This window comes from Dermacentor variabilis, chromosome 4, assembly GCF_050947875.1.
Source record: "Dermacentor variabilis isolate Ectoservices chromosome 4, ASM5094787v1, whole genome shotgun sequence".
NCBI lineage: Eukaryota > Metazoa > Arthropoda > Arachnida > Ixodida > Ixodidae > Dermacentor > Dermacentor variabilis.
The window spans coordinates 148,520,575-148,664,753 of record NC_134571.1 but is presented as its reverse complement, the minus strand read 5'-3'; the positions used below and the strand labels follow the sequence as shown (position 1 = coordinate 148,664,753).

The following is a 144,179-nucleotide window of genomic DNA, read 5'->3' as shown; positions in this document are numbered from 1 at the left end:
GGTCCCCTGAGTGAATAAGCAAGGCAATATCATCAGCGAATCGCAAGTTACTAAGGTATTCTCCATTAACTCTTATCCCCAATTCTTCCCAATCCAGATCTCTGAATACCTCCTGTAAAGACGCTGTGAACAGCATTGGAGAGATCGTATCTCCCTTCCTGGCGCCTTTCTTTATTGGGATTTTGTTGCTTCCTTTACGGAGGACTACGGTGGCTGTGGATCCTCTATCGATATCCTTCAGTATTGTTACATACGGCTAGTCTACACACTCATTCCGCAATGCCTCCATGACTGCTGAGGTTTCGATTGAATCAAACGCTTTGTCGTAATCAATGAAAGCTCTATACAAGGGTTGGTTATATTCCGCACACTTCTCTGTCACCTAACTCATAGTGTGTAGTGTGAATATGGTCTATTGTTGAGTAGCCTTTACGGAATCCTGCCTGGTCCTTTGCTTCACAGAAGTCTAAGGTGTTCCTGATTCTATTTGCTATTACCTCACTAAATAGTCTGTAGGCAACTGACAGTAAGCTGATCGGTCTATAATTTTTCAAGTCTTTAATTGGCGTCCCCTTTCTTATGGATTAGGATTATGTTAGCGTTCGTCCGAAATTCCGATACGCGCGAGGTCATGAGGCATTGCGTATACAGGGTGGCCAGTTTTTCTAGAACAATCTGCCCACCAGCCTTCAACAAATCTGCTGTTACCTGATCCTCCCCGGCTGCCTTCCCCCTTTGCATAGCTCCCAAGGCTTTCTTTAGTTCTTCCGGCGTTACCTGTGGGATTTCGAATTCCTCTAGACTATTCTCTCTTATATTGTCGTCGTGGGTGGCACTGGCACTGTATAAATCTCTATAGAACTCTTCAGCCACTTGAACTATCTCATCCATATTAGTAATGATATTACCGGCTTTGTCTCTTAACGCATACATCTGATTCTTGCCAATTTCTAGTTTCTTCTTTACTGCTTTTAGGCTTCCTCCGTTCCTGAGAGCATGTTCAATTCTATCCATATTATACTTCCTTATGTCAGCTGTCTTACGCTTGTTGATTAACTTCGAAAGTTCTGCCAGTTCTATTCTAGCTGTAGGGTTAGAGGCTTTCATACATTGGCGTTTCTTGATCAGATCTTTCGTCTCCTGCGATAACTTACTGGTATCCTGTCTAACGAAGTTACCACCGACTTCTTTTACTCACTCCTTAATGATGCCCACAAGATTGTTGTTCATTGCTTCAACACTAAGGTCCTCTTCCTAAGTTAAAGCCGAATACTTCTTCTGCAGCTTGATCTGGAATTCCTCTATTTTCCCTCTTACCGCTAACTGATTGATCGGCTTCTTATGTACCAGTTTCTTCCGTTCCCTCCTCAGGTCTAGGCTAATTCGAGTTCTTACCATCCTGTGGTCACTGCAGCGCACCTTGCAGAGCACATCCCCATCTTGTATGATGCCAGGGTTAGCGCAGAGTATGAAGTCTATTTCATTTCTAGTCTCGCCATTCGGGCTCCTCCACGTCCACTTTCGGCTATCCCTCTTGCAGAAGAAGGTATTCATTATCGGCATATTATTCTGTTCCGCAAACTCTACTAATAACTCTCCTCTGCTATTCCCCTGCTCCCATGCCATATTCCCCCACTGCCTTGTCTCCAGCCTGCTTCTTGCCAACCTTGGCATTGAGGTCGCCCATTAGTATAGTGTATTTTGTTTTCACTCTACCCATCGCCTATTCCACGTCTTCATAGAAGCTTTCGACTCCCTGGTCATCATGACTAGATGTAGGGGCTTAGACCTGCACGACCTTCAATTTCTACCTCTTATTAAGTTTTGCAACAAGACCTGCCACCTTCTCGTTAATGCTATAGAATTCCTGTATGTTACCAGCTATATTCTTATTAATCAGGAATCCGACTCCTAGTTCTCGTCTCTCCGCTAAGCCCCGGTAGCACAGGACGTGCCCGCTTTTTAGCACTGCATATGCTTCTTTTGGCCCCCTAACTTCAGTGAGCCCTATTATATCACATTTACTGCCCTCTAATTCCTCCGATAGCACTGCTAGACTCGCCTCACTAGATAACGTTCTAGCGTTAAACGTTGCCAGGTTCATATTCCAATGGCGGCCTGTCCGGAGCCAGGGATTCTTAGCACCCTCCGCTGCATCGCAGGTCTGACCGTCGCCGTGGTCAGTTGTTTCGCAGCTGCTGGGGACTGAGGGCCGGGGTTTGATTGTTGTGTTCATATAGGAGGTTGTGGCAGAGATGCCTCCGTGGAATTGATTACGTACTCGCTCTGTGTTCTGATAAAAGCACTAAAGATGGCCTTGTCTGCTCATGCGCAACTACGACGCGACAGGTTCCTGTGGAGCAAATGTAGTAAGTCTGAGCCCCTGAATCAAAAGAATATCATCAGTTGCCTATTATCATGCAAATATGCGTGAAAATTTGCTGCAACACATATGCGGCACATAACGACCCACAATTACGCTTTCTTTTGTTTCGTCTTTTTTGTTTTTCGATGTCGTAAAACACAACTGCCATTCGGAACATCGTTCTTCTTTAAAGATGGAGTTTTACGTGCCGAAACCACTTCCTGATTATGAGGCACGCCGCAGTGGGGGAGTACGGAAATTTCGACCACCTGAGATTCTTTAACGTGCCCCTAAATCAAAGTACACGGGTGTTTTCGCATTTCGCCCCCATCGAAATGCGGCCGCCGGGGCCGGGATTCGATCCCGCGACCTCCTGCCTAGCAGCCCAACACCATAGCCACTAAGCAACCACGACGAGTCGGAACATCGTTATTATGGTAAGAAATTACCGCTGTTCTTTAGTCCACCAGAGGCATCCGACAGGCTTGGACAAATAACGCGCCATTGCTGAAAGACATAGACGCCAAGTGCTATACACGAGTCCGATTCCACAAAGATAAAGCCGCTGAGGACAGCGCTCGCGGTAAAGAATGGCTGACACTGATGCCTCAGCGATCTTTAGGGGAAGAAAGACAACGCCATCAGCTGCCGCTAGTTTTCATGGATGGCCCCGTGAACGTTTCTTTCAAAGCGAAGTGCGGGTGCCCTGCCGAATAGAAACGGAGGCAATAACGTCCTACGGTCCCGCTCAGCACTCAAACAACAGTTCCGCGGCGCACAGGAGCGGCTACGCGCAGCCGGCAGTAACGAGCCCAATTCCCAGGTCCGCCGACCGCCGTCGCCTCTTGTCTCCGTGCTTCCTCCTTTCTTCCCTGCCCTCCTCTTTGTGTTTCCTTTCAACCGCCCCCACACGCCCACCACTAAATGCCGAGCGTCCTTTTTTCTATTCCCCCAGTGCCCCCCTCTCACCGCTGCGGGCTGCTTTTGGTCTCGCCGCTCTTTGGGCTTGCAGTCTCTCCCGCAGCGATCGCGCACTTCAAACAAACATGGCGCCCAAGTCGAAAGCGATTGGGAAAAAAAGGGGGGAAGGAAAGTGGTCAGTGTGGAATTGCACCAGACCGCTTGTGGCTTGGGTGCGCCGCAGTATACGGTTTGCCCCTGTGGAGACCAGAGGTGACACTGGCGGTTGCTGGCTGCGAGTGGTCGAATCGGGATCGCCTTTTGCGTTCGTGTTTTGAGCGCGCTGACTTTACGAACACGAACGTTGCGGTGGCTGTTCCCGCTGCTTGGACTTCCAGAGAACGTCGTTTCGGCAAATCGGCTACGTTTGCTCTGACATGAGTGGCGGAACACCTAGCGCAACATTCGTTTGCATAGCACCCTCGATGTCGACAGGGCCTCGCATTGACGTCTGATTCTGCAAAGAGGGATTTTGTTGCGGCGCATTACGACGTGTCCTGTACAGCATCGGCCATCTTTTCGCGACCTGTGCAGTGCGGACGAAGACACAGTTGCAGCGATGCTCGTCACGTGGTTATTGTGCACGCTGCGAGCTTAACGGAGCTGTGTTTCCTGACAACTATACGGTAACTCACGCGTGTATGTGTAGCTGTGAAGGACGTGTTCAGCCACACGCCAACGGACTATTCCAGGGTAGCTAATCTGGAATTGTGAAGAGCGCTTCGCTTGTCGACTTCTTTCCCTGTATGGACAAATGAAGTAAGAGAGGTCACGTGAAGGACATGATGTGCCTTATAGCATTGACTCTGTAACGATAGCTTTACTCGCAATGACTAGCGCACCCCGAAACAGCGCCTCGGGAACACTGTGTGCAGTCAATAGTGCCGTCTGAAGGATTGCGTGAGAAGTACCATCCTGGGCTACAGAAAAGGTGAGTGAACCTGTCACTATGCGCCTTTTTTTCGCGCTTTGGTTGGTCATTCTTAAGCGTGTTCTGGCAAAATGTCGTTATGCTGAGATGCCCTTAGCCCCCATTTCTCATGTATACGTGATGGCGTTATCCACTACATATACGAGTGGTAAGTTATAGTAAAACTCTTGCTTTACTCGGTTTTGAACCATGAGTACACAGTCAGCTTTACAAGAGGCTTACGACGACCCACAGGCCATCAATGTGAAATGACATCTCGTCAGTTTCGGTAAAATATTTCACCCCGACAAGTACGTCTGACGAAATAGTTCCTCCACGTGCATAATATTCATATTAGGTCACGCGAGCCTGGTTTCGAGGACCACAGGAAGGTCAGTGACCTCGCGTACGTTAATGCAAACGTTCACTCTCTTATCCGACACTTGAAACCTTGAACGACGCAGCTAATGACGGTGACTGAAACCGCATAAAATGCATCAAGGCTTTTTATACCAAACTTTATTCCCGCACATGATAATCAAAACGAAGTACCTGCCATGGCACATTTCTAAAGAAATGTGTTCTATTTCTATAGAAATATTGTTCCGTTGGTTTCAGTATACTGAAACCAACCGAACAATAATTTAAGAACAGATGCGTAATAAAACCGCTCCAAGTACGTTTTTTTTTCTTCCTGTTCTTTTATTCGTGTCCTCAGCTATGGTCTACTTTTTTTCTTCGCGAGATACGGGTTCTCCACAGAACTCTCGCTGCTCTGTTTTAATGCACACAAACGGCTGGTCACATTTATTTCCCACAGTATTTCCCCATTAGTTCCCTTTTTTCACATCTGTGGAAAGTGTTCTTCCAGCAAATATGTTTGTGGTATCTATATTTGAGGACTATATATATGTCGAGCTGTCCATGGCATTTTGTTATCTTGCTGCGATGCCGTCCTCGTTTGGGCAACTATTTGCTACAATCTTGCAGTGCATGTATTCTGTGATGCGGCCACTGCATACATACACACCCATGTAAGCAAAAAAAAATTATATGCATCCGCGCCAAAAAACCTGAAGTCAGGACACATTGCGCAGGTGTTTCCTAAAGATGGTCAAGGCCACACTTGGTCATTTCGCCAACCAACGTCGCTCCCCGTCTGTCGGTGTTGCAAAAGACCAACTGCAATACTATATCGACAAAATATTGCAGGTCTTAAGGGACATTAAAAGAAGCATCAAGTCAGCTTAGAACGATGAAGTACGTTTTCGAAACTCTATTTCCTTTCCTTTCGCGGTAACAAGTGAATGATTAGAAGACGAAATGAAGGTAAAAGTGTCGTTTCTTGAATTTCGCGCCCAAATCTTGGCGCCAGTACATCAGCGTGACGTCAGGGATGTCAACGTAATTCCTCGGACTCAGACCGTTGGGGGCACAGTGAAAGTTTCTTCAGGCTTGCCAAGTTCATTTTCTGGCTATTTTAGGAAGAAGTAGTTCATCTTTAGCGATATGCAATTCACGAAGCTCGAGCAGACACCGTCGAAACTTATGACGTCATGGATCGCTGCGCGGGAATTTTAAGGCTGCTTGCCGTCCGTATTTCGGTTTAACTTTTTTTTTTTTTGCTTATTAAGCCTCCTATCACCGATGAGGGGTGTCTTTATTTGTTATTGCGGAAAGATAATGACTTGGTGATATTATCTCAACTTAATGTGCTCTTTCGTGCGCCTTTAAGGTTGGCTTTGTTTTTTCGTTCTCCAAACGCCTAGAGGTCTAGCCTGGTGGACAGTGAAATGCCAGCGAGCTGTACTTTCAGGCACGATTAGCAAAAAACAAAAAGAACAAAAGAACTCGTGTGTTGTTTCAGCTGAGAAAACATGCCCCACCGCTTCCCCGTGCTTTCATTTGTTTGCCGAATGACTATGTGCTGTAAACAGTGTTGTCACTACATGCCGCTTGTGTGCCCTGCCTTCTTGCTGTCGCCTCGCCCTAAACCATTGAGCGTAGCATATGTAGTTTTCCTAACCGAGTCCATAATGTAATTATTATTGCGAAAGCAATACTGCTCGAGGTTTCCGCTCTTGGCCGTCGTCCTGGAGAATCCACCATTGCCCTTTAGCGTGACCTATGGGTGACGTCATGCCAGCTGTGGAAAAGCGGGGCCCCAACTCGGCTCGTCGCGATCGTCCCAGCGAATCCTCCATGCTGCAGCTGCGCGCCGCTGCCGCGAGGGGCGCTAGCTGTACGTGACGTGCGATAAATTACATCCGAAAAGCAACAGCCGAATCTTTCCAAGGTAATGACGAGGTTGTATTTGAAGAAAAAAAGAGAATGAAAGAGACCCAAGGGGAAAGCAGCTGGTGCTGACAAACTTAAACTAGAAGAAAGCGGAAGAGAAAATTCCTAAGGGCACAGCCACAGGGCTAGACGAGGTTCCCGTTAGGCTGATAAATGGACTAGGACGAAAAAGTAGGGAAGCTCTGGTGAAAGCAGTGGAAGAAACTTTAAAGGATAGACGAATACCAGACAGTTGGCGACAAAATAGAATTAATTTAATTTATAAAGGTAAGGGGGAGTAAGACAGAATTCACTCGTATACACCGTTGACCATTACATCGGTAATATACAGGCTAGCAATGCAGGCAATCAAATTAAAGCTTCAAACATGGACAGAGAACAATGGCATTTTGGGAGAGCTTCAGGATGGCTTCAGAATAGGTAGGCGTTTGGATGATAACTTGTTTGTTCTTACTCAGTGTATTGAAATATCAAAAGCAGAAAGCAGACCGTTGTATGTGGCCTTTTTAGACAGTACAGGAGCCTACGACAACGTAGACCGCAACATTTTGTGGGATATTCTGGAAGGGGAAGGCTTAGGTAACGATTGTATACAGCTTTTGAGAGAGATTTACCTAGAAAATACCGTTTGCGTTGAATGGGAAGGGATGAGGAGCGAGGACAAAGTTCATATCAACAAGGGACTGAGGTAGGGGTGCCCTTTATCCCCGCTGCTGTTTATGATGTACATGGTGAGGATAGAGAGGGCGCTAGAAGGAAATAATATCGGGTTTAATCTCTCATACAAACAGGCGGGTACAGTAATAGAGCAGCAACTCCCAGGTTTATTTTATGCAGACGACATTGTGTTGCTAGCTGACAAGCAAAGTGATTTGCAACGTCTGGCTAATATCTGTGGACAGGAAGGCAACAATTTAGGTTTGAAATTTAGTGTTAGAAAATCAGGTGTTATGGTATTCAATGAAAACAGTGAACAGACAGTGGAGATACAGGGCCAAGAAATACCTCGGGTAACCGAATATAAATACCTTGGTATATGGATAAACGAAGGCAATGGATATATAGAAACACAGGAAAAAACCATAACAGTAAAGGGGAAGAGAAATGCAGCCATAATGGAAGCACAGAGCGCATTGGGGATACAATAGGTACGGGGTCCTCCGAGGTTATGTGGAAAGGTGTAATGGTTCCAGGACTTACTTTTGGAAATGCGGTTGTTAGCTATAAATCAGGGGTACAATCAGGACTCGACAGGAACCAAAGGTCAGTGGGTCGCCTTGCATTGGGCGCTCACGAGAAGACTACAAATGAAGCTGTGCAGGGTGATATGGGCTGGACTAGTTTTGAAGTGGGGGAAGCTCGCAGTAAAAGAGAGTATGAAGAACGGCTGATGAATATGGAAGAAAGTAAATGGGCTGGGAGAGTGTTCAGGTATCTGTACAGGAAAAACATTGATTCACAGTGGAGGAAAAGAACTAGGAAGCTTACCAGCAAGTATGCGGCCTGTAGGGTGGACAACACAGCAACAAAGAAGGTCAAGCGGAAAGTCAGAGAGGCTGAATTAATCTCATGGGTGGCGGCAATGGAAGAGAAACCTGCCATGAGTAACTACTTAAGAGGAAAAAACGAAATCAGGAAAGAAACCATTTATGATAACTCAAAGGGAAGCTCATTACTTTACGAAGCGAGATCGGGATGCCTTAGAACACGCACCTATAAAGTGAGATATAAGAAGGAAGAAGAAGCATGTGCTTGCTGTGGTAAAGCTAGGGAAACTACGGAGCATGTATTATTAGAATGTGAAGACGTCTACCCAGCGGTCGATTTAGGCACCACTGGCCTTCTTGAAGCCCTTGGGTTCAGAGGGAGCAGTGGTAAAGCAAACATGTCCGCAATGAACATTACTAAGAGGCGACTGGAGGATTGGTGGAAGAAAAGTAGGGAAACGACAAAAGACGGAGGCGTACAAAAGCACAGTTCGCAATAGGGGATCAGAAAATTTGGGCGTGGCAGTTCATAGTGTTTTTTTTTTCTTTTTTTCATTGTTTAACCTAGGTGGGATATTAGGCAGTATAGTAGCAAGAGCTTGGTGGCGCAACCCACCGCCCCGTTCCAAAGGGGACGCTCATAATATCCATCCATCCATCCATCCGTCATGCCAGCTGTGGAAAAACGCCACCCCCCCCCCCCCAACTCGGCTCGTCGCAATCGTCCCAGCGAATCCTCCACGCGCCGCTGCCGTGGGGGAGGCGCTCGCTATACGTGACGTCATACCAGCTGTGGAAAAGCGGCCCCCAACTCGCCTCGTCGCAGTCGTCCCAGCGAATCCTCCACGGTATGTCGGATGATGTGTATAGGTAAAGCTGCAACGATGTGCTGCAGCTAAGAAGCGCCGGCGTGCGGAAGAAACGGATGAAGAGTGGGAACAACGTTTAGCTAAACGGCGTGCATGTTATGCAGCCAGGCGAATGCGTTCAACATCTCTTGATCTGGGTGCATCTACAAGTATCATGCATGCTCTCAATGCTGACGCGACTTTGGAGACACCTGATCGTTCGACAGCAAGCCTTATGGATGCTTTAAATGGCGACGATACTGCGTCTACACGTTCGATGAGCAGTATGGAACTCTACAACCTGAACAGAAGATTGCTTTCGCAATCCACTGGGCTTAGCCAAGCTAAGCCTCTGCCAATTTTTTAGTGTATAGTTCAAACGTCGTGTTCTCTTAGGAGAAACGGCAAGCACCGATTCAATTTCTAAGGACACACTTAACTATCGTGTCCATGAGTTACCATAAGTCGGTTTGAACAGGACGACTTATGAATTTTGTAGTTTGGTTCTCGCTGTCTCAAACTCCCGAGTTGGCATTGAGAATTATCGCCGCATTTAGAAATATTCAAAACTCTTGAATGACGCAAATGATTAGATTACCATGAAGGCTTGAAAGAAATACTATGGAAATAAGTGTTTTTTTTTCTAAATTTTGGAAACATTTGATAAAATATACGAAATTTATTTGGCGCAGCAAAGCAAAAAAGAACTGCACGCGAAGATCCATACAAGATGTTCCACCAACATGTGGCAATATGTTGACATTGTATAACAAAAAAAACAATTTTTTAAAATTCATTTGAAGATCCTCGATAGCTTTTGGCATTCTCACGAACAGACCAATGAAAGCGCTTCTCTTTATCCGTTAGGGATCCTATGGAGACAGGCACTGCCTATACCTTTACAGAATTTTAGTGTTTCGGAGCAGTATTCATGGATGCAATGAGCTTGCTACGCAGTCAGTTTTATTGCACACGGTCGCCGAGGTGAAGGCTACCTTCAACGTCTGGGCGTCTCTAGATGTGCGAAGCGGTGGGAAAGTGGCAGCCACAAGTAGATTCTGTTCTGCGCCACCCGTCGCAAAACAATAAATTTCTTTCAAACTGTTTTTATTGTCACTGAATTGCACGAAAATGTAAATTGTTCCAAAGCCAAGCTGTCCGCTCTTTCTTTATTATTTCTTTTCCACCAGAACGTTACAGGCGGTGCGTATGAGTGTCGCAGAAAAAAAAATTACGTATTTCGACTGATTTGGCGCAGTAAGAGTTCTCACAACTTGCTAGTTCGCGCATTTAGGTATATCAGAATGCAATATTCTCCTTATTGACTGATAAATAACTAATTGCACTCGTGCCAACGCTGCCAAAAATTTATGAAGTCGCGACGGGTGCGTGCAGAAATGCTCAGGACGACGTCGCCACCCACATTTGTTTTCGCCTCTTTTCTGCTTTGCCAAGTCATTTTCGATCACCGTGATAGTGGTCGCTGGCTATTGAAGAAGTAAATAAATGAGCACGGAGCATTAAGCCACTCAGCCAGCTTTGGCAAGGTAGCTCTCCGGGAAGTCATTCCCTTCGCTTTTTCCCTCACACAACTGGCTTGACACGTAAACCTCTGATGCACAGCGTATTGGCCGGGAATGTTTGGTTCCCGGTGACATTTATTTAATCGGATGCGGGCACTTGTTCCGCTACTGTGCCGTGGCTCTGCCTGCAGAGCCCACCAAGCGCTTTGGCATAACATGACGATCACGTGTCGGGCCGACCCATTAAGCTTAAATTTATTGCGACCAGTTGTTTCCTTCTCTCACTGGGTGTGCTAAGATGAGGATAGTGACAGAGAAGTCGAGACTAACTCTTTTATCTCAATTAACGTTTTATATAGCACTGCGAAATTCCTCCATATGCTGTAACCGCTAGCTTAGTTTTCCTTCGTACGCCTTTGTTTCAACGCGAAAAAAAAATACTTGTCTCGAACGAGGTGGAGGTTACGGCTTACGTAATTGCGTGCGTAACATTGCAGTTTCAAAACAGTGTAGAAAAATAATTATAATTTTCTATGCTTTTGTACTGTCAGAAAATTTCAGTTTATTACGCGAAAAGGGGCCACATGTGGCTCGTATTTAAATTTCGTGCTCGAAAGCCAAGCTTGTCTTTTTTTTTCTACTTGTCCGATAAATTGAATTGATTGCGACAGTGAACGAAGTGCAGCTTCGGCTGCTGGCTCGAAGAGGTGGCTACGCAATTTAAGTGCCTGGCAGATTGAACAGCACTGTTTCCAGCCCGAACCGGTTACGGTCATTGCAGAGTTTGAAACTGAAGACTGCGACACCATCTTGTAAAACATGAACAGCTGGTCGACGCACATCCTCCAAAATGCAAGTTTATTGTTTTTAATTTAGAATTCTTAGTTTTCAAGTTTATAATATCTAGCATCTTTCTTTTCTAAAGTCGTATTCATTATTCACATAAAGAGGAAGCCTGAACAACAACAGCAAAAAAAAAAAAAGAAAGAAAGGATGGCACTGAGAACTACGCGTGTGCCAGTAGATGAAAAATAAGATAGAAAAATGCTTTGCGGTGTCTCGGACTTACAAGCAAGGAGGTTACTTCTGCGGCGTTCCTCAGACGCACCCGTTATCGAGAGCCGCTTACAACGGCTAAAGCCCCTCCATACACGTTTCCGCCGACCAGGTTAAGTACCGCCAACCTGCCCTCCTCCTTCACGCCTCTCTCCAACTCACCCTCTTAGCTTCCGGCGTCAAGCGGAACTTACGTAGCTGCAGCTTCCTGTTCCGAGTGGAAGTGACACTGTTTTTTAGCGTTGTTTACTTTCGCGCCGCTGGAGAGGCTTTAATTGCACGAGCTGCGGTTGAAACTGTGAATGCCATTACATCCAAGAACCACCGCCTACTGTTACCAGCGATCTGCTCGTGTTCGCTGCTTCGAGTCAACCGGCGACGGGTTGTGGCACGAGCGACAACGTACAGTGGAATGTAGTGCCTGGGTGCTTGGAAACCACTGCCGTTTTTCGTGCATTTGGACAACAGCGACCGCGAACTACTACTTCAGCGGAATACAACAGCTTGTCCCCTTTGCATTCTTATGGTGACTGCCACAGCTCTGCTAAGCACGCGCGGGTGTCTCACCATCGTCGAACAGCAGTCAAAACAGAAATTCCCGCAGCGCAACTACAGGAAGTGGAAACACCGGAACCGGAAATTTTTAAACCGGAAATGCCGGAACCGGAAATACCGGAACCGGATTTGGTGTGAGGGGAAAAGGCGTCGCACAACAAAGGTTGTCGCTACTAGGGTGGCTAGAATGGGGAGGTGTGAAGACCGGCCTCCGGAAGCTGGCCCCAAAACGCGTTCCTGCCACGTGACGGCGCTGCCGGCCGGGGCGCCGTTTAGGGCGCCGTAGTTTCTCGGGGCGTCTGCATACCTCCGAGCGGGAAAATCATTTGGTAGCGCTTAGTTTTTGCGTTTGAATGCGTTAAAATGTGACCAGACTTTTTTCTCTACATTGTAGATGCTGAGAGAACTTAATGATATTTCGCTGCTCTCATTCCACATGGGAACAGCGAGCACCGACTACGCAGCCGACACAGCAACGGTTTTTGCGACCACCTCCTGCCGAGATTAGCGCGCTTATGCCTTACCGAAAATATAGTTCATAGGAATTGCCGCGCAAGGCGAGTGCATTGGAATAACCTTGAATGTGTCGCCCGCACATAAGTCACATATTTGGGATTGCAACATTACTTTAAATGGAGGAAGTTCATGCAATATATCAGCATTGTGGTGAAGAAATTCTAGAAAGTACAAAGCGCTTGCGACTTAATACATGTTTATTGGAAATAACACAGTTATTGCATAACATCACATTCTTACAAAACGCAGGGCTTAACCTTCTTGGCTTTGTTGTGGATGACACACTGATTTAAGCTTTTGAGGAAAAAGTGAATACGTGTTATACAATAAAACCTAGACACCGATCCAGTTAGATCAGCGGAATGCCTCCTGCAGTCAATCTGTGGCACATTGGCTGCTAAAAACAAAAATTCTTCCCAACTTTTGCGTGCAGTCGCGTAGTGCTAAATGCACGAGTGAACCTGTCCTCGAGTGTCTGAATGACGATGTATAGACATGCTGAGGGATACAGAAGCCCCCGAGACGCGGTCCCGTATGACAACAGCAGAAGTCGGTCGAGAATACAAAGCTTGGACCCCATCTGCCGAAAACCCACACTAAAACCAGCCCCTTGCAGAACACGGAAAAGGTACCTATGGCTAATGATGCCGAAAGCCTTCTCCTGATCGAAGGAGCAAAGAATACCGGAAGTTTCCTGGTATTTCCCTCCAGGAGAAGGTCCCTCACCGCTAAACCGTGAAGCTGAGTAGAGCGCCCCTGGACACTATACATGCCCGGTATGGACCCAAAACAGTGCTGAGCACTGCTGTGAGTCGCGTACACAGGCACTTTGCTATGAGCTTATAATCGCAGTTCAGAAGCGTGATTGGATGCCATGCTCTCAGATAGGAGCTCCCCGACTCGTCCTTACAAAGTAGAGTGATTAGCCCCTCTCGTTGAGACGCTAAGTCCCTTCATCGAGTAGCCTGTTCACCAGTGATATGAACGGCTTCGCTAACAGTGTCCAAAATTTAACATAAAATTCGACTGTCAGACCATCGGATCCTGGCCTGCGATTACGCTTCATAGACTTCAAGGCCGAAAATAGCTCGTGCTCATCTATGGCTGAGTCGCACGCTTGTGGTGGCTCAGCTGGTGAAGCAAACGGAAATACAGCTGGAGAGGCAACTAGAGAGGCACACAAGGTCATGTAAAACTGCCTCGCCAGTGCAAGAACTCCATCTGGTGAGTCGACTATGCTACCATCACTTGGATCTATTAGGGAAAGAGAGTTGTGTTCTTCCTTGAAATATGCTTACGTAGGACATTTCTGCTGCACCACGCTTCCATTTCCCACAGCTCTGCTCAGGCTGTGGCCCTCAAGCCGTCCCAGCGTCGCTGCAGGAGAATCCGAAGTTCCTTTCGGAGTGAGGCCAGAGCCGAAGCAACACCAGGCCCGCCGGACAGTGGCCTCGAGAGCAGGAGGATCGCGTCGGAGACGGTTTTATTCGCCCCACGCTCCTCGTGCGCTCGAAGCTTGCCCCAAGACCTGAAGCACTCACGCACTCTGACCTTCACGCCATCCCATTCTGTGCCACTTCGATTCGCTGTGTTGTGAAGCGATCGAAATTAAGGAAACGCGAAAAAAATACAGCTGCACTATACCGACCACGAGAATTACTTTGCACTGCACCGTGGCCTACGAGACTGATAAGCACACGGCGCTCCCGCGCTAGCCACCCTACCCGCGCCGCCGACGGAAGCGCAAAATTTTACCCCAGTGGCAGGAACGCGTAGCGGGGCCTCCCTAGGCAATGGCGGCGGCGGCGCCGCGGTCTTCACACCTCCCAATTCTAGCCACCCTATCGCTACTTAAGAAAGCGGCGGTGGCGCGTAGATACAGGGGCTTTAACAACGGCAATCTGAGAACTTTGTTCAAAACGCGAATAGCGTCCAGCCCTCCCCCCCCTTCCCCCCCACACGCACACAGTTTTGTAATAAACATTATTAGACTACAACAAAGAACGTAATTCTTACTCCTGCAGCATGTATCTGCTTGCAAATACCGCATCTGCTGTAATGATAGGATATGTACTTAGGAAATGGCGGCACTATGAGACCATTATGGAGGAATAAAGCATCTTCCTCTGTTCGTATCGTATGGCAGTTTGACGCTGTGAACTGTACACTTGCCTTCGTTTTAGCTTTGCTTTCGTATTTTACCGCTATTTTTCCCATCTTTATCTAGTCATTCTTTTTTCTTTTCGCTGCAACTTCCCTACCGAAAAACGTCCATAGGCCGCATACCATATCCCGCATATCCAATAATCTTGTACTTAATATCCAATTTCTTGTACCTAATAAGGTACAAGAAATATTGTTTCAATTTCTTTGTTATCTAAACTTATTTCACACAGTGATCCTTTATCTATATCTTTTAATACGCTTTCGTCATTTAGGTTGAGTCAATCTTACTTCACAATAACGTCTTATTCTTGCTCCTTGGCATATTTCTCTTTGCATTTCCTCTTTGCACTTTTGTTCCCTAATTAGAGCCTTTGTTGTTCTGTTTTTTTTTTATACTTTCATACTTAAACCCAATTCGTGACCTACGACTCTGGTCAAACCGTTCTCTGTACGTGCAATAGATGAGGATTGTTAACATCGCCATCATCAGTGTTCCATGTGATTGCCCGCTACGAAGGCCAGTAGCTGCATCGTTATCTCATTTCGCGTCCCATGACGCACACCATTCGAGGACTGGTTTGGACAACTTGCTTGCTTGTAAATGGTTAGAAGTGTGAACAGATTGTTAAGGCACAAAAGACGTACGCAACCTCTCCACCTTTGCTCTTACATTCGCAAGCACTTGACGCTAGATAGAAGTTTCGTGTAAAATTGCGCCAAGTGTTGTTTCATTGAACCTTGCCTTCACCAACAGCGCCATGAGAGGACGCACCGCATCCAGAGGACGTGGCCCAGGGAGGCCCCGGAAATATGTGGCAGCCTCCAGCCAAGCGCCAACGCCAAACCGACACAGGACCGCAACAAAAAGGTATACAGAGGAATTCCTTTATCATGAACTATGCCTGAACGGAGGCAAAAGCTTTTCACTAAGCAAAGTGGCTGGGAGCGTTACTTTATCGTACAAATTGCTTCAAAACCAAACTGAGCTATATAATAAGCCGGAATATAGTAGTAACGGCAACAATGGTAATGTTGTAATGACGTCTGATTGCACGGCTTATAGGAAACCTTTCTCTTGGGCTAGTTGATGCATAATTATAAATCTTAAAAATTCACCGACCATTATGATACTCCCTAATGTGAAATTAGAGCTCAGTTCTACACGTGTTTTCATTTCGCGATATGCTGACTGGCGCGGACAATCTATCTCGTGCTGTACGTTCCAAACGGAGCGAAGTGGGGTGCGATTGCCTCCCAAGTCGGGAGATCGCGATATAGAGCGCGCGGGTGTCGCGTGGGCGATTCACAGCAGCCGCCGCAGACAGATCTTCGCTCGTTGAGCGCTAGGTTTCCATACAGACGGCGCGTGCTACTCTAGTGCCATCTCGTAGCCATCGTCGCCACAGAGCCCGTCTGACGCGCCAATACGCTTTTCTTCTCACGGTTTCGCCGCACCATCCTCCTCCACTTTCCTCCACGCGCTCTCTCTTCGCTATCGCCGCCTTTCATCTCCTGCTGCTCTCCGCGTTCGCTTTCACCCTTCGCTGTGCTCGTTCGCTCGGTTACGAGGAACAACGCCGACGCTAGCTGGAGGAGCGAGCGCCAAAGAGCTGCGCTCTGAAAAAGCGCCAGGAAACGGCACAAGAAACCGATAGACACAAATGCTATCTCACTTCCTTGTCCCGTTTCCTGGCGCTATATTTAAAGGGAGATGAGAGACATGGACATACAGAGACGGACCGTGCCCGTGAACACCATCTTCGTGATATTTCGTGACGAGTTGATAGCGATGGTTTAACCATGAGTTTCAGCCCAAGGCGTCCGCAGTGCACGCGTTTTTCGGAGTGTGATAGCCTAATAGATACACCCGAGGTACGAGGCGATGTTTTTTTTTTTGGTGTAGCTGTTCATAATATTGAAATTGTTAATTTTAAATGCGTTAGCATTTCTATGCTTACCCAAAGTGTAATATGTCTGCCCCTCGCTGCCGTAAGACGATCGCTTTCAAGATAGCGCCCGCAGCAGCGAGCGAATTCACCTTCGTGCTGCCGCTCGCTTCAACGCCAACGAAGCGGCGAGAACACAGCGCTAATGGAGCTCTCAGCACATAGACGCACTCTGGCTCTTTCGCAGATCGCTTTCAAGATACGGACCCGCGCGTCTCTCCTCAGGGCTACGTAATCGAGAAAACACAGCGCGCGAACCTATCAGCAATCGGCAGTCTTTGCTGGCATCGCAGATCGCTCTCAATGTGCGGCCCGCACGGCGGTGCCATACGAAGCCGCCGTCTGGGTACGTTTGGTCACGGTTCATAATGGTTCGACGCGGAAGGGTAAGGCGCTAAGGATGCGGGGTAAGGATGCGGGGAGATGAGCAAGTGGCACAATACTTAGGCATACTAGGACAACTAGCTACCAGAGGAGCATCTGCAGGATTGTGTGTGTGTGTGTGCGTGTGTGTGCGTGTGCGTGTGCGTGTGCGTGTGCGTGTGTGTGTGTGTGTGTGTGTGTGTGTGTGTGTGTGTGTGTGTGTGTGTGTGTGTGTGTGTGTGTGTGTGCGTGTGTGTGTGTGTGTGTGTGTGTGTGTGTGTGTGTTTAATGCATGCATAACTAGAATAAACTACAGTACAGCGTAATGTTTTCATCACTGTTCTATTTTTCTTTTTTTTTTTCTTATGCATTTGCATCTCTATCCTTCGAGCCATCTCTTACTACCCTAACGTTTCCCTCAGTGTCCTCAAAACCGAATGCCTCGGGCTCGTTAACCGCGTGTACATTTACTTCAGGATGGGCACCGAGAACAGAACAAGTTCAGTAGTGCCTGTACAGTCCGAACTTATCTACAGTCCAGGAGCGGTGTGGTGCAGCGTGCACGTGCCCCATTTAGTGGAGGTTGCTGCCGCAAGACAATCTATTTTTTTTTAAGCAAAGGGTGCCAGATCACCTCTAATCGCGCAGATTGTGTGAAGCGAAGACAGCCGTTCTAGTCTCATTACGCCGTTTTTATATAAAACAAAACAGTCATGCGGCGACATTAGCGACATGCAGTGAGCGATAGATCACGCCAGGCGATAAGTCACGCCCCGTATTTGAATCTCGGGGACTGCTGAGGCTCGCTTGGCCTAGTACAGTATCGCAGCCAGAGCAGTGAGAAAAGTGCACGCTGTGGGAAAGAGAAGAAGAAGAAGAATGAGCAAGGGCAGCAAGCCCTTGTGGCAACGCGTGCTCAAGGCCAGCTGTCTTAAACGAAAGGCCTGCGGTATACACGACGCAAACGCACTTCTGAGCATCGCGCTCAAGACAAGTCTGTACCCGTTTTACAAGCCATGCAAGAAAAATTATTTTCCTAACCTTGTGCTCAAAAATAAACTTATCTGGCTTAGAACAGTAAGGCTCTGCCATCTAATTAAACATACGAGATTTCATTAGCAATTTTACTCGGTCTTAGATGAAACTTCATAGTTGGCGTTTTGGTCGAAGTCATCTGCAGTGTCTCTGCGTCTGTCACTGCACGTATAACGCCAATCTCTTCGCCTACTGCATTTCCGTGATCTTTACTGGTTAGCTGTATTTTCTTTGTTCGTCCTCTTTGAGTCAGTGTTCTCATTTTTTATGTACATTCATGCGTAATACCTCAAACACTTTTTTTTAGTTCACATTCATTATTCCTTCTAAAGTCCCTGTGTCCACTTCCGGCATGTATAATGGCTACCACACCGCAGGAGCGCCTATTAGTGCGACAATTTTTCCCTTTCCACTCGCGTTTGTATTTGCCAAGACCTAGTCACGTGCGTTGAAGGCGTGTCCTCTTACAGCGAAACCAACTTCACGCTGGCTCTGACGCTTGTCGCACAACCTTTCTGCCAGTTGACAGTTCATTGTGTGTAGTGTTCAAGCGCATTACGTCAATCAGGAAGATCTTTTTTGGCACGCAGTTTGAGGATTACTGGTTTATTTCGGAATATCAGTGCTGCTCAGCACTACTGAGCTGCTTAACTAGGGATGCCTTAACTAGGGGATGCAGACCAAATTTTACAACAAGGACGAAAATCTCCAGAAATGTTTCCCAAGGACCCAGTTACGTCTATCCTGGCATTGCACGTGAAATCCACATGCGCATGCGATCCCTCACCCGTACAGGCGCATTCTTGTGAAATGCACAACAGGACAGAGCGCACACCAATACACGATATGAACTTCGCCTTCCAGCAAAAACTGCATGAATACGAGGCATATTCTCTATGCGTAACGCGACCCGCCAGAATGCGTATATGAACACACACAGAGCGCACGCCAATACACGATATGAATTTCGCCTTGCAGCAAACACTCCATCAATACAAGACATGTTCTGTATGCGTAAAGCGACCCGCCAGGATGCGTATATGAACACTGTGGGCATGGTGCGCATGAATGCCGTGCAAATCAAGACCAACCGTGGAGAATAGCAAGAGACGGCTGTATTATTGGTGCCATAAAGGCAGCGAGTACACATATTGAAACATTACTTTTTAGAGCAATAAACTTATTACCGATTCGATGGTTTGCTAACGTGAACCATGGATCTTGGAGGTCGTTAGTAAAAGCGGCAAAAAGTAAAAGTAACGAGCGTAACGGAATCGGCCACCACGCCATTGCAAGGGATACGCTCATAGCATCCATCCTTTGCCGTTTCTGTAGGTCTATATGCTATGCATACAATTATTATACTCGGCTGAAATGCCTCTTGTTTCATTCGACGAGGGGCTTCTTGCCTAGGCGTATTTGTAAATACAGGGTACCTCCTATGGCACGGGATCAGTTTACCCAAGAGCACCAGTGTCCGAGCTCAGCTATGGATTTCATGTGTTCACTATTTCCCTGCTTCTCTTTACCTCCATGCCGCAGGCTTTGCAAGAGTCCTGGGTCAGTGGCTCTTCGCTCCCGACTCCAAATAGGTAAGTGTGTTTGAAAGGCAGCCAGAGTGGAGAGATCAGTAAGTCAGTATTTAAAGAGAAAAGGGGGGGGGGTGCATCGGGAAGTTGAAAGGTGGTATAGGACGAAAGGGCCATCAAGGCGAGAGACACTTGTTGCGTACTCTTTGTTTAGAGCTCACCACAAACAAAAGACAACGAAGCATTGCTCATATTCATTAACTTAGTAGACGTTGGAAACGTTCCTGGGTGATCGTTAATCAGCAGTCCCGATTTGCGGGCTGAAGATCCGGAGGAGATGCTTTACATATTCCATACTTCTTTTTTCCCGCGTGTACTCATGCTCACCCACTTTTTCTATTCCCCATAATCCTTACCACTTGTGTAAGGTAGCAAACCGGACTCTCGTCCAGTTTGCGTCCTTGCCTTTCCTCTGCCTGCTCTCTCTCTCTCTCTCTCTCTCTCTCTCTCTCGTCCTCGTTTATCAACCTGCACGGTCGGATCCGCGCATTGAGCAATTTCTCCGTAACCGCTGCCCCGAATATTTGCCCGTATACAACAGAGGTGTGTTATCGGCTTCGAAAAGCTTGCGGCGCTCGCGGAATCCGCGAAGAAGTTCAAATTTCCTCGATAGCTGAGCGTGCATTTTTGCGAATATGAAAATTATCTAGCGTTGCAGATTGCGCGCTCGGACTGCGGGCGAAACCAGACTTTCCTTTCCTGTATTTTTTTTTCTTTCTTTTTGGTTTAAGCTATTGGAGTTTCACGAGGCTACTATAAGGCCGTGTATAACGAGCAGACCAACGTCGGCTTCACAGTAACTCACGCAAGAGAGACCACAGACAGCGTCGTCTACAGAACTGCAAGTTTATAGCCTCGTGCTTTGCTTTCAGTGCACGCAACATTCTGTCCTCTATAGACACAACGAAAAAATAGAGCTGTTTTTCGCACTCCTATTTCTTTTTATTTCGAAAGCTATTTGAATTACCAGCGCGTTTATGATCACAATGTGTTACACTAAGCAACGACAAAATCCGCATACTTTTTTCAGGCCCCATGATCTGCAACACAGTGAAAGAAGGCATACTTGGATGGGGTGCCTAGTTACGGAACGTCCCTGATATTGCGCTACGACGTAGAAAATAGTGGATTGACAGCAAGTCTGAATTACACAATACATTCTAGCTACGGATAATTTGCCCAGAATTAAAGAGCTCCGCGCAAGTGACCGAAACCTGCTGCGCAGTAAGTTGTCGAGTAAGAAAAAAGATACATTTGCACGGAATTTCTCCGCTTACCCCCAGTTGGAGGACTTTCTGGGCGGCGACTTACTCTCAATTTCGGGAAACTTCAACTGTGGCCAGATTCACGCGCGAACGAAATGGTGCATGCAGACAGCCACAGGTTACGGCTCCAAATTGTGTTCGTATCTAACGGGTTCTTCTTAAGGATGGGTGCCAAAAAAAGCTATATTAGCAGCTCGACAAGGCAATACCGAGGGCAGACGCCTGACTGGGGCCCGGCCCCCTGTTACATGGAATCACAAAAGCAGCTTCCGGGTGTCGTAGTTCGACAGAACGATAGTGTATCCCAGTACAATGTGCACCATAGTCAATAAAGTCATGTTCATGCAAGAGAGAAAACAGTTTGCAATCACATAATATTTAACCCTTCTCACGTGTTTGCTCATTTCAGTATCAAGCAGAGCGCGTCATTGTGATGCAGCCTAAATATTACGAGACGAGGAATTGTACGCAAAAGTGGAGGATACGTGAAATACAGACGCAATAAATCGGGACGGATTTTTTTTCATGAATCCTGCCCAAAATATTTGCTTCCCATGGACACAATTAAGGCTTGCATCCCACATCATTGATAATTGCTATTTCGCCGCAGTGCTCGAGGCTGTACGCAGCCACGACGACGCCTGGCTGTTCGCCATGCCGTTGGACGAGACGATGTGTCCGGGATACTTCAGCACCGTCAAGGTGAGTACTTCGCTCACGGCTCAGTGCCCATGGTGACGTCACGATGCAAGGAACTGAGTCCGCGGCCCGCTTGCGCTACTTGCACTCGCAGGAGCCCATGGATCTGACCATGATCGCCGAGCGTGTCGAGAATGGTGCCTACGCGTGCAAAGAGGCCTTCATCGGCGACTTCAAGAGAATGGTCGAGAACTGCGCTTTCTACAATGGCCTCGAAAGCGGTGAGACAAAAACCCTTTCAGTTACTGTGTCTCCAAGGGAGAAGCCGCTTTTGAAGTTCCGACTAATGTTGACAAGATGAAAGAACGTGGTGCAGAATGTAAATGTAAACCCCAGTTAATCAAAAACAGTATCATGCATTACGGAAAGTACGGCAAACAATTGTATTTTACGAAGTGCACTATACCCGGCTCGACGTGCTGAATAGTTACCACTGTCTGTTAATTAGTGAGCTCTCTTGCATCAGGAAGCACTCAACTCTGTATATTAAACAGCGCATAAACTTGCAACAGCTATTTCAGTCACTTTCATGAAATAACGCCTCTTGCTAAAATGGGAACATTCGTAAGAAATTATTTTTGCCAAGATAACGTCTGGCCTCATATAAAGCGATACAGGTGCAAATTTCTACATGCTATGGGTGTAATTTTGTCTACAAGCTTGGTGCTTTTTTCTCGGCTATACATATTTTGTTTAAGGAAATCACGTGCGACAGATAGCGTAATTCTAGTCCTTGAGCAGGAATACACAAAGAGGTGGACATTGCACGACGAGCCGAAGGGTATAATGATACAATTACCAGAAGTTTACAGATTAACATTTAAATAATGACTTTACGGCACATATTAGAATTTGCGAATTAGAGCCGGTGTTTTCGCAAGGCGTATACACTTGCACCGAATTTTCAGGATGACGCCAGTTTCAAGATATTGATTCCCGAAATGTGCAAGGAAATTGATGGGCATTCGAGTTACTTTTGTGCTCTAATGCAAAAAAAAAACGGTGTTTTGTTATAAAAGTAAGTGGAGCAACAGTGCATTTCAGCCGCAAGTTTGATGGCGCATATCTCGAAACTCGTGCCATCCGCTGAATTTGTTCCAAGTAGATATGCCTAGCAATCTCACTGGCTACAATTCGTAAATTGCAATGTGTGCCGTATGTATAGTAATTAGGCAAAAACATAGTTATTGATCCTTTGTTAATTGGTTCAATATGCATCTCGATTTCCCGTACAACCAATGTTTGCCGCTTCCCAAATTCCAGCTAAAGGAGTACAGTTATGCTATCTGACGTAAGCGATTTTTAAGAGTTCTGTATCGTCTAAAAATACACCCGGTATGCAAATGTGGAGGCCCTCAGAAACACTAACTCGTAATTTGTGATTGAAGGGGTTAAGCTCAGTGTACCGCATGTTCCCTGCATGGAAATAACGTGGCACTACCACGAGAGCTACCGTACTACTGCACCGACGTCACGCGTTGTACAATCGTGGATGCAACGCTTGGCTGCAGAGTTTAATGAAGAAGAAAACGTGGTTTTGTCTGAACCGCAGAGATCGCCACCAAGGGATACCGATTGTGGGTGGCCATGCTGGACGCCTTGCACACAGTCTGTTTCGACGACGACGAAGAGGCTGGAGTCGACAGCAATCGGGACAGAGACGTGAGTTCCGGTGCAGGCATCGCGCGCTCGCCTGCCTCGAGGCTGTACGTTCCGGAGCACGTGAGGAAGCCGAGACCGAACGCCAGCGACCAGCGGGAGGACGAGTGCACCATGCCGAGGACTCTGCGCGCGAGCAGGAAGACGGCGGCGCGAAAGAGCAGTAGCCCTCCCAGAGTCCAGGACGAGGCGGCCGAAGGCGATGACGACGACGAGGACTTCGCGGCGCCCAGAGTCAAGAGGCGCAGAGTAGGAAGGCCACCCAAGGCGTCCAGGACGCGAGGCGGAAGGCGGGCCGCGTCGAACGCGACCTCCCGAACCCGTCCAGTCGTCAAGAGTCCTGCGCTCGAGGCCCTCTCCAGGGCCACGCGCAAGGCTCTGGAGGTGAGCGCTGTTAGAGATATCATGCGCGAGATGAACAGCACAACCAAAGTGCTTCGCATGAGGTTAGAAAAAAGTGATCAAAGCGTGAAATGGTGCTTAATACAATGGGCACTCTGTGTGCTCTGAGGCGGACGCTTTCTTAGCATAGTCCGAGGCGGCCAAGGCACCACAGTGCATGTGCAAGCGCCTGAACGGCATCGACTAAGTATTGCAGTGCCACGCTATAGTGTGTCCGTAAAGTCGTGGTGCGCACTTTTGACCGATCACGGGGAATCAACGAAACAATATAGAAATGTGAAATCATCACCAAATAAAAGGAAAGCTCTCCAAGTTTCGTACCTGTTCAGTGCAGTTCGATATGGCCTCCATTATCTGTAACAAACGCGAAACATTTGGGTCTGTCCGCCGGTTCAATAGCGTGCAACAGCTGCAAATTCTAACCCGAAAAACGTACACGTTTCTTTAACACCTTATGAACTGTAGTCTTGCAAGGTGTAATCGTCGAGCACACGCACGCACAGCCGGTATCTTTCAACTGCTTACCCCACCGATTACTGTTATGCCTATGTGGTGGCGCTTCGTTGTACACGCGACGATATTCACGTTGCACTTTGGTCACCGATTCGAATTTACCAAGCCACAGAACGCGCTGATCATTCCTTTGTAGCGTCCACATCTCGACTGGCGTAGGCGCCGGCTGATCCGTTGCTGTGAAATTCGTAGTGCTGCGTCATCACCTGTGCGCGCCCACACCCTTGCACATCATTCTACGGAAAATTGGAAGAGTATTCCTTTTAGTTGGAGAATATTTCGCATTTCTATCTTATTTTGTTCCTTTCCTGTGACCGGTCAGAAGTGCACCATCACTTTACGGGCACGCTGTGTTTGTTAATTGTGTCACCAAGCGTAGTACACCCTTCTCTAGGCTGGCCAGTGCAATTATACTGATTTTTTTAATTGTTTCTTGTGTGGAAAAAAGTGTTTTGTATTAAGATTTCATCTGCGCTTTCTTACCATAAAACTACAGTCCGAGGCTTTTTATTAAGTTGCATATTGAAGAATTCTTGTTCATTGTTGTACTCAGAGCTTCACATATCCTAGCTTTTATTTTTTACTGAGAGAGATAATAATATATTTAAATAATGGCTCTAGGTCTACTTAGAGAGATCGCTAGGCGTGGCTCACGATGGAAACTTGAGATAGGCCGCTCCTTTTCTCGGAATGTCGCGAGTCATTCGCATTTTCACGCACTACCAATGTACAACCGCGTGACCGTCTACAGTCAAGCCTGGTTGACCGGCCTAGATGCCTGCGCAGACGCCCTGCTTTTTCTTCGTTTTCCTTCTCAATTGTCTGGTTGGACGGAGGTCGTGGCTCTTCACTTAGGCCACCAGGCGCGTGATACAAAAAACAAGAATTTATTTTGTAATTAATATTACTACGCTAAAACAAAGCGGTTTCTGAACGTATTGCAGACATTCTGGCAAGTTTGGGTGAATACGTGTAATACTGCATCGCAACGAGCATTTCTCAGAAGAAAGGAAAGCGCTAGTGGACTCCGCCTAAATTTTTCACTCTGTCCTTTTTAATGTTTGGCTTGTACATCACGAACAATAAAGCACTAGCCAACATGCAGAACAGTGCACTATTGCATGCATAAATTGCATATTTTGTGCCGATTGACGTTTTCTCTATGCCCCGTAGGACTCGGCCGACTTGACTTACGACATCTGCCGTCTGAGCGGCGACTTCGAGGCGAACAGCGACGTGGCCGGCTACTTTCCCGAACTCAACATCGCCGGCACACACAGCCACCCTTCCGACCTGCTAGCAAGGTTTGCGGGCCCACCGAAGGACAGTGGCGGTTACACCATCGCCGAATCTCCGGAAGCGTCATCGCAGAGTGAATCGAACGACCGCAACCCACACGTCAGCGACGACAGCAGTAACAACACGGACGAACCGGCGAATCCCACCGGCGACGATGAAGCAGGCGGAAAGCAAGTTGATAGTGGTGGCGAATCGGGTTCCGACGAAAATCGCAATCCGGGCTCAAATGCTCCTGCGGCGGACGCTGAACACGTGGCAGAGGACACGGACACAACGCGCTCTGGTCAAAGTGCAGCGGAAGGTTTCGTTCGAGTTCTGGAAGAGACGACAACCACTGCAAGCCCTGATTTCCGAGCAAGCAGCGTCAGCAACGCAGCTGAATGTGACGAGCGAGTGAGTGACGGCTCTCTAGAAGGTGCGAAAGGTGGAGCGACGCAAGAGATGGCGCCGCCGAACAAAGTCCGCCCTGGTACAATAGCGACGAGCAGCCCATTCATGGGCAACAGGCAAGGGGCTTACTTTCAGACGTCCGTTGCGACGCCTCCGAGGTGTCGCTCTGTTCCTCCTCTCCACTTCGTTGCTGTTAACATGCGTCACGCGATGAGAGTCCCTCGCTCGCCCGGTGCCTGTGGCCGCGACAAGGGCGATTCGATTGCCACAGCTAGCGCGCAGCCTGCCGAACAGGGTTGTTCGGCTGCTTCCTTAGAGATCCGCGAAGAAAGACCCAGTCTCGCTGAAAGTAGGGAAGACAACACCAACCAGGCGACGGCAAAACCAGACGGAGAGACAGAAAGCCGAGAGATGAATGGCTGCAGATCGGACGGGGAGACCGAAACGACTAAAGAGAGTGGCTTCAGTACTCTCCGTCATGTCAGTGACGGATGCTGCGATTCAACTGCTAGTACCGGCCACGCCGCCACTAATACGGACGCCGACGCGGGAGACAAGACCACCGGGATGTCGTCGGAAGGCAGCGAAGATACCATCCTAGATGCTGCGAACAGTGAGAAAAAGACCGAAGGGCAGACGGGTGCATCACTTCCCGCCGGCAACGCTTCTCCGGAGCGCATCCAGGCGCGGGAACGATGGATTACCAGGCTCCAGGGCGACCTCCAGGGAGCTGAGCAAGAGTTTTACTGTGGACTAGATAGCCCGAAGTCAAGCTTCAGCTTCTCGTCGGGATACCTGAGCGAAGAGGCCCTGTCGCCGTCCATGCGGTATCACAGCAGCTCGAGTCCGCTCCCGCAACTGTCTCCGTCACGCCTGTCTCCGCTGCTGCCGACGTCGTGCGAACCGCGGCAAAAGGTGACGCCTCCCCCGGTGGAGACGGAAGAAACGCTACCGTTGAACGACCGAGGAGCAGCGGCTGATTCGCAACCAGCTAAGGAAGTTGCACCGGTAGATGCAGCTTCGTCGCGCGAATGTTCGGTTGTTACGGACCAGCCTCAGCGCCCGGAGCCAACGGTACAGCCGCGGTCGCCGCCGTTCGGAGCGCCGACGCCGCTGCAGAAGATATCCGCCCTAGTCGCCGACATACCGTCTCCGACCAAGAGGTACGGCGCCTTCTTTCCCTCTCCGTTTGCGCCGCCAACTACGTCTGCCAGCGATACGTGTGGTGGCGGAGATCGTCTTCGAGACGGCAGAGACGGCGCTGCGTTTAAGGTAAGTGCGGCTGGGCTCGTTCACAGATGGGGTTCGGAACTACTAAACTTCTAGACGGGAGTATTAAGGACGCCACACTGAGCAGGATTTGAATAATTTGCACTGGACGTCGCATAGCGGGTGAATAGTGGGAAGCACATGGTAGCTTGTTCGGTAGTTGCTTATTTTTTATTCCTTCTTTTTTTTTCTGTTTTTGTCAACTCCGATAAAGTGTTCTATACACCGTGACGGGCGCCAACGTGACTCGCAGAACGGTAGGGATAGACGGAACGCAGTGGCAATAACAAGCTAGCGTTCAGTCGCAAGTGCCTACCATGCTGTGCGTTTTCACGTCTACCCGCACGGTGTGTAGGGGGTTACAAAATTAAAGAACACATTTTGGTGCCTAAGAAACGATTACTGGTGTAGCGTGACAGCAGACCTCACTCGCTAAAACTTGCCCGTGTAGCTCGCCTTTCGATGAGTCTGCACTTTCGTGTTTTCTTTATTTGGGGCTAAAAACGAAGACAAGTAACAGTATTAAATGCAGGTTGGAGGTATTATTTTACACTGGTACCCACTGCACAATCGCGATCACGTATTAGACCAACACGGGGTGCTGTTGAACTCGCCGCATACAGCTTGGTGAGAACACATTGAAAGCCGACATTGTGAGTTCGTCACACAAGCCGCGGACAGGAATTAAACCCTGAAACAATTTTACGAGTTATTACAGCGGAGCTGTATACGGAAATGGCTAGAGTTCCGCGCATTTTTGTTCTCCGTGAACAAAAACTATCATCATCAATGACTCATACCCCCGTAAGTATTCATGCTCCCGTAAGCAAGCCAAGAATGCAATGACTCATAGCCCCGCAAGGCAGTGGCTACAAGGACTCAGCAAAGTGAAGCAAACAATTCCGTAATTCTTTCTAATCACTCATGCAACATACAAAGCAGCATGTCGAAGACTGTTATCATCAATGGCTCATACCCCCGTGAGCAATGGCTCCATAGCCCTGTAAGCAAGCAAAAAACGCAACGACTCATAGTCCCGTAAGGTTCGTGGCTACTCACTCTGCGTAAATTAGCTGCGATGACACTACCCCTGTTATCGTTGTCGGTAATTTCAATGTGGATGTGTCGGGGTCGAAGAGGGAGTGGTTTACGCGTTCCGTGTTGCAGACATACTCCTTGCGATGCCACACCGATCCGGCCCCACCGACCACCCAGCGGCGTACGTGCATCGATTTGACATTATCATAGAATGTGATTGCAGTTGCGAGTGAAACAATGACCACCGATCAAGACAGTAAATGAGTGTGCGTACCATTCGTCACCATGACCACCCATCAAGAGAATGAATGAGTTCGTACCTTTGATCAAAATTATCTGTGACCTCCGCGTCATGTGCTAAACAGCTTCGCCGGTCAACCGCCTTCACAGAGTGGGATGGGTCACGATTTATTTATTTTCTTACACAGACGTAAATATAAACGCGCTTTAAAAGGAAACAAACAACGTGGTGTCATATTAGGCGCAGAAAAATCGCGCCATGAAACACACTGTTCAGTGGCGCAATGCAACCGATCGGGCTGTTACGAAGCTTCAATACTATGCCGGCACGTAAGGGCCATACCCATTTTTTCTTTAGCTCTTTAAGTCTTGCTAGGTCATATTTAAACCTGCAGCCGTCATCTTGGTTAAACTATGATTTTTTTCCACGTGGATTATCGATTCGGCTGGCAAGTGCAGCTGAATTGACTTTATTTACTTAGGTAGATCGATATAATCATGCAAGACAAATTCTTTATTACATCCCCCCCCAAAAAATAAATATCCCAACGCCAGATACTTCAGTACGCGATGAAATTTCCAGATGTGTTATCGGTCTCTTTCGTTCCACCCATCGCTTTTCTCTATTTTTCTATCGCTTACTTCAGTTGGGCTGACGTTCCTAGTGACCTAACAACAAATTGCATTCTTACTGCAGCAGTGGTTACGTTTTCTACACATTAGTTTCTCTCCTGTGTAATATTAAAATCGCAAGAAAAAGTGATGAAATCTTCACACAAATACTATGAATCTTCCAGGTGACAGAACTGCATGCTAAGCAAGATGTTAAACAAGAGTAATCGTCAGAAGCCGGTGATCCCAGCATTCGTGAACGAGACTTCTACGACTCTGCCACCCTGTTGCCCGAATGTGCTGATGCTCTTTCATGACCTTCAGTATTCATTAAACTCTCTCTCTCTCTCTCTCTCTCTGTTCACTGAGCCTGTCTTTTTTTTCATTCATTTCAGTATTCCTGCATCTCTCTTGTATCTACATCTCTCTCGAGCATGCGGCATCTACGTTTGATGCTTCTCCGCGACGCTCGCATAGCCAGGTTTGCCAGTGAGTGGGAACAAAGATCCCGGAATTGAAGGGATCAGTTTTTTGCTAGTAACAACAGTACCAAGCCAATAATGAAGTGATTGATTGATTGAAAAACTTTATTTAATAGATAGGAAAGACAAGGGAGCGGAAAGGGTGGGCCCCTAGTCCAGGAAAAATTTTAAAGCACACCCCCGACGCTCTGAAAAACGCGATGTGCGGTACAGAAAGTCACGTGAGGTCGCGTCCTAGAGACGCGCTCGTCCCACTGCTCTCGTATCCGTCGTCGTCTTGATCCACAGCTGGCTCCCATGCCGCTGATCATGCCAAAGAAAGGCAAATTTAATTAAGATAGAGTTCATACAGGCACTCTAGTCCAGGACCTTCGGTGGGAGTCGTGCCCTAGAGCTCATGTGGAAGTCGAACCCGCGACCTTTGGCGTTAAAGCGAAGTTAATTAAGGCACAGTTAATTATTACATAGTTAATTAGGGCACTCGAACCCACTATCTTTAGTCCGAATCGGGCCCATGACCTTTGGTGTTAATAAGGGCCAAGGTAACTGAGACAGTAAATAAGGCGGCATCAATTAAAGCACTCGAACCCACAACATTTGGTGGGAGAAAACAAGTAATATCAAGTATCAACGCATTCGAATGTCAAGTAATTTAATGAATGTCTCTTGAGCACGCAGGCTTTCGCATTCACCCTCTTTGGCGTATGCTAAAGTGACTGTAAATTTTTTGTGATGTTTAGTTGAAATGTAAAAATAATTCATCATTATCATCAGCCTGGTTACGCCCAATGAAGGGCAAAGGCCTCTCCCATACTTCTCCAACTACCCCGGTCAAAAAAATAATTACGTAAAGGCAAATGAAAATGTATGAAAAGGCAAATTGTGTTCAATGGTAGCCGTACCCACATCTTGTTCATATAAGCGTACAAATCTTGCGCGGACAGGTGGCCAGGGCGGCGGTGGCCCCCACGCCCACTTTCTCGGGTATTAGTGCATATGTTTGCTAGACCTATGTCTGTGACTGTTAGTCAGCGCCGCTGGCGGCGAATTGTTTCAAAGCGTAGTCGCTGAGTTACTAATTGATTCACCCTGCATAGCCCAATTAACGTAATTATGAATTGATTCAGCAACAGCGAAGAGCCGATAAAGCTTACCATTGTGAGCGACCTGTTATCGCGAAAGATACTCTCACATCAATCCTCAAAGGAGCTTCAGCATATGTATATTTACATGGTTCCTCCCCACGAATGAAGGAATGAAAAAAAAAAGAAATTGAAGACATTGCTAGTTAGATAAGGATGCTAACTTGGTACCTCCAATTTGCACTCCTCTGTTGTTCGTACTGAGCAATGTTAGAGGGGAACAAGAAGCATTTGCATGAGCAAGAAAGAAGGAGAAAAGAGCAGCTTACGGTCAAGTGTCTGACTAATATAAGCAAAAAAAAAACGGGAATGAAAAGCCCCGCAAGTTCATACATCCTTCGTACGTGAATTATCTGACGCTAGAAGCTCGGAAGGGCTTCTGGATGTGCTCGACTTTTACCGAACGATTGATCAATTAACCTTAGCCGGCACTCTGAACCTATACGTATATACCATAACTAGACAGGTGACAAAAATACAGGCCACAAGAGTTGTCACAATTGCACGAATAATTTGTGTGGTTTTGCGTCCTGAACCTACACAGTAATACAGGGAGTTCCAGCTCAATTTAGCAAGCACTCTGGGAGGACGCGACCAAATGCATATTGTTGGATATTATACGGAGCAAGGGACACTTTTATATTCTGATAATTGCACGTTAATCTGGAATAAATAATTCACCTCGAAAGTGTTAAACTTAGGGCGGAATTTCTCATTCGGAAGTTATAGAGCGTTCTCAGAAACATCTAATTCAGCGGCTTCTGACTTCCTAGTTATTTGTAATTATTTTTTCTGGGTCGTAAAGAAAGCACGTTTAAAAAGAAAAAAACGTCACATGCCCGCTTGTACGCCGCGATTGCAGGGCTCTCAAACGGGCCGTGTAAGAATAAACAGCACATTTAACCTGACGTGCTGCCGCTTAATTAAAAGGTAACATGGCGGCGACGCGGACGCTGGACGAATTATTTACGTCAGCGATGACGTAAGCGATGCACATCGCTGACGTAAATAATTCGTCCAGCGTCCGCGTCGCCGCCGTGTTGCCTTTCAAGCGGCGGCACGTCAAGCTAAATGTGCTGTTTATTCTCGCGTTTATTCCTCGCGTCATTTCATGGTAGCGATAAGCAGAACAAGCATCAAACTTGGGTGTGGTCATTGCCGTCCATCTCTCTAGCATGGCTCTATTGTGTGTCTTCGCCGCATAACGACTCACTATGCAGTGAAAACGTAAACTGAAACGTTACGGAATCAGTAAGAATCTCACTGCAAACAGCTACATGCTATGAGCTAGGAACAGGAAAGAACGTGTCCGTTAGTTCAGCGGCTCGAAAAACGTAATCACCCGATACTTGCGACACCCAGTGGCGTAGCTAGGTCGTCTGGCACCCGGGGCCCATAGGTCTTCTGTCAGCTCCACCCCCCCCCCCCTGGTGTAGTCGATGAAGGCGAGGATATCAACAATTGCCGGGTGTCTTCAGACGTATATGACAACACCCCCCCCCACTGGCCCCTTGAACCCCCCCCCCCCTGCTACGCCACTGGTGACACCTGAGACTCGAGCTGAGACTAGAGACGTTAGCGATGCGCCACTCAGAGCAGGGCAAATTCCCAGGAATGTGCAAAGCTACGCGCGGTAGCCTAAGGAGAGAAAGGGTTCCGATATGGTAGGCGAGAGGCAGTCAGATGAAGTCAAAAAAGCGTACGTGCGCTCACTGAGATCTCCAGAAAGAAAGTAGTGCTGCCCCAAGCGCTCGACGATAGAAGGTTATCGTGAAGATTAAGAATTTCAGGGGTTTCGAGTACTGCCGAGATACTATTTGCGCGTAAGACTGTATATTCATCGCGGGTATCAGTCTGGTTTCCTGTTCTTCTTTTTCTTTAGATACACTGGAAGTAACCGTATAATCGAACAACTAGAGGCTGTTTCTTTCTTTCTTTTCCCGCCTGCGTGAATACGTAGTCATCGCGCCAGCTTGTGGCGTCGGCGCGATAAGCTACCTGGACCCGGTACACGCACGGAACACTGCCGAAAAAGCCGCGCGTTCAAGAAGTTAGGCTTCTCCCGCTTTAACAATGGCTAGTATACGGACAGTTCATGCCGCTAACGCTAAGGAAGATCTCAGCTCGTAAAAGCCAACTCCAGTGTCCAAGCGCTTGAGCGACAACGGGTGTGCGCGCATTTATCATCTGCGACTCCACCACCAAGCAGACGCTGTGGCTCATTGGCCGTGGCATTCTGCTGCTAGCGAGGAGGTCGCGTCTTCGATTCCTAGCCGCTGCGGCCACATTCCGGGAGCGAAATGCAACAATGTTCGCGTTCAGATGGTCCGAATTATTCCGAAGCCCTTCACTGCGGTGCCTCTCATAGCACCTGCGTTTCTTCGCGACGTTAAACTCCGTAATCTATACAAAAAAATTTACTAAATGCCGGGCTCTTAAACCCCGAAATCTAGATAGATATGATTACGAGCCACGCCGTAGTAGCGGACTCCTGAATAATGTTCACCGCCTGGGGTTATTTTACAGCCTCTTCCCTGCCGCGCTATTATTCCGAATTCTGAAAAAAAAATGAAGTTATTTTTAAGCACCCCAGCTGGGAACTTGTTTTACCTCTTCAGGAAGACTAAATTCGCTTATGCATGAGCTGTCGCTTGGATTATGTGCTGTCATATACTAAAAGAACGACTAAGCGCCGAGACAAAGCTAGGCTCCTCCATGGTATTGCTAGAAAACACAAAGTATCGCTGACGAGCTGAGAGATCCTCCTTGGTCGTTTTTCTTTTTTTTTAACCAGAAACCCATGGATGAAGCCGGCTCCCCCAAGGCATGGAAGGAGCACTAATGTGCACCTAAACCTAAGTACGCGAGGCGTTTTTCGCCTTCCGCACCCATCTGAATGCAGCCACCTCGGCCGAATCGAACCCGCGATCTTGAGCTCATCAGCGCGACGCCATAGGCACACAACTACCACGGCGTGTATTAATGAATGCCTACGTCTTGGCCCTTCGTAGCTGAAAGACAGACTGAACACAAAAGCACTCAGGCAATGCAAATAACAAATTGCTATTTCAACTCAGAATGCTTTGTTTGTTATGAACAGTTTCTACATTTATTTTGTACTGACATTTCGTAGCACATGTATTTCACAAAACAGATAACATAATAATAATAATATTTGGGGTTTTGCGTGCCAAAACCACTTTCTGATTATGAGGCACGCCGTAGTGGAGGACTCCGGAAATTTTGACCACCTGGGGTTCTTTAACGTGCACCTAAATCTAAGCACACGGGTGTTTTCGCATTTCGCCCCCATCGAAATGCGGCCGCCGTGGCCGGGATTCGATCCCGCGACCTCGTGCTCAGCAGCCCAACACCATAGCCACTGAGCAACCACGGCGGGTAAAAAAAAAACAGATAACATAAATCCATTGTATGTATGTATGTATGTATGTATGTATGTATGTATGTATGTATGTATGTATGTATGTATGTATGTATGTATGTATGTATGTATGTATGTATGTATGTATGTATGTATGTATGTATACTCATCCCTCCCATCCCCGTGCAGCCTATGTACGTAAACGCGAACCACGCCGGAGGTCTGCGACCGACGCTCTCGTCGTGCATCACTCGGCCCGTGCCCACCCAGCCTATGGGAGCGCAGAGGCTGCCGTTCCCCCAGGAGCCCATCGCGTACTTCATCCCTGCGGCCGGGGGCCACCTCCAGCCGATCCCCGCCCAGCGCGCGGCGCGTAACTCCGGTGAAGGCATGGTCAGCGCAGCTTCTGTCTACGACGTGAGTGTCCGTGGCTTCATTATGGGCTGCATATTTGCAGCGCACCAGAAAAACGACCTTTCTGAGGAAACTTGAATTGATAGAGCGACGCGGGTGAAACTCCATGAAGCACATGTACAGGAGAACAATATGTGCTTTTTTCACTTACACTACTAGCCGCAGCAGTCGCGAGATTTTGAGCCTCATATTGAGAGAATGAGTTTCTTTTTTTCGATTACACATGCATAAAGAAGGCATGTACTGAGGCAAATAATCAGTGCACGTTCTCACCGTGTACTTGGAATATATATTTTTAAACCGATATAAGTGTGTACCGTACGGAAAGTAAATTATTCTTTTATTATGGCTACTGGAAGCTGTTTTCGACTTTGCCCTCCGCTCGCAGTGGCCCGGCGGCGTGGGCATACCGCTCCCGTGGGGCTGCCCGCCGATCATCTACTACCCTGCCGAGCTGGCGGGTCACGCGCCTCAGGCACTCTTCCTGCCGGACCTGAGCCCCGAGGCACAGCGCAACGCGCTCTGCAGCGCCCCGTGGCTCAGGAGCCGCCACCGCCGCACGCACGACTTCAGCTCCCACCACCCGCAGCAGCAGCAACAACGCCACGCGACGGCCCTGCTCCAGCCGGCCGGTCACGTTTCCCACGTCACCGACGGGACGCGCTGCTCCAGCGCTGTCGGGGCAACCACGACGCCTGCGTCGGCTGCGCAGACGACGTCACCTCCTGAGAAGACAAAGGCGTTGGTGGCACGCGGCACCGCTTCGGCGATGTGGCAGCATCACCGGGATTTCGCGACGCATTACCAGATGGCACAGCCCCTCATGGTGGCGTCCGCGGGACAGCTGCACCACATGACGGAGGCGTTCTACCAGCAGGAACGATAAGTAAGGGTTCCTCCGTGAAGCGAGAAATTGAGAGTTCTTTAGAGATATTTTGAAAGCTAAGCTTTTTTGTTGCGAATTTCGTCCGGTTTCGCGACCGTGCGAGCTGCGGCCTGGCTGTTCCCTTGCCGCATAGGCCAACCGATCACAGCGGAGCACGCGCGCCGCTGCAGGTCCCTTGCAGCGCCACAAGATGACCCTCACCTCCGCGCATCCGCGACAGTTGCTGCTCCGGCCATGTGGGGGACAGAGAAAAAAAAAGGAACCATAAAGCTCGCATTCGCTCAACCGCGGCTGCACGGTAATGAGGAAGTACACTGTTCTTGCTGATAGAATGGATTCGAATTACGCTATGTACCTACGCGCACGCTGCCTCTGACACCATGATGCGTTCAGGGAGTCCCTACGGACGCCTTGAACGCATCATTGCGGCCGCGATGATATTCTCCATGCACTACAAGCTTTACCTAGCTATCTTTTCGAATTTAGTAAGCTATTGGTTACCCGCCGCGATAGCTTAGTGGCTACGGCGTGGCGCTGCTAATTGCTCAGGTTCGATACCGGCCGCAGCGGCCGCATTTCAATGGGGGCAAAATGCAAAAACGCTCGTGTACTTAGATTTCATTGCACGTTAAAGTTAGATTTAAGTTCTTGGAATTAAGTCCTCCAAACGTAGCAAACTCTCCGATAATGTTTTTCCTGCTCGGCATTATTCGTGTAAGCAGTTTGTCGTGCGACTGCGTGTGATTTTGTCGAGACGCTCGCGAAAGTATACCGTCAATCGCGCTGCATCTCAGACAATGCCTACGACAGTATACGTGTATTATCCAGGTTCCACCTAACAGTACCCAACGTTGTATACATTCTCGCGCTTGTACCACGAACATCACTCAGCATAGATGTGTCTGAAGGAAAGTTGGCCTGCGTCGGCCGCCGTCACGCCCTACATACTCATGCACAGCGGTGCGCAAACGTAAGTGTAAGCCGTCATTTTAGCGCGCAGCTCATAGGAGTCCATTCCTGAGTTTAGCATCGGCGTCCCTACAGATCAGCAGACAAGCAGACGACAAGCCCAGCGCAGCCGTGCGCTGGGATGACTACGTGGAAATTACCGCTTGCCATCACGTGCTAGGGTCTTTCCCCCCCCCCCATGATTCATCTTTTTTTTCTTTTTTGTTAATGCTGTTTGCCTCAATATTAGCACCTTGCGCCAGGTAGGTAGGTTAATGTCTCGCTTCACTTTAGGTATACGTACGATTGCATAAATGTAGTTGCTCATGACGTCACAATCCCTATTTTTATCGCTTACATTTGTCCACTAACTATGAAGTGCCGTGTCGTAAGCTCGCGTCGAACGGCCGGCGTAAAAATCATGCCGTCGCCACTGTGCGGTCGTCTTAAACGTACACTCGTCGTCGTGGTGCTGTCGTGTCGGACACAGACGCTCACGACATACGCACAACTGCACGATTTATGCAAACACGTTGGTCCCCCTGATATTGTTTTGCGGGACCCCGAACAATGATATATAGCCAGGTGCTTGCAAAATGCTTCGTGTAACGTGGACTATAACAGTACGTGAGGTCCGCACAATTTTTTTGAATAATAGTCTTTAAGGTTGTCACGTGACGCTCTCTCCTAACTTTTTTTCTTTTTCTTTCCTTTATGTGTTTCGGCATTATTGGGGATATTTGTTTTAGTGTATTGTGGCTTGTGCAGCAGTTACGTTCGTCCTGAAAAGGAAACTACAATAACTCGCGTTGCTAGTAAACAAAAGTAGAGATGTGGACATCGGGTACGGTTTACGCTCAGCGTGCGGTGTAATATAGCACACGCTCAGGGGTTATTTAATAGCTTTTCTGGGATTATCATGCAAAAGTACGGGCGATGATCGGCTTCCTCTTTAAGCTCGAAAGGTTGCCTAGATAAGCTGTGAGCAGCTTCCGAGGTAGAATTCATGCACAATCCATCGAATGTCATTTGTAATGCCAAATAACGGCACTGGGACTGCGACGAAAGTCGTCAGAAGTACGGTTGTGCCATTCTGCAGCACTATTCAGTTCCGCCGTGTTTTCACGTTTCAGCCAATCGGGGAGCACGTGAGCTAGCTCTTCCCCTGAGCAGACAAGGTGGCGGTACCTACCAGGGCGAAATATTCAGATTAGCCTGTGAAATATCGCTAAGAATTCAAAAAAAAATTTCTTTGGGAGCTAGAAGCTCAATTTGTTCATCGAACGACAAAATTAAGGAAATGAAAACGCACTTCGTGGCAGCCTACTTCCAACCACAGGGTCAAGGCGCAGCCGACAGCCGCTGAGAGCCAGGCGCACTAATCACTAATCAGCAACTACCCACGTTTTAATAACGGCGGCTTGCGCGCCGTATGGCGTATAAATCTGAGCCAGTTTGTGCGTATCCATGACAAGCAGCAGAGCATCTCTTTTTTTTTTTCAAAATATTCTGGGGTTTTACGTGCCGTATAACCACGATTTGATTACGAGGCACACCGTATATTGAGGAACTGCAAATTATTTTTTTGACCACCCGGGGTTTTTTCAACGTGCACCCAATGCACGGTACACAAACGTGTTTTTTCTTTCTTTTTTTTTTAACTACAGATTAGCCTTATCGAAATGCGGCCGTGATACTGCTCGCGTTCCGCGATTCTGCCGATGCTCTATCACGCATCATGGCGCGTCCGTGACGCAGCCACATTTGTCTACGTCGTATCAGAAACTTCGCTGACAACGGCAAATAGTTAAGCAGATGCTGAGACGACTCGCACTGCACAGTGCTTCTGAGATTTTGTAGTGTTTCGAGGGACGATATGGGGTTCATGGTAAGGCCGATGAACAAATGAGTTCCTTTAGCAATCCGAACGACGAAAACGGCGACAGCAATGCATGAATCGTATCGGCGCTCCTGCTCTTGGATTGCTCTTATGTAACACTAAAACGTGCGCACAAAAGTGTCGGGCTAATCGAAGACAGCGACAACGCGATCGGCGGCGCTAGGTGAAACTTTCAGAGGATAACGGGAAACCTTGTTTAGCAATCATTCCTATTCCGAGCTTTTGACGCGTCCTATAGTACGGGAAACGCCAGGTAAAATGAGAAGTGGAATCGAGTTGAAGAGGCATGCAACGCTTTACATTTTCTTCCGTATACCAGATAATTCCGCAATTCGCCGAGCGGTAGATGTTTACCTAAAGGCTGACTCTCCAAACATAACCGCACTCACGCCCTAGCTGAAGCCGACTTAAAGCTCGCACAAGAAGCAAAGAAACAAAGGAGTGATCCTGTAATCTGGAGACACAGTAGGAATAACAATGAAAATTAACTAAGACTAGGGATTAAAAATAAATTATGGGGTTTTACGTGCCAAAACCACTTTCTGATTACGAGGCACGCCGTAGCGGAGGACTCCGGAAATTTCGACTACCTGGGGTTCTTTAACGTGCACCTAAATCTAAGTACACGGGTGTTTTCGCATTTCGCCTCAATCGAAATGCGGCCGCCGTGGCCGGGATTCGATCCCACGACCTTGTGCTCAGCAGCCTAACACCATAGCCCCTGAGCAACCACGGTGGGTGAGTAGAGATTAGAATCGCAACAGAAATTATAGTCGTTAGATCCTTTAGTAACTTATGAAGAAGATCGTCTTGGCAAGACTTTTCAATTCCTTCACTGTTTAAGCAAAACCGGCGTTTGAAAACTGTGGAATTGGCATTTCAATATTTAGAAGATGTCACGAGTTGTTAAACGTCACTGTTTTCACGACATTTTTTCGTAAGTCTTTATTTTCCTGTTAGTGCAACAATGTATTAATTAGATATCATCATGGAATGACATGACACAGCAAAAACAATGGCAAAAAAAACAAAAGGCAGACAAAAGCGCTTGTGTTTCTGTTTCTTCTCATGTCCATGTTTTCCTACGATACACTTCATACCATTTTAATCATGAGCAGCCAACAAGCCCACATCGCCGCTCTAGTTGAGGATACATCGACTGCATGAGTAGAGATTTATACACTAACTAAAGCAGATAACATTCGAGCGCGTTTAACCTCTTGATGTACGATTTTAATTTAATATTATCCAAGTTTCATGGGCCGGCCACACATGCCCAAACAAATCTCAGTTTTCTGAAGAAGCTCATGGTTGGATATTATTAGCGATAAATATGATACTTTCGTGATATTCGATACACCACGCGTATGGTAAGCATGACATGCATTTACGGATTTATTTTGTCATCACACTGAAATGCATCTGAGTTGAAGAAAAAAACAGCTTCAGTTTGCGAAATAAAAGATTTAGTAAATTTCTCGCAGCTGCTGCTAGTACAAGTTTCTATAAAATTTTATGACGTGAATCTTAACTGACTTATTCATAACCTCGATATCTAGGCTAGAAACTTTACGGCGCTTCCTTTTATGTTAGTCTCTATAGGAGGGCGTCATGCATGCTAGAAGAATGCCTTCTACCTCTTCCTCCGACGTTTCTTTGCTGGTAATATTGTCATAAGCTATTGGAAATACAACAGGCCCAACACTGCATCTCTCCTAAACACTGCTGGAATTTTCATTTTCTAACATATTCATGACGATAATGCTGAAAGAAAACTCTAAAGACGTGTTAGCCATAAAATGTGTTCTCTTGAGAAAATTACTGGCATCAATAAAGGTTGACTCTCTCTCTCTCTCTCTCTCTCTCTCTCGCTTCAGAATACAGAAACCTCTGTTGTCTTGCACAAAACAATCTATAACTGCATGATGCATCATATATGACGCAGTAAGTAATGCTTGCCTCGCAGACCCACCTGAATGTACTCATCCTTGAAAACGCCACAGTGGGCTGAAAAACAGCAATGAAAAACCCCGGTATTTCTTGTGCGCCGATATAATATATAAAAATTGTGAAAAACTTTCTTGCGATCATTTTAACTGTGCTGCGACTAGATGCCGTGATACAATTTTCAAGATAAGGCTAATTAAAAAAATCCCTTCCATGTTAGTCGCAGTGTGTTTTATTGCTAGGCATGACATATATTCTTCTCTCTTGTTTTTTCGATTATTTTTGTTCTTTTTTTCGTGTCCTCCATAGTCGACATTGCGAAAGGTGCGCAAATTTAAAGCACATTATAAGTAGTTTGCGGAAGACGAGCGGTAAATATGTTGCATCAGTGAAATCCATAAATGCGGCGCACACTTCGAGCGCAATAAAAAAAAAATTTACCGACGAGATATTTATCACTGATTTCCAACCATTTCCATTAAGAAGCGCCAGTGCGCTCAACGTGCGACGACTATTTTCGCAACTATCTGCCGACCATCTCTCCATGCTTCGTTGCGTTAGCAGCGCTGCGCGGTTTTCACGAGGCTGCTCTCGAACGCCGAGTGCTCGTGTCGTGTTCTCTCCCGAGGATGCACACACGCGAACGAGCACTGCCGTTCCGAGGTCACGTGATATTGCTGTACACTGGCCACCGTCCTTTGGTTTGATTGGTTCATAGCTCGCTTATTTCCAGTTACCTGCGCGCATTGTGTGCTGCGGTCCAGAAAGGATGGGGATTAAGGGCTAACTGCAACATAATTTTTAGCCACGTGAAAAGCCTATATTTTCAAAGAGTGCCGACATAAAGTGGCCTCCGTGTGATATTTTACACCTGAAACACGAGTGGACGCTTCGCGAAAACCTCGAAAAGCTCGCAAAAGTAGCCGTTCTTCTTATGCCACAACGGGAAAAAAGAAACGTTGTCATTACCGCTCGCCGGAAGTGACGCACGATTCATCAAGCGCGGTTCCTCCTCACGACGGAGGCCGAGATTCGGCGCCGTCAGCCAGTGCCGGCGGCGCGCTTAATAATCGCTCAGACGACGTGTTTGGGCTTCATATTCGCTAACCACCATGCGCCCGCGTCGGCTGCTCAGCTGCTACTGAAAGGCTGCAAATAAGAAAATTGCTCAATTACTGGTCCTGCAGTATTGCCAAGTTTGCTTCAGTAGTAGACACCGCACATTCATTATCAATTTTGCCCAAGTGAAACTTCATTGCGTTTGAGGGAGGCAGAAGCAGTTATCTCTCGGCATTCTTGAGTGGCGTCTGACGCTAACGAGTGTGGCGTGAATCCAGTCAGTCGCTACGCCGCAGGGACCACTCGAACCTCAAATGACTATCGTTCGAAAGCCTTGTTCAGTGTCACAGACATGGCACGAAGAAAAGCGTCTGCATTGATGAAAGCAGATCGAGCTCGGAAAAGAAATAAAGAATAGCTAAGTCAGTAAGATACTCAACATAGTGGTGGAATGAATAGTATATACGACAAAAAAATTTCAATACCGGTTTGTTCGTTTCTCCTTTCTCTATTCATACCTGCAAAATGTGCCCCTCTGGCCAAGAAATAATGGTAAATAAGCGAGCATAGTTGTCTAGATTTTTAAAAACTTTCAATGAAAATAAAACTTTTTAAAACTTTAATTGTTTGAACGCCCTCTACGGATGTACACTGAAATTATTAAAGATTTGTTTATGTTAGAGCCTCAACAAGAATCTGTCTTCGTAACCAGTGGCTTTTATTTTCTTGTTTGTTGAATTGCTTGGATAAAATTAAAGCTGCATTTATGCTCTCTGACGTAATCCTTTTTTTTTCTTTTTCTGTACCAGGTGTCCGACAATCGATTATGCTTGTGCACGGAGAAAGAAAAGCATTCCCGAGGTGCGTTGTTGTGTCAAAGTCCCCGAGGTGTACTACCAGTGAAAACAGTACTAGCAGTGACAGTGACAGCAGCATCACCGGTGCGTCGAAGAACCGCAGCATGTCCCTGAGCCCCATGCTCACAATGCCAAGTTTTATGTCATTCGCAGAATTTGAACGTCTGTGCGTCTAACCCACAGAACTGACCAGTGAAGCATTCATTCTCAGAGAAAACTTCAGCCATGCTCTGCAGCCCTGAGCTGCTATGTGCGGCAGAGTTTGACGGGTGTTTAGAAAACGTCAAATACGCGGCCATGGCGCTGATTACAACCCAAGGAAAAGTGGCCTCCGTCTGTGTTTGCAAGCAAGCCTGGGTCACTTCGAGTGTCTGCGCCTTTGCACGGAACCTACACTTGCTTCCCTTGCGCTATTACGGTCATATGTATGATGCAACCGCCGAAGGAAATTGTTTAGTACTTTTTTTCTGTGTCATCACCGAGAAACTTTCCTGGACTATCTCCTTCAAGGCCCCGCAAATTTTTTGCCCAGTGCGCTAGGGCACTTGTGTACTGACAGTGCATTGGACAACAAGGCATGACGTAAGCAGCAGTGGTGTGCAAACTATGGAATCGCCTACGAAAAGGCATCGACAATACTTGCGCGTGTGAGTGCTTGGGCCTGTGTCTGTGTATACTGCCACTACGATGAATGGTACATATGGACTTGCGAGTGTAATAGACTGATAGAAGGTACGCATTTCGAAGCTTTTGAGGGGGACCGTGCACATGACCGTAAATGTACTAGCGCCATTTGCAAGCTAACACAAACTTCGTGAAGAAGGCGAGGGGGGGAGGTTTATAGCGGCAGACATAAAGCTGCCAGTAGGTCTGCATTCGTATAGCCAGTGCGCTACTTTTCTTTTTCTTAGATGTAAAGAAGCATGTGTGACTTTGCGTATGCGCTTGTGTAGTCACGTTGGAAGCGTAGCGTTGACTTGTTTGTCGCGGCATGGTTGTAGAAAGTGCAACGACCCTCTTTGTAATATGAGTCTGTGACGCTGCATCGTTCTGTTCCAGAGCGGTGAAAAGGGAAAAAAAAAGGTAATTAAATGTAGGATCCCTTCTTCCCACTTGGCGGAGCAGCACAGGTGCGACAGCAGGCGCAGATTTACCGGCGTTCCAGAACGGTCGTGGATGCTCGCATACCATCACAGTCATTTCTAAAAAAACGTCGAAGTTATTTACACCGAGCCATCGCCACGAGACGAAGAAGCTTAAGACATTATCGACGAATTTGAATAGAGATATATCAGAACTAAGCTAATAACAGTGTATATAGTCTGGGCAGTCCCAATAAAGTACGTTTTAATCCTCTTTTCTGCGTCCTTCTGTTTATGCGTGGACCGCATCGCGACGAGCACATTGCTCTCGACGGGGTTGTCATGTCTGTGCAACTGCCGCGAACTCAACGCCACAATCTGTTGACACGCAAGGGCGGACGGAGCCCCAAGCACGGAAGTGGGCTAGCCATATCACTGTCACTCCGGAAACTATACATGCAACCCTGAAGCAAAAGGTGTTTCCACTGCGGTTTCAGGTAATCGTCACCCCGTTAGTCGTATAAGGCGTATTGTGTTCGTTCCCGTCATAGCCTCCTTATAATGCAGGGCCTTCAAAATTCAACTGTCAGTAAGTTTATTAAAAAAGGCTATGCTAACCACACAAATGCTGCTTGCGCAGATTATTTATGCGCCTTGGAGAACGAAGTTTTTGCGAACAAGTCAATAAATACATAACTAAAACTTTTTCTTAAATATCGCGATTGGTACATGTTCATATAGGGAGAAAAGCGTATTTGACGGCACGTTCATTTTGTGTGATACTTCTGAACCGTTTATGTTCCAAGATACAGTAGAACCTCCGTCGCAGACCTCGAGCTGGGCCCCAGACCATATAACTACGTCCGTTCGTTCCTGACGGGGAGGAAAGCGAAACTGCGGATGGGCGACTTTGTCTCCGACGAGGTACTCCTGGGCCCACGGAGCACGCCGAGCTCGGTCATTTCTCCTGCTCTCTTCAACACCTGCATGGGCGGCCTCTCGAGGAATCCGGCCAAAGTTGGAGATACCAAACACACCATCTACGCCGACGACATCACGATCTGGTGCACCGGTGGTAGCGAAGGGCAAGTGGAAAGCGCCATGCAAGAGGCGGTAGACGTCACGGAGCAGCACGTGCTACCCACCGGACTCAGATGCTCCCCGACCAAATTTGAGCTTCTGCTTTATAGAAAAGAAAAAGGCGGCAGACCAAAGGGCTGGAAACCGGTCTCGGAAAGTGACATTCACCTGTTCACTCCGAGTGGTGACTCGATACCCAGGGTAGACACCATCAGAGTCCTGGATATGTTCATCGAATCACGCGCCGCCAACGGCACTGCGTTGCGCAAGACAATTGCGAAGACGGACAATGCTTTTCGCCTCGTGCGAAGGGTCACGAACAGACATCGTGGCCTCAAGGAGGACCACCTGCTTCAGCTCATCAACGCCTTTGTGCTATGTCACTTCACCTACATGGTTCAACAACATGCACAACTGGCTCAGAGCCGAACGGGAAAAGCTTAATGCCCTCATTGGAAAATTCGTCAAAAGAGCCCTCGGGCTGCCCGTCAGCACGCATACCACGGACCTCCTTCGGCACGGCACACACAGCACCATGGAGGAGATAGCCAAGGCTCAGGAACGGGCCCAGCTATAACTCGACTGTCCACCACGCCAGCCGGCAGCCGTATCCCCGAGCAGATCGGACTCGCACCCACCAAGAATTTGGTCGAAAACACTCAAATCCCCAGAGACATAGGGGAGAAGATCGTGGTCGCCTCTTTGCCCCGCAACGTTCATCCCGTTCAAAAGGCAGGCCGTCGCAAGACAAGAGCATTGAACATACTGAAGCAAATAAACAACGACAAGATCGAAGCAAGCTTCGTGGGCGCAGCTGCATACCGAGACGGCAAGGCTTTTGCTGTTTCCATCGTGGACACGCTGGGCAATGTCATCAACTGTGCTTCCGTCCGGACGACGAATCCCGAGGTGGCCGAACAAGTGTTCATTGCACTCGCCATGCAAGACGGTCGGAGAGAAAGGGTGTATAGCGATTCGAAAGTGGCCGTCAGGGCATTCCAGAAAGGCCGGGTAATTCAAATTCTGAAAGGCGCCAAACACGGCGACACCTCCATACATACCATCCTTTGGTTCCTTGCCCACGTCGGAACGATTGAGGGGGTTCCTCTGAACCTCAACGAGTCTGCCCACGAGGCGGCGCGTGGCTTTACCAACCGCTCTTCCCTCGGATCGGGCGACTCTTTCCCTGGACACAGAGACGCTCCTATCGCACACAATGAACTTATTAAATTCTTTTGCTTAGAGAGAAGGGTTTTCCCGCCGCCTCACTCCAAGATAAGCAGGCCGCAGGCGGTCACCCTTAGACTCTTGCAAACGAACTCCTACCAAAATCCGGCGTCCCTTAACAGCATACATACTGAAATTTATCCGAATTGTTCTTGCGTGGCCTGTGGTGAGGTATACTTTGCCTCATATGCCTCTTTGCCTCTGGGAGTGCGGGTTGCTGGGCCTTAAGTTCACCAAGGAAGAGTGGGACGCGCTCCTGCGAAGTCCCGTCTTTGAGGATCGAATCCTGACCGTCCAACGCACCCGCGATCGGGCCGGCGGACTAGATCTGTAGGTCCCGTCGTGGGATTAGCCGGGTGCGCGCTTTATCGTGTTTTGCTGGACCGAATACAAGTTTATTCACTCACTCACTCACTCACTCACTCACTCACTCACTCACTCACTCACTCACTCACTCACTCACTCACTCACTCACTCACTCACTCACTCACTCACTCACTCACTCACTCACTCACTCACTCACTCACTCACTCACTCACTCACTCACTCAGTCGTTCATGTGAATCTGTATAAGACGTTTTTCGGGATAATGCGTTCTCCCTTTTCTCGCCCAACGTCCTATAGAAGCAATGTATCTTCATACGGTCATTGCGATCGCGTTTTCACCTGACATTGGATAATACGACTGCAGAATTGGGCTTCTACTGGTATTATTCTAAAACTCGTAGTTTTATGTTCCAGTGTGCTAGCTTAAATAACATTCCAGCGATTCACGAACAACGTGTTAAGCCCCAGCCACAATGTAGTTAAAACGTACGCGGCGCGACGCCGACGGTAGAACACTGCTGCGGCAGTGCGGCCTCACCGACTGGCGGTGCGAAATGGCGGCTTTTATTTTTTTAACTTCCAGAATAACTTTTTTGCGGACGTTGAAAAGAAGAAAACTGAGCGCAATCTGACGAGCTAGTTCAGCGTCGCTGAATAAAAGTGATTTGGCTGCGGCTCCTGTGGCGTCAAGTGATGCTGCTCCGCATAACGTGTTATGCGCAGCAGTATCCTTCGACGCCACGCGAACCTTGGCTATTGAGCTTGTCACCGAGTACGCCCACTTTCATACTTTTTGGAGCTAATTCTGGATAATACCATTTTCGTATGATACGTTTTATTTTTCGCTTCCCGCGAAGATCGTATCAACGAGATTCCACTTCATTCATCATCAAATTTGACACTTGGCACTCTAGCTTCACATTCGGAGGAGGGAGTCTCGACAAAAAGATGTACCATGCCATGGGACGCAGTAGCCGATTCCCCATAGCACGTCAACCTAGAAGGAGCGGGCAGAGATGATAACATCTGCGCCCCGATTGTTGCCTAGCAACAACAAGACATGCTTTTTCCTTTCCCCCGAAATCAATTGCTTCACATTTACCCCATGGGGCGAGTTCACCTTTCTACCAGGACTGTGTCTTTTTTTTTTCTGAACGCGAATTTATTGTACTAAGCATCAAGTTTGATCATAGATACCTCGAGACACAAATGCTTTATAAGTATCAAATATAGTAATATTTATTCATCATCATCATCAGCCTAGTTACGCCCACTGCAGGGCAAAGGCCTCTCCCATACTTCTCCAACTACCCCGGTCATGTACTAATTGTGGCCATGTTGTCCCTGCAAACGTCTTAATGTCATCCGCCCACCTAACTTTCTGCCGCCCCCTGCTACGCATCCCTTCCCTTGGAATCCAGTCCGTAACCCTTAGTGACCATCGGTTATCTTCCCTCCTCATTACATGTCCGGCCCATGCCCATTTCTTTTTCTTGATTTCAACTAAGATGTCGTTTACCCGCGTTTGTAGAAAAGAAAAGAGCAGATTGGGTGAGGCTACAAACGCTACAAACGCTATAGTAATATTTGAGTACCATTATCTTCTATTTTAATATCAACATAGAAAATCATCGCGAAATTTAATATGTAATAGTTAATAAACAAAAAATATTTATGCATTTCTTAGCTCTACTTGGTAGCGAAAATTGTGTCAGCCAAAGCACATAAACCATCTATGCAAGCTGCATTTGTGTAGCTAACATAGCCTTCTCATTAAAATTACTAATAGTTTAAAGCCCCTGAATATATGGTTCATGAATTCAAGAATTCATGATCGCCAGTCAGCTTCTAGAGTCTGTACTGGAGTACGTTTATTCAGATCAATTACTCACAGGGGACCTTGATCGTGACAACTAAATTTACAGAATAATAAAGAAGGGTTGCATTGCATACGGCAGATATTACCAGATTCTGACTGAGAGCGTACCACTGTCGTTGAAGAAGTGTGCAATCATTGCATTCTACCGTTGCCAACATATTGGGCAGAAACTTGGAGGTCAAAAATGAAGCTCGAAAACAGGTTAAGGACTGCGCAAACTGACAGAACGAAAAATATTAGGCGTAACGTTAAGAGCAAGAAGAGACCGGTGTGTATAAGAGAGCAGACGGTGATTGCCGATATTATAGGTGACATTAAAAAAAAATGTAAGAATGGAGTTGTGCACGCCACTAGGGCCTAGGACCATTAGAGTTTGAGAATGGGTGCAAGGGAAGGGAAGCGCATTCGAGGATGGCAGAAAAGTGGGGGCGGGAGGGAGGGGGGGTACGAAATCGGAAATTTGCAGATGCAAGTTGGAATCTGTTCGCAGAAGGCAGGAGTAACGATTGCTGGGAGAGGCCTTCGACATGCTGTGTACATAAAGATAGGCTGCTGCTGCATGTATTACAAATTAAATTAAATTATGGGGTTTTACGTGCCAAAACCCCTTTCTGATTATGGGGCACGCCGTAGTGGAGGACTCCAGAAATTTCGACCACCTGAGGTTCTTAACGTGCATCTAAACCTAAGTACACGGGCGTTTTCGCCCCCATCGATATGCGGCCGCCGTGGCCAGGATTCGACTCCGCGACCTCATACTCAGCAGCCCAACACCATAGCCACTTAGCAACCACGGCGGGTATGCATGCATGCATGCATACATGTATGTATGTATGTATGTATGTATGTATGTATGTATGTATGTATGTATGTATGTATGTATGTATGTATGTATGTATGTATGTATGTATGTATGTATGTATGTATGTATGTATGTATGTATGTATGTATGTATGTATGTATGTATGTATGTGCGGAATTAACCTTCATTTTTTTCATCTAATAATCAACCCATTACGGCAAAATAACGAAATTTTTTTTAAAAATGATACTTTAACCATTTAAATTCATTTAGCATTTATATTTAGTGTCCTTTTAAGAAGTGTCCATTTGTAATGGTCTTGTGTGATGTGTCTACTTGCCAAAACGAGAAACTTACGAGTACGTGAAATTCATTCACAACCTGATACATCAATTCTGTTTTCCATCTCCACAGATCTGCCAGTCTCTTCTTGCTTGTTTTTGCCCTATGTACATTTGAAGTAGACTGTATTTGGCAGATGAAATAATGGGAAGAATAGGAAGTACAGAAGTATGGGAAAAGAGAAGACAAAGAGGGGTTTGGGGAATAATAATATTAAATGGTGAACAACGCCCATCCTAATAAAGTTATGTACTGTGGCTAGTTATTCAATTCCGGACATCTACATATTTTGACGTAGAAAGATGGGATGTGGCGCTATATTACCAATAAACATTTGGTTCTCTTCTAGAGTATTTCCTGGAGAGGCGTCTTATCCACATGTAGCGGAACCATAGTACTCCCCTCGCCAACGATTCTAGCTTTAGTGAGGCAGGAGCTCTTTGTGGAAATTCGAAGTTCTCTTGAGAGCCCCAAGGACCCTATAAGAGATCCTGCAGTGTCTCAAATATGCTACCTTAAGCGCAGCACTAGAACAGGAAAGGTCAGTGGGTAGGAGAGAATTGCCTGTTGAAGTCATCACATATGGATAAGCTGAATGAGTTATGAGTACCTACCCTCTACATGGCCCTATGGCCCTAAACAACTAATTTCTTTTTGACTGGTGTAGCGTCGAACATCCTTACATTGCTGCGCAGAATCATGAGCCTTACCAGCTGCAACTCGAACTCAGTTAGAGTGATAAACACAAAAACAGCGATCGCAACGGTACCGCGCATGCACTTAATGGCATCCAGCTTACTCCACGTACCATTAAATATTGATGGCATCGAAATTAACACCTCGGAAGACGGTGAAGCTTCCGTGTCCATCATTAACAGGAATCGATCGTACTTTTTTTTCTTTTTCTTTTTTTGTACGCTAGTGAAGCCTTTTGCGTCCAAGCATGCGATTGTTCGGTGAGCCTACACGAGCGGGTGCGCATAGCCATTGAATGTCAAGGCCATTCCGTTGCCAACCATGCGTTGGCAACACCAGAAATACTTGTCACTTTGTACTGTACTGCGCTAGACATGAACAGCCTCAAGCTTATCTTAACTAGGATGATAAAGAGCTCGTTGAAAAGGAGCCAAGAGTGAAGGCAAATGCTGATACCTGCACTGTAAACCGATTTGCACCCTTAAGGGTGCTATACTGTCTGTTAATTCACGTTGTTAAGGCGTAAAAGAACGAGATAGACACATTTGTACCTTCAAGAACTCTTAAGGATTAACTTCATTTGCAGTGTAAGAATTTGGACATGGAAATTGTCGTCACCATAAATCAATGGTAGAGTATCGCGCGGGCAATGTGGAGGGCATGGATTCGGTTTCCAATAGCTGCAGGTTGTTTTTTTGGCCGCTTTCCTTTCCTTTACCATATATTTGCATATCTAAATTAAAGGAGCAAATAATCTCCCCTATGCTTACCTTTGTTTTAATATCTGCTGGCTTCATATAATTGTTCACTAACGAAATCGGGCTCCTCAGGCTCCCCTTCCTCTCGTTCATACTTTATTATACGAGTCATCCACTTCGGAGACGACATGTATCAAAACTGTAAGCCCTAGCTGAAGCCGTCTATGTATATTGGAAACAACCTTTGAGCTGTTTACGCTACGTACATGGGCTGCGTACATTACGAAGCCATACTTTTTTTTCGTACGGCACTAAACTACGCCGACACAAACGCCGCCGCGGTCACCGCTCCTCCCATGCATCAGCTTCAACCACTGCTGCAGCCGCGCCTGCACCTTCGAGGCGCTTGACGTTATTGGCCCTTTTCGCGGCGATCCGACGGGCGCTGCAATGTTTGATCACGTGGTGACGCATCCATTGCTTGCCTCAGCTGCCTCTGCAGTGTTTACAATGGATGTGTACGACGCCGGTGTGGTTTAGTAAACATCAGTTTCGTGAGATATCGCAGACGGGGATTGGGTGGACGACACGGAACTTTGGCCACAGCGTCCGAGAACATACAAAAGCGCTTTCGAAGCTATGTCCAAACGGCGCAAGCAGCGTATATGGTACTTGATCTAAAAGTGGGGCTAAATATGTATTCCAGGCTATCCAAACTTTCCGCTCCTGAATTTAATCAGGATTAGTGTGTCTTGTTCTGCGTTCTTTATTTTGTAAATATCGTGAAGCAGCGGCTTGTCACGTTTCTGACTCAGTAAAGTTCCTCGGTGCGGTCACTATCTGATTATTTTCAGCCTAATCGCTCGCGGGTGTGCTCAGTTACGATAGAATTGTTCTTATTGCGCACAAGACTTGAAACTTAGCTGTTTTGTACGTCGTAACACGTTGTAGCAAAGATATATTATCGCTAGTGAATCGCTTACTCTACGAAACATTCAGCTTCGGCCATTCGTGAGCTATCGATGTAGTCCGTCATTCATTGTGCGTATATAATGCACATATATTCAAGGGCGCGCCCATTCGCTTATTCTTGACCCGTTCGCGTTAGAGTGGGCGTAAGTTTATGTGCCAGTTCGGGTAGATGTGTGTAGATACTGCGCGTGAAACTTACTATGGCAAGAAGCGGCGCTAGCAAGGCGCTACTCACTTTGTCGAAGTTCCGAGGCTGAAGCCCTTTCTTTGAAAGTCAGCTGTATACAGCGCTTGCGGATGAGCAAAATTCTGTATCCTCGAGGAAAGCCGTACATTTCGAAGTGCTGGTAACACACACGGACAGTTGCAGCAGCGGTCAACGAACTTGGCCACACAGATTCATTCCATTCTGTAATACGCCAGTCACTATTTTTGCTGCCAACTATACTGCATGCGTCTCCGATCCAGCATGATTGGGGCACAGTGCGTTAGCGAAAAATCAGTTGCATTTCCGACAGCTCATCGCACAGAAGCAAGCCATAAGCGGTACCCAGGTAGCACAAAAGAGATACGTAACGTTTTCGTAGCGTTTATCCAAGACGATAAAAACGGGTTAAAGAAGACACGAATGAGAGAACTTCGGCGGGAAAACGTATATCTCTGCTAATGTCCGGCTTAATTACTTTCTTGAGACGATCTAGAATAGGTCTGCAAGACGTATTCGAAAAGCTGGTCTAGAAATAGGATTGGGAAAGACACAAGTAATCCCTTTGCCAAAACTATTCGTAATCAATTTCTAAACGTTTTTAGGACGTTATCAAGAAGCTGGTCTAGAAGCGGTCTTGAAAGGTTTACGATCGTCTGAAGCTAATTTTCGCGGGTGACGGGCGCGATCAGACATCGTTATTCAAAACACGCGTTTAGTTTCGCCTCACGCGAAACAAACCTCATTGGCCTAGGCCGTTGGCACGGCCTATGCCAATCGCGGGAGGTGAAACTGATTGGGCGTTTCGAACAACGATTTCCAATCGCGCCCCAGATGAGTAGAAGCGTCGGTGTTGACTGTAAGAGCCATGGCGCAGTGCCAAGCACTGTTCCCCCGCATGGCCGGCGCATCCTCTACCAAGCCGCACGAAAATGAGCCTGTTAGGAATAATGAATCCTTAATACCGCCTTTAGTAAGCTACGATGCTTACAACCACAATGGGAATGACATCCTGCAAAGAACAAATGGCCACGTCTTGGCAGGTGGCCAGACCAAGCCCTTCATGCCAAGAGTGCATGAAATGAGAACATTGTGACAAAGCAAAAACACTTCAATAAAATGTAATGCTTATGCAAGGTTCGAACAAACTGTGTGGGAAATGCAAATAGAAGTAAAAGTACATCAACAATGACAAAAGTCGCAGAAAGGATTCGTAATGAACTCGAAAGTGAACATTCACTAGCACCTAAACAAAATTCCAAGTACACATACAAAAATGAACAGAAAAACCTGGAGTGTACTAAAGTGTCTAATTTATCATAGTAAAGTGCACGTGCTATTAGATGGACTAGAGTTATGCAGAAGTGACATCGGAGCGAATGGAAGAAGTAGACTGAAAAATGCAAGAGTATGAATCGGATGGTAACTGCCTCCAAGGAATGTTACCAATCAGCTAGAAGCTTGAAAAGAGCAGAAAAAGAAATACCACCGCATACCATCATAAAACAATACTGTGGCAGAAATAAAAAAAAAAAGGGAACAATGCAAAATTGCAAATATTGCCTTTAGGATATATCAAAGAAGGTAATGGCGAGAAAAAATAACCATACAACAAAAAAGCAATAAAGTGAAATTAGTGCAGAATACTTAAACGTGTAACAAGTGTAACAAGTGAACACTACTGTAGTACAGCGAACGATGAGACAGTAATGCTGCATCTTGCCACTCCAGAACGTGAGAAATGAATATGCAAGCCTCATATTAGAAACTTACATAAACATGGAAATAAACTGGAACGCACTGGAAGCTGCATTTGTGTAACAAAGGAAGCAATGGTCATAACAAATAGTAAGTGTTTTACCTAAAAAGCCCTTTACAAGAGGCACAGTTGTACCTCTCTGGCAAAAACAAAGTTGCAACGAATAATTTGCAAACCAGCAAATACATTAATTAGCACACTGACATGTCACACTTTGCGCACATCTCCAGTCTCAGTAAAAAAAAGTAATCTGAATGAGAAAAACGTTTAACATATGTAGCCCAGAGCAAATTCTTTGCCAGTTCACTCACACTTTCACATCCAAAAACATTTGCCACAAAGTCCAGGCACAGTTCCACTGATGTTTACCAATTCACCCCCACTTTCACGTCCAAAAATATTTGGCACACAGTCCCGGCAGAGCTTCATAGATAAACAGCTTGAGAGCACCCTACTGATTATTGTGCAGTCCCGCTGCTGGAAATAGAACTGCCGCACATGCTGGTAGTGGTTTCAATGTAGACACACTTGCTGCACTGGACAGGTATGCTCAGATATCTGCACTGGTGCTCCATTTTGTCGAAGTAGACACATTGATGCACTACGCTGGTAATTGAAATGTTTTGAATGCACAAGTATTGGCTTCACCAGAAAGACTTGCCCACATACCACCACTGGCATATATATGCACTTGCCCTTGACTCAGTAGCATTGAACTTAAAGTGTTCCCTATGTGGGAGCCATGTGTAAAAGCGGTGTTACACGACCACTCTCGATCGCGATCAAGCCCGATCCGGATCGAAATTATCAATGCGACTGGCTCACTCTCGTAGCTTGCGCAGAGGAGCCAATCACGACCGAGAAATTCGATTTGTAACGGACTGGATAGCGGCTAAAAGAGCCCCGTGTGAAACCGGCATCAAATAATGCACAGACGTACCCTAGGAAAATGTGTTGCACAAGGACAAAGAACTGCGACATGCCCTGTTGTGCGAAGCGCGTGAACAGAACACATGTATATATATATATATATATATATATATATATATATATATATATATATATATATATATATATATATATATATATATATATATATATATATATATATAGAACTGCCAGAGCGCTTCGCGAACTCCATGCGCACACATGGCACCCGCACGAACTCGGCAGGCCGCCGTAAAGCGCGAAGGGCGCACAGCGTACATTCCGACACATGTCCCAAACTGCAAACAATCGTACTACCTAAATCATACAAGTTATTTTATACCAAGGGCATACTCGACTCACGTATGCAGTATCCACAAGCGAGTTATGCAGCGTACATGATGTATCCATTCGCCAAATAGTAAAATTGATAACAAGCACAAAGCTACAAGGGACTCAATACATTACTACCATTTGAGGCGTCAAATAAAATCGAATTTGGCCGTTTCATATATTGGACACAATATATGGACACATGTGGTACCCGGTAAGACCATGAAATACCCATCACGTGGGTAAAGGGGGCGAAAACACAATCGAGAACCTGAAGCGCAAACGATAAAAGCACGGTATGGTGCACGCACAATTCTGTCAGTGCGCTGTAGCGCGAGGGAAGAAAATATGGCGAGCACTTGACCTCACCTTTTGGGATACCGCACTAGTACTGAATCATTAAAAAAAAAAGGCCTGTTTGAACCAGTTCCCTTGTCTCCAACACTCTTGCTAAACGAGAGACTAAAATACCACGATGACGGCTCTATTGCGGAGATCGGCAAGGTGCGCACAGACAGAAATTTTGCCGCCTTTCTTCACATTCTGCAAAATGCTTTCTTGTTAGGATCACGCATAGCGGCCGATCCCGCCGCTAGGGACACACAGGCACGATTTCGTCCCTCTCACTTTCGTCCTTATACTGCCCTTAACGCCTTAATTACAGCGTCAGTGAAAAGGCGCCTCACATAACATGACAATGAACTTGAAGAGCTGATTAGTGCCCTCCACTCCACGCCCTCCAATTGAAAACACTACTGATTTCCAAATTAAACTACACAAACAGATCGCACAACCCAAACTAATCACAGAATGTCGTTTTCTTGACAGCAAAGCACTGCAACACTTACATGACAAAGGGCAGCGGCAGCACATTCAGAACAGTCGCAAACAGACCATAGTGCCATGTGAGTGCGATAACGCAACTATGCCCGGCTTCACGAATAACGTGGCCGCCTTGATCACATAACAATTGAAAACACTACTGATTTCCAAATTAAAACCACACAAACATATCGCACAACCCGAACTGATCACAGAATATCGTTTTCTTGAAAGCAAAGCACTGCAACACTTACATAGCAAAGGGCAGCGGCAGCACATTCAGAACAGCCGCAAACACACCACAGCGCGATGCGAGTGCGGTGATGCGACGACGCCATGACGACGCGACTATGCCCGGCTCGCCCGGCCGCCCGGCATCACGAATCACGTGGCCACCTTGGTCACATGATTTGACGACGGTATCGCCACCTTGCGCAAACTTGGATCGCGTTGATGGGTTGTTGAATATTGTAGAAGCCGCTAAAGAGGCTGACGCGCCGTGGCGTGGCGGTGGCGCCTTGAGTCGTTTTCAAAACGTATTCACCCCTCGTTTTTAAGCTGCCTGGCTTCCAACGTTATCGAAACGTATTCACCCCTCATTTTTAAGCTATCTTGTTTCGAACGTCTTTGATGCGTCGATTTTGGTCAAAAATCCGTTTCAGACGTTGAATCCCTTAATACGACGTTTTCAAGACTTTGTGTGCTACCTGGGTAATAGTTTCGTATTCGTGCGCTGTCGCTGAGGCCACGTGCAGCGCGCCGCCAAAAGCGCCATCTCGTTTCCCTAGAACAAACTGCTGCGCGAATAGGCTCAATAACCATATCTTTGGCCTCAGGCCATCCCTTCCAATAAAAGTTTCAATCATCATCATCATCATCATCATCATCATCATCAGCCTGGTTACGCCCACTGCAGGGCAAAGGCCTCTCCCATACTTCTCCAACAACCCCGGTCATGTACTAATTGTGGCCATGTCGTCCCTGCAAACTTCTTAATCTCATCCGCCTACATAACTTTCTGCCGCCCCCTGCTACGCTTCCCTTCCTTTGGAATCCAGTCCGTAACCCTTAATGACCATCGGTTATCTTCCCTCCTCATTACATGTCCTGCCCATGCCCAAGAAAAATCAAGAAAAAATTTTTCAATCAATCAATCAATAACCACACAAGTGCATGCCACGTGCACAGGCGCCGTCGCCACACCCTTTTCCCCACTTCCCCCTACCCGTCTCCATTGCTGCAGCACTGTCGCCACACTTTTTCTGATATTGCAGTTCTTTCGCTTGGTCAGAACACCACAAGTTGGCTTGCGTGTTTCTCTACCATCTAGTGCACCGTATATATTAGCACGCATACCGAATTCATTTTCTTACGCTTCTCACTTCCTGACTCCATGACACTCGTCGTGGAGAACGCGTCAACGACCCAAACGCTGCCAGTGATGAGACGCACAGCTCCGCGAATCGCGGTGAATACCCCTGTTTTGTTTCGCTTACAAATGCTGGCGCCTGCAGACGAGTAATCTCTTTAGCCCCTTGCTCTCTCCCACACTTTGTAACAATATTGTCACAGTAGGTAATGTGGGAAAAGGAGGACGATGATGGTGGGCGAAGATTCAGTGGGGAGCGGCGGTAGGCGAGAAAGCTTGGTCGAGAGTGGGATGGCCAGGAACTTCGACAGTGGCGAGAGATGTGGCCCACATGTCCACAGTAAAAGCAGATGGGTCTATCGTCATGTGTGCGCCATTCAGCAGGGATGCGATAGCTCGGATATGGACCGTATTGGCTCCGGTGAACAGGGGCAGAGGCAGCAGACGAACCAAAGTCAGGACGGCTGGCGGAGCAGATGTACGGAAGGCCCACATTGGCAAGTTCTTGGCGAATTAACGACTGAATGAGAGAGACAAGTGGCCAGGAATCGTCAAAGCACTGCGTCACTGGCGTGGCAGGAGACGCGGCTTCGATTTCTCGCCGAACGATACGTACGACGTTCTCGCAGGAGGTAGGCTTACGCGGTGGACAAACGTCTTAGCACGTCGATGAAGCTGCGGTATTAGGTAGACGCGTAAACTGTTGAACTATGGTATGCTATGCTATGGTATGCTATGCTAGTTTGGTGTCCAACTCGGCGTGTTGGTCTTCCGGAGAAATTCCTCTCGCGGTACTATGGCCCTTGCCGCATCCTTCGCCAGGTGACCCCTGTCACATATGAAGAGTCTCCACTGGATGCCACGGTGCCTTCACCTCTCTCTGACATCATCCACGTCAGCCGCCCAAACCCGACCTTTCTCAGACCGATGAGCCACACCAATAAGGTGCTGTTTCCGACGGGGGTGATGTCACAGTCGGTAATATGGGAAAAGGAGGACGTTGATGGTGGCCTTGGAGACGACGAAGAAGAGTGTAGCATTATCGCTGCTTTACGCTTGCTGGCTCAGCCATTAAAAGCCATCTGTAAATAGACGCACGCTTCTTCCTTCCCGTAACAACATATATGAAGAAACTGCGTCGCGAGAATTTAATGTAGCCCTCGAGAAAGCTCAGTCCACCGACCAGAACTGTTGGGAAATTAAACCGAAGATAACCACGAAATTGTGCTTGTCATCCTGCTAAATATGTTTGGCCCATTGAAAATACAGGCACAACTTGGCGGTTATCTCCGGTTATATATATATATATATATATATATGAACGAGAAGAAAGAAAACCGGGGGTCCCGATTTTTATTAGTCATAACGTAGGAAGCCAACAAACATGACACTATAGGACAGAATATAAGAAAATATGTGTAGTATTTCATTAGATATAAATAAGTGGAAATGAAAGTGGATGAAAAAGAAACTCAGCAGGTGTCATAAGAACCCACGCCTTCACATTACATGTGCGATGCTCTCACAAATTGAGCTACTGCGGCGCCGTTTTCCCGTCTACTTTCTGACGTATTTATGTTTATCTGCTAGAACTAAGACAGGGAATGTTAGCCATCGCCATCACTCATGGCCTTGGCGGCAGATGTGGAACATAATTTCTGCCGTAGGCGTCACGTCTACGGGAACTTTTTTGGGTGAAGGCAATAAACCCCCCGTGCTCAAAGGCATCAAAGCTGCCGGATTAGAGACCCTCGCTATGCAATGAACGAGAACAAAGCAAACTCAAGAGCCCGATTTTTTATTAGTCATATTGTAGCATTCTTCAATGAAGCGCACTAAACAAACTGGTTTATTGTGGGCGAACTTGTGCCCGGAAACTCAATACCAAAGCATTAATCACACAATTTACGAGAAGAGTTAACAGGAGCCTATTCAACAGTGAAGCGCGTCTCCACACCGAACATACATTCACGCACCCCCGAAGGCCAGGAGCCACGTCGTCACTTCTCACTGGACGGGGGGCCCGGGCGCTGCCGTGTGCGCGTGCACGCGAGACACGCGCTGTATCGCCATGCATGCTTGAGGCGTTGCTCGCGCTCCTCTAATGGCGATGCTATGAGTGATGCCTAAGGGCTTTAGCGATGAAGCGCGTGGAAGAGAGTTCTCGTAACTGGCATTTGGAAAGCTCTCTGCGGCAATATCACAAGCCAACAATGACGCCAAAGACAACGTAGGATATATATATATATATATATATATATGTGTGTGTGTGTGTGTGTGTGTGTGTGTGTGTGTGTGTGTGTGTGTGTGTGTGTGTGTGTGTGTGTGTGTGTGTGTTTATTACGTTAACCTCGTTGTAGGAAACACAAACTCTATAAGCAGTGCAACATTATACAGAAAAATGCTGCATTGTTGTTTAGCTTTGCAAAACCAACGCCAACATAGCAGACAGAGCGCAAGTCGAACACTTACGAAAAGCTTCCTGTGCCGAAACACAGACTGTGTGGCTGAACACCACTTCTCCGTTGACTGAGTTTGAGCTTTTTTCCACGTGTATTAGAGGAATGCTCAAGCGAAGTCAACGCGCATCCTTAGCAGCTGTAGTTCACTCATAACGAAGCGCCGCTGCGTACATTTCAATGCGCCCCGGTGCCCCGCTGACCTCCTACACCAGACTTGTAGGTAACGATGTTACCTGGTGGTGAAGAGGAAGACGAAGAAGGCGCTCTTGTGTCGGCTGCGCTCGCGATCAGCGTTCGTCTACTGCGAGTGCAACTATAGACTGTGCCTTATAATAAATCATCACATTACATGCGTAATTAATTACTTTATTGCATTCCATTTTTTTTCTTTGGTCACCTTGTAATTTAACGATTATATTTTTACTTGATAATGCTTACTGTAATGCAATACCTTTTTTTTCAGTAACCAATTTTTTAAGTAACCAGTTCCAATTTTGGCAATCTTGAATTTGGCGGGAACTGCAGTAGAGAGCCCGAGATTGTATCACGCGACAGCCTCGTGGATGCTTCGTGTTAAGACAAGCAAACCCGGGAGTTGAATATTTGTTTTTTCAGGTTTACGGCTGCACAGGATGACGGCCGACTACGCTCAACAGTTGCACCCTTCGGGGTGCATATTTGCCACACAATGATAATCGTCATCTGTCTGGCCCGCATTCCCTTTCTTTACCGCTGCGAGCCCGGCACTTCCAAGTCACGAGCAGCATGCGCGTTATCAGCATGACAGATCATTTTCGACAGGGAAGTAACGAGCGCGGCGTTTTCAAGAAAGGAAACGCAAGCAAGACAGATGACGATTATCGTAGTGTGGTAGATATACACCCCAAAGGGTGCCACTGCCTCTACACTCTTAAAACGGTTGCACCCTTTGGGGTGTATATTTGTCCCACAACGATAATCGTCATCTGCCTTGCTTGCGTTTCCTTTCTTGAAAACTCGGCGCTCGCTACTTTCCTGTCAAGAACGCTGCGTCACACTGATAACGCGCATGCCGTTCGTGACTGGGAAGTACCGGGCTCGCAGCGTTAAAGAAAGGAAACGCGGGCAAGACAGATGACGATTATCGTTGTGGGACAAGATACGCCCCAAAGGGTGTAAATTTTTCTAAGAGTGTAGAGTGTAATTGCACTGGTGCTGGTGTGTCTCGATACCGAAGGCCACTTAGGAGGTTAATGCGGAGATATCACCTACGGACGATTTTTTATGACTTTTCATTGCCCCAAACGTACGTGTCTTCTTCAAGTCCCAGCAATAATGAGCGTTGCACGTAATCAGGCGCTGACCAACAACAATCTTGTGCGCAAGCTGTTCCTACAACACCGCCCTATCTCCCAGCCCGCAGATAGGGCGAGTTTTCAGTGTCGCCACCTATGTCTTCGCGACAAGAACTAGGAACTTATTTTTTTTTTAATCAATAGAAGATATAGAAATCCTGCACGTGCACTTTTCTACGCGCCACTTAACGACGATGGTGGACTTCTGCTGGCACCTTTCTTATTGCCTTCCCTCCCACGCGGCCATCATGGTTAGGGCTAAGTAGCTGTGTGGGAAAGCCTGCTTACAGAATTTCGCATATCCCCTAGAGTTGGTAAAGGTAAGCAATGCGTGAAGGGCTGCAGAAGACAGACTGGATGTTCTAGGCCAGCTCATTCTGTTCACATTATCTCTGCAATGTTATTAAATGTCTAGATGAAAGTCACGTAAAAGTAATCGATTACAATTTAGTAATGCCTCAATTGCTTTTCAGGGGCAGTAATGACTAATTGTAATCAAGTACATTCTTGAATGAAGTAATTGCAATCGACTTTCTTTTTTTTTTTCTGTGACGTGTGCACGTCTGGCCTACGCACAGTGCGATACCTATTGCTCGATCTTGCGGCTAATATTACCATAATATTAACCACCATAAAATGACAGCAAGCGCGCGTCGTCACCCGTACGTGCAACAGAAAAGCACGGCTAAACATGAGTAACCAACGTACGCGTATTGTTTTGTTTGATTCCAGGCTTGAAAGCATTATTTCGTTTAGAAAACTGTTGTCAACACCATGGCTAGGTCGGCCCTACACGCGCGCGCATGCTAACAAGAAAACAAACATCACCACATACACGTAAAGTTTTGTGTTCTGTAAGCGAAAGAAGTGCGATCCTAGAGGAGTGCACGTTGCGTTAAAGGGGCCCTGAAAAACCCCTCGGGCTTGGTGAAATGACATAGTCCGCGGGTAGCACACGCTGTTGTGAACATCTCTGCCAAGTTCTGCTGTCGTACGCGGTCCGTGGAGCTCGCAAGCGGAGCGCGAACTCACGTTTTTCTCAAACACTCTCGTTTCAAAAACCACATGATCCTCGCTCTTTTCTGTGCGCTCTATTTCGTCATAAAGCACACTCCAATACGCGGCTGCTATTGGTCAATGCGCTCGGCTACACCGCGGCCGCCGCGAGGCGCCACCACGAGTCCAGTGGCTAAGCACACTGCGGCTCTCTGAGGACAGCCGCGTTTGGCTGACGTTTAGCGCGGCATACACCAAATCGGAAATTTGAACTGCGCGCCACGGTGACGTCTCCGCCGTAGGCTTCGCAGTGCAAGGCATTGGAGGAGGAAGGGGAGAACAGCTGAGGCCATGCTTTATTGCCGATATCTCCGCTTCTGCTGAAGGCATTGAAGTACTTTTTGCGGCCAAGTGGTTCTGAAATAGCCCATCTCCACTTCAAATGTCTTTCTCCACTTCGATAAAAAGTGGTTCAGGGCCCCTTTAAATGGGTTCAAATATGGTGAAACTGGACAAAAAATGTCTGCCTGAATAGGGACAGAAAATTTATATATAGGCTACCTGAAAGCGAGGCATTCTTATACTGCATGACTGAAAAATTATTGTGCAAACGTTATCTGCCACTTGCGTTCAGTCAGGATCTGATGCATCTGCGCAAAACAGTGGCGCTTCTGCAGCAGGTTCATTCGAAACAATTCACACGTTTGCGCAAGTCGTTGTCACCCGAATATTCGACAAGTTCGAATACTAAGGGCTCTTCGATTAGTATTATAAATTTCTAATATTCGAATACCCCTATAGACGACAACAATAATAAAAAAACTTGAACAAACTTAAAGAATAGCATTTACCGTCTCGCATTGCACCCGGCTTTTCTTTTTTTAAAACAGCCGCACAAAATAAGAACTTGCCATACGACCCTGCGTAGCCCCCGGGATCTCCGACTTTCCGTGTAGAGTTGGTCGAGGCGTTGAAGGTTTATAAGTGTGCAAACTTCTTGCAAGTTAGTCACACTTTCTCCAGTATAAAAATAAGTCTAATAATATTTGAAGACAATGCCTCTTTAGCTATCATTATCATCAATCAACTAGGGAAACGAAAAAGCGGTTCTCTCGGTTTCCTCGCCGCTTTGGTTCCCTAGGACCCCGTACCCACTTCGCGGCAGCAGCCATGTAATCGTATGCATCCATGAAGTTGATCGCTTGGCTGCCGGGTTTTTATTCTGCGACGCTTCCGTGCAACTGGGTCCGTTGCCACTTATGCCCACCATGGCACCGTCAGCCCGAATCGCCGCTGCGCCGGCCTGAAGACCCGGCGCAGCCGCATTTTGTAGCCACGACGAGCCCTGGGCAACCGCCGACGCTTGGCTAGCTTCGCCGCCCGCCCTGCTTGTAAACATGGCGGACGTCTCTGTCAAACCAGGTGAGACCTCCTTTGCAAACGTAGCCGCTAATCTACTGGGACCAGCGCGATCATACTCGAGCGCAGGCGATCGCGACGCGGTGACTGTTCCCGCGCGCTTTGTTACCTGTGGCTGCGCTTGTGCGACCGTTGCGCGCGCACGCGTGCTGAGCGGCTTCGCCGCCGATGTGCACATCGCTCCTCTGCATTTGAAATTTCGAGCAAGTTTATCCCCGCGAACCTGTTGTTTGTATCGCAGGGCTTTCGTCTTTCGTTCGGTAATCGGCCTGACAAAACGTACAAATGTTTTAGCCTGTAGATAGTCTCCAAAGTTCCGAGCGCGCTTGGAACGGGCCTCCTCGTAAACTACGGAGCTATCGCGTTTTGAAGCGGTGGCGCTCCTCCGGCCAGACTTGCCTTATTTTGTTTAGCTTTCTTTGGTGTCTGAAGGCTCTCTTGCGGTTGGTCTCGGCCAAACGGTACCCGTCCGGTGCTTTTTGTTTCGTTTTTCCTTCGCGCTTCGAGAGAGGGCGCACCAACACCGGCGAAGACACAAATTTGTGGCATGTGTGACGATCACTGAAATGAATGAACGACTCGAATCGCTGTCGCAAAATAGAACCGTGTGTATATAACACAAATGTGTCCATGTTACCAGCGTCTGGTTATCGTCAAAGTTTCGCGGAAGGTTCCGCCGACGCGTTTGCAGCTGTGCGATGTGCTCGAACTGTGAACGACTGCATTAAAAGAAATAAAAAAAAAGGGGGGGGGGGCAGTTGGAACCGTTTGTTATATATCTTCGCCTTTTGTTTTTCGCATGCAGTTTCAGACGCGTTAACTGGCGAGGGCAGGAAGTTTCACTCCGTCAAATTTAATTAACCGCACGTGTCAACAAGTGGTAGATGCTCGTGCAGCTGCGCTTTCAAATTTCTTGCCGGCCGCATGCAAAATGTGCGCGTGCTCATTTTTTTAAATGTGCAGGTTGTTGCCAGGGTATTCCTTTTCAGCTCCATGGATTGGCTGGTAAAATATTGCCAATTGTCGGGAGTGCATATGATATTAATTAAGGGTTAAAACATTTTTTACAAGGTTTCAGTACACTTCGTTTGTGTTAATGTTGTTGTAACTTTGTTGGTATGTTGTCAAAAAACTTTGGTCTCAATTGCTAAAAATGGAGAGGCATGCATGCTGTTCGTGTTGAAGTGGCTTTACCTCCATTTTCATTAAGGAGCCGAATTTTGTCAGCCTATATCATATAAGCACATGAAGATATTTACTAACCACCATGCTTACACCGTATTATTATGGTGTTTGCATGTGGAAGTCTACTCAAAAAGCTTCTGGACTGGTGATTTCGTCGATGCTGCCGATCTGTTGAAGCATCGCTGCTGTGTCTTTTTCAGACAATGTGGCCATGTATTCTTCCATTGGTAGGATGTTTAGTTACTGGGTCATAAAGCAAGCGTTCATCATCTCTAATGACAATGAAAGAAAGGTATCATTAACAACAGTTGGAGGTCTTGGCAAACGTATAGCCGTCAGATTCTTTTTTTCTTTCTTTTTGTCATTAATAGCCTGGCCTCAGGCACTGGCGCAGCATGCCTCATCTCCAAACCTACCATAAAATCTTGGGACAGCTTCCATGCCAACAGTTCTGCCTTGTGGATAATCTGATGCATTGTGCCATTTCTGTAATTGAACTGGCCGTTGATCAAACAGAGTGCTTGTCATCAGTATTCTTAGTCCTGCCTGCTATAAACCAGTAAAATCACCGACAAATTTGGGAATCATTTAGGTGCATCTTCTTCTGCAGGAGCTGTCTCACTTTCTAGAGCATTATACCCAAGACGTGCGGTTATGGCGGTCTGCTTGGCACAAGATTGTGCACTGAACTCTTAACCACAGCAGCTGTGTTCAAATGGGTGTGGAAAGCAAGAACACTCATGTATCAATTTAGATGCGCAACATGGAACACCAGGTGGCAAGAATTCGAGCCCTCCACTCCAACAGTTTTACCCAACTTGTGACAGAATTTCATGCAAGTGCTTGGTGCCTTGGCAATATTCAATCTGCCATGACAATATTCACCAAGAGCATGTTGCATCTCTATCACAGCCACCCGAAGTGAACGGACATGCCATCAGCACACTCCAAAACCATTGTGACAACGCAACTTTCGCCTGCTGCCCCTTGCTCGGGCTTCCCGAGACGCTGAGAGCCAGCCACCATGCTGTGTGCGTGACTTTTGTTGAATTTTCAACCACGCCCTTTTTGCCCCACTTTGCCGTCGACTGGCTACGTATACCTAATTCTGCATACGAATGAGTACGAGTGCAGCAAATCACTGCAGACCTTCACGATGACTCCCACCTACACTACCGACACTGAAGGCTAAACCGCCATTCATACCCACTAGCGGGTGAGCCTGAAAAGTCTTTTCACAAACACATCTGCACCTGCTAGACAATTAATATACCGGCTGCCACAAGGCTTGCACCTCCTCGAAATTCCACCCTACGAACTGCAATCCTCCCTAGGGCTGACGTTCCTGATAAGTGAGGCAGAGCTACGTTCCATCCTTATTCGCATCCTACCTGAGGGAAACGTTGCCCTGCTCACCTGCCATACTACTTCTGAAAATGCAAAGCTTTTGACAGCGAATCCTTTGACCGTCCCCACTTCCAGCTAGCTGCTCACGTCTGTCGAGCCACTCCGCCCAACACCTGCCGAGGAGTCATCCACCATATAACACCTTAAACTTCCTCGGCTGAACTCGAGGGAAACATCTGGGACCCCGACTTGGGCATCCTGACCGCTCTCATTATGGGCTCCACACATGCTGGATGAACTGTCGGGGCGTGATGGTGCACTGTGCCCCATACAAGCCTCGGGCACAATTCTGCACTGCTTACTCCATCTTCGGTCACGATGCAGATATATGTCCCAATACCAGAGTTATAAAATGCCTTACATGTGAGCTTACATTAGATTCGCCAAACCAACTGCACACCTGCTACATGGGCTGCCCTCACTGCAAAGGGGACCACCAAGCTGGAGATTCTCGCTGCGAAGTCTGAGCGGCTGCAGACTGCAACATCCGCCAAATGGAGTACGCACATTGTCTGCGTCTCATTGGAGGTAATTTAAGACCCTGCCTCGTTCTATTGAAACAACACCCCTAACGGCACTCCCCTCCTAAAAACTTTTCGAGATCATTGTTTTCTTTTACTTAACAACACAGATTCTGCCACACGCCATGGCAACTCTGTTCAATGGGACACAACACCGAATCTTACTTACATATGGGGATCCTTGATGGCAACGTGGAACAACACCCACAACACTCTCACAGGCTACCACACTTTTCTTATCACCACTCTACATACCACAGCATTCTTTCACTCTTCATGAACTCCACACAGCTGTTTCATATGTCCAAAGTAATACCTGTCTGGGTCGGGACAAAGTCTCCAATCATTACCTTCTGAATCTTGCAGACTCAGATTATGATTTCCTAAACCGCCATCCTGTATGTGCTCGAAGAGCTGACATTCGGTTTTGTCTTGCTTGATTGTCCCAGGCCGCGCTAATATCGCAGCCTGGGCCAATCTAGGCCAATAGCATGAGGTGAATCCGAACGTTGGCATTTTGAACGAGTACAAGATAGCGGCCTACTCACTGTTATGAATAACGCCTGGAGTACCGGTGACTTTCATTCTGCGTGGAAGCATGCCGAAATCATTTTCATACCCAAACCAGGCAAACCACCAGCACTTCTATCCTTTCGACCCATCTCTCACACCTCCTGCATCGGTAAACTCATGGAACTCTTAGTATTTTGCTGTCTTCAACATTTCTTGGAGGATGCATATTACTTACCTTGTGCTCTCATTGGCTATTGTGAACACATCTCCACTCACGATGCGTTTTTACAAATCCAACATGATATTCTCTGTGGACCGAGCACCTTGCAACTGCATGCTATACGAGCTCTGGACCATTCAAAAGCCTTTGACAATGTGACACACGATACAATGTTGCAGGAACTTGCTCACACAGGCTGTGGTGCTGAAATGTACCGTTATGTTTGCTCGTTCCTACGCGGAAGCTCCTACTCCCTATGATCCGCCGATGTCCCGACATCATCCATATATATTCGCACCCTCAACGCGGCATGCCACAAAGCTCAGTTCTCCTCTCCCCTTCATCCTCCCCATGTGCTTCATTCAGTGTGCCCTCGAACCGTAAACCTCCATTCACTATACTATGTATGCAGATGACATAAACATCTGGTTTTATCTAGGTTCACCGGGATATACATAAGACTGCTTACAGGATGCCCTTGCTACTGCTTTGACTGCTGCGAAAGCAATCTGGCATTCTTGCTCACCTGTTAAATCTGATGTCCTCCTTGTCCACTATCCTTGATGGCAATCCCCTCCCCTAGCACTACTGCTGGATCATCATCCCATTTGACTCGTAAAATCCATAAAAATTTTTGGCCTCCACACCCGAGCCTAAGGCGTAGTCTCATTGTCAACCTGGCACATTCTCCAGCAAGGAGAACAAATTTTACACCTAATGCATCACATCGCTAACCGGATTAGGGGCCTATGTGAATCTGAACTTCTTCGTCTTCAGGAAAAACCCCTTCTATCTCACTATCGCTACCAGGTCCCTTATTTATTTCTTTGCTAACAGAACCTTAGTCGTCTTGACACACTCGTATGCAAAGCAACACAAATTGCTTTGGGCCTCCCAATTAGTGCCAGCAACGACTGCCTAGCTCAGCTGGGCATCCACAGAACTACAGAAGAGATCATCCTGACTTACCGTCACAACCAGGCCTGAGAACCACACCCATGGGTGCAACATCCTGGCCAATGTCGGCTACTGTGTCTCCAGGTCCCCCTCCACTACCTCTACCGCACTTTTTTCATCCTGCTCAACATTACTGTGAATTGCGCCATTACCTCGCAACATGAACCCCTGAGTACACACACAACGCCATGTGGCTAGAATCCGCTATTTTCAGCATTTCATCCACACTCATCCAAACCATCATTTCTATTACGCAGACGCTAGCGTCTCCTCACTGGGCTCTGCCATAGTGGTTCTTTCGAGCAGCTGTGCTATCCTTCATGTAGAGATTCTGTCGGTTACAGAGCCCACACTAGCTTAACTAAGTGCCATAGCTGCTTGCTGCTATCTTCTCCCTGTCACTTCTCATCTGCCTATCATTTTCACAGACTCCATGGCCGCTTGTCGTCTTCTCTTACGCTTGGAACTTCCTATGCCTCTGACACACATTCTCCAAAGTAGTCTTCTTGCACCTGTTGAGACCGTGTGGTTACCTGGCCATGTGGGACTGTTGGGGAATGAATGTGCTAATAGGCTTGCCTGTGACACTCTTCGATAGGCTCCTGACTTCCCCGGGCCAAGCTCACATGATTACCAACTTCCTCCCATTTTTCTCCAGCTCTATCGACTTGCCCGCCATGCGTTTCCACCTTTACAATTCAGTCTATCTCAGGCACGTGGCGTCAAGCCAAGACAGGCTCTTCTTTCTCCCACACGTGTACATCTCCTTCGCGGAAGAACCGCCTCTGCGATGTCATAGGTGTGGTGGGCATCCCAACAACTCTCACATACTGTAGTCCTGCCTACCTCCTCCCCCCCCCCCCCCCAACATCCACCAATCTATTCCCTACATCTACAGCTGCTTGGTTGACTCTTGTATCATTATTACTGGCTCACCAGAACATGGCAACCTTCATCGCAGAAGCGATGAAAGGCATGCCCTGCGGGACCCTGGACTGAGGAGCCCTCTGCACAGCTACTCCTCTTAATAAAGTGTATCATCTCTTTGCAAAAAGCCATGATACCTCTGCCCATAGGGCATATCCGGGATTTCACAGCACTAACCCTTCCTGCCTAGGGAACAGTAATCCTGGAGGCTGAGGCAGTAATCACAACTTCGTGATTGGACGTCATAGGTGACGTGCACATCACCTTCGCTGCACTAAGATATGATGCCACCGTTGATGCACCCATACATGCCATCAGTGCAGCTATGCAGTGCACATCGACATCAGACAAAGGAACTCTTGGTCTGAATTCTCCTCTGTCACCTTCAAATTGCCCATTGATACCTTTGCGGGTGGGGGAGGCTAGTATTTGGCTTTCAAATTAGATGGGAGTAAAGGTCAAATTAAAAGACGCCGAACATAAGAACACAATTGTAGGACGTATTTATAGCGCTAAAGTTGGTCATGCGACATGACATAGACGGGACAGGGGCTGATCTGCATTGATCTGTACCTGTCCTGTCATGCTGCGTACCGTTTGACATTCATGAAGCTAGTTGCTTTACTGACACTACTACGAAGTGATCATGGCAGCGTGGGTCATGCCATTGAGTGAAGAGGCGATTCACCTTATGGCACTTTTTATTGTATTTTTAGCCACTGTGCCTGGTGTGCTCCGATGTATGTCATTATCAACATTGGTGTTTTCAGAAGCTGAGTGGGAAGGCAATGGCTGCATGCCCTAATTATCTTTTTTCTGGGACCGATAGAGCCAGAGGAGGAAGCGGCAACCGTAGACACTGCAGATGCCACAGCAGCGGCTGACCTGCAGACGACACCGGCGCAGGCAGCCGGGCGCCGCACACGCAAACCCGTCCAGCCTTTGGGGGGCGTGGTGACGCGAAGGACCTCAGCTCGACAGGTAAGCAGAGAGCAGGCGCACAAGGCCAGAAAATTGAAATTTGGTTTAAGCACTATACATAGGGTCCCTTGTTTTTAGGTAATCCCCGGTAATTTCGTGTTATTTATCAAAGTTGGGTTAACTGCTTAATGATGGCACATAGAAATACCTCAGAAAAATGCAGATTTTTTCTCTAAATGGGCATAACACATTGAGAATAAGCATAATCAACAAAAAGAAAAAAATATTTTGTGGTAACTTTTTCAGCGATAGAAGGGAAACACCAGGCAGAAAATTCGAAGTGGTCTCTACCCCAAGCTGTGTATGGCATTGTTGGGAATTTATGTTGACAGCTCTCATTGAATGCGAACCATGGGTCTACATTTCATTTGTACATCTATATCACATGTTATACCACTGCAGCTGGAGATGTTACATCGGCTTGTCTCCTCTGCATGAGCTTCCAAAACAAAGCGAATCGCTTGACAATCCTCTTCCTCGTCAACCTGTGTTCTTGCTCTAAAGCAACACATGATGCTTGCTGCCTGTCATTCAGTGTTGGCTGAAGGCATTTAGTCAGAAAGTTCGTACTCTATAATGAAACTGAGAAAGAAGAAAAAACGTTGTATGTTGCCTGGAAGCAACATTTATCCATAGAGGGGACGTATTCTTCAATGGTCACTTTCAGCGATATCCCTTTCAGTGAGTGCTTAATGGCTGGCTGAGCAAAACCGGATGAGCTGATTGGCTAGTTGAGCACTATGTGACGTGGAAGTGGTAGTATCGCTGAAAGTGATCGTCCAAAATATATCCCATGATTTTTCCGGAAGTTTGCTCTTTTGTAAAGCCAGAATTCTCTCCACAGTGGGTGGCAGGGGTAATGCTGTCACCACTCCAGTTTGCCACCCAACCTCTGAAAGGGGTCTCTGCCATTAGAATGATCGATATGGCCAAAACAAAAAAATTTTCTTCTTTATTTCTTTTTTTCACGCCCCTCAGTTATGTCTTTATCACACTGGGAAATCATAATAAAAAAGTGAAGTAGAAGGTGAGGAAATTGCACTTCTCTGGTGTGCTGTCAACAAAAATCGGGTAGAGAATTGGCCATCGGCAGGCGCCATCACACAGTGAAGTGCGCTGCTTTCCGTTGATGCAACACAACTTTTTGTGTGTGTGTGAAGTGATTTTAGAGAGAATGGAAGAGATAAGTGCAGTGCCGTAACTGTCTCTCACAGGAGGACACCTCAACAGCACTGCACGGGGAAAGGGGTGTAGGGAGAAAAATATGAGAGAGAAAAAGAGGAGGCGGCAAAAAAGAAAAAACATAAGCAAATGCGGGGCTCAGAGGCGCGATCTTAGTTGGTTGTGTCGAACTGCAAAAGTGAAGTAGTGTCGCAAGCGCACTCTTGACGATAGACGAGTGGGCAACAGGAAAAAGCAGCGCGTTGGTCGTGTCACAAGGCAGTCCCAAACGCCGATACGAAGAACACAAGTACGTGCGCTCCACACTGAAAGCAGGACAGAGAAGTAGGAGGTGCCCAAGCGTCTCGACATCGGCACAGTTGCTGCACACGGGGTTGCCCTTTCCCTGCAGCTTATGTAGTCTGGCGGCCGTCATGTAGCAGCCGACACACAGGCGAAGGAGGAACGAACGGTCCTCGCGGGAGAGTCCGGCACGTGGGAGGAGGCTAGGGGGCGTACCTGCCGCAACGCGCGGGTCCGGGTGCTGCGCGCGAAGCGTGCGCACGATCGTCGTCTTGGCCACGTCGAAAGGGGTGACAGAGGTGGCGATGGGGAAGCGATCATCGGAATGAGCGTCCTTAGTGAGGGCGTCGGCTGCCTCGTTTCCCGGTAAGCCGATATGCACCAGGACCCACTGCAAGGCCAAATCGCAGCCCCACCCAACGAGATGGCAGAGTTTTGAACTGACCCGCTGCACAAGCAGAAGACAGATAAAGTCCTTCGCAAGCATGCACAGTACTGCACGCGAGTCGGATAAGATCGCAGCGGAAACGACACCGCTCTGCTGTAGTAGTAGGTCAGCCGCAAGGTCAGTCGCAGCGAGCTCGGCCACCGTCGCAAACGAAGCAAACCGAAGGTGGCACTGTCTTATAGCAGAAATGTTTGGCGCCGTGCACGAGCAGCACTGGAGCCATCACTCGACACAGAGCCATCGGTGTAAAAGAGCAGCCGGTGCCCTAGACGCTCGTAGAGAAGTGCAGCCGCCTCCTGCTGCATGGCACATACGGCTGTTCTGCGTTTTGACTTGACACCTGGCACAGCGGTGGTGACGTTGAGTAGCGCGGAGTTGCGCAGCGAGAGCGGCAGAGGGAGAAGTTGCGGCAGCGACGCGATGAGTATGCTGAACCCGGTGGCACGCTGGCCCGAGCCCTCGAGGGTGTGGAGGCGGCACACGAGGTGCTCGACGTGGTGCAGCGCTAGCTTCCGCGTGTGTAGTGAGGGCGGCCAGTCTCCCGCTTTGACGAGAGTTGCTCCCACTTGCGAACTGCGAGGAAGCCCGTAGAGTTGGCGGATTACGGTGCGGTGCTCCATGTCGACGGCGTTCCAGTTGGTGGCTCTGGCGTTCGTGAGGGGAAGCGCATAGAGTGCTCGCGTTGTTGCGACCGAGTTGTAAACTTGAAGCGCAAGTTGCGCTGTACAACCACGACCACGGGTGAGCAGGGAGCATGCGGCGCCAGCCACTTTCCTAGAATTCTTGCAGAGCTGGGAGACGGTGGCGCTAAAGTTGACCCGGCAGTCGATGTCAATCAGAGATAGCGCACTTTTCTCTGCCATGGGAGGGGCTTCCACGCAGCGTGAGACAAGGCATTTCGAAGCGCACGCGAGCACATGGGTGGTACTAACAGCGGTACCATCATAAAGAGGATAGATGGGAGCTTCAGAAAGCCACAGCACCCAAAATTGCTGTGCATAAACAAAAGAAGCGAGGGCAAAGAGGGAAAGCTAGCATTGCGATTCTGTACTGCTACCATAAGTACAAAGGAAGCGCTCTTATTGGCTGATGCAAATTTCGATCGCCAGCACTTGTTTCACAGGCATTTTGAAAAAGGTTAGCTACGTAATTAATTGTCTCAGCAACGTTTAAGAAAAAAAGATGTGGGGGTTTTACATACGAAATGCACAAGATTATGAGGCAGGCCATGGTGTGGGAATCCGGAATTGTTTTGACCTTGTGGGGTTCTAACATGCATTTAATGTGAGCACGAGCATGAAGGAGTGCTTCCTTCCCTGCTGTGGGAGGAGTTGCGATCATCTAACCACCGTAGCCATGGTTTATTTAGGCCAGCCAGCCATGGTCCAGCAGGATCTCGCGAGAGGCCGACACCATGGTTGCTCGGGTCGAGCACCTAGCTTGTTCTATTTTTGCACTTCCTGCACATGGAGCCCATCTTCTCCTTCGCCTGCTTTGGAGGCGATATTCGCGCCGCTGCAGGGCTCCTCTCCTAGTGTAAAGCGCGATTGAAATTCCAGTGGTAAAGTCCAGGTGAAGTGTGCAGATGGTGTCGTCGTTGGTAGTGTCATCATCATCATCAGCCTATTTTATGTCCACTGCAGGACGAAGGCCTCTCCCTGTGATCTCCAATTACCCCTATCCTGTGCCAACTGATTCCAACTAGCGCCCGCGAATTTCCCAAATTCATCGCCCCACGTAGTCTTCTGCCGTCCTCGACTGCGCTTCCCTTTTTTTGGCACCCATTCCGTGACCCTAATCGTCCGCCGGTTATCTAACCTGTGCATTATATGACCTGCCCAGCTCCATTTTTATCTCTTAATGCCAATTCGAATATCGCCTATACCTGTTTGCTCTTCAATCCAAACCGCTTTCTTTCTGTCTCTTAGTGTTATGCCTAGCATTCTTCGTTCCATCGCTCTTTGCGTGGTCCTTAACTTGTTCTCAAGCTTCTTTGTCAGTCTCCAAGTTTCTGCCCCATATGTCAGCACCGGTAAAATGCACTGATCGTACACCTTCCTTTTTAATGATAATGGCAATCTTCCAGCCAGGAGCTGACAATGTCAGGTTCATGCAATCTGAGGGAGATGTACCAGGCTGCACCGGCAGTGTAGGTTGTGAGAGAGGCACAGCCACAGTGATGCCATAGTGTGAAATCACGACTTGCCACAAGTTCTCATAGGTGCCTGGGCCTGCAGCAGTCGGAGCTACAAAAGTAGACTCTCTGACAGCTCGAGAATTGCATGGAGATAGTGCGAGTGTTGGTACCTCATGTTGTTGATGAAGACGTGATTCTCGAGAGGAAGAAACCAGGGCAGAGCAGCTCCTGTAAAAGCTCGGTTGGCCATGCCTCCATGGAAGATGGGAGCACAGATGTATTGAAAGGCTCGCCTGCTGCTGCTTGCAGAGAAATCTCGAATCCCCATAACGTCAGGGTTGCGGGGGTCGCTGAAGGCATCGTGCAGGTTGCGCTTGTAGCATTGCCGCGCCTGCGAGTGTGAAATTTGCGCCTAGTAGAGTCGGTGGGAGAGCCTTTGAATCGGTGGCGAGTGAAGTGCCCCCAAACGGAAAGTGGACAGCTTGTGGGAAGGTTGTGTGTTCATGTCATGCCTGGGTCACCAATTTGTGGGAGGCGGCGCGAAGAGGTAGCCGTCGTAGCCACGGTTTATTTAGGCCGGCCAGCCATTGTGCAGCGGGATCTCGGGGGAGGCCGACACCACGGCCGCTCAGGTCAAGCATGCTAGTTTGTTCTATTTTCACGCTACCATCACGCGAGCCCATCTTCCTCGCCTGCTTTGGAGGCGATAGTTGTGCCGCTACACTGCATTTAGCTCCCATTGAAATGTGGCTGCCATAGGACTCGAAATTGCAGAAAGGTTGTATTAAAAATAAAATCAAAAGAAAAGAAATAAAACTTAGCTGCGTGTTTAAGCCCCCCTTTTCCGGTTGCAAGATGTCCGCAACTCAAAATTTTCTTCGAAGAACCCTGCATAAAGGGGTAATAATAAAATCTGGTGTTACAAAAACAATGAACGCTGCCCACCTTGTGTGAGCAGGTGAACCAAGAGGATGCTTCGAAAGGTCCGCAGGTTGAACTCGCAGTGTAAGAAGAAACTGGAGAGGATGAAAACAGAATGGGCCAATGCATTGAAGAAGGAAGGTGAGAAGAATCGCGCCACTGCCTCTGTGGGGAAGCTTGAGCTCCAAAAGAAAAGAAAGTGTTGGCTGAAGTCGAGATGTAAATGTCCCTCATCCAAACCATCTCTCGAGCAGTGAAAACTGAGGTGTTGGCCGTGAGCTTAGACTGTTAATATGGCTGAGGTTGGCTTGCCAGCATTGGGTTGTGATTCGTTGTTCTTATTTCAGTTCTCAAAAAATATGTTCACAGTTGTTTTAAGGCATAGGCTGTGTTTTCGACAAAATGACGCATTGTGTGCCTTGGTCACACTGACGTGGGCGCATTAATTTCGCATTGGGCACCATTGTCTTAACATTGCAACTAATTTTTACGTGTAGCATCAGTGCTGTGTATTTTTATGGAATAAATCCAGTGTTCCATTGATGGTGAGCATCCTCGTATTGCTTGTAGTACTACTTGCCAACTGGAACAGAGCGTGCAACTGTCATGCTTCACCGGCGCGATGTGTTTAAGAAAAATAACTCTACATAGCTTAGCCTTCTTAGTTCAACAAGTTAACTGACAGATTTCCATAATGTGCAGTTAATCTAAATGGATTTTATAGCTATGTTTGTTGAGAAAGAATCTCGCTTGTGACAAAACTCGGGCACCATAACCAATGAGGGTCAATATCAGTATATTAATATACCTTAGTCTAAAATATTTGGTTCTGTGCGCAGCTCTTTTTTATTATTCGTATGGATTCAGTTTGCCATGTTTTTTTGTCTATGTTTCTTTTACAAATTATTCTAAGCATATTCAACTTGCTGGTAGTTCCCTTCCTATTCGACTGCACCCCAACAAGTGCCATTCACTTGGAACATGTGTCAAACGTATTCAGGGTTGATTGCTACCTCCTGGGTCTCAGATACCAATGATGCCTTAACATTAAAGCTTCAAGACATTCAGATCCTGTAGAACATTCGATAAAGTTACAAGTTGCAGGATTAAGGCTGTTTCCAACATATTACAGAAACTTACCATTGAGAAAGACACTTCGTGGGATGGTTGGTAGGAGCGAATGATTAAATCTTGTGGGGTTCTCCTCCCGTACTCTTGGGACAAAGGAACGACAACACAGTAGTGCAAACAATAACAAGGGCATTTATTGCACCTTTCATAGATCAATGCCAGCTAGCCAAGTTGCTATCCACAAAACATGCCGATGGGCGCGCGGCAAATCTAGGAAGTCCGACTCACTGCGACCGGATAGCGAGCAAATATGTTCGCCCCATGCTGGATCCCAACGCCTGGTCGTTCGCGTGTACGGTCACGCGAACGGTGGCGCGTTCGAAGGCGGCCACGTGAGACACTCTCGCAGAAGCTTGAATCGGCGCACGCACGGCACGTCCAAGCTGCTTGCCGTCCCGCCGCCAAAGAACCAGCGTGTTCTCCCTTGCACCCAAGTAACCCCGCCGCAGCGCAACACTCGCGCCATCTCTCGTACTGCGCATCAACCACTCCGACCGCCGCGGGCGCCAGGCCACGCGGCGAAGCCGCACTGCAGGAGATGGAGCCATGCGGGAAAACAAGATCTCAGGGGACGCGTGAGAGTCTCGCATCCCCACAATCTGTAAAAGCTTTTAAGTACAATTCTTGAACATCAAAGCCTAATGTTTGAATAGCTTGTAACCATTCTCATTAATGTAGAAGTTGTCATCAATTATCACCCATTGAGTATGACTGTGAGGAGCTTTGAGGAAAAGAAATTCTGACACTGTCTCATCTGATAGCAGGGGGAAAAAAAAGAAAAAGATGGGTGACCACATTGCCTGAGACATTTCCCTCTTCTACTGCTATCAACATTGGGCACTGCTGGAGATAGTTGTAATCACTCCCTAATATGTTTTGAAGATGATAGCAAAAAAGATATTTGCTACAGCTGTGGTCAGCGCACTTACCACCACCAGACATGTCTTAAGATTGAGAGCTTTGTCATCATGTACAAAGGCTTTAAAAATGGTAAACAGCTCAAGTTACTGAGGTGTCCAAAAGATGAGACGAAGCTGTGTGGTTAAGCCATTGAGTAGCAGAATTTTTTGATGGCCAGAACAACTTCTGTGCCTCCTAAAGACACATGAAAGGGGAGAGACTCGTTCAGTGCCCAGCACGTTCGAAAAACAGGGTGATAAGTTTCTCCCACCTGCGACGAAAGGCAGAAAAGCCAAAGAGGGTTAAGCGAAACGCCACTGACAACTGCAGCTCGTGCCTGGTTGTGAGGGTTAACCAAAGCCGCAAGTTCCTAGACAGCAGGAATGCAAGGAGTGTCAACTTGCCACATTGACGGTAGATGTCTGCTGGCAACCTACGGTCATTGTGGAGGGAAAGCTCATGCTAAGAAGGCACATTGTGGGAAGTTCTTGTTCATACAGTTTACTTTGCATTCTGTGGAAGTTGATCGTGTGATTTCTCGCATGTTAAGTTAAAAAACCAGTTGTCCTCTCTCGTGCAACTAAAATGGTACTTTTACAGCCATCACCACTCTGAGTGCACTGTGGGAAAAAAAGAAAACTCGCACAGAAAGCCAATCGCATATCCCCTTCAGTGACGAATTGTGGACTGTCAATAAATTTGTCAAGGTTGCATAATTTTATTCCAAGGCCAAGAAGGTAAAGGTGGCAGAATGCGTTTCAGCATTTCCTAGTGAACTCGTAATTACAGAGTAATTAAGTCTTCACATAGTGTACAAACAGTCGTGTTGTGTTTCTTTGTAACAATATTTGACTCGCCAGCTTATAGCACATGTACAATTAATACAGTAGCACCTTCAGCAAAGTGCTATTGTGTAAGCAGAGTAAGCAGACTGCAGTGAAATGGAGGACCCTTGGGTAAGCAGTGTGTTTGACGTACAGCAGAATGTGTGGTTTGTTTCTTGCGACAGCTTAATGGAACTGGCAAAAAAAAAGTTGCACATGCATGCATGCACCATGACTGAAGGGGACATGTTGAGCAGTACCTCATTGGTCAGCACACCTGGCGCCAAAACTCTAATTTCTAATGAAGTCATGAAATTTAGCAGAATGTGCGTGTTTCACTGGCAACCGAACACACAGCCATTGACATACATTGGCTAGTGCCTAGCCCTGGAACCCAAGCCTAAGCGATCCCTTTCAGCGTTGTCTTTGGAGTGTAGGTGTGTTTGGTGGCATAATTGTAACTATCCCACAAGAAAATGAAAACAGTTTTGTGCTTTATGTTTTGTTTATATAAGTGTTATAAGCTAGTCTACGTGTTTGCATACACGTAGACTAGCTTAAGATGATATGAACTGGCGCTTATTTCATGGGTCAATCGAGAAGGAAAGCCACATTGATTTATTAAGGTCATACGGTCTCCTCAGCGTGTAGCTCATCCGTTTCATTATATATTTTAGCGTTCAATTTTGCACCCTATTGGTACATCTGCATTGACTAACGGCCAAAAGCCATGCATGCGACATTCTAAATCTATTTTGCATGTGCACCACGTCTAGTTACCAGGATGATAGCGCGGTATGCAGACAAACGACTTGTTTTCCTTCGTGAAACTTCTTGGTCACAAATATCCAATGGCAACCGCAATCTTCAATCAAATTTGCACTCGGGCTAAGCTGTTTTCTGCATGGCCACACCACACAAGATCAGACTTTTGCAACTCCAGAAGACAAGCCAAGGATGTAAAGTTTTGTATTTAGTCAACCTTAGCGGCCAAATGGTGGTCCTGATTAATTAAATGTTTGGCGAAGACGCGAACCTGCGAAATTGCATGCCTGAAATTGTGCAGGAATATGTTTAATTATCTAAATTTATAAGTTTGCCTAATGAGTGAATGTCAATGAAAAAGGTATGGATGACATTGAGAAATGAATAACAGCATTTGACGCAACCTAGGATTCGTAAAGACCTTTCTTTTGTAACGACAAAGAAAGCCTGTGAAATAAATGAATAATAATATAACAAAAAAGAAGCACTGCGACTATGACAATGCTTCTGCCCACCAAAGATTGCAACAACCTTTACGCAAACCTCTTCGAATGGGAGCACTGGGAATGAGCGTCCATGCTTTTTTCTTGCTATTTCAGCAGTTTTTGGTGCGCATCTTTCATTCTTATCACAGGTTGCATGGTGAGGTTGCATGGTGTTGTAAATGTGCGCTATCTGAACTGTTGCAAGACTACATCCCAGGATTACACGTTTATAATAAACACAATGTACTAGATTACCACGTTTACACCTGAGACCGCTTTTTATTACTGCTGCATGGACACATTTCACATGATTTCTTTTTATTTCGCATGCTTGTTTTTTCTTGCTTTTTGTTTCTGTCGGGGAAAGAAAGACCACACAAGACCTAAGTTGCTACATGTGCTGTTATCAGTCATTTCTCGACGTATTCCACAACCTTTGCATTGGCACCTTATTGGATAAGTAAGGTAACAAATGTTAGCTGGTTGAGCTTCAATACACTCGACTCTCATTATAACGGAGTCTGATAATCCAACAAAAAACGTCTGTTTTATCCGAAGCCCATAACATCCGAAACGGCTCACTTCCGAAACTTTTGTCGCAATGTCTAACAACTTTATTGTAAAGATTGAGTGACGAATGTCCGAAGTAAAGAAAAACAAAAAGTCGCAGTTTCGCCTGAAAGGCAAAGCATCGATTGTGATAGCAAATAAGCAATACATGTACAAGCGTGGCAGCAGCAGCGAGCAAATTGACCTTCCTGATGTCTCTCACTTTAATGCGAAATAAATGTCAGCAGCACAGCACAAACGAAGCTGCCGGCACTGGACACACTTTGTCCACATCGCAGATCCCTTTGAAGAAGAGGCCTGAGTGGACGCGCACTTTGTCCACATTGCAGATAGCTTTCAAGAACGGCAACCGCGCCATTAACAGCAGCCATCGGAGTAGACCCCCCTCCGTCTTTCCCTCGCCTCGCCTCCCTCCCGTGCCTCGCGCGCGAGAGATATCGTGCTTCCACCCCGCTTTCCTCCCTTCCTTGCGCGCAAGATAATGAGCCATGATTGTCGGCTGACCCTCGCAAGTCAGTTAACAGCCCGTGTTGACATGGAAAAAGTATGTTCTATACGCCAGATTTTGACAAGAATTTCCACTAATTTCGTCTGCTGTAGCCGATAGTCCGTTGTAGCACGGTCCGTTAAAGCAAACTTCGTTGCATTAATAAAATAGGTAGACCAAACTAAGGCTATGGTTCATTATACCCGAAAGTCTGTTGTACGTGGGTCCGTTGTAACGAGTATAGACTGTATTAGTTGTTTGTTCACAATGAAAAAAAGAACGAAAAAAGAAAATGTCTCAATTAGCATTTACAAAAGCCTGTTAACAGAATGGGCACTGTTTGCGGAAAGCCCTCAGTTACTTATTTCTTGGCCACATTTAGTTGGCATATCTGGTACGCAACTTAATGGTGGCTTCTGAGGAACCCGTATGGGCTTCCTTTGTTGCTTCATGCTGCAGTCGAGAGAGTGACAATTTTTCCCAGTCATGAATTTTGCTCGCCTTGCGGACTTCCGCAAAATAATTTGCCATGACCTAATAGTGTTCTGCAAAGTCAAATAGAGAACACATTTTCTTCATATGCCTGTATTTCACTCATATTGACCTTTACCAAGCTGCTCTAAGATGTGTATTTACTGTTCTGAAACGGACAATTCAGGATCCAAACCTGCTCCAAAGTGCCAAATTTGCTGCTCCCAGAGCTGCTCCAAAATTTCCTTGGCCGCTTCCATTCCTGTTCGGCATTTATAATGTGTCTAGAAAGTGTTTCAAGACCCTCTGTGGCTGCTTAGTGGCTGTGGTGTTGGGCTGCTAAGCATCGAATCACAAGATTGAATCCCGGCCGCTGTGGCCGCATTTTGATGGGGGCGAAATGCGAAATCACCTGCGTTCTTAGATTTAGGTGCATGTTAAAGAACCTCTGGTGGTCCAAATTTTTCTGGAGTACCCGACTACAGCATGCCTCATAATAAGACTGTGGTTTTGGCGCGTAAAACCCCATAATTTAATTAAATAATATTGAGGTGTTTCAAGGTCCCTGAAGCTTGTAATGAGATGAGTGCCAAGTGCAAAGAGGAGAGCTTTTTCATGTCTTGTGTGTAGCTAAAGAACACTAAAAGACATCGGAGCCTGGCAAGTCATTAAGGGTTTCTAGAAGCTCAAGAACTGTTGCAGTGCAGCAGTGTGTGTGCAAACAACTTGCTTTTGTCTGCCCCCCACCAGGTAGCGTCGTCGGCATCCCGTGGAAGCGCGGCAACCGAAAGCAGCAACAGCACACCGCGACAAGGCGCACGCGCAACGCGGCAGGCGGGGCCTCGCACGCGAGCCACACCCGCCGCAGCCGCGGAGGCGGATACACCGGCCGCCACCACGCCGCAGCGGGCTAGCGGCCGGGGCACCTGGAAGCGCAAGAAGTCTGACGCGGAAGAGCTCTCCACATCGGAGCCTGAGATGGAGCATGACGACTCCGATTCTGATCCGGTGTGGGTGCCAGATGCGACGACAGGCAGCAAAGGTGCGGCTGGGGCTGACGCGGACTCACCAACAGTGGCGAACGACAGCGCAGAGCCCGTGCCAAAGGTGGCGCGTCGCGGGAAGCCGGCGAAGGCGAACAAGGCGAAAGCTGGAGCGCGGAAAAGTGCGGTAACAACAGTGAAGAAACCCAACGGAGCTTCAAAGGGCGAGGCTGGAGCAGGAGGAGGAGGTGCGGCTAAAGGAGGGAGGCGCAGCACTGTGCGCAAGACGGAACCGGCGGCAAGCATCGACCTGGGCAGCGGCGTTGCATCACCAGACTCACTTCAGCTCAAGGTGGAACTGCCTGGTGAAAGCGAAGAGGTCAGTATCTGGCTTTTTTAATTGGGCCATGCGACATTGCGATTAATGCACTAGTAAGTGTCTGCTGTTTCTGTACTAGCTCGTTTGTTGTTGGCACCAGTACTTATGGCGCTGTTCGCTCGGAAGGAAAATATTCTGCTAGGGCTAAAGCTCCTGAGCAGCCTAAATTCGGCATGAGGGCCTTGATATTCACGCCAAGCTACTATCTTGATTTCTGACCAAAAATGGACAAATTATTTTTAAGAACCCCAGTTTCCAACAAGTTTTACCTCCTCAGAATGAATAAATTTGCTTCTGCTTGCACTGTCCCGTGGATTGTTTGCTGCCATCTACCAAAATCATGGCTAAGCACAGAGGCAACGCTAGGCTTGTCCTTGGCATTCCTAAAAAAAATGCGGAGTACTGCTGATGAGCTGAGCTCGTTCTTGGCCACTTTTGCCAGAAATATGTGGACGAACCAAGGCCATGAATTGCACGGAAGTGATTGAAAGGTGGCATATTAACCCTTTCTTAAGGTACAGTGCAGCGCACGGCTTGCACGTTCGCACTGGAGCGTTGCAGCAGCCTGTTCCAGTGTACGTGGACAACGCCTGGTGAGGGCTGCTGTGTCCGATATAGTGTTCCCAGTGGCATTCGCTGCCTAATAGACATGCAGATCTGCACGCATCGCTGTTAAGAAGCAGTGATGTTGATAAGCGTCTTCATTTTGCTGGGCCTGTGGGCACTGTCTCTCGCTACACTTCTGGGCAATGGAAATGTACACAAAGGAAAATCATCAGCGCACTTCTTCATGCCGCTTGGTACACCACTTAGCTGAGTGTACTATGTCTGGTTAAATGAAGGCACTTATCAACGTCGCCGTTCGTGAAAAGCTATCCGCACACTCCTACATGCTTGTCCAGCTCCACGTGCTTCTGGGCACGCTATCTTAAACCTAGCAGCCATCACCAGGCATTGCTTGCATACATTGAAGTGGGCCACCCGGGAGCTCTGTACAACAGTAAACTGCACTGTAGTACTCTACAAACTCATTTATGAAAGGTTCTGTAAAATGCATCTTTGTTAGAATATTTTCTCGCTGAATCTTTTTTTCATGTGCCTTGTATGAGTGCAGCTAGTGGCAGTAATATGGTTCTCGCAGTACTTGCCACTGTACTCTCATTTGACATTGCACCAGTTTGGCGTGCCCATTAACTCGCCGATTTTTAACAGTGGCATGCCCTCCGTGATTGGATGGCACAGTGGAGGGTTGTGCTACATCACTTCAGAGGCCGTAGTATCAATGCAGTACTGTTATTAAACAATTAAGCACCACCAGATGGAGGCAACACCTTGTAATCTCGGTGACTAGATTTTCTGGTGCTACTCCTGCCGGAGGTATTGCTCCAGTTGTGACATTGAGAGAAATGTAAACTGGCAGCAGTGTTTAAGTTTTCAGTGTGGCTCGTTGGGATGTTTATACACTCATGAGTGCTTAAAGCTAGTCACTGTTAGATGCTTTGGTAATGGACAACAATGCTTTTTAGCTTGGCAGTCAATTTTGATCACACTAGTATGCATATTGAAGTGCAATGAAACGTCGATAATTCCATCAATTATATATTTGTAAATTCTGTTCATTTGCAAAATTCCTGCAGTTCCGTAATTTGCAATGTGAATTATACTGAATAACTTGAAAAGCTCACATGCATCCATCTGGATAATTCGTAGTTTCCAGTTGTGGCCTCTTGAACTGACGCTGCGATATGCTTTTGGGTTCGAACATCTCGGAGGCATTCTAAGAAATATGGTGGCCAGGTCGCTTTTCGAGCTCCTGCAATCGTTTGTATCTACACTAAAAGCTCGTTAATTCAACCCCCGGTAATTCAGAAAATCTTAATTTGGATTCGTCCTCTGGTCCCAGCAGGAATATGCATTATTTAATGGCCTCAAACCCTTCATCATTAATTAGGACATATTTAGCCTCACACCAGTTAATTCGGACAACTCTCGAAGCATGGCGAACCGCTGTAAATGTACAATGCAAATGAACAAAATTGACGTTACCACCACAATTATAAGTCGAAACCGTACAGGAAAATAGGAATGCCGGAACGCTTGGTGCCTACATGTGCCATTATAGCCTTTAGTTTTGGGTTTATCACCGCACATGACACTGCATTGTCAGCTTGCCCTTATAACTGCACAGTTGCAAGTTGCCGTCCTTGATGATCACATTGATAGCAACCACGGTTTCGTCTGCAGTGGTTTCAGCAAACAGTAGTGCCTTTTTGACTCGGTGCATGTATTGACCGTGTGCTTTCAGAAATATGTGGTCACCATCCACAATCGTCCGAGATAACAAGCTTTTGCTGTAGTAATGTTGATTGCTTCTGGCACTTGTCATACATAATGGCATGGTCTTTGAGGTTAGATCTAAAGCAGCCATCGCTGGCACTGCGATTTGGATGACTGAGCAAGTGATTTCATGGTGCAGGCACTGATAATCCATACAGCTGTGCGAAGTGCCAGCATCATGTTGTGGCGTGCATTAATTATATGTTTACGTCCCCTACAAAGAAGCAAGAAAAAGCATCATCATCATTTGATTTTTTGGTTGTGGTTTTTCCCATGTAAAATACCAGCTGCATCATATGCGTCGTCACATTTTCATCCCGTTTTTGTCGTCCACTGCTGCTTTGTTTTGAGCATACAATTCCTGACCGCATGAAAGATTTCGGGCATGTGCGCATTTCCACTAGTGTATGAGCATGGCAACGATGGTGTAGGCTGACTAGGCTTCATTGCCTACTTGAACATAGAAGCAGACTTGCAGACATTGCCCGCTAACATGGAAAACGAGGTCCCTGGCAGGGTTATGGACAAGCCCCCCTTTCCAAGCGTTGAGGTCCCATAATGGCTGAGCACCAGGCCAGGAGCACGCTTGTACCTACCTATTTTACTGGTAGGCATCCGGCGGCATCACTTACCTCCCACAGCCGCGGCAGGTGCTTTTCAACAAGGCCCTCTTAAGTTGGACAAAAGGCACCCAGAGACCATACCTCTTACAGGAAATCTCTAATGGTCTCCCTTTCGACTTGTGAACCTCCAGGAGAAGCTAGGCACCATGCCAGGGGACATCTTTATCCATGACAAAAATTCGGGGGGGGGGGGGGGGGATTCTTGCGGCACTGGTATTTGAGCTCGGTACCTCCCCTGTACGAGACGAATGCTCTACCTCAAGGCCACCGCTGTGGTAGAGAGGCCCAGGGCAATGCCACACACTGGCGCAGCAGAGCTGATGCTTGCAGCTATCTCTTCCACGTTGACATCTGGCTGCATAGACGCTGCAACTTCTCTACAGCTATGTTTCTCAAAGTAGAGTAGTGCAATGGTTAAACGGTTAGTGCATCGGAATAGCTGTTGCAGCAATGGACTGTGCACCTCAGTTCCACTCATATTCGCTATGTGATCGATTGCCAAGGTGAGTCTCTCGACAGTTCTTCAAAACACGCAGCATCAGATGAAAACAATGCGCCAGGTTAGAAAAAAAAAATTGTACGAGGCACTGTGCAAATTTAAGCTGCCATAGAGGGACAGTTTACTTTCTACGGTCAACTACAGCTAAATTTTACTTCGGTTAAATTTTTTATACCGTATTTACTCGCATAATGATCGCACTCACGCAATGATCGCACCCGTGACTTTTGTCGTCAAAATTCAATTTTTTTTTCTTTCCCGTGCAATGATCGCACCCTGAACTTGTCGCAGCAATATGTTGGGTGCCAAGTCTAGCTAATGATGATTGCGCCTACCATCTGTCGAATGCTACGCGGACGACTCTACCAAGCGGTCTGCCCGCACCCAACATTCTTAAGCAGATGCCCCATTTCATTCCTTTCATCACTTTCCGCTTTTCCATGGAAAGAAAAAGCTACAACCAAACTTGCCTCGGCTTTACTATTTGTAGGCTTCATAATGGTTTTGGTCAACAACAACAACAAAAAGGGCGCCTTTCGATTCTTCTTGCCTGCACTCGTGGGCACTCAACAAATCGCAAACGGCAACGATAGTGGCCACGTTTACACTGATCCGTTAGAAGTGTACCCTATTCATGCGCCGATGCTTGTAACGCAGCTAAGATATTCGCCCAGCCTTATCGAAAACGTGCCGTATTAGGGTAGCAGTAGACAAATGCTGCAGAGCAAACCCGCCATGTGTTTCTATGTCACTGGCAGCTAAGTGCACTATCTCTGTTTCTGTCCCCTCAATGTGGACATGGCTGCGTTATTGTAGCAAACTTCCTTATGTTAACGACATTATTCATTAGTGATGGAAGAAACTCTTTCAATGCGCGTAATGTACTCATGAGAAGAAAAATAATTGCGTTCGGCTTGCTCCGCCAACTGCCATTCTTGTTTTGGTGTCCCGCACTGACAGCGGCAGCCGCCTGCTTGTCATCCTGCAGCAAATGTGGGATGAAGAAAGAAAATGTTTCTTTTCGTGGGAAAATTAACCCACGTAAGGATCACACCCGTGGATTTGCATAAATTTTTTTGACAAGAAAGTGTAATCATTCTGCGAGTAAATCCGATAAATCAGTACATATGCTATGACACTCATATCTCGATATAACAAATCACGTGGGACCACCAAAAATTGTTTGTTATTTTGAAATATTGTTGCAATGAAAAACTTTCTATTATAAATAAGCCAGTGGACAAACCTAGGAATGAAAATGACATACCTTCGCAGTAGACGCGTGTGCAGACTAGCATGCTTACAAATAAAAATTTTTCACTCACTTCAAAGCTGCTTTATTTGAAGAAATCAGTGATTTTCTTCTGGCGCGTGCAGCAGGCACGACCGCTTAGGAATGCGTCTACATCTTCCACTTTGCACAATACCTCATCGGGTACGTCATCGCACCGAAAGTGCGGACTTTGTTCATGTGGGCACTAAAACAGGAATGTTTGACATGATCTCATCTTCTTTGTTCGTTGACCCACAGTCGTCGTCCTTCAGGTCGTCATCGTTACTGGAGACGCAGCAAACGCAATTAACAATCTCTTCGGTTGTCAGATCCGCCGCCGTTAGTGCTACGCTGTCGCTTTCCACGCAGTCGTCAAAGGAAGAGACGGCGGACAGCAGTTCCGCAACCTCGGTCCACAGGTCTCCTGGGTTGTTGTCGTCACCTCCAGGTCATCTTCAAGCTGCACAGGCGCTTTGACAAGCCCTGCTTTTCGCCAGCATTTGCTAATGGTGGATGCCTTCAAGTTCCACCAAGCCTCAGTGAGCATTTCCGCCGCCTGACGAATATTGATTGCAGTCGGCTGCTTTATGCTGAGGTTGATAATCAACCGCTGCACAAGGCGCTTACAAAATTCTGCTTTCACACTCTTTATAATGCCATTGTCTAGGGGTTGCAGCAAAGGACGTGTTGTTTGGCGGCAAAAACTCCAAGCAAACAAGCATCAAGCGAACATTCACAATGTGAGCAGAGCAGTTGTCGACAACCAGTAGAATTCTTTGGTCATCCCTCCTCATTTGGTCGTCCAGTTTGATGAGCCACTCGGAAAAGAGTTCTCTGGTCATACAGGCTCGTTTGTTGGGGCGGTAGTCGTACAGTAACGAGATGTTTTTCATGCAGCGAAGCTTCATGTACTTGCTGATGATGAGCGGTTTAATTTTCTTCGTGCCTGTTGCATTGCAGCACAGCAGGACTGTCACGTGAAGATGTGACGTCTTCCCTCATTTGCACTGCTACACTTTGAAGTGTTTCATCCGGTCTGGCAGCAACTGATAAAAACATGCGGTCTCATCCGCATTAAAGATATCGTCTTCAGAGTACGATTCACCCACCTCTAGAAAACGATCATAGCGCCAGGAGTCCGCTCTTTCTCTGTCAGCAGCCTTTTCCTCACCCGAGACTACCTGCCAAGTTATTCTGTTCCTTTGGCGGCAACAAAAAAGCCAACCCGCACTGTTGTCGGACCCAGTTATTTCAAGTGCATCGGCAAATTCGCAGGCTTTTTTTTGGAGCATTAGGTCAGACACAGGAACATTTTGTAGTCTGGCATCTTGGAACCACGTGAGAACAGCTTGGTCCACGTTTTGAAAGTTTGCCAGTCGCAGCCATTTCCTCATAGGAGCGAGTTGTGATTGATTCCCGGTGAAGCTTGACAATCTTGTCTAGGTCATTCAAAATGGTCGCAATGGACGATGGGACAATGCCACGCTGTCTGCACACGTCGATTTGCTTGTTCCCTGCAGCGAAAACTGCTTTCGCTTCTTCTTGGCGCCGTTGCTAGCTGCATTCATTGTTGGATCTCGCACGAACATCGCCACACCTTTGTCGTGAAGTTCTTGGTGAAGTTGGGGTGACGCAGTTGGCACTCGACATGGTGGTGACAATAGCTACTGCACTCTCGGTTTCTGTTTCAAGCGAGAGTTGCGGCACTGTTACTTTTAGCCAAATTCGTGATACTGATGTTCCTCGGTTATAAAGGGGAAAATAAACTATGCGCGTTATTCTGAAATATGCGCTGTATTGAAATTTGTAGTTCTGAAATATTCTTACATTGAAAATATAGGAAATTTGGTGGGGATTTTTTAAATATTCGTAAACTTGAAAAATTAGCTAGTGGGGTTCGTAGTAACGAGATTTGACTGTACTGCAATCATGGCAAATGTGTAGGGCAAGTAATTGTCTACTAATTTACTTATTAGAAGCCATTAAATAGCACCTAAGCAGACGACATGTGCGATGTAAGTCCCAGCATGTCGCCTCTGAGATTTTTCAGCGCACTGCAGATGCCACCTAAACTCAGATGTTACGCCAAGGAGCCGCACTTTCTAGGTCATGTGTGCCTTCTGGCGAGAGGTAATGACAGTGTCTTGATGCAATTAACATTCTTAAGGTACCTCACGCATTTTATTGTGTCTGTTTGCCCAGTGTCTGTTACTGTTTTCCTTGGGACACTGGGTAGTCTGTAGCTTCGTTAGCAGATAATCGAACTTCTGTGCTGAGAGAACTGGGTTCGTAACCAACTGTCAGACCAACTTGGGCCACTGGGTATGTGCCGCTCTTCAATGACAAAAAAACATCCTTTAAAATTTATCCGGCTCTGGGCGGTATCAAACCCGCCCCATATATATTCAGATACTCTTTTGTGAATATACAGTTAAACAAACTTCAAAACGAACTTCAATATAATGAAATTCACATTATAATGAAGTACTTAAGTTTTCATAACCTCTTGTCCATAGAACACCATGTATATAGAACCTCAATATAACAAAGTGTGTTTTTATGCGATTTCATTTTAACGAAATTTCGCTTCTGCTGCAAAGGGATGCTAAGACAATAAATGAAAACTTCCACAGATGCCAATGGTTAAATGATTGGATTACAAGTGGCTGCATGCAAACGCACCTCTCAAATTGCATGACAAGAGTGACCGCCAAAGTGGAGCCGCATCATGTTCCGTATAAAGTCCAAGTGCGATAAGATCTTATCATGACCTGTGCACTGTCTGCTTTAGGTGCGAGGGAAAGTGTGCAAGGGTGAGACACGAAAGGTGGCGGCGTTACAAGGGCTGCCTTCCCACGAAAGCAAAGAGGGGGAGGGGAGCGGAAATCAGTCAACCTGCAACACATATTAGACCCTTGCCCATTTTTCTTGCTACGAAATTGAGTGCGCTTTAGATTCTAACTTCTGTTTGAGAGCTTTAATGGTCATTTCTATGTGAGTTTTGTACTTTGGATACATAGGATGAGGGAGTGCATTTGATTTGGGGGCTTGTTTTAGAATCGGGAAAGTACTGGCAAATGAATCAGTGGTATGCTATGGCATTTCTTTTTCACATATTGTTTCATTCAACTCGCTGGATAATTCAATCAATTTTGACAGTTTCGTCATGGTCTGATTAAGGAAAGAGTACTATATATTTGTCTGAACTGTGTTACAATTTGAAAACAAAAGGAAGGGGGACTACTGCATACCAAACAGTCTTTTTGTTTACTGCTGCATATCCTCTGTCCTGTTCTGCGATACAGTGAGCAGCACTACACCAACTGGCCTGAAATGCTGCCCTTTATCAGCTAAGCTGTTTCACTTGTTAGGTTGAACTATGGCCAATACTAGTAGTATTCCAGGTTCTAACCTTTTACTGGAAACTTTCATTCCGAAACGAAATGCCCAGTCGCTGACCGGATGGTCTTCTGGTTAAATAGGCGTGGCGGCAACGCTGTGTGCAGGGCGGCATCAGCGGTGGGGTCAAGCGGGACTACACGCGCCGGCCCGCGACCAACACCAGCTCGTGGCGGACGCCGGTGCCAGTTGTGGTGACGGAGCCGGGCGCGGCCAACACATCTGGAGAGCTGCAGCCGGGCGACTACATCATCGCAGTGGCCGACGTGCACCGTGCACGGCCACCCATCTGGCGCATCGAGGGACGGTCGCTGCTGCAGCGCTTCGAGGCCCTTGAGACCGGCGAGGAGACCCTCCTCTACCGAAACAGCTCCTCCGTGAGTGCCTGCTGCGGTAACGACTGTAGGGTTTCATGACAAGAACACTAGAGGGAAATTTAGTGCTTGTGCCTGTGCATGACATAGGTTGGCATACTCGCTCACGACTGCACTGACTCGTATTCCCTCCACATGCACCTCACAGGTTTGAAACAAGCATTCAGTGAGTGATGAAAGATACGAGTGGACATGAGTATAAACAGCAGAGAGTGCAAGCGAGTTTGAGGGGACGTAAGTATGAACAAGAGTGGGTGCCAGTTAACGTATATGCAAACAAAATTCAGGGATGGTGATTTTGAGTGGGCGTGAGTAGGAATGGTGTGAGACTGTCGGCGACTGTGGGTGGACATGAGGATGAGCATGAGTCAGTGCCAGTAAATGTAAAATGGAAGTGTCTACGAAAACGAGACAGTGTTAGGGAGTACGAGTGGGCATCAGTGGGAATGTGAGTGAGTGCCGACAAATGGGAGTACACACGAGTGTGACTGAGTTCATCGCCTGCGAAAATATGGGTGAGTGAGTATCTGCTTATTTTGCGGATCGATGATGCCTGACACCTTTGCTGCACTTCACCCGGCATGTCTAAGAATGGCATCGGAGCTGGCCTGCCAAGCATTTCGCTGTATTTATAGATATTGGTTCTTGACAATGAAGGCTCACAGAAGTAGGCAGGTTGAAGGTTTTGCCATTTATGAATGCTCTATACAATCTGATTTTATTATAATGAAGTTGTGTCTGATATGAAAATGCCTTCCTTATATCTGATATTTCTTGTACACATACAGCATATACTGCTTATAACACAAGTTGCTAGAGTCGCAAAATATCTGGTGCCACACTATAACCAAAGAATTTTTCAGAAACTGTTGTACATGCAAAACACGTAGGCCAAGCAGTCGCATGTGTCTGGGAATCGGAGCATACGATTGGGATGTGCCCTTAATTTCGTTGGCAAGATGGCTCCTCCATTTCCTAAGTACTGTAAAGTCCCAGCAACGTATTTCGTTGACTCTGCACCAAATCACAACTTTGGCCACCGTTTCCAGACAAGAGGGCACATGCTAGGCCTAGCCTGCGGCGTGGCCAGGCAGTACGTCATTGTGAGAAGCTCACTTTTGATATACATTCATGCTCGTAGACAAATACAGGTTGATCTGGCATGACGTCACGTGCACAGTTCATGGCTGGTCATCCAGCAACTACCCTGAGCACATATAGCAAAAGTTTGTATGTGGCCGCACTGGTACAATCATAGTGTTTCCTACAATAATTCTGGTCGGAACTGTGAAAGCTCGCACGTGGACAATGTTCCGAACTAATGAATTTGTGGAACACAGTTTAAACTGACAGCATTGCAGAGTCTAGATCGCATGCACGATATCTGCACTTCATGACGACGTAAATCGCGATGGGCAAACACGAAACACATTTACGGCCTCGACTGATTTCTCTGTGATGGTAGAGTTGAAAAAGAAAAAAGAACCACAAACTGATCTCTCTGTTAAAATTTGTTTTTTCAGCTTGCCCGATAATTCAGCCAATTTTGCAACCCCCTACCCTGCCGGAAAAAATCAGTTGGCAACTGCACTTTCCGCACACAAACTGAAGAGCCAAAGAGCATCAATGTCCTCAATACAGACCACGTACGGTTAGCAAGCAGCCGGAGCAAAAGGCTTCTCCATCACATAGGCAACCTGCCACATGCCTGTTAAGCACCTCCCGTATTCCCCCCCATTGTTGCCGTGATTTCTTTTTTCTACCCCCACCCCCCGCCACTTCTGTTCTTTGTTTGCTCGCTCCATGTCTCCTCCTCCTCCCTCGCATTGCCCTCGTCTCTCCTCTTCCCTCGTCCGACACACCTCCTTCAGAAGCGCGCTCGCTGTCTTGCTTGTGTGCAGGATTTTCCGGCAACCACATTATAACCAGTATACCGTTTCATGGGGCTGCACTATAAGCAGTATGCAGATACACCTATGGGAAGAGGAATTGGAGTCAGAATGGAAATGTTGCATTTTGTCCAGTCCTACACTATAAGCGGTTATGTTACAAGTAGCACCTGGGGAAAAAAATCACAATCAGGTCTACGCAAAAGAAATGCAAGAGGGCTGCCTCTAACAGGCCACCAAATGATCTTCTGTGGATTTTGATCAACCGTTGACATCTTGCCATGCCGGTTAGAGGCATGGGAACAACAATAAATTGCACATACGCATTCTGCTCCACTACAAATACGCCACCGCACAATCTGTGTTATTGCGCAGGATTGTCATGTTGGCCTTGCCAACTGTGGTCTAACCAAGCAAAGCCGCTACCCAAAACGTGTACGTAAGTAAGGTCTGCGACTACAAACATATTGGCAGTGAGGTTTCCATGGCAACTTGTCACCAGCCACTCTGCCAGCTGCACTACTCAGTCTGCTAGGCTTAACGAGCGCTGCTTCGTCAGGAGTCTGCAACCAAAGTTGTGGTTACGTACCAGTCAATCTGGTGGCGACATTGTTATGGCCACCATGTTTGAAACATGCACGCACTGTTCAGTCCCAAAACACCATGTGGCATCCGAAATGTCCGTTATTACCATTATACATTGGTGCTTAAGCGTAGGTGGTGATGCCACAGGAATGTGCAGGTCTGACAAATCAGGTGTCTGAAAGATCGGGTGAGCAATTGTATCTGGCATTTTTGCACCAGGATATAGATTTTGAGGCATGTGCAAACAAAAATTTGCTGCACTATAACCAACACCTTGTGAGAGCCCACATTACCAATTTCATTTTAGTAGTAGAGTGCTCCATTGAAATAGAGTGTAACCATCCAAAATTTATATTTGCTTTGTCATATCCGATAATTCGTTATGTTTGTGTTTGTTATGTTGAGGTTCGACTTTAGTTGTTCTTTCAGTGAATGACTAACTAACCTCAACCAGTCATGGGTGCAATCATTGACATCTCTCCTAGCTGCTTTAGAAACTAGTGTGAGCCTTCTCTCCACGCGACCTTCATTGATGAAAGTAGTGGTTGCAATGCACCATGTATTTTTCAATGGTGCCCTCCTCTTCAGCTATTACCATGTTCAGTTTAATGCGCCAGTGTCCTTCATTATGACATGCATAGTGCCATGTGTTGTTCTTTCACTTTTTCTTAATGTTAATAAACACTGGATGATCAGCATTGTCAAGTTGTTGCTCAGTGCAAGGCATACCCTGCTGTATCCAAAATTTCTGGTATATGGTCCCAATCGTAATATAGTTGCAAACTGATTTTCCGTACCTCGCGGGGACTGAGAAATAGTGCGAAAAATCGAACAATGGGAAAAACTCATTCACAGCCAAAAAATAAAATTGATTAGGCTTAGAGGGGCTATTAATAATACCTCTAATAATGAGCTGCTCCATGCTAAGCTTGGAGGCAACCAGATTTGCTTAGATTTACACAAGAGTGACGTCCCCACAATCACTTCAAGAGTGCCGATCACACAAATGCAAAGCCGCACAAATACACACAAAGATGTGACGTCTCCGAGACACACCTGCTCTGTAGACACATGTGCAAATAGCAACCAAAATTTTAAAAATAAATTAATTAATAAAGAAATGGGTCCCGCATTAAGTGATTATGATAATAGTTCTGACCGAAAAAAGGAATAGTGCCATCCTCAGGAGTGTTTTGTCAGCCAAGGAAAAGCGGGCATGACCTCTGAGACTGGAGGATGTCATGCACTCTCTATTGAAAGTGTGCACCTCCCAATCTTGGAGGCTATAATGCACCCATTGGAAGCCAAGCCAGCTGAAAATTCAACACTGCGACCCCCAAGATTGGGTAGCGTGGCTCGGAACGAGCGATTTAGCCCGGAAAATCTAACTTTGAAACATAACGCTTTTCCTACCATGGGGGAAATAGCTGCTGTTTGTAGGTTATGCCAGATTTCTTTTTTTTTTTTTCTGAAGGAACTACTGCACTCAATATTTTATGCAATACTTAAACAAAAGGCAAAATGAATGCACTTTTCACTCATAAAATTTTTATTAACGATATGTATGTCATAAAAAAGGTATGAATTGCCAAAATCAAGATTCCAGGATAAAATTGAACAAAGTTTGTAGACACGCTTTCATATACTAAGAAAAAAATGTGACAAAAGTTATGAGATATACAAAATGTACTGCCACCTAATTGGCACTATTACTGAAAGAAATCAAAATTTTTCATTGAACAGGTATTCAACTACAACAATTTAAGTGCAAGCACTACAGTTTGGTGTGCCAGGCTGCAGCCGTTGATATTCCGGGCTGGCTTGTGTCGTCGTCGGTCTTGGAGTCAAAGTCCGACGAAAAGGTAGCATCTTCAGACTCGCTGCTGCTCGATCCAAGGATACAATCGGCCACGAATGTTTCGAAGTGCGCGCGCAACTCTTGGAGGCAGCCATTTTTGCTTTGTGCTTTCACGATCACCAAAACTTCGGAGTGCGCTAAAAAATTTACGCCTGGTGGTGGAAAAGCAAACTGCTTAGAAAACAAAAATATAGTTCTCCTCTTTCATGTCCTGTGGTGCAGAGTGTCCGTGAATTGCGCAGAAAGTCTCGAAAGCGGCTTTTCAAATCATCGATGGCGGGCGGCCATTTTTGCTTTCTACTTTGACGAGCGCGAAAACTTCATGAGTACTGTAAAAAATCACTGCCTGGGGGAAAAAGGCAAACTGCTTAGGAAACAAAAGAATAGTTATCCTTCACGTCCGATAGCGTAGTGTGTCTGTGTGCGGCGCGGGTCTCGAAACCGGCGTTTCAAACCATAGTTAGCGGGCCAACGATGCGCAAAGGGCGCGGTTTGGAAAGAGTTAAACTCATCCGAAAAATCGGTCACGAATATGCATTAGCTCTATGGGAACCCTGGCGCTGCATTTATGAAGTCCAGAATATCCATGAAGTTCGAATTTTTGGATTCCAAAAAATCTGTCGGTGATTGTAGTAGGAGAGGTGTGTCTGGTGAGATTGTGCATGTGTTGCAAATAGTGTACATGTTTGAATATAAGCAAGCATCAGTGATTACCCTGGAATGTGCTGTGTGATACACATATATGTGTCGGACACACTTGATCCGGTAGAGTTGACTCAACGACTGACAGCTGTGCTCACCACTGTCATGATTGGAGTGTGGCTTGTCTTTCTGAGCTCAAATTCAACCAATGAAGAGTTAAAATTCCTAACTTGCACTTTTGGCAGTATTCAGTTACAGTGTAACAGTATGGCTGTTTGTGCAGAGCCTTGCAGTGGTGTGCTTCTAGAGGAGTCTCATTTGTTTTCATACGAGCAATCAGTGCCAGCTGTCGGGGCTCATAATGTGCTGGAACTGTGTTGATGCAGTTTTCGGCGTGGAACCCGCTGGAGCAGTCCAAGTATGCCAACATCTCGGTGCGGGTGCACTCCAACAGCCGGTCAGCCACCGTTGTCGAAGTGCTCGAGATCCATGCCAGTCCCAGCTCCAGCCTCACCAAGTGAGAGTCCAGGGTGGCAAGCTTTATGTTTCTTTCGTCCTTGAGACTTTGTTCTTAATTTCCTTGTGAGTTTTCAAGGTCCTCAAACTGAACATTGGGCTGCGAGGTGCACTGTAACAGAGAGCTCTGTATTAATCTTTACCGCCTGGCTTTTTTTTTTTTAACATGCAGCAAAATCCAAGTATGCAAGCATTATTTGTGTTCTGCCCACATTGGAATACAGCTGCTTCGGATGAGTTTTAACACAAAGCATGTGCTCAGCAAGAAAATAGATCTCGCATATCCAGTTTTGTTATACGGGAAAACCTCGTTGAGTTGGATTGCACGAGACCAAAAAAACTCTCTGAATTAACCGAATGTCGAATTATCAAGTGTATCAAGAAAACAAAACAGGTGCTTACTACGTCAACACACTTTTATTTGCTGAAGAAATCGGCAAATCCTGTTTTTATTTTGCACGAAAGCAGTGTGGAAGCTGCAGTTCTCATCTCATGACTGATTGGCCCGCACACTGGCGAAGGCCTCGGGACTTCCTTCACAGCGCAGCCGCAGCATGCGTCTTCATCTGAGATGCGCGTTTCACTACTGCGCACACATACCAATTATATTTTCACCAGGTTGCTGCCCATTGCTATGTAGACGGTGCTTCATCCTTGACAGCTTTGCACTGAGTAAAAAATTCACCGACGATTACGATACTCCTTATGGCGAAATTTGAGCGCAGCTCTATACATGTTTTCATTTTGTGATATATTGAGGCAAAGAATTTGAGAGAGATCTAGCAGAGTCGGCAGTTGTCGAAAATCTGATCTGCAGGTTAAGTACATTGGCTTTTATAAATGACTCATTGAAGGTTCCAGTGTAATCGCTGGTGCCGCTTGGCTTCCAGGAAGTTCTACACAATTCCCATTGCACATACAACCTGATTACAAAACAATCACAGACCACGACAATCGAAACAAGCGTGAACGAGACCAAACCAAGCAAAGCAAACAAGCGCGAGTGAGAGCTGACACAAGCAGACGATAATGCGAAACGAATGGTCAGGCAGATCCACATGAAACCAGTTTCCCGGGTGTACATCACTGAAGGGGCCACCCTCATTGGTCTCTGCCGTTTGCGGCTCACATCTTTCATCTGCCACTCTGCATTTTCTCTTTATCTTTCACTGTTGTGCTCGTTCACTTGGTTGCGCCACCATCGCCGCTCACTGCATTAGGAGCTGAGCTCTAAAACGAAACTACTGTTTGCCGCAGCCACTGTGGACAAAACCGCGGCTGCTGTCTGCGCAATCATGAACGGCAACCTTGCGGTTCTGAAGGCACGTGACCGAAAACTAATGCTTTCTGCAACTGTGGACGAAACCACAGTCGCTATCGACGCATTTATGGATGGTGACTACGCAGTCGTGAAGGCACAAAGCTGACGCAGTGCTATGCGTGGCAGTGAACACTAGAATAGAGACTTTAAAGGTACAAATAAGCACGAAGCGTTCTGGCGTTGCTGTCATTCACCTATGATTTCTACTGATGACTGGGGTGGTGCGGAATCCGCCACTTCGTTTTGGTGGACGCTGACGCCGTTTTTGCTCTTTTGCGTTGCAGATTTGCGGCACTCGCCGAGCTCTGAGAGTTGTCCGAATCAACCTATGTGTGGCCAAATACGTCTTAATTATCCGATCTTGCGAATTAACGAGGTTTGAATTAACAAGGTTTTACTGTAGCAGTGGAGTACTCGCTGAAATAAGCCATGCACACCAAAATTTTCTTGCATTGGATATCACCAGATTTACTTCTTTATAGCCAATAATTCATTGTACAGTAGACTGCTGTTAATAGAGAGTTTTAGAATAGGGGCCACAAATGTTTTGGGGCCTCAAAGAAATAGCGTCAAAGCCACTGCGCATGCGCGCAAACGCAAACTGTGTTTGGGTTTTGTGTTGGGAACGCTATTTCACCGATTTAACGGGAGCCCAAATAGTGGCCCCAAAAGCTTTGTGTCAGCAAACATGGCGGCACCTATCGAAGCGACGGCTCTAACCTAGCACCAAAGTGGGTTCGATTCGGGATAACGCTTGAAGTTCGCAGGCTAGGAGAAGTGACTGTGGTTATTGCTTTCTCTCAACTAGCGTGTGTTATGAATATTGATTCACTAGACGCTGCTGATTCCGAATTCGATTGTGGATCTTATGGCTCGTAGGCCTAATATGGCTAAGCTTGGCTGGTGAAGGCACGTAAAGTTGGTTTGCTCAAAACTAAGCGCAACTAATCATTTGCTGCTTACAGAATAACCTCTAAATTGTAATTAAAATGTGAATACACGCAAGTCAAAATTACTATTCCTATCATAAAATGGCATATTTTATTTAATTATTTCTAATAGCTTTTCTTTGACGCTGTAGTGGCGCTGTCAGTGCAAGATGCTATCAGCAAACGCAAAGCCCTATTCTAAGACTCTTCCCTCCTGCGTGCCCCAATGCTAACACCTGCAAAGCTCTTTGGGGCCCCAAACTATTGGGGCCCCTATTCTAAAATTGCCTCATTTCAATTTGGTTAATTCAATCCTTTGTTTAATTTGACTGCACTGGAATGTCTTTGTGAATCCATACATTGCTGTAGAAGAAAAACTTTAGTTTGAATGCGAAAGCATGCCGATTCGGTTAATTAGACTGTCACTCGCGCCCCCTCATGCGAGATAATGACTACTTGCGCTGTGACCTGGGCAATGTCTGTTTTGAGGATTTTGTCAGGGCTGACGACTGCATTGATGCCTGTGGGCAGTTGATTATTGCCGACATGTCTAGTTTTTGTAATGCAGTAGACTCTGGTTAATACGTATGGGAAAAAAAAAAACACAAGAGAAACACACTAACGAGGAGAATGTATGATCCGACTTCACTAAAAAAAATTTGGGCTCAACTGTAATGTAACAGCTATGTAATGCAAAACATTGCACGAATCATTGGAGTGCGAGACGCCAGCGCGCACCAAGGTGGTGTGGTGGCCCAGGACGCGCGTCGTTCATTTTCCGGCTTTGGCAAGCTTGTCTTTGCACTCCTCTGATTCACCTGGGGTCAGCAGCTTCTTTGAGTGGGTCATTTTGGCGAAAGGTTTCAGACTGCGTTTTCGGGGCAAATTGTTGCAGCACAAGACGCCGATGGACCCGAGGCGCATGATGGTCGAGCTTTTGGGGCTTGAGCGACTTTGGACGCGTGTTGTTATTTCTCCTATTGCAGTATTTTAATAAGACTATGACGTAGAACCGAAACAAAGTCAAGCTGGTGGGCAACGCAAGAATACGATGCCGCCAGAGCGAAACATGATGCTCACATTGTGCTGCCTGCAGCAGGGCACAGCAGCGCATTTGGGTTATCGCCTATTCGCCTATTATCGTACTTATTCAAATCTTGGCCCAATAGTCTTTTTTTCTTTCATATAATAATATATCAAACTGTAGGCTTGGCTTAGTTTCGAGGATTTTAAAAAACGCTGCAGTTTATTCATTGAAATTAATAAATATGGTGCATAGCTAGCCCCATCTAGACATATCATATCACAGCCACTACTATCTGCGCCAGTAGCCAACTGAAGTACACGAGGGATGTTGCCATTTTGACCTGTGTCGTATCGGTGTGCAGTGTGGCACATCTTAATGGCACCAAACAGTCGATGCCACTATGCTGCCACTTTCAAATGAAAAGTTGTGCTAGCTGCAGACGTTCAAGCCGGGCGGGACTTCGGCATCTATGAGAAAAATGTCTGTCGTTGAAGGGGGAAATGGGAGACGCTTTTTGAGTCCGTCGGGCGCAATAAGGAGATGACAGCGTTAAGGAAGATAGTGACGTAGAATGAGCTCGGCATGTTCATATTCAATAAATGCTGTTTTCATTTCATGAACGCTGTCCTCGCTTTTTTGTTCGGCCTACATTCGAGGTAAGTTTCTTTTTTTCTCTGGCTTCGGGCTTTTGGGAGTCTGCTTAGAATCGAGGACAGCCTAGACTCAAGTAAATACTGTTAAAGCGTACAGTGCGCTTGCAAAGGCACTGAACCCCACAGGCTATGAAGCATATAGGTGAACATGCTTATCGCAATAGGGTTGGCGGCAATAGCTGCATGAATGCAGTGTGTTGAAGACCTGAGAGGAAATTTGCTGATACACCGGAATGGGAAACTGAGTGTGTGCCGGCGTTTTCATGTGGAACAGGTAGCCAAGTACTGTATTGCGGGGGAGCTGTCACGACAAGCAACTACTGTTCTCGATCATGTACCTCACACTCGTTCTTGTTTACAGGGTCGAAAAACATATCATACAATTGCAATTTGGCAATGTACTTCAACATTAGGGCCGCAAGGTTGTGTTTTCTGGGATTGTAAGTAGTAGTAAAAAAAAAATTGCGTAACTGCATTGGGTCATTTCTTGTGTTCTCAATTGCAAACATTGGCACCGGGAAATCGTACGTAACGGGACTGTATCAACGAGGTTCTACTGTACTTTACTGAAGTAGGGTCTGTCGACAATGAAAAACTATTTCAAGCAGTAAAAAGAGAAAAAAAACAGTTGGATTGTTCATTTTGCCGTTGTTCATCCAACCTTTCGGATAATTGTACTAAATTCTGTGGTCCCACAAGGGTCAAATTAATTTGAGTCAACTGTTTCCATGTTCATTGTACAGTTAAACCCGACTATATCGAATCCATTTACATTGAATTATCATTTTCATTAAACCATCTCTAAACACTGTAGAGCTGCAATAAGCAAGCATAGCAAAATGTGGAGTTACATAGAACAAGAAGAGCAGCCACTACTGATATATGGAATATATTAAACAGTGTGAAACTGCTTCAGAAGTTGGCTTTCCCATGTGGCAGCCAGGCTTGCTGCCAACACTTCCTCAGAAAAAAAGATTTAGTCCAGCCGCACCTGTGCGGCTCTACCACGCCACGATGCAGCACTTGCTCCATTGTTTCAGTGTGTTGTTTTCCCACTTGTTGCCTTTGTTTTTGTGTAATGGCTGGCACAAAGCACCAGAATCTGCCATTCACCACAAGGTTAGAAATTGTCGAGTTGGGCATGGTGAGAAAAGAGGTCTCGCATTGCCGCAGCATTCTGGGCTGAGATTGGGGAGGAAGCGATTGTTGCGCCAGTTTTCACGTTCCCATCGGCCACGGTGGACAGTCTTCCTACAAGTGCAGTGAAGTCATCGCTGCTTTCAACAAAGTTTGGAACTAGTTGTCAACACTTCCAGAAACCGTTCAGGGGTCAAGGGCTTGCAAGTTTGTGTCTGCGGGGGAAGGTACTGCAACCGCGGGAGGGCTCGAGTACGCGGTCGTGAATCAGGACTTGAGGGAGGGGAACAGTGAGGACAGCTCTGATCTTGCATCCACCCGGCTTCAACGTGATGCGTGTGGTCGCCTTGTTTCGGCACTTCTGCGCAAATGTGGAACCCACCTGCACCTTCAGCTGCAGCCATCCACAGCTGGCACATGGGAAAATGCGGGCTCTCCTAGGCAACGAAGAAAATCTTGAAGCACAACGTTCAGGACTATTACATTCCACAGTAAACTGAAAGCAACTCCTTTTCATCAATAAAGGGCTGTTAAAAATAATTTGTGCTTTTATATTGTCAAATTCTTTAAATATTCTATATCGAATTACAGGATATTGACACGTGTACTTATCTTTATCGGGCAACACATTTCACCGCCTAACAAATGTTATCGCACAGCGCAGGACGCGCTTGCATGTGTGGGAAGTTTCTGGAATGTTATCGATGGTTCCATCCACTGTCTGCGACCGAAACTTGTGTAGTCTGATTGCATGTGTGCGCGATGCGAATAATGTAGAACTTTGTGGAAGGCACGTGGGCCCCAGCGATTAGTCTAGAACATTCGACGATTTATGTATAAAAGCCGACGCGCTTGACCTGTTGATCAGATTTACGACGATCGCCGACTGTGTTCGCCGCTCTCGTTGTGCTTTAAGTGTAGCCTGTTTTGTGGGCACAGGCTCGCCCAATAAAAGCTAGTTTTGCCTTTCACAGTATTGCTACTGTGTTCTTTGACGTCACGACCACGTGGCAATATATTCAACTGATACCCGTTTCTTTGCTACCATATCTACTGGTATCTAGGCCGGCCGCGATTCTAAGCAAACTCCTGAATGTTCGAAGCCAGAGAAAAAAAAAACTTGCTTTGAATGTAGGCTGAACAAAAAAGTCAGGACAGTGTTCACAAAATGAAAACAGCATTTATTCATTATGAACATGTTGAGCTCACTCTGCGTCATCATTGCTGCTAGCCTCGCTGCTATGTAAGCTTTTGGAGGCCTACCACATAAAGGAAAATGGTGATAAATGTGTTAGCGACACTTCTGTCAAATTGTACCAAAAGGAGAAGATTTTACTGCGCAGCTGTTGTTGACTTTGGATTTTTTTTACTTTCCCCCTCCCATTCTCCTCATCCTTTCATTGGCTGTGACTCTGCATAAATAAGGCACCTTCACACGAATAAAACCAGTTGATAGTTTACGCTCTTTCCGTCTCCGTTGCCTTTTCCTGTGGTTGTCTTTTTTGAATGCGCAACTTGGTTCCTCAAAGCAATGCAACAACGAGCCCAGCAAGAAGTTCTTCTAATGGGCTAAATATAGTCCGACGTATTGTGAGCATGAGCACACGTTACATCACGTTGGAAAGAACAACAGCGTCTATACTTCAACCGATGGCTCGATGGGCTGGCGCAACCGACGTAACCGGACGCTTCCATCGCGCTCCAACACGCCTGGCGTCGCGATGCTCGCCTGCATGCCTATAGCATCGGATTATAAATGCGCCTTGTCTTCCTTATTGCTGTCATCTCCTTGTTGCGGCGCACAAAAAGCGTCTCCCGTTACCCCCCTCTAACGACAAACATTTTTCTCAATGATGTTGAAGTACCACCCGGTTTATACTTTTGACGATGCCTCTGCAGCTAGCACAACCTTTTGTTTGAATGCGGCACCTTAGCGTAATCGCCTGTTTGGTGCCATTGATAATGCCATGCCGCACGCCAGTATGACACAGGTCAAAACAGCAACGTCATTTGTGTACTTCAATTGGCTACTGGTGTGGCTAGTAGCGGCTGCGATACTGACTTTTCTAGATGGCGCTAGCTATACACAATATTTATCATCTTCAGTTAAAAACTGGCATGTTTTTTTTTTTTTTTTTGTTCTTTTTTTTAATCCTTGAATCTAAGCTGACCCTAGAGTTGGGCACGTGATTATTTGAAAGAACCTATCGGCCTAGATTCGAATAAGCACGTTGGTTTGATAAGTGCGGGTTATACTGTCTGTTCAGGGCTGATCAGCCTAGATTGGATTGGATTGTAATATGTTCTGTTGTCTCTGTGCCAGGAATGGTGGTATGGAAGCCAGGCCCACGGCATGTGGGGACCAGCAGCCCAACCTGGAGGAGAAGTTTGAGGTGTACCTGCAGACGCTGCTGAGCCACGTGCTGGACCCTAACTTCCTGGCCGAGGTGCGCCGCGAGAATGACGAGTATTTCCTCGCCAACCTGCAGACGGTAGACGGCGAGAACGAACGCCGCAGCGCCCAGATTCGCAACAGCTTGTGGAGGCCCGATCTGATGGCGGCTATCGCCGCATACTCTGACCTACGTGTCATCGACCTTCCGCCCGGTCAGAAGGCTGCGGTGGCCATTAAGAACGAGACCCAAAACCCAGCGGGGGACGAAACTGTGGTGAAGAAGGAGATAGTCGACAAGCCGTGTGAGGTGGGTCCCTTTTAGATGCGTTGAATGCAGAAATGGATGGTTTTTACCCTGCCTGCTACAGCTAAATCCTGCCACAACATATTAATGAGGCTCATCAAAATTGCACTACTTTGGTTGCCGCCTATGACCAAGTGACACTCGCTAGGCCTAGTCGGCAGGAGGCAAGCCATTGTTGGGATCTTGCACCGTGAACAACACTTGGGCGCACGTATAATGATCCTACTTAGAGTGAACAGTTTCTCAACAACCGAAATCTTTCGCAAGAAGTCTCCGAGAGGCCAATCTGTGTATGATGACTCCACGCACTGGTCAGTTCAGGTGCAATTAACTGATGCGTGGCAGCATCTCAACAAGCAGGGAGGAGTATGGCCTTGGTGGTCTCAACACTGACTGCCTTGAGCTTCATAGTTAACCTAAGCATTCTGTATATGCCACGGGCTTTACTCACAACATCGACAGTTGACAAAAGTGGAAAGGGTCATGTCAGTTGGAAACTACTTAAACACAGCTAAACCGCAAATTTCTGCCAGTAAATGTAGTGCATGTTGTTTTTAGATATAAGACATCTCTTCTGTGCCTTGTTGAGCTCTGTATTGGTTGTTTTGAAAGCAAGTAGAACTGTAATGAGCTCTTAATACAGCAAACATACTTTTTGTAATGAAGGTGTTTGTTGTATCTGGGCTTGTAAGTACATAGGGAGTACTGTGTATACTCTCGTAATGAACGCCATTTTTATCCTGAAAAACAAAAGCAAAGTTGGGAAGTGTGTTTATTATGCAGGGTAAACTTCATGGAAACTTTTTGAACTGGCAAAAATTGAAACTTAAGACAGTAATGATTTGAAAAATGCATTAAATAACTTACCTATGCAGTAAAACATACAGGTGCATCATTTGCAAACCGTAACAGTGTTTTTATTGCACTTCACTCTGCATCCTTGCAGCCACATCCGGCTGTATGCCGTCACCGCAAGCATCAAATTCCAGCACTTCATTTTGGCACCTGTTTTTGACAAGCACACCAAGCACTGTGTGCACTCTTTTTTTCATCAACATGTCAAAGTGTTCTATGTCTGATAAGCGTTTCCATTTTGTGAGCAGATAAACCCTCTATCCTCCAGCAGGCGTATTACTCAAACTACAGGCCCATCGCTCGCAGCGAAACCAAAGACAGGCAGAAAAGCGAGCAACAAACGAGAATTCGACACTACGCCTGACTATGCCCACTCTGTCGACCAAACGCCGGCTGCCCTTTTTTCACTTGAACTCTCCTGTATGTCGTGCCCGGCTGCGCATCTAGTGCACGCGTGCTGGGCATGCTCTTCTCTTACGTCAGAGTCACTTGCAGAGAGCAGTTGCGTTTTTTTTTTTTTTTTTCCTTTCCCTCTCGAGTCTGCGAGGTGCAGACTCTGGCGCATGCCCACACAGACTGAGTGTGACTTACCTGGGTGATGCAGGGATGTGGGGAAGGCACAGCCTCACGGTTGGCCGAGTTCTCTGGCGAGCCCTACGACAAAATGGACCTCTCCTTGGAGCCCCGCTGTGAGGACAGGCCCGAGGCACGTAGCTTCCAGTTGTGCGCCTCCTGCGCGAGTGCCCTTCCTACCTACAGTCAGCTGTACCACTACAAGTACCACACCTTCAATCGATGCAGGGAGAAGGTGAGCGGGGGAGGCACTTTCTACTATTCTGGATGTACAAGGCAGGACGGGTAAACTATTGAAACGGGCAGCTTTGCCTGTTTCGCTTGTTTTCGCGGTGGTCAGACTTTCACCGCCAATGCAAAGGTGCCCATGCAAAGGGAGCATTCTCTCAAGCATCTGACTTGCGGGGCACATTTCTTGCCAATCGCCATCTATTTCAGCATCTTTGAGATGCTTGTGCGGTGCGCCAGGGCTTTAGGGTGGTCCAAAGGCTTAGATGCTGGGGTGGCGCTCTGGGGAAGGGCAGCCCTCTCACTCTCCCACCACCTTTCTTCCTGTGTGGCTGCAGGATTGAGCTCCAGCACCGATACAGATGTGCTGGTTGATTGCTAGGTTCCTTATGAAATTTTGCAATGAAAAGACAAATGCTATCTAAGTATCCTCACGGCAGCAAGTGCATGCTTTGTATATATCAGTCCTTTAGTAAAACGAATTGCTTTCTAGAAGCGCTCCGCTATTTTTTTTACGTTGACAGTCATCTTCAATGATCTCTGCACAGTTCTTTGTATACGGCATTTACATAGACCTGATGCAATATATTTCTGTGAGATTGCCGGCACAAATAGAGTTAAAGGCCCTTTTGCATAAAACTAGCTGAAAGATCTAGCAAACGCAAGCTCAGCTCTTTCTGGCACACAAAGCCACTGGCATACATGGTCTTGATCATCATACACCCATTCATGCGCATGTTGATGAACGTGTTTTAGCAAGACCCTCATATTGTGTTCCTCGGTGAAGCTTGCATATTTGCTCCAGCATGACATACGTATTGTGGTGACACCTAGCATGCACTAGGAGTATAATGGCCTGCTGCCTCCGAGATTTCAGTGCACAACTTTGCATCTTTTATAACCTTCTGTCTTCCTCTTTGTTGTCTTTTATTCTCTGACTCTCTTTTGGCTCAAAATTTGGCATCGTAGTAAAATCTCAGTAATACGAATCTTGGGACGACAGAGAACATTGTATCAACCAACAGCAAAAAAAAGGAAACAGGAGGGCACAACTATAATATGGCCTACTTCTTCAAAATTTCCTTTTTTTAAATTTCTTTTCTCGTAATTCTAAGACCTTCTGTTAGGGCAAAATATTTGGAAGAAGTACGCTGCAGAATTTGAGAAAAATGCTGTTTTTTAATGTGTTGTCTTTGAATTTGAGAAGAAAATCAGGCTTTGGGAGGTGCTATTGAATCGCTGATCACATGTGTGGCTTACTGTTGACACAGCAGTAACGCTGTATACACGAGAGATAGATAGATAGATTCCGATAGCTGCAGCACTGTATTTCTTTCTGCAGAAATAAAAGTAGCAAGATCGAGCGCGAGAAGGGAAAACTAGCATCGTAGTTCGCTAGGCAGTCACATGGCATGCAGGGAGCACTCTTATTGGCTAACTCAAATTTGAATCACTGCCGCACTTTTTCGTGCCCGTTCTGGCAGCAGCGAGCAGCATACTGGTGCTTTCCGAGGTCAACATTTCAAGGTCTGCTTGGTTATCTCGAGTTTCTTTTGTTGCTGGGTCTTAGCTGCTGCCTGATGGTGATGAGGACAGGATTTGCGCAAGATAAGGGAATCTGTTTTCTTGGTGGTGAAGAAGCTCGCATAATGAATGCACTTGTTTCCCCGAAAAACCGAAGCAAAGTAGGGGGGGGTGCATTTATTATGCGGTGAAATCTTATGGAAACTTCTCGATACAGTGAAAATTGAAACGATAAGACGGTAATGATTTTAAAATCCATTAGATAACACACCTTCGCAGCAAAAATACATGTACACTATTTACATACGGTAATAGCATTTTTATTGCACTTCTCATCCTCGCAGCTGCTTCCAGCCGTCTGCCATTATCACAGGCATCAAGTCGAAGCCCTGTTATTGGGCACCTGTTCTGACAAGCACGCCTAGCATGCTGTGTGCACACCTCATTCCTCGACCATCCTGCTCATTGGCATGTCAAAGTTCATCCATGTCTGGTCAGCATTTCTGTTTTGTAAGCAGATAAACTCTCCGTCCCACAGAAGGCGCATACAATGCAGTCCACTGATAACAATATCAAGAACAAAAATCCCATCATTACAACCGATCATCGCTATATCTCGACTGCCCTAAAAAAAAAGCTACCAAACATACCTTTGTAGCTACGAAACAAAATTTCCCACTTGCGCTATAAGATAGACATTGTATAAAGTAGACTTAAAAGTAAAATGTTTATACTTCTAAATAACATATGAAGTGTTAGGCACGCTGGAATAGCACTTGCTTTTGTGGGAGTTTCAGGTTCAGAACTGTGGCGTCCAACTGCTGCACAAATACTAGCGGCAATAATTTGGCACACATGAAATCAATAAGCAACTCGATTGATGACAGCGCACTTCGTGGGGACATCGAAGCCGATGTCAAAGTGAGGTCATTGTCACTGTTGTCGCCCTGTCGCACAACGCCGCCATCTGTGGCGACACAGTGATCGCCCCGTTGGAGATCTCTTCGCATAACGAGGCAGTGCTATCTGCACTCAGAAAGGCCTCCATCAAAGCACCATTTGTTTCATCGTCAGTAGCAACATGCTCCTAGAGCTCGGCAATGTCAACTACAGTGAAACCTCGTTAAACCGTAGCTGGCCGGAGCTCGGAAAAAGTATGTACTAAACGGTAGTACTGCTTAACCGAAATAGTATGAGATCGCCCACTTACCTGTCAAAAACGGAACTCGGAGAGAGTGCGATGAAAGGGGTAACAACATGCAGTATTTATTTACTTCGCGTGACAAACATGTTATTTCCGTTTGATGCGGCGGCAGCATAGCAGCGACGACAGCGGCCTCAAACTTGTTGGAGCGGTGAGCCAGCTTTCCAGCCAGCCCCCTCTTCTTGGCAAATACTCGCATGGCAGATTCCTCGTTGGCATTGCATAATCTACGTGCACAGGTGCGGTAGCGTTGCAGAAGTCGCGGGGCACCTTTTATTTCGTGGTGCTGTTCTCGTTGCAAAGATTGCTTTCATGAGGGTGACGTAACGCAAAGCTTCTGCCACTGTCGGGCCTGAATCACCCGGGCTGTCGCTTTCCGTGTCGTCCTTGTCGCCTTAGCTAGGCGACACTTCAGCAACAACAGAGGCAACGATGGCGAAAAGTCAAACCTCATAGCCGACATCTCTTTGCAGTTGCAGCGCATCTGCAACCGCAAAGTGTTTTGGAATGCCGCACACTGTAGTCAACAGTAGACCCATGTCGCATGCCAGCGCCGACTTTTCGCGTCACGTTCAACAGCACAAACTATGATTAATTTTTCTTCTATGCTAAGCACCCGGCGTCTTTTTTAACAGAGTTTCAGCATGACACGAGTTCTCGCTTGCACGATGCCACAATGCCATAGAATAAAGAACAAACTGACACCGCTCTCTGGCACAGCGCCCAAATGATTTTGATGTTGATGTGGCTTCACGGGCAAATGCACAGGGCGCTTGGAGGCTATTGCGCTGATCTCTGAGGCTTGTTGTTCTGCCGGGCCGCCCGATGGAGACGACGCACCGCCGTGTTTGCACTACAAAAAGTGGAAACACTACGTGTTAACCGATATGTACGCAATAAGCTGGCACGGTTTATGCAGATACAAAACACATTATGTTCAATGGCCACTGAGTCGGGAATTTGACTTTACTACTTTTAAAACGAAACTACTGTTCAAGTGGGTACGGTTTAACGAGGTTTTACTGTACTTCCACCATGTTGGTTCCATTATCGTGGAAGGTATCGCCCTGGTGCATGAAGCCCGCCTTTTCCCTTGATCAGCATGGCCCCTGGTTGCAGCCGTCATGACAGCGGCGCTCCTGCAAGAGTTCGTGCTTTGAGCTTTGCAAAATTTGCAGCTTCGTCTCAAGCGACATGACCTTGCACTTTGTCAGCGTCACCTTCTATTTTCATGCATGTTCCCGCATTTGCCGAGAAGGGGGCAAGGGCAGGCGCTGCTTTGCGTCTCGCTTTTTCTTTTTTCTTTCTCCTCACACTCAGCACGATAGTGGGCAACACGGACATCAAGTGGCTGGCACCGTCTTGGGGCTCTTCCTCTTACACATTATTACAGTGCCCACATTTGGGTGGAACTCACCAGAGCAACAAGAAGTTTGAGGAAGGCTCCGCAGGCAGTACCTTTTCTAACATAGTGATTTAATATAAAGTTGATACCAAGATTGCTGTATCATTTAAAAGGAAATGTCTGCCATAACTAAATACTTAATGAATGTCATGTTTGGAGTGAAGCATCATAGAAAATTTACCATGCAGAATTTGAAGACATTGTTACATTAAATGTAACATGGTGGACCTCTGCATTGAAATGCATAACCGTCGACTTACATTGGGAGGCTGGTTCTGCCAATTTTTTTATGCTAAACTTATGGACAGACAAGGCAGACATCTGCATTGCAAAAGCAGTAGACCCATGCAACGCTACGGAGCTTACAATACCCTAGCAGCAAATTTTCACAATTCACACAGTTTTGAAAAGCACTGCAGTTTAAGTGTGACAGCAGAAAGCGGCCAAACTATCTTTAAGGAAGTACGGCTGGCGTGCCCACTACTTGGAGCATGCATGTAGTGAACAAGCGCGCTGCAGTCAAGCGAGCCAGAGTATGCAGCGCCCTGACTGTGATGTTACTCACGAGAAGGCACCACTCCAATTCCTCGCCGCTAATATGTGTTGCATCACGCCGCTAAGCTAAGCTTGGCCAAGCCAGCAGAAAACAGGCAGCATGGCTCGTAACAAGCGATTTGGTCCAGAAAATCGAACTTTGGGACCTAAATTCGTCCGAAAAATCGGTAGCAAAGATGCATTGGCTCTATGAGAACCCCTACGGTGCATTTATGAAGTCCAGAATGTCCATCACGTCGGAATTTTTGGAGTCTAAAATATCCGTCGGTGACTGTAAGCTGCATGCATGAATTTTCAAGTACTAGTATTGACTGTAGGCATGTGATGTATGTGCAGATCGAGCGCTTGAAGGAGGAGCAGAAGGTGACCGAGTCACATATCATCCTCGAGCGTTGCCTGCAAGACGACACCTGGGTCAACCAGGTGAGCATTGTTGTTTTCATTATCACACAGTATTATCAACGCATGGTGTATAGGTAAAACTTGCCAAAGCCCCATAACGTATGTGCATGCCGCCTTCAGCTGGCAGTAGAGAGCTTTACCTTGTCTAAAAGTATTGTCAACTGCAATGCAGCGGATCACAGAAGAGGTGTACGACAGCAACAATGCCGGTAGCGACACCTTGTGGAGCAAAGTTTAACCAAATGGCACACAAAGGGTACCTGCTTCGACCAAGTTTATTCAAGCTTGTTCGCATACAGTTGAAACCATTTATAACGAATTCAAGTCTTACAAAACATAGTCATTGTTCCAGTAATTCTTTATTTGTAAACTTGCCCTAAACATGCTCACAAAGTAACAACACTGACGCTGGCATCGGCAGTTAGGATTCGACACCAGATTTGTCCGAAAATCGGATTTTCAATATCTTCATTTTTGTTTCCACCACTTTTCATTATCTAGTGTAAATTTCTGATAAAGACGCAGTGTTGCAGCTCTTTCAAAACGGCGCTCGGCCAGTTCAGATCACCTGCTGTTCTGTAACTATGACCGCAGCTACCACTTTTTTTCTTCGAGTTGACACGATGTTGACCCTGTTGGCGCTGGGCTAAGACGGCTCCGATACTGTGACCACTGGCATTGGTACGTACCTCTGTAGCAGAGGACGGCTCAAAGTGGGCCTGTATAGGTGGCGTGGTAAGAATGTTGGTTAGCTGGCCAAGCGCGACAGTTTGATTGGGGCCCATGTAAATGACACGTCCTTAAGATCAGTAAGCAGGCGGGCAATTGCTGCGAAGTCTTTAACGAAGCGTCGGAAGTAGGAGCAGAGTCGTACAAAACTTCGGACGTCTTTAACAGACTGAGGTACAGAAAAAGATGTGACAGCATGAATTTTCTCCGAGTCTGGTTGAATACCGGAAGCGTCAACGAGGTGGCCCAGCACTGTAATCTGCTGAGGACCTGAGTGACACTTCGATGAATTTAGTTGCAGCCCAGTCTCGCGGAAGACTTGAAGAACAGCTTATAAGCGCTCAAGGTGTGTCTCAAATGTAGGTGAAAATATGAGAACGTTGTCTAGGTAGCAGAGGCATGTTCACCATTTGAACCCTTGAAGTAAAGAAGCCATCATACGTTCGAACGTTGCTGGTGCGTTACATAGACCATATGACAACTTTGAATTGATATAGACCATCAGGGGTGACGAATGCGATCTTCTCCTGGTCTTTTTCATCCACAGAAATTTGCCAATAACCAGACCAAAGGTCTGTTAATGAAAAGTAGTTGGCACTGTGGAGACAATCGAGGGCGTCGTCAATGCGACGCAAGGGGTAGATGTCTTTCTCAGTAATGCGGTTTAGATGACGATAATCTACACAGACACTCCATGTGCCGTTTTTCTTTTTAACAAGCACCACGGGCTAGGCCCGAGGGCTCGACGAAGGTTCAACAATGCCTTTGGCAAGCATCTGGTTCACTTCATCTTGGATAACCTTACGCCCTGAAGCAGAAACTCGACATGGCCGGCGGTGAATAGGACTGGCATCACCAGTATTTACGTGATGCTTAACAATTGAAGTCTGGCCCAATTGGCAATTGTTGAGGTCGAAGATGTCGTGGTAGGAACCCAAAAGGCGGCACAGAGCTGCTGCATGTTCAGGACGCATCATGGGACGAAATGTTGCGTCAGGGTAAATAGCATCCTGTGGACATGATGAAGAACCTGAGCAGACGTCAACTGAAAATGTCGTGACGTGGTCATCTCCCATAGCACGCAGCGTTGCAACCGATGTGCCTTGGGGTAGAACTTCCTTTGTCGGGCCAAAATTGATGACAGGGAGGCATGTCCGGTTATTGGCCTTGGTGACGACGGAGTGGGGCACAGTGATATTGTGCATTAAAAGGACATCAGGAACAGGTGTGGCGACGTAATCACCATCAGTCACAGGAAAAGATGATAGCAAATCGACGAAAGTCAAGGCTTTAGGCGGCAAGCGGACGAAGGCGGTCGGTTGTACTAAAGTTGTTCGGAAGTTCTGCACAAATATGTGCGAGTAGAGGAAGTTCGAGTCAAAGGGTACCAGCAGAACAGTCGATCAAAGCTGAATGCGCCGTAAGAAAGTAGAGTCCGAGGATTAGGTCATGGGGACAATTGGTCAGCACTGTAAAAAGAACAGGAACATAGCGGTCGGCGATACTGATATGGGAAGTACACATTCCAGTGATGTCAACAGTGCTACTACCATCAGCCACGCATATGGCTCGAGTAGTAGGAGGCGTGAGAACCTTCCTCAGTCGACGACGGAGGTTACAACTCATTGTGGACACCTGGGCTCCAGTATCTATTAATGCCGTCAAAGGGACACCGTCAACGTGAACATCAAGTAAGTTCTGGTTCATTGGGTGCGTCAATGGAGGATTTATACGTGACGAAGATAATGCAGCACTACCCTCAGGAGCTGCATGGTCTAGTTTTCCGTGTGGGAGGGTCCATAATTGGTCAGCAACGAATAGCAGCATGGCTGGGGCGACGGGGACCGACGGCGCTAAGGTGACGGCGAGCAAGCACGACGACTGTCATCAATGGATACTCCTGAGGTAGGAGGCATATGGTGAGGCGAGTAATGGCACGGGTCGGCATATGGGCGAGGAGATGGGGAAAAGAAGCTTGATTACAGCGACGTCCAGGAGGTGCGGCAGTGGCGAGCGACGTGGCCAATGCAGAGGCAACGGAAGCAAATGGGCTTGTCGTCCGGAGTTCTCCACTCGGTAGGGTTGTGGTATCTGGGAGGGGAATACCGATCGCTGTGAGGCGTAGGTGTCGGCACCGGTCGGGCGTCAGGTCGGGAGACGGAGCAGGCAGCAGGAAAACTGAGGTTAGCAAATTCTTGCCGCACAACTTCCTGAATGAGAGAGATTGCTGGGGCTGGTTGGTCAATGGTGGGGTCAAGTGGGCGTGGATGGAATGGCGCAGGACTTGTAGCCTCGAGCTCACGGCGAACAATATGTGTGACGCACTCATTTAAGGGTGGTGAAGCGGTAAGGTCGATGCAAGACGACGTGGCAGCTGTGTTATGGAGCCGGGAGAACTGTGGAATGACGCGGCGGTGTTTGGCGAGCTGAAAGTGGCGGCATTCCTTGACAACGATGTCGATGGTGGACACATTGTTGAAGGCGTCGTCCGCGATCCCTTTGAGTACGTGGCCGATTTTGTCAACCTCGGCCATTTTGTCGTCGACTTTCCGGGAAAGAGCAAGCACGTCTTGTATGTACGAGACATACGATTCAGTAGAAAATTGAACTCGGGTAGCAAGCTCTTTTCTAGCAGCCAGCTGCCAACCGGTGGGATTTCCAAAGAAGTCGGTGAGCTTCTTGAAAGCATCTCAGTTAGAGCTCGTCCTCGTGCGTCCGGAACCAGACACGAGGAGTTCCGTCCAAGTAGAATAGGACATTCGCTAGCTTAATGGTAGGGTCCCAGCAGTTGTTCTGTCTAACACACTCATACAGGGTGAGCCAGTCCTCGACGTCTACATTATCTTGGCCGGAAAATATGCCAGGATCGCGGTGGTTGGTAACCGTAATGTATGTGGTTGGTGGGGTGGGGGCAGACGAGAAGTCGTCACCTGGAGCCATATCGGAAAGCAGGATGGTACGGCTGCTGTGGAGGGTGAGGACAGGGAACGGCACCCTCCACCAAAATGATACACGAAGAAAGGAATAAGAACTGGAAACTACAGTGAAACCTCATTAAACTGTAGTTGGCCGGAGCTTGGAAAAAGTACGTACTAAACAGTAGTGCTGTTTAACCGAAATAGCATGAGCTCACCCACTTACCTGTCGAAAACGGAACTCAGAGGGAGTGCGATGAAAGGGAAGAAAACATGCAGTATTTATTCACTTCACGCAACAAAAGTGTTATTTTCGTTTGATGCCGCGGCGGCCTAGCACGATGACAGCAGCCTCAAACTTACTTAAGCTGCCTGCCAGCTTTTCAGCCAGCCCCCTCCTCTCGGCAAACACTCGCATGGCAGATTCCTCGTTGGCGTTATGCATTCTTCTGCACACGCATGGTATTGCTGCAGAAGTCCCGGGGCGCCTTTTTCATTGCCGGGTGCCGGAGTTCAGAATACTTTTCGTTTAGAATAGTTACGTTATCGCGCCCCTGTTCTTGTCGTGACAATTGCATTCTTGAGGCTGACGTAACGCGCAGCTTCTGCCATTGTCGGGCCTGAATCTCCCATGCTGTCACTTTCCGTGTCGTCCTCATCACTGTCGCTAGTCAACACTTCGGCAACAACAGAGGCAACGATGGCAAAAAGTCGAACGTCGTAGCCGACATCTCTGCGGTCGCAACAGCGCTGCCAAGCAACTTCTTCGTATTCCAAATGCCACACGCTGTAGTCAACAGCAGATCCCTGTCGCATGCCAGTGCCGATTTCGTGTCACGTTCGATAGCGCGGACGATGTCTAATTTTTCTTCTATGCTGAGCACCCGCCGTCTTTTCTTATCCGAGCTTCGGCATGACGCGAGTGTTCGCTTGCATGACGCCACAACGCTTTCTGTCTCGGCCATAGCTCGGCGTTGAAATGATGTTGATGTGGCTTCACGTGCAAACGCACAGGGTGCTTGGAGGCCGTTGTTCTGATCTCTGAGGCTTGTTGTTCTGCCGGGCCGCCCGATGGAGATGACGCACCGCCGTGTTTGTGCGACGAAAAGTGGAAACGCTACGTTTTAACCGATGCATATGCAATAAGCTGGTACGGTTTATGCGGATACAAAACACATTATGTTCAATGGCCGCTGAGTTGGGGATTTGACTTTACTACTTTTAAAACGAAACTACTGTTTAAGCGGGTACGGTTTACCGAGATTTTACTGTACCATATTTACTCGCATAATGATCGCACCCCTGAATTTTGTCATCAAAATTCGATTTTATTTTATGTCCCGTGTAATGATCACACCCGAAACTTGCCGAAGCGATATGTCGTGTGCCAAGTCTAGCTAATAATGATCGCGCTTACCATCTGTAAAATACTACGCGAACGACTCCTCAAGACAAACCAAACGGTCTGCACGCACCAAACATTCTTAAGCAGATGCCCCATTTCATTCCTTGCATCACTACGCACTTCCATGACACAAAAAAAAAAGCTACAACCAAACTCGCCTTTATTATGTGTAGGCGTTATAATGGTTGTCGTCAACAACAACAAAAAGGCGCCTTTCGATTCTTCTCGTCTGGACTCATGGGCACGCAACAATGGGCGAGCGACAACGATAGCAGCGACGTTTACACTGACACGTTAGAAGTGTACCCGCATGGTTATGTTGCGCTCAGTTTTACACAGACGATATTAAGTGAAGGACAGGACGTGGACGGACGTAGCGCAAGGACAGGACGTCCATGTCCTGTCCTTCATTTAATATCGTCTGTGTAAAACTGAGCGCAATATAACCATGAACGTTCACCAACTAGCCCCCTTCATTGCTTTACTAAGTGTACCCTATTCATACGCCGGCGCTTGTAACACAGCTAAGATATTTGCCCACCCTTAGCGGAAACGTGCCGTATTAGGATAGTAGTGAAGACAAATGCCGCAGTTTTCGCAACATGCCCGCCATGTGTTTCTATGTCACTGGCAGCTAAGCGCGCCGATCTCTGTTTCTGTCCCCTCAAAGTGGACATGGCTACGTTATTCCTGCAAACTTGCCGATATTAACGATATTATTCATTACTGATACAGAAGAAACTGCTTCAATGCACGTAATGTACTCACGAGAAGAAAAAAAATCGCGTTCGGTGCATTCGGCTTGCCCCACCAGCCGCCATTATTGTTTTGGCGTCATGCACTACATACAGCGGCAACCGCTATTTGTTGACCTGTTGTCATCCCGCAGCAAATGAGGGATGAAAAAAATATTTTTTTTCTTTTTGCGGGAAATTTAACCCGCGTAATGATCGCACCCCTGAATTTGCATCAATTTTTTTTACAAAAAAGTGCGATCATTATGTCAGTAAATACGGTATTTACAAAGTGTATTTACAAAGGATAATGCAGCACTAGCCAGTTCAGCCGACAGCTCGAGAGCCAGAGAGCGTTCATCGTCTTCGTCGGGGCACCCGCGTGCATCGGCCACAAAAAACACGCAATATGCATGTGTCAATATATTTTAATATCAGCGAGACGAGAGGATTCCCCACTCGATAACGAAGTGTTCTAGCTGGCTGGAAGCCAGAACTACAGTGACATCTCGTTACCACGAACCCCACCTTAACAAACTTTTCAGATTTGCGAACATTTCAGAAATCCCTTGCTGACTTCCTATAGTTTTAAAGTACAAATATTTCAGTACTACGAACTTCCGAATACCGAACTTTTCAGAATAACAGTTGTTATTCAGTTTCCATGTCATGGTAACAACTCCTCAGTAGTATGGACTAATATTCCAAAATCTGGGGATTCTTAGATTTCCGTGTGCCTTCACGGCAGCCGAAACAGTAGGCTAGCAGATGACCAGACGCATAAAGCAGGCACCGCAGCACACGAGTTCAGAAAATGTGAGGCAGCGCTCAGTAAAAAAATTCGAAATTATTTTAATTATTTTTTATTATTTTATTATTATTATTATTGTTAATTTTTTTTTTAAGGCAGCGATGGCAGCATGTTTTGCGAGTGCATGCTCCGCGCAGGCAAGTGTCACCTAGCAACGAAGGCACGCTTCTTACTTTTTTCGCGCTTCTTTCTGCGGCCGTACTCACTCTGTGCGCAAAGACATGTAACCTCCCAACTTGCGGGTTTACCACCTCAAAGTCCCCTCAAGGGAGACCTGAGCCCGGGTCATTAAACTTTGCGGATTTAAAATAAAGTTGTTTCCATCAATTACCACATGGTCGCACTTCCCGGACAGTGTCGTTTATGCGCCTTGCGCTTTGGAATAGATCAGGTGTCCAGCTCGAGTGAGACAGTTATGGTGTACATGGTCAAGGAATTTGAAAAACGAACAAACAGCAAGAAACATTGTGCTTTGGAAGCAACATGGAGCATTCTTTTTGTCAGTCGTTTTCTCAGCGTCTGCTTTGTGCACATCACTCTTACTATGCTGTGCTTCGATGGTGCATGGTGACGGAATCTACGGAAAATAGCAACAGCGTGGGCCAGGAGCCAACCGCGACATTTTCGCGGATACGTCAAATGGCGACAACTTATGGACTGATGGGCCTAATGGTTAATTTTAGGGATTTCGCTGTAACAACCTTTAAGTCGCTTCAGCTAAAATAGTATAAAGTTTGAAAGTTCACGTGCGCCGTTCGGAACCGTTATCAGCAACAATGTAAATAAATTGAGCGTTGCCGAACTATAGTGTCCCGATCGTGGCACAGAGGCTGCCGCCGACCCTTTGCAACTTTGCGTGGCAGCAACGTGTCGTGCCAATTCATGCCAACTCTGGCCACATGAATATCGACAGCAACAATAAGGTAGCAACACTTGAGCTGCCGTTGGTCCACGCAGTGCCGCACAGAGAACTGCGGAAAAACTAATATACCTGTAGTATACTCTAGAGTGTGCACATCGAGGCACCCTACGCTACACAGTAAAAGCTCGTTTTCACTACTCGTTAATTCCAAATTTCGGATAATTCGAAGTAGTCGCCGCAGTCCCTCCAACAATGTATTGAAAGCAATATGTAACACATCCCGCTTATTCACACTGAAATCTGCACTGCCACCGATAATTCGAACTCCGCATCATCGTGGATGGGGAGAGTGCTAGTGCGCGGGAGCACGCTGGCATCGCTGTGCGCCGTGGTCTTTGTGTACGAGTGTGCGAGGGTGAGCCGGCGAACGTGGCTCAGTCTCGCGTGCACGAGAAGGGAAGGTGGGGCAGAGCGCACCCTCTCTTGTCGCGCACGAGGCAGGGGGGTGATGCGAAGGAGGGACGGGAGGACGATCTTCGGCGGCTGCTGCTTACGTTGCGGCCATGCGGGCGCCGCATCTTGAAAGTGATCTGCGACGTGGCCAAAGTGCGTGCCCGCGTGGGCCTCATCTTCAAAGCGATCTGCAATGTTTGGAGAGTGCACGTAGTGCCGGTAGCTTCATATGCGATGTGCTTTCTACGTTTCGTTCGTGTTGAAGCGAGAGCTGTACAAACATCAATTCGCCCGCTGCTATGCTGCGTGTCCTCACTCCAGCGTTTTTCAGCGAGTTTCCACGGTCATCGAGCGAGATACGTTCATGCTTACCTGTGCGTGCGTGACACAGTGCTTGCTAATTTATTTAGTAAGCGAATGCTTACAAGTTTATACAGCCGATAAAACTATTATCCTTACTTCGTATAGCTATCTACTAATATTCTATCGCAATCGATGCTTCGCTTTCCCACAGGCCTGTGACATTTTTTTTCTCCGCCCCAGTCAACGTGACGAACACGTGGATGGAGCAAGAGCCATCTCGACGTCGGGCGCGTTGGACCGCACTGGCCGCGTCTGGTTATGTTGGCTGCGCCAGTGCATCGAAGTATAGACATCGTTCACGGAAATCTGACGTAGCGTGTGCGCGTGTGCTCACGCCACGTCAGACTATATACGTGCCTTAACCGAGCGATTTTTTTCCGACTTTCATTAGTTCGAATTTTGTATAATTCGAATTTTCATAGCACCCCGCGGAATTCGAATTAATGAGCTTTTACTGTACTGCTTTGCCCTGAAGCATGCTGGGAGCATGCCTTGAAAGTATGGTTATTCTGCCACGGTTGAAGGCGGGTGACTTCACTCGCAGCTTCTCACATCCACGCTCGGTAGTTGCTCATCTCGAAGGCGCACTGGAGCGTGGGGCATGCTGCCATGCGCCCAGTTCATTCGTGCTTCTGTGGTTTGAAACATTGCGTGCTCCTTCCTTTTACTGTGACCGCGTTCAAGTGTTCATTGTAAGATTGCGGTGCTTTTGAAAATGTTCATAATACCTGGACAAAGTTTCAATAGGCCAAGGTTGGAAAATCTTAAATCTAGTGAAATATGGGCGTTACTACCGATAAATCATTATACATACCTGTAACTGTTATGAGTGGGTTCAACTGTAGCAGGCAAAGTCTGCAACAGGGACTTTTGCTGAGAAAGTCGCTGTGACACTATAACAATGTGTCGCTTGCCAGTCTCTGCCGATCTTGGTTGGCTGCCGCTTGTGTGCTGCATCTAACGATAAATTGTTGTTAACAAAGTGTGTGTGTGTTCGTGTATCCCACAGAATTCGTGCACTTAGGGCGAACTAGAGAAATTTTCCCATTAGGCCGTTCCCATATGAGTGGCTTGCTTGTCGGCACATGTCATCCTGTGAAACCCTTTTGCGCACTTTCTGCAGATGTATGCCAACCTGCAGAAGCTGTGGCGGACATGTGCACTCGGGTCCAGTTGACCGGCTTATTCATCCACCGGCTGCCGCCGGCTTCCCTGGATTTCCCTGTCCGCTGTCGTCATCACTCCCAAGGCCTCCTTCAACGACACACAGCACACGCTTTTTGTGTACAGTCATTTCCTTTTTTTTTTCTTTGTATTTTCACTTCTCTCATGCCACTCTCCGTTTCCCTGGGAAAGAGGGAAGCTTTCCCCTGGAGCTTCCCTCGTGGCCCTAATTTTTTCGCCCTGCTCTCCCCATTGTTTTCCGTGTAAGCGTCACTGTCCTTCATCTTTGTAGAAGCAGCACCTTGGTTCTTGCCTGCCCCTTGCACAATTTCACTAACAGTAATGACGGCTGATGATCCACGCTGCAAAGTAATGCACTCTAAGTGAAGGTAAAGCAATGACCCAAGCTTGACTCTTCAAGCAATGACTCTTCAAGGCTTGGGAGCTGGATGTCGTAGGGCTAGTTTACTTTTTATTGCGAGCCAGTGCAAGCAAGGGACAGACTTGAACTTATGTGAGGGCAGCCCTGTTCACTTGGGTTTTTGTGGCAGTCTTCCTTTGAGAATAAGTTCTGCAGAAGCTGGTTGGGTTCAGCCTCCATTCCTATCTTGTTTGTGTTGCGTTCCTCTCATTGTGTACTTCTGTCACACTGCATTTAGTCAAGACGCAATGTGGCAGCTGTGGCGTGTGCTTTGCATTTGGCACACATTGTTTGTGTGATCTGTGCTCTAGTTTGACTGGATGGCACAAATCAATAAAGTGGGATGACACCAAAAGATGTCTTGGGAGGAGTAACTCTTCTTTAGCATCTGTGCAAGTTGGTGGTCAGATTAACGTGACACAAAGAAACGAAAAACAGAACAAAGGAGGTGGTGTGGATGTAACCTGGGGTTGTGTTTGGAACACCAAAACCAAAAGTTCAAAAGGTATGGCAACTTCACTGTTTGTTTCACCACTTCAGGAAAGTGGCGCCTGCATCATTTGCGCTTGCAAGAGCTAGTAGATTAGATTAGATTGCAGTGCCTCCTTCCTTACGCAGGAAGGAGGCACTGGGCTTGTTGTGCATGAGCACAAGAAAGTCTGAGACTGTAGCTGCTTGGAACTAGTAAACCAGGGGCTAAAGTTATATTTTGTGCTGATCACTGTCTGGGGGAGCTTCACTTCTGCGAGATGCAGCATCTAGTACAGTGCCTCACTCGAGTGATATCCTTTGTGTTCGCCGATTCTCACAGCCTCCAAGATTGGATGACTTAAAAAGCAACTCTTGGTTACATCACGGGATCTCGGAGACCATGTCTGGCTTGATCCAGTGAATGCACATCAAAAGTGATGCCCCCGCAAAACTGTGGCCAAGTGTACTGCTCATGGACCGAAGCCCAAGCAGACCAGGGCAACAGAAGTGGCATGGTTGCCGTCTTTCTTAGCCACTAGTCGGTGCCAGCTTGAAACAGGCGTCAGAGCCTCCCAGGTGTTTGTGACATTGGGTGTCTGCACCATATGTGAGTTTGGTCACTCAAGTGTTTCTGGAACAAGGCACAAAATGCTAAGGGCGTGTATCCCCCCCCCCCCCCCCCTTGTTTTTGTGGCATTCACTCGTGTCTGCAAAGACCGGCAGTGGTGTGCCTGCTGCAGTTGTTTCTGACACCTAGAGTCGAGCACCCTCCGCTGTGCTTTCTTCATCGCACAACACTCCTCAGCCTTGCTCCTCGTGCTCTTGGAAGGCCGTTCTCGATTGTCGCAGCACCGTTCCTCTCTGGGCAGAGCTGTATTGCCATAGAAACCGGGATTACAGCGGTTACTAGCATGAAGAAATGGCACAGGAACAAAAGTTGAAAAAAATAAAGTAATTTGAAAAGTTTTGCAGTGCTTTTATAACTTAATGTAAAATAATGAAGGGCAGAATGGGGTCCACAGTGATCATGGCATTTTGGGGATGAGCAAAACACCTTAACACAGCAGGCCGTGTGGTCTGCGGGATGAAATTCTAAAATAAAAGTGGCACCTCTTCCACTGCCATATCATTGTTCATTGTAAAGCTGTTTTGTCTACAGCCAACTGCAGACTTATTTTCATCTTAGACATGGAGTAACCTTTCTATATTTTCCTGGTCTTCCCTTTGTCTATGCCTTTTTGTTATAATGTGTCACTTTTGGACTCGAGAAACGTAGCTGCTTAATGTGAGTTTCTGCTGATCTGATTTAATCAAGAAGCTGAAGCACATAGAAGAATGGCAGCTTAGATATTGCATCACTGGCACAGTTTTTCAAGCTAACCCTGGTCCTCTGTGCGTGTTTTTTTTTCTTTGTTATTCCATGCTGCACTCACTCTCATCAATGTTGGTGGTTATTGCCAGCCCAAATTTATCATAATGGATTGCCGATTGGTCTTCTATATAGTGTATAAAGTGCACAGTTGAGTGGCAATTTAATGAAGTCGCATCCCACACACATATGCCTTTGTTATATCTGATAAACACATATTTTTATGGGTTGGTCTCAGCAAGAAACATTTTAGATGTACTTTGTTGTACCTACAGTTTATATGTCCAGATTTCACTGTACCGCAGAATAATTTTTTAGGAGTCGACTGTGATTGGTTTGAAATTGTTCTCTTAGTAGGGCAGGATTATTTAGATGAGACTCTAGTTATTGAGGCGCGATACATTTTAGAATCTTAGATTTTGTTGTTTCTTTCATGCAGCTTGTGATGGGGAACAGATAGTCTTCATTCTCGCTGTTTCTGGCATTTTCTGAACGCATGCTTTGGCTCTTGGATGCAGCTGCTTCAGTGATCTATGAGTTAGTAGATGAATTGCTTCTTTAAAGGGTCACTAACAGCAGGAAACTTATCAGGGTAGGCTCACAAGCTTTGTTTGTGATTTAAAGGGACACTAAAAGCAAATATTAAGGCAGGCTAAAGTGATAGATTAGTGCTTGAGAATCTCTAAGGCGTCAATATTATCGCGAACAGAGCCTTAATAACCAAGAAACTGAGGTAAATGCAAGACATGATTAGAGACTCCCCCGGGACATTTAAATGCATGCCCGATGAGGAAAGCAGTCCTCGGCTGAATTCTGTTACCAGTACTCAACCGCTCGTTGCGAAAAGCAGCATTGTATTATAAGACGAAATAAAATGCTACTTGTCCAGTTATATTTCATTTTTAGGAAAAAGCAACTCGTTGAAATTACCCTTGACAATGACTCGGGCAGTTGAAAGGCTTTGTTTTTGCACCACCCTGTGCCGTGCACGCTTTTGCGTTCAGCAGTTTCGTTATCGCATAGTGCTGCGCTAGTTTTGCTGGCTCGCGAAACTCTCGCAATCTGCAAGTAGCAGAAAATTAAACTTCCGTGTTATGTTGTGGGATGCCCGAACGCTCTGCGCCACTTGACCATAAAGCTGATGGCAGCAAAAGGTGGCGGTGGCGTACGCAACGTCCCCATTTGGGTGGCAGACGATTTGAATTTCGAAAACGTTATTCGGACCCTTCAGATGCACTTTTCTCGTAAACTAAGTCCTTTCTTGGCATGAAGTGAGTGTTGCGAGGTTTCTGGAATGGTATTTAAACAGTACACGTCGACTCATTTGCCTTTAGTGTCCCTTGATCTACATTTCAAGGGCGGAATGAAACGAAAAAAAAAATAATGAGCAATTATTTTCCATGCATGTATTTCATGTCTGTATTTCCTGCCCAAGCACGAGATTCAATGCACTTTCGCGTATTTCGGTACATTTCGTATTGGGAAAGGTGTCTACAGATGTTGCTAGTTTGTGTTCTTACTTTCTGGATACGAATCAATTCATTCGGCTTTGGTTTATACCCAGCTTCTTGATTTGTGTTGTTTTCCTAAAGATACAGGTGATTCATTGAAAATTGCACGTTGAAAATTTGGAAACGCACAATGTTTCCAGTTCACCTACATTACTTTCACCTTCCGTACGCTTTGTTTGCACGGCATGTCACGGTGTTTAAATAGTCAGCAAAATACTGCTGATTAATTTGTAGCACTTTTTTATTACCAGTTTTGAGATTGTGCCACCACATTTGTCAACATTAAGGTTATTTTGGCCCACTACTGAAGGGGAGGCATTTTGGGGAAATAGTACTGCATGTATAATCTTTGACTATTTTGGGGATGAATATGCATAACGGTGCTAGCCTTAGAATGACTGTTAAACAGACCTGCCTTAAGAATCGGCTGGCTATATTTTTGCTGTTGAAGTGGTGTGTGGCCTGAAGTTAACCATCAAAAAAGCTTATTAGAGGAATTTTGAGGATTTATTTAATTGCTCATCGTGACAGGTCATGCCGGTGTTGTTCATCTGTCGGAAACATTGCAGATGGAGAAAGAAAATTACTTTATCTGACAGGTGACGTTCAAAATAAAAAAAGGAAAAGCAACTAAAACACGGGTGGTAGAAGTGTTGTACCTTACGGAATGTTAACTTGACGTAATGGTTTCCTTTGGTGTCGTCTTAACATACCACCTCGATGTTGTGGTGTCTCTTTTGGTGTTGTGGGGTGAAACGTCGTTTCGTCGACACACAAGACCGTTAACTGTACCTGTGTGCTTGTAGATAGCCTTTTCACAATGCTTTAAGGCGAACCGCAGTGGTTTCTGGGAAAATTTGTGCATGGAGCAGTATTATATTGCCTAGTGTGACGCGTTGTTGGCATGTCTCGTTTCAGTCGTGGCAGTTGAACTGTAACAGAAAATTTGTAAGGCATGCTGTTATTGGATAAGGGCGTTCTCCCACGCACTTCATTTCTAAACGATGGCCGTTTTGTTGGAGGCTTCATTTAGAGCCAAGCGAAAAGGCCTTCCAGTCGTGCAGGTGTGCTTGGGATGCTTCCAAACCAGTACTTGTGTTTTGCATTGAGGGAACTGCTTTTAGTGGCTTGAGTAGCAGTACGTGTATTCAGAGGAGGTTCTCAGTGTTGATGATATGAGTCCTGGCCACATTGCACTGCAACTTTTTCAAGATGGCATTTCCTTTGCAATAGGAACACTACCCCCATTCGTTAATTGCACATGGTTTTCTTGGAATCTGTCACTTTGGTGTCACTCCGTCTTGCACGCACAGCCGCATATGTGCAGAGCAGTTTGCGGTACAGTTCTCTCGACTCTCACTGTTGCAAAATGAAGAGGCTGCACAGAATGCTGTCAAATAAGAAGCTGCTTAATCCAGTCTGTTTCATGTGCTGCTATCAACTCACGGGCATGTTGAAGTAGAGAGTTCTGACATAAGGCTTCCACTGTGCGTTACTGGCGCTGTTTCGGCTACTTGCCAGCGCTGTTGGGTGCAGGCACTAGGCAACTTTCTTGTGCACGTGTTCCATTTCAGGCATCAGCGATAGTCGCTTCAGTGACAGCAATGCAAAGAATGTTTATAGCCGACACTGGCTTATCTAGCTTTGCAGTGTGCTCGGGGAACTACGTCACACGTGTGTACACCTCGTTGGTCACATGATCTTAAGCAGCACAGAAAGCTGGCAGTAACAATAACAGTAGCAGTAACACTGGGGCAGCAGCAGTATGTTAAAACTCACTAATGTGTGTTACATTACAGTGATGTGTAGTAATTTGTATTTGGAAGATTGTGACTTTGAATTTGCTGCTGCTGTTTATCACTTTTTGCCGTCAATCTGATGCTTAATATGTTTTGTTAAATTCGTTTATATCTTGTTATACATATTGTTGTTCCGTTTTCTTTTTGTTTTTGTTTTTTCTTTCTTTTTCTCCCCTCAATTTAGAAATAGCAATGCACATATTCGCTCACACAATGGTTGAAACGAACATCCCCGATCAGTGTTTTTTCTGTCATCCTCGGTTCCAACGTACGGGAGGTTTGTAAAGCAAACAATTTGTTTGTGCAGTGTGTACAAAGGAGTAACTGCGTGACTGCTTTGTTTGATGTGATGCGAGTCTTGCTATGCCCCTCAGGTGGCAACGAAGTAGAGTTCACAAAGTGCAGGTCAGGCATTGGATTCACACAGCCATTGCCCAGGAAGCTGTGTGCATTCTTCTGAGCCGCTGTGTCTGATCTTTTCTGCATACTGACATTTCATGCACGGGGCTAAACATTTCTCCAGAGTGATGAATGAGGAGATGGTCGAACAAAAAAAAAAACACGTTTTGTACATTGTGGAAATGCAGCCAAAGGACAGGACAGATGGCAATGCTTCTGTCTGATTACTATCAGTCATTTAACTGCAGAACGTCGTGTGGCCCCCCTTTCTCCTTATCGCCCACTGTCATGTGGCAGATAACACAGAGAGGTTATGTGCAACATGGCCTCCGAGATGGTATCTTCATACACTCCCAAAGCATACAGTAGCCATTGGGACAGCTGTCGCATTGCAGGAAGTGACAAAGATTAGAGACCATGCCTTTCCATCTCGTCGTCTGCTGTGCAAAAGCGTGCCCAGCAGGTGTGGCAGACAGCATAAGTGAGTCATTTTTTGCCACACTTCAAGGCAGTTTGTGTATCAATTGCAACATGGGTACCTTTATAGATGGAGGAAAATTACTATGTAAGCACTATGCCTCTGTGAGACCATGCTGAGAACAGCAACTTGCTTACCCAGCAGTGTGCTTACCTTATGCCCCACATTGCATCACTGTCTTCAGCTTGGTCACTGTCTTCAGCTTGGCTTCTTTACTGACCTCTCTGCATGCTGTTTTTTACAAGACAGGACTAAACATGCTGAAATCATGGGCCTGTGCTCATCACTGCGTGAACAAGCAGCTTCAGTTTTACATCCCTTCTGCAATTTTGTTATAGCATGCTTAAAAGCATTCAGTGGCATTGTTTAAAACTGACATCATTGCCTCTCATTTAGTAGCCATTTAGGACTTTGGCTTCATGTAGTGGGGACATTCTGTGGGCATTTATTGTGTTCAGTTTCGTGTTGGGAGTTACACAATTTCTCCAAAGCTAAGGGAGATAATGCCTTATTTCAAGGCACATGTTTGAGCTAGAACACATTGAGACATATTGTGTAATGCTGCCTGCCCATTGTGTTAGCCAAGGGTAACATATTTTGCTCGAACTTGAGATCCTGCAGTTCTGCACTGAAATTGTTAACACCGGGACTGCAAAACTGGGTAAAATATTGCATAGGCACTATTGCAAAGTGCCTTTTCATCAGGTGATGCCCCTGTCTCAGTTTAATGAGGGCGCCAGCACAGCATAGGGCTGTAGTTTTGGGCCTCGGTGGCTTGCATTTAGACGCAAGCTTTTGCCGGTTGACTTTTTGGGTCGGTCAGTGCAGTGCTTCTAAGGTAAGATATGGACTTGCAGTTGAATAGTGGTTGAAAGTTTTGGAAAGTGCGTGCAGCTTAGTGTAGTGATTTTGACAAATCAGTTCTGCGAAAGCCCGCAAAGTGGAGGAAAGTACATGAAAGGGAAAAAGTTACATCCTCCCAAATTGTAGCACAAAGCTGCAAAGGAAACCCGTGTGCGTTTCTTGAAAAAATTTTTCTCAGTTGAACAAAAATTCATCCTGGTCCAGGATTCAAACCCAGAACCAACGCCTTTCCGTGGCAGTTTTTTTTTGTATGTAGCTTCATGCTGAAAATTTTAGTATATGTCTATTTTTCCCTTAGGTGTAGTGGTTTACATGCCTAAATATTCATTTGACTGCAGTTGTGCGATCAGCTTGCAAAGAAGAAACTGCCCCTCAAGACTCCATGTCACACAGAGTTACATTCTTGCAATACGGCAGTGTTAAGTATGGCTGATGACAGTGGTGGCCTCTGTCCTGGTTTTTTGGCAGCTTTTCATTCATATTGCGCTCAGCTTGTTTTCTCCATGCCATAGAATCTATACTTGCCCCTCCTTGCAACAGGCGATTTGTTGCTGCCACAGTTATGTTGTAGCTTGGCGTGATCAGATTTTCTTGCACGTTTATAACTTAGCACCAGTCACCTTGTAAGTCTGGACGGTTCTTTCAGAAGTCCTGTGCATGTGGAAAGGTGGCTGTGAGACACTGTGTACATAAGAGTGGCGCAAGTGATTTGTAACCTTTGGTTTCAAGCATCTTTCTGTCTTGGTTGCCGATTAGTAGTGATACTGATTGGACTTGTCTACAGTGCAGTGTCAACTGAACAATTCTGATTGCCCGGGGCACTCTCTGCAGAATATATATATATATATATATATATATATATATATATATATATATATATATATATATATATATATATATATATGTGGGCATTTTGTAAAACAGTAAACAGTGGCTCGTTGCATGTCGAGAGTGGCTGTAGTGTTGGTCTGTTTCCACTTATATGGTCGGTTGCAGATTGTTTTTATTTGCCATGTGTTCACAGTTGACTGTGTGTCGAAATTGCATGAGCTGCTATGCAATGTTGATTTTTTCTGCTAGATAGCTACACCGCAACAGTGCATCGAACTGGCCAGAAGGCATTGCCTGCCCTTGGCGATGTTATTGATTTTATTCTCATGAATTTTTATGCAAGCACAGCTTTATTTCTCGTGATTGCTGCATTTGCTCACAGTATTAGCCTATTTTGCACTGCTGCATTCGTGGAGGAAGTGCTTTTCATAAACATCCCACTAGCGGTTTTAACGTTGATTTGCCATGCCTGACCTTGGCTATGCTGTCTGTGGTGCTCGTTTTCTGTTCTAGATGAACGACAGTCGAGAATGACCTGCCTCACCTCTTTTGCGCCACCTGTGGGCAGCGTCGAAGGTGCCGAGCAACCTCGTCTTTATCTCCTTTTGCCAACTTTGTTCTGCATTTTAGCCTTGCAGAGGCATCTATGTCACACCATGGTCAAGAGTGTATTTGTACAAGTGACTACTGATGTTAACTTTTTTTAACCATGCTGTATTTTTTTTTTTTTTGTAGCCAGTAGTGGTCAGGGGAAATAAAGCATGTCACCACATAGTCCCATTTATGCTTTGGTGCATTTTAATGTGTTTGTGTGTTGTGCAAGTTGCCTTTCTCAAGGATTGTGCAAGGGGACTTAAAGACACCTCCAAATGATTTTGTACAAATATACCGAGTAGTTAAGGCAGGTTCTTCTGATCATTAATTGATCCATCTAAGTGCTCCACAAAAGGCTTCTAATTTATTATAAGGTTTAAAAGGTGTACATCGTTACCAGTCGCAGCATGCCACTAGGCCGAATTTGCAGCCGCCCCTGACCAGACAACACGAGGTGTCCATATGACGCCAGTAGGGCCGATTAGCTGCCCAGTTCACTTCATCAATACTTTTTCCAACTTTATGACAAACAAGCGTTGATAATAGTTAGAGTGTTAGTTCATTTGTTTCTCTAAAAAAGGAAAGTAACAGTACACTCAAGACTTCCGGCACATAGCAAGTGTCGTCTGCTTGTGTTGCAGCATGCTCCATGTTGACAAGAGCTCTGCGGTCCATTGTTGGTCTTGATCTTTCCTCTTGCGAGCACCATTGTTCGCCCTTATTACATTGTGAGCTGCAAACGTCGTGACTGGCAATAGGTCAAGCTGCAACATTGTGTCCCTGTGCAAGGCAGCAAACGAGCTGAGTGGCTGTAACACATCGGACTTAGTATTCGATTGACACCAGGATTTGCACATTTGCGGCAGTCACATTATGCCGGAGGATTACTACCACAATAGTATTTCGATTGTCCTGTATTTGAGTAAACACAGGTGCAAGGGGCTTGGTCGTTTCATGGGATGAGCGAAAGTGCAAATATGAACTATCTAAAGCTTTAGAACAGTCTGCACGGTGCAGCCACCTGGTGGCACATAGCTCGAGAAAACACAGAACTAATATAGCAGTAACAAAGTGCATTCTACCTTACTGCTGGTGCAAATTTTTGGCAGGAGCGTTCTCGCGATCCCGGTGCTCAGCAGCCCAACACTAGCCACTAAGCTACCATAGCTGGTTGTCTGCAAAGTGTAGTGAAACGTCTGCACGGTGCGCATTCCAACCGCTTAAATTTCAAACAAAACCCCGCGCACCCAAATTTGCCGAGTCCGCGGCCATAGTGACTCAAGAATCAAGGGGTGGGGGGAGGGAAGTGCGCAATGGGAGGAAAGCATGGTGTCACTCGCGCACAAGCAAACGTGAGCACGGGCGCTGTAACGTAAAACTATTCCGAACTTTTCCATTCCAATTCTGCAATCAGCCCACCACGATTGTTCAAAAACTTTTTTGGACCACAGACTTCACCTGTCTGTCACGCGACGTCACTAAAACCGCGATAGCTCCCGATCTGGTGTGACGTGTACACACTGATTATGCAGAATTTGACCGAACAAAACAAAAATAGTTATTTCTGATTGGACGCCTTTTTGTCATTAGCCCTCGGTTATTAGTAAAAAGTTTTCGGGCTGCACCCACTTCGCCTGCGTCCTACGCGACGTCACAAAACCGCAAAAACTTGCCATGTCAATGTGACGCGTACGCGTAAAGATGCATTAATATGCCGAAAAAAACTGAATTTTCTTCTGAATAGCCGCAGGCTGCCCCGTTCCGAAAGGAATAAAAGATGGCTGCCGCCGATCGCTCCGGCACTGGCTATACTCTGCCCTGCCGGAGAGCATGGGTTTATTTGCGTGTAACAAAACATTTTGCGTGGCCGTGTAACGTTTTTCAGAACTTTCGGCGCGTTTACGACCTCGTTCTGCCAACTCTTCTTTCGTGAGGATCCGTTTTAGCGTCATTCTTAAGCTTCCGTTGCATGCCGCCGCGATTGTCGACGAGCCACCGCAAGCTTAGTAAGAGAAAGTGGACCAATCGCAGACGCCGGCACCACCCTCATCATCCGGTCATCGATATTCAGTGCAGTGGCTCAGCCCCATCTAATCCCTCTCCACTTGAGCGTGATCCTCGCCTCTTGTGAGCCAATTAGATAAGACAAGCCGCTAAGTGCAGACAATATTATTCGTTTTTCAAGCAAACAAAAGTGACATCCTATTCCTATGAATGAGGGGTTCATTTGATTGGTTTATTCAGACAACCCTGCGGGTTGCTGGATTTATGACGTGCGTAGGAGAAGGTTAGGAAAGAATGCCACTTGCGGACGCTATTCACGGCAAATGGAGGAAGATGTTGACAGTGAAGCTTGCCCCCTGGCAGTATGGCAGCTTGACATATTACTATATTTCCTATCTCTGTTATAATGAAGTTTAGTCTTTCTTGCGACAAACCACTCCCTAAACTGAAATCTATCATGACGTTTTTGAGCGCTTTCAGTCGCGTTAGCGCAGCTTCGCTGTAAAATCAAGTGAAATCTCCTGCAGGCTCAAAAGTAGCGAGGTTCGTCAAATTCTTGAGCTTAGTACAGTGCCTGGTGGTAAGCCGCGTCATAAAATATAACTAAGAAATACGAGGGTTAGGGCGAAGGCGGCGACAGGATTGAGAGACGCTGTCATCTTCAACATATTCGAAGAAAGTCACACAGACACTCATCTCTTGCTCTTGCCCCGTTTGTGCGCGTTGTTTTTGTTCCAATGACCGGTAGCAAACTTGCAGAAACGCAGAACCATAAAAGTTCGCGAACACTAGAATCGCTCTGGGAACTCTTAAGCGTGAACTTGCACCCAAACATGGGAAACACAAGTGTTCTGAGACAGTTGAACTGACTTGAATTCAATTTGTTCCACTTGAAAAGCAAATTCTGGTCATTTCGGCTCGCAGAATTTCCATGGAGTTTAGCTCACACGTATAGTCACTAAATTTGAATTTGCAGTACTTGTATGTGGTATCCATCTTTTCTCGGGAACTGACGAAACTAATGCCTTAGGATATGCGTGCGTTTTGTGCTAAATAGCGACATCTTCCTCCTCCCCCTTCACAGCCAATCCTGTCGCGGCCATATTCTTCCTAGCCATGCACAGAGTGGAGGAATACGCAACTTTTGATAGTCCATGGCAGTTTCTACATTGCAAGGGATAACGCGGAGCAAAATTTTAAAGAAAGTTGTAAAACAGCCCGGAAGAAGCGCAGCATTGTACTGTGACCTGGGGCCAATTTTTTTATGCTATCGGTGGTAAGCTAAGCGCACTGATGTCCGCTGCGTCATTTTTCGGCGATCCGTAGCTGAAACACGTTGTTAGCCTGACAGTAGACTTCGTTGTCAGCAGCCCCAGAGCAAGTTGGAAAGAACGTGTCGGACGGAAACCGCTTTCAGTCGGAAATCGAGCGCCGACGAATAGGATGCGTTGGAGGCACTTCGAAGGTTTTCACTACATAGCTTTTAAAAGAAAAGAAAGGCATACAGGAACATTAGACGGTACGAACAGTTGTGATGGCGCTCAATTTTTTTTTTTACCTCTCGCATGCTTTCCGACAGTGTTAGTTCGTCATGGATGTGTCATCTGCCAGTCATCAAATCGACAGCTCCCTGCGTAGGCCGCGCCGACAGATGGTAGCTAGTGTCGAGATGAAGTATCGTTTGCTTTAAACGTATGTTAGTTAATTCGAGTTTAATGGCGCAAACGCGACTAAGGCCATGCAGCGCCAGCCACATTAAACGTACGTGTGCGACCAATATATATATATATATATATATATATATATATATATATATATATATATATATATATATATATATATATATATATATACACACACACTCACAATGATCGAAATAAGTGATATGCGGAACTTTGCAAGTGTGCTTTCTCCCACCAGAAGGACGGCGCTATTCTGTAATGCGACCCCGTGTTTTGTAACGATCCATCTGGTCTGTGGCGCCGAGCGGCTGAAGCCAGTGACAGAAGCGGAGCCGCGTCATGAGAGTCATTGATGAAGGCAAACGCGAAATAGAAAGTTGAATATTTACAAACTACTGTCTCGACCTCATGAGCGGAAAGTCTTGACATATCACACTTCGTGCTAAGCTTGACCCGTGAGGGTGAAATGAAAAAACGCTCGCGTACATAGATTTAGGCGCACGTAATAGAGAGCCCGATTTGATCAAAATTATTCCGGAGTGACTCATAATCTGATTGTAGTTTTGTCACATAAAACCCCAGACATTAAATTTAAGCTTGACCGTTATTATGCGATAGCACTGAGCGGATCACTCAAGGGCGCCCAGCATTGTGAGTTATCGAAAGCAGCAGTGAAAGAGGAGAAGGAAAGATGAAGAAAATAGGGCGAGGAGTGAGGAGGATCGTGTCACTGGACGAGAATTTAAGCGGGCACAGGCGTTTAGTGCCAACGATACGTGACAGCGTTGACAGGCCAGACCCAACAAATAAAGTGCTCGATTGCTCGCATAAGGTTTCTTACACAGGCGTATCTACCGGGGCGGGGAGGTGGGAAGGAGTGGGCAAAGGGGTCACTTGCTCCCCGGCTGTCATAAGTGGGGGCGGGGGGGGGGGGGGCAGAGTGTGTCATTTGCCCCCGCCCTCCCCCACTTTTGAAAGCGGGCACTGGCATTTTCGGCTGCACGCTGGAAAGTCGACCAAAACTACAGCTGAAGCTATATTTTCTTTCTTAATAGAGTGACCACATAAGTGATGCTTTTCTTTACTACTCGTATCCCTCCTTGGACAACGAGGACATCTCGTCGCCCTGTAGCGGACGACGCGCGGGATTCGCCATACACGCTCACGTTGCGCAGAACGCCTGCCTCTGGGCAGTTCCCGCCGTAACAAACTGTCAGCTTGCGCAATTGCACCATGCGAAGTTATTTGGGACCGCTATATCCGTATTGGAAAACACAATCAGCTTAACCTGCGGGTGAGAGGAAGGTCTGGATAAAGTATTATAAGCAGCCGCGCCCAACGACTGCTGTGCCTTACGGCATGAAATCGTTACATTATCAAATGCCGCAGCTATTTCATCTCTGTTCAGAGATAGCCTACATAGCGTTGCAGTCTGAGTATCTCATCGCCATCAAATACCTAACCAAACGTCTTACAGGTGTAGCTGTCCAATTTCATTGTGTAATCACGACTTATCGTAGATATGCTTCTGAAAATGACCTTGGTCGAACGCGCAGAGCTATTTCAATACCAATAGAACATTGACAAAAAAAATTTTTAAAGGCGCGTGTCACTTCTGATTTTGACGATTCCCATTTTCAGTCTGTTTCTAAATAAGATCTACACTATTACTTGTTTCCCGGCAGGAACAAAAGCAGTACATATTTCGCAATTTTGAAAAAAATGAGGCCCACTTTTTGGTGACGTGAACTGAAAATTTGCAATGTGTAGGTTGCTTATGCGCTGTGAAAACAGTAACTGAATGGTCGCTTTCCTTCAATTTTTATGCGTTATACACTGCGTTTAGTTGTTTTCCCGTGGTATCCTCGGTAAAATATGCAGGGCACTGTGTTTATACTTATTCGAAGAACGAAACAATGTTCACACTCACGAGCTATATGTTTATTCGGTGTAGTTTCATTACAGCCTTTCTAGAAAGATACTCAGCGTTCCAGGGTGTCATACTGCCGCTAATCGAAGTGTTTCCTACGATACTAAAACAACCGCACGAGATACGGACATAAAATTCCATGAAAGTGGGGAAACCTTAAGCTCAATGCGTTGCAAGACTTTCACTTTCCGGCTTAAAATGCGAGTGTCTCAGATAATTACTAAGCTCTCGTTTTTTCATGTACTTTCGTGAGATACCTTCAGACACGAATTACTATCGACTGTCGATAAATGTGTGGAATTTACATGCTTTCTATATGGAGTCTCCAGCACCTTGGCATAAAATTAAGTCAAGGTTGGAGAATGACTGTTCATATTATAGTGACCCATCATAATTACATTACAATTAAATATTCATTTATTGTACAGTCACTCCATGCTACGCTTCTTCGAAAAAAAAATATTGAATTACCTGCTCGAATTACATGCACAGGTTATCGTGTATAAGCATTACAAGAAGGGAAGTAATAATCTTTCGCGATTACAACCGAAACGCCCCATTTCAAACGACCCGTAAAACACGGTAGCAGGGGGCGGAAACTCCCTACGCCACTCCCGGGACACTCGGTCCCTTGCCGGTGGCAGCTCCGCTTCCACCACTGACGGTTGCCGGATATCCAATTAGAAATAATTCACAAACAAAACAATGCCTCCATGGCGTCATTGACGAAGTCAGAAGGTAGAGGGAGAAGGCGCCCGCTCAGAAGGAGAAGGCTGGCCGCGAAGCCCTCCTTTCCCACTTCGCATGCAAGCGGGCTGTGTTGCAGGCCCGCTCTGCAGGTCCACTGGCCGCGCGGCGTGATTGGCCGAATCGCGAAGCAGAACCTGCTGAAGTGTGCCGTGTTTGCGAAGCGCTTTTTTTCTGCCGAGTTTACCTTAGAAGCTTCTGCTCATTCTTTAAAGCACTGGGACAGCACTCGTACACACCAGTGCCAAGCAATTGTATTGAAAAATATTTATACAGCAAGCCGTCCTTAAAGGGACACTAAAGGTTACCAGAAACTCAAGTTAAAGTGGTAGAGCAATGTTCTAGAACGTCTAAGGCGTCAATATAATCGCGAACAGAGCTTTAGTAACCGAGAAATTGAGGTAAATGCATGACACGATTTGAGACCCCCCAGCGACATTCCGGTACTAGCCCGATGACGAAAGGACTCCCCATAATTTGTGTTACTAATACTCAACTACTCGTATTAAAAATATCATTTCATTCGATTATAAGACGGAAAAAAAATGCTACTTGTCGACGTCTATTCGATTCTAAGAAAAAATAACATTTTGACGTTACCCTTCAGTAATATGGGTGTTCGAAAGGTTTCGTTTTCGCTCGACTCTGCGCGCTCGACTCTGCGCCGCGCACGCTTTGGAGTTTCAGCAGTTTCGTTATCGCGTCGTGCTGTGAGGGTTCTGCTGGCTCGCGAAACTTTCATTTGGAACAAGCATCGAGAATGCCACGTCCATGTGATGTCGTGGGAAGCCCTCGTTGCTTTCCCGCTCCGGAGAGCCGGTGTCGAGGCCGCCGTCGTAGTACGCAACGATGTCGGCTGTGCGAGGCCTCAGCAGCAGGTCGCGCTCGTCGGTGCTCAAATCGCTGAAGTTGAGCCCACCATCGCGAGCCAATCTGTCGGTGTCAGGGTCCATTGCGACGAGCGTCGAAGTTAGCGTTACAGAATGAAGTACCAGCTTATGGGCGTCTTGCGCTGGAGTTTGAGGTATAGTAGCGGCGCCTACTGGCGGTGCGGGAAACGACATCTGGGTCGTGCCAGCTTGGGTCGTATTGAGCCCTGGCTGTGGCGAAGCACGTTTCTAGGCCGAGTTTTGCGTCGATTCGCACATTTTTATGCCCTGTTGAGAGTGCGAAAAGGCTCGTCGCTTCTCATAGAACACGCCGACCACGCTGCGAGCTCGACGCAGCCTATAGTTTAACGAAAACGGACTCTCCGTGTGCCGTGGGACGTAATGTGGGACGTAATTCGTTTCTCCTTCCGCTAGCCACCATGCTCCCGCTTTCGCTCTGCTGTCGGCTCTGTCTTGGCTCTGTTTCTGGCCGCGCGTTCGCGTTTTGCGCAGAAAAGCCGTAGCGCCGTCTGCGGACGCCGTTCTACTCACCGATGGCGCAACGTCACTATGAGACCATGATGTCAGTACTCTTCGATCGGAGGGCGGGCGAGTTGAACTGCGCTAGAGGTACGCGGACGCTTCAGAACGCATTTTCTCTTAAAATAAGTCTCTCCTTGGCACGAAACAAGCGTTTCGAGGTTTCTGTGATGGTATTTCAACAGCCCACGTTGACTTAATAGTAACCTTTAGTGTCCCTTTAACTAGCAATATTCAAAGGTAGTATATTGCATTTCGTTATTTCGTGAAAGTAGACGCTTAGAAATTCCTAACTTGTGGTTAAGTTTAGGGCTACAGTTCAACTAGTCCAGAGATATAGTGGGGGGTAGTATAATGAAAATAACTTCCTTGCTCCACCAATCGTTAATTTTCTTCGTGTGTTGGGAAGCGGATCAACTAAAGTTGGCCGATTTCTCAGTCAGCCATAAATCAAGAAAAGTAAAAGTTGAACGTTTTTGTTTTTATTAACACATTCTGTACTGGAAAAAGACTGACCTCCACACAGTGCGACAGTGTTAGTCTGAAAGCAGCAATTTTCATTCACAACTGAAATTCATATTTAATGAGCGAACATAGATTCCAGAAGATCCAAACCAATGCAAAAATTAACCATCACTGGCTGGTCACACGGAACTTGACTATCACGTATGTTATGACGGCGACACAATTGTTGGCTTACAGACAGAAGGTAGACTATAATACACGTATTTCTTTGACAGTATGAGAAGTCAGGACCCACAGAATTTTAAACTGGCTACATGCATCTACATGAAAAGGAAGTAGCCTTTTTTTTGCTCTCATTATTTGAAGTACGTGCCGGATGAGGTAGCATAGTTCTATAATGCGCTTACAAGCGCATATAATTTGCTCGTCGTCATACTTTGCGTCCTATTCATATATACAAAATAGCACGGCGAGTATTGGAACACTATTTTCACACAACAGCAACGCAAGGAACCAACCATTAATAAAAAAAAACGAAGAATAGCACTCTTCATCGCAAGGGGGATTGCCAGTTCGTACTTAATTAGCATTAAATACTCTATACTTGCATTACTGGTATAATTAAATTTATTTTGTCGGGAAAACAAATAACATTGCGCCTCGTCTGTAATACAGGTGCTCAATAACTTGCACACACCGAAGCTGAGCCTACAGCAATGTAACTGAGCGTATGGTACTGTCTACGCTACAAAATTCAGGCCAAATTGAGGGCTTCAACCTTCTTCAGAACGTTCTCTGTGTAATGGTGCATCAAAACGCAACAAGGAATTACGCGCGTGCGTCCCTTTTCCGTCATTCCTCTTAAAATTTGATAAAACATCACGACGGTGTTTATTTTTATTTTATTTTATTTTTTTGCTTTAGTCTTGGCTGTATGAGTCGACAGAGAGTGAACAAAATTTGCTGAGCTAAACTGCGATGGGCGAAATCCTATCTATGACTGCCTCTGTTGCTGATGTCTGAACTGTTCTGCGAACGGACGCCGCCGTGACCGCGAGCATGGGATACAAGCGCAATCATACGGCTTCAAGGTTTGTCGCCGATGTGCGCGCACCCCCACGCGCATGTCCGCGCTGTCCCATGCGCCCACTCGGAGAGCGCTACTGGCACGGTAGTGCCTTCACCAAAAAGGTCGCCTGAAGCGATACATTTCACTTAGAAATGGAATGGACTTATACTTTAAGAAAGCAGAATGTACAATTTACTCAAAGCTTAATGTTCATTTTCTATTACATGCCACTACTGCACAATCATGGCAAAAAAGGAAGTCGCGTTCACTAACGTGTACGCCGCAACGAGATTCGTAATTTGTTTCTCCGGTCTCCTCGGTGAGCTAAACAAGGCATCTTGTTTATATCTGGGGAAAATTAGGGGCATGGTATGGATAATGTGTATGCAATGTTCCATATGGGTGGGTTAAAGGCCCATTTTCCAGTAGAATACATATGCGAGCGGTCCATAGCGTTATAATTAGTCTGTCTTACGAGCGCTGTAAGATTTAGATGGCTGTGCTGGCATAATTACATCAACAACTGAGGTCAAATTTTGCGAATGTAAGGGGAACAACACACCAAGTTTATTTGCAATGGTAAGCACGTGTTGATCAAATACAGAGTTTAAAAAACTATAAACAAGTACTCGAATGTGTCACGCTGCTGCTATCAGCTATAGGTTTCCCAATGTCCCAAGAGAACTTTGCTTTGCAGAATTTTAAGTGCAATGTGTTTAAACGTTTCTGGCTTATTTAGAAGCGTTGCGAATAATTATCGAACCCTCATCTTTTCTTTTTCTTGCTTTTTCATGCGTGGTATATTATTTTCGCTTGGTGTCCTCACTGAACTAAAGGAGGCAGCTTCGTTATGTTTGGTGACTGTAAGGACAAGTTAATGAGTGGCGTGTAGGCGAAGTTTAATATAGGTGGTTAATTGAGACTTTCGCAATAAATTACGTATGCAAGCACTCTATATAGAGTGTCTGAGTGTGCCTAACAAGCGGGGAAGAACTGAGCCCGCTGCCGTGGCAGAACTATAAAAGCCGCCAAGAACAAAGTTAACGAAAATTGGTGCGCCACTATGGGAACTCCCTGTGCAAAGTTAAATGTGGTTGGATCAAACGCAGCCTTTGGATATATTTTCTTATTAGAGCGTGTGTTATATGGCCGCTATCAGTTAGGCTTCCCAGTGTCTCGACATAGCTATAGTTTACAACAGGTTTATATTTTGTGGAAGGGGGAGGGGGACATGTTAACTGCAATGTGCGACAAAATTTTTACGTTCCTGGTCCGGTTAGAAGCGTTTCCAATAATTACCGAGCCGTCGCTTTTATTTTTCTATGTTAAGGCGTCATAACACGTTCCGACTTAGTTTCAGCGATGTTCTCGGTGAAACAAACAAGACGTTTTGCTTATATTAGGCGAAAATAAAGGGCGTGCTGTGGGCACCGTATACGTAGGTAAACTTCTAAGGGGAACTACTATGACATTCGTAGTAAATTACGCGTGTAAGCGATCCGGAACTTTATGAATGTGTTTTGCGAACAAGGAATTTATACCGTTGTCCTGGAAGAACTGTGAACTCAACAATTATCAAATCTAGCGGAAATTGAGTGTGTGTGTGGGTGTGGGGGGGGGGGGGGGGGTGAGGTACTATAAAGCAATAAAGCATTGCATACCCTCCTCAGCAGTTGTAGTGCTGGTTTTCAACAGCTTCGCTGGACATGCACTTTCGCAGGGCCGGAATAGCGAGTCATCTTTTATTTATTTATTTTTTTGAGTATTGCAACTCACTTATGTTGATTGTACTTCGTTGAGTATAACCTCGACAATACAATTACCTGAACTAAGGGATACATTTATGCTGTAGATTTAAACAGCAAGTACAATTCTTTGTTTAATTATTCAGATTGTTTATAGAAAATGTGCGCTGTACTGCTACCGCTGGGTGGGATCCTGGACCTCTGTGGGACACTCATTGCCTTTTATCCATGTGTCATCTTGAGATCTTGAGATTGTATAGCGTTGCAAGAGGTGAATGCAAATTCAAATATTTTTTCGGACCCCCATGGTTCACCATGTGTGATTGACAAATAGGTCTATGCCTGTTAAATATAACTGACAGAAGCATTTCCAGGCTATTTCACTTATTGTGATAGTAATTCGCAATATATATATATATATATATATATATATATATAAGAACAAATCGTCTGCGATTTGCACACACACACACACACACACACACACACACACACACACACACACACACGCACACACACACACACACACACACACACACACACACACACACACACACACACACACACACACACACACACACACACTAGAAATAGTTGCTACGCCACTGGTTTCTTACATTTGTATGAAACGCTTTGGTTGGTTGAACTTGCTGTTAGTGGGGACCAAAAAAAAAAAAACTTTAAGAAAAATTGAAAAAGCCACTTCTGCGTTGCTTTTGTACTGCTTTTTTTGTTTGCTTTCTGTATATAAAAGGCTTTCGTCGGGGCTGTGCTCGCGCTTTCAACACCGTAGAGTAATTGACGCTACACTTTATGATACATTTTTATTGACTGCGTTGTGTGCGTGAGCTTCAATTGACAAGTGATACAAATGCAAGAAGAAACCAGATCCCCAACAATACAAACACTACAGTTGATGTTTAACAAGTACTTCAGATTGATTTGAGCGTCCTATCTAGGGTTCGCTCTTTGACTCATTCCTGTGGCGTTCCGGCTTGCGTATTCGTGTCTGAATCAGCAGAATCGCTCAGTATTTCATTGCACTCTCCGACCACGTGACCGTGGACAACCAGCGCCGAAACTTCGCATGTCAAAGCAGTGGTGCGTACGTAGCGAGGGTAAGATCGACGCATCCTTCGCTATAGTATACTAACGCTACAGTACATGTTGGGGCACAGGCATTCCTGCCGACTGGGCGCCATATTTTGCGCTGGAACTTGTATGCGCATGCGCTCCTCCGCACTCGCAATAGCACAGCTCGTGAGACAAGTCCATGTATAGCTTAGGGCTAACTTCGCTGGCTACACCGCAAGTAAACAAACTCAGTAAATTGACCATTGTGCTGAGCGGAAAAAAAAATAAATATCGGGAAAAAAAGCGAGGCCAGGTGGACGGGAGACGCTCGCTATATCAACTGATGACTTATTGAAACTTTCCCTACGAGCGTTACATAAGTACGCACGCGTGGGAAGCACGCGGACGGGCCTGGGATGAACCGGGCACTGGACATTCCGAGAGACATAGCGAGCACGTAATATCGCTGGTAAGGCGTGCTAACCAGCGTGACATCTGGCATGCACGGAGACAATATCATTGAGTAATTTTTTCCCCTGTTTTTCTTTCATCTGTTAAGATAACGGGGTTCTTTTTACGTCAGGTGCACTGACTTAAGGCACACTGATGCACGAGTCGATGAGGTTATTTATCTGAGCAGCTTCGAAAAAATTTCCCACTCCACCGTATATACCCTTGCTCCTGACGATAACCGAAGTTATCGATAACCGATAACCAGGCTGCAGCCACATATATGCGCGGCGAGTAAATGCGTACCGCCACGCGAAGTATTCTATATATATATATATATATATATATATATATATATATATATATATATATATATATATATATATATATATATATATATATATATATATATATATATATACTACAGGACGAAGGCCTTTCCCTGCGATACCCGCCGTGGTTGCTAAGTGGCTATGGTGTGAGGCTGTGCTGAGCACGAGGTCGCGGGATCGAATCCCGGCCACGGCGGCCGCATTTCGATGGGGGCGAAATGCGAAAACACCCGTGTACTTAGATTTAGGTTCACGTTAAAGAACCCCATGTGGTCAAAATTTCCGGAGTCCCCCACTACGGCGTGCCTCATAATCAGGAGGTTTTTTTTTTCCTGCAATCTCCAATTACCCCTGTCCTGCGCCAACCGATTCCAACTTGCGCCTGAGAACTGCCTAATTTCATCACCCCACCTAGCTTACTGCCGTCCTCGACTGCGCTTCCGTTCTCTTGGCACCCATTCTGTAACTCTAATGGTCTACCGGTTATCTAACCTACGCATTACATGGCCTGCCAAGCTCCATTTTTTTTCAAATTAATGTCAGTGAGAATATCGGCTATACCCGTTGTTATGATTGGGGGTTCAATCCCATCGCTCGTGATCCGTTGTCAAGATTGGAGTCGGGCATGAATTAGAAGGTAGCTGGCCCCTGCCGTCGTCCAACTTATCCACGCTGAGGACGTTGATGAAGGGAAGGACTGCTTCTCATCGAGAACGAGGAATATGGGTTTATTTACAGTATTTATATCAGTCTAACATGACCTATGAGAAAGTACGTCAGTCTAACATGACTGCTTGAGAGAGAGTGTCAGTCTAACATGACTGCTTAAGAAAGTGTCCTGAGCAGCCGCACAATAGGGGTTTTTAAACACTCGGTCCTCTCCCGATACCCAGGTGACGGAAAACGGCCGTCCAAGCACCGTAGGCGAGTTGACCAGGCACCGTAGTGCAGAACGAGGCACCGTTGGGGCATTTATTCCCCAAACTGCAGCGCGCCCGCCGGCCGCCCATTTAGTTACAATGGCGACTTCGTCAAACTCGGCTCCGGGGACGGAGAGTCGAGGACGCACGTATTGTTGTTCACACACAGTGGACTTAGTCACGCCGTGGCTAGAGGTGTGCGGCGACGCTCCCGGAATGTTGCCTCCACAGTCGCAACTGGTTGGCAAAACTTGCACTGCAGCTGGCTGTTCTTAACACCGTTTGCTCTCTGATCCACACCACTCTCTTCCTGTACCTTAACGTTACGCCTAACGTCCTTCGTCCCGTCGCTCTTTGCGCGGTCCTTAACTTGTTCTCGAACTTCTTTGTCAACCTCCAAGTTTCTGCCCCATATGTTAGCACCGGTAGAATGCACTGATTCTACACCTTTGTTTTCAACGAAAGTGGTAAGCTTCCAGTCAGGAACTAGAAATATCTGCTGTATGCGCTCCAACCCATTTTTATTCTTTTGTAAATTTCCTTCTCGTGATCAGGGTCCCCTGTGAGTAATGGACCTAAGTAAACGTACTCCTTCACAGTCTGTATACAGGCTGGCTGGCGATTCTGAACTCTTGTTCCCTTTCAAGGCTATTGATCATTATGTTTGTCTTCTGCATATTAATCTTTCGTCCCCGGTATTGCTGAACAGGACAACGCCATCTGCAAACCCAAGGTTGCTGAGATATTCGCCGTTGATCCTTACTCCTAAGCCTTTCCAGTTTAATAGCTTGAATACTTCTCCCAAGCATGCAGTGAACAGCGTTGGAGAAATTGTGTCTCCTTCTTGATCCCTTTCTTTATAAGTATATTTCTACTTTTCTTGTCGAGAATCAAAGTAGCTGTGAAATCTTTGTAGATATTTTCTAAGATATTCACGTAAGCCTCCTGTACTCCTTGATTACGCAATGCTTCTATGACTGCTGGTCTCTACTAAATCAAATGTCTTTTCATATCTGCGAAAGCCATACGGAGAGATTGATTGTACTGTGCAGATTTCTCGATTACCTGATTGATTACATATATATCCCTACTGAATAATTCATATGTCCCATAACTCTTATATATCCAATAATCCGATATGCTACAGATGGGATCCCATATAAAAAGCCCGTTTTCCCTATATGTCATATGATGTTATTGAATATAAGAGTTATGGGGAATACGGGGTTTTCTCAGTAGGGATGGATGTGATCCATCGTAGAGTACCCCTTCCTGAAGTCAGTCTAGCTGTTCTCTTGGTTGACTGAAGTCAAGTGTTGCCCTCATTCTATTCGAAATTATCTTGAATATTTTATGCAATACTTTATGTAAACTAATGGGCCTGTAATTTTTCAATTATTTAATTTCTCTCTTTTTGTGGATTAGTATATGTTGGCTTTCTTCCAGTTCTCTGGAACCTTTGAAGTTGTGAGAGACTTCGTATAAAGGGCCGCAAGCCTTTCAAGCATGATGTCTCCTCCATCTTTGATTAAATCGACTGTTATTCCATCTTCTCCTGCCGCTCTCCCCCGTTTCAGGTCTTGTAAGGCCCTTCAACCTTAGTCACTAGTTATAGGAGGAGCCTCAGTAGCCTGTTCATTACTACTTTGAATGGAGGTATTGAGGCTGCGCTGGGTACTGTACTGGTCAGTATAGAATTCTCCTGCTGCTATTACTATATCTTCAAAATTGCTGATGATATTACCCTGCTTATCTTTCAGTGCATACATCTTGCCTTGTGCTATGCCAAGTTTTCTTACTGATATCATGTTCCGTCCATTTTTTACTACTTCCGCACTCTTTGTCGCGTTATAATTTCGAATATCCCTTACTTCCTCCTTGTTCATCAGTTTTGACAGTTCTGTGAATTCTATCTGATCTCTTGAGTTGGACACTCATTATTTGTCGTTTCTTTATTAGGTCCTTCGTTACTTGGGATAGCTTACCTACTTGTTGCCTTTGTGCTTTACCTCCCACTTCAGTTGCTGCTTTTGAAGCCAGCCTAGTTACGGTTTCATTCATTACCCCCATGTCATATTCATCTCTCTGTTCTAAGGCTGCATATTTGTATGCAAGCACCAGCCTGAATTGGTCAGCTTTCGCCTGTTTCTTCATAACTAGTTTTGCTCTTTCTCTCTTCAGATTCGGGTAAATCCTAGCCCTCACTAACCTGTGATTACTGCTAACGCTTCTACATCCTGCACTA

General features: G+C 46.6%; 2 protein-coding genes across 3 annotated transcripts; both read left to right on the top strand.

Annotated features, from left to right (window-relative positions):
* The first annotated feature begins 19,561 nt into the window (after nucleotides 1–19,561).
* Nucleotides 19,562–35,309, top strand: LOC142578392 (uncharacterized). Its single transcript, XM_075687785.1, has 8 exons — nucleotides 19,562–19,588; nucleotides 21,292–21,346; nucleotides 21,493–21,584; nucleotides 21,676–21,802; nucleotides 23,134–23,624; nucleotides 25,329–27,116; nucleotides 34,199–34,426; nucleotides 34,812–35,309. The coding sequence occupies exons 1-8, from the start codon at nucleotides 19,562–19,564 to the stop codon at nucleotides 35,307–35,309; spliced, it is 3,306 nt and encodes a 1,101-aa protein (XP_075543900.1).
* Nucleotides 35,310–62,434: 27,125 nt separating this feature from the next.
* LOC142579893 (uncharacterized) lies at nucleotides 62,435–128,293 on the top strand. 2 transcript variants are annotated; one of them, XR_012827491.1, is made up of 10 exons: nucleotides 62,435–62,754; nucleotides 69,311–69,462; nucleotides 80,816–81,427; nucleotides 89,666–89,935; nucleotides 95,293–95,423; nucleotides 102,813–103,191; nucleotides 104,648–104,851; nucleotides 109,869–109,955; nucleotides 119,330–119,490; nucleotides 120,603–128,293. XR_012827491.1 is itself a non-coding variant. In XM_075690562.1 (9 exons), the coding sequence occupies exons 1-9, from the start codon at nucleotides 62,730–62,732 to the stop codon at nucleotides 119,381–119,383; spliced, it is 1,914 nt and encodes a 637-aa protein (XP_075546677.1). In that variant the 5' UTR covers nucleotides 62,435–62,729; the 3' UTR covers nucleotides 119,384–128,293. The 2 variants fall into 2 exon arrangements, 1 of the variants encoding a protein (XP_075546677.1); XM_075690562.1 differs by having other exon boundaries at nucleotides 119,330–128,293.
* The last annotated feature ends 15,886 nt before the right edge of the window (nucleotides 128,294–144,179 follow it).

What these genes read in the sequence shown, in the direction of transcription:
- LOC142578392 (XM_075687785.1), top strand. Translation starts at nt 19,562, where the DNA reads ATGCCGCAGGCTTTGCAAGAGTCCTGG. An exon ending in AGGCTTTGCAAGAGTCCTGG is followed by an intron (nt 19,589 to 21,291) that starts GTCAGTGGCTCT and finishes TGCTCATTTCAG; the next exon opens with TATCAAGCAGAGCGCGTCAT. An exon ending in GATACTTCAGCACCGTCAAG is followed by an intron (nt 21,585 to 21,675) that starts GTGAGTACTTCG and finishes TTGCACTCGCAG; the next exon opens with GAGCCCATGGATCTGACCAT.
- LOC142579893 (XM_075690562.1), top strand. Translation starts at nt 62,730, where the DNA reads ATGGCGGACGTCTCTGTCAAACCAG. An exon ending in GAAGGACCTCAGCTCGACAG is followed by an intron (nt 69,463 to 80,815) that starts GTAAGCAGAGAG and finishes GCCCCCCACCAG; the next exon opens with GTAGCGTCGTCGGCATCCCG. An exon ending in TCTACCGAAACAGCTCCTCC is followed by an intron (nt 89,936 to 95,292) that starts GTGAGTGCCTGC and finishes GTGTTGATGCAG; the next exon opens with TTTTCGGCGTGGAACCCGCT.